The following is a 144179-nucleotide window of genomic DNA, read 5'->3' as shown; positions in this document are numbered from 1 at the left end:
AGCCTTTAAGGATCCGCAGTGTTTGTCATATGCCTTTTTGAATTCATTTACTGTTCTTGTCTTCACTACTTCTTCTGGGAGGGCATTCCAGGCATCCACCACCCTCTCCATGAAGAAATATTTCCTGATATTGGTATCAAGGCATCCCCTTTGGAGTTTCATATCATAACCACTAGTTCTACCATTTTCTTTCCAACGAAAAAAGTTGGAAGTTTGTGAATCATTAATGGCTGTCATGTTCCTGAAGGTCTATCATTTCTCCCCTGGTTATTAGTCAGTTTGTCACCCTGCACCTCCTCTCTCCAGAGTATAAATATTTAGATCTTTCAGGCTCTCCTCGTAAGTCAACCCAGTGCCCACACCATTTTGGTCGACTTCCTCTGGACTGTTTCCATCCTGTTTCTATTCTTTTTGAGAAATGGTCTTCAGAACTGCACACAGTACTCCAGGTGAGGACTCACCAAAAAACCAGTATAAGGGCATTATCACCTCCCTTTCCCTGCTGGTTATTCATCTCTCTATGCAGTCCAGCATTTTTCTGGATCTAACTACTGCTTTGTCACATTGCTTCATTGCCTTCATATTACCAGGCACAATCATTCAAGGTTCCTGTTCTAGTCTGTGCACAGTAGTCAGAGCAAGGGTCTGTAATGCCCTAGGCAGACCAATGTAACACCATCTCCTCCCCCCCCCCCTCAATGCAAACCCCACCCTGAGTTAAATGTGCTCTCTGACAGTGGTAGATATATAGAGTTATGGTTACCCTCTTACAGTGCTCTCGTTCTCTCTCTCATTTATGAAAATGGTGCCCCAGTGGCATGCCGCCCTAGGCTCCCACCTAATGGTCATGCCTGCCTTGAGTCTTTCGCCCCTATCACATACAGCTCTTTTGGATTACTGTACCCCAGGTGCATGACTCTGTATTTCATGGCATTGAATTGCAGGTGCCAAATCTTTGACCACTCTTCTAGTTTTCCTCTCTTTTCAGTCTCCCTACTCTTTCAGGCATGTCCACTCTGTTGCTTATCTTGGTATCATCTGCAAAAAGGCAAGCTTTCCTTCTAACCCCTCCGCAATGTCACCAGCAAAGATATTAAACAGAACCGGTCCCAAAACTGATCTTTGAGGCACTCCAAAACACCATTCTCTCATCAGAGCAGGTTACATTTACCATTACATGTTGTCTTCTGTCAATCAACCAGTTTGTAATTCACTCCAGTATCTTGGTGCCGACACCCAAGCTTCTCATTTTATTCATGAGCCTCCTATGCGGGACCTTATCAAAAGCTTTGTTGAAATTCAAGTAAATCATATATCATTAATATTAGATATACGGCTATAATTTAGACAGTTAGGTGTCTGAATATGGCAAAACTTGTCATTTAGATAGTCTAAATGGCTTTTAAATATTGACTTCTAAGCCTTTACTAAATATTGCATAAGGGGGTAGTTTTCAGCTGCCCACATTAGAGATGTGAATCGTGTCCTCGATCGTCTTAATGATCGATTTCGGCTGGGAGGGGGAGGGAATCGTATTGTTGCCGTTTGGGTTTTAAAAATATCGTGAAAAATTGTTAAAATCGTGAGCCAACCCCCTAAAACCCACCCCCGACCCTTTAAATTAAATCCCCCACCCTCCCGAACCCCCCCAAATGCTTTAAATTACCTGGTGGTCCAGAACGGCGGCGGTCCGGAACGGCCCCCTCAATTGAATCCTTTTGTCTTCAGCCGGCGCCATTTTGCAAAATGGCCGCCGCAAAATGGCGGCGGCCATAGTCAAAAACGATTCGACGCAGGAGGTCGTTCCGGACCCCCGCTGGACTTTTGGCAAGTCTTGTGGGGGTCAGGAGGCCCCCCCAAGCTGGCCAAAAGTTTCTGGGAGTCCAGCGGGGTCCGGAACCCCTGCTGAATGACCTCCTGCAGTCGATCTCCTGCCGGCGCCATTTTCCGTACGGAAAACGATTCGCGGCAAGAAATCGCTTCCTGAACCCCGCTGGACTCCCAGAAACTTTTGGCCAGCTTGGGGGGGCTTCCTGACCCCCACAACACTTGCCAAAAGTCCAGCGGGGGTCCGGAACGACCTCCTGCGTCGAATCGTTTTTGTCTATGGCCGCCGCCATTTTGCGGCAGCCATTTTGCAAAATGGCGCCGGCTGAAGACAAAAGGATTCAATTGAGGGGGCCGTTCCGGACTGCCGCCGTTCTGGACCACCGCTGGATCCCCAGGTAATTTAAAGCATTTGGGGGGGATTCGGGAGGGTGGGGGATTTAATTTAAAGGGTCGGGGTGGGTTTTAGGGGGTTTTAGTGTGTCGGTTTTCCTGCCCTCCCCTTCCCCCAATTTACGATTTTTTAATGATAAATCGGGGGAATTGGTATTGTATCGTGGCCCTAACGATTTTTGACGATTTAAAATATATCGGACGATATTTTAAATCGTCAAAAAACGATTCACATCTTTAGCCCACATTGCTGAAATCGTTATCCTTTGGAGGGTCAGGATATTTATTGAGGGCAGGAGGATCACACCAATCTTGTTGCAGGGGTGGGTGAAAGCAAATGAAATTCCCCTTACTAAATGGGTATTATACTTTGGACTGGTTAGCATGGGGGATTTCAAGATAAAGTGTGTGGATCCTCACTTTTTGTGATGACATTCATATTAATATTATCCAATAGCATGCTACTGAGTAAGCAGCATATGCAGAGTCCAAAAATGTTTCAGTTCATTCAAATCATAGATTACGGTTATTTATTAGGTTTGTTTCAAACAAAAAAAATTTTTTGTTTTATTTATTTGTTTACCATTATAATCCATGGGGGAATTACAGGCTATTTTGTGCTTCCAAATTGGGCTTTTCTAATAATCAATTCTAATGAAACTGGTCCGTAGACATCATTAGAAGGGTGAAGGCGTGCTGACACATCAAGCCTATATCAACATGGCATTGAAAGTGGCATGAAGAACCCAAGGACCCACAGTGGGGCAAAATAGTATCAGCAGTGGCAGGAGTTTTCCAAGGAACAAAATAGCAGGAGGAGTGGCCAAATCACCCCAAGGCTGCAAAAGTGGGTTAAAGGGCACCAACAAGCCTCTCAAGGCTGTGTGGCATGAAGGGCTGTGTGGCATGAAGGGCTGTGTGGCATGAAGAGCTCAAGGCATCATGAAGGGGGGAAAAAAGGACCAAAAGAGAACCACTAAGGCAGTGAAAAAGGGTAAAGCAAGTGAAAAAGTGGCACAAAGATCCCAAAGCATCATAAGATGTGCAAAGCAAGCACCCACAGTGGCAAGAATACCCCAAATCTTCAACTGAGAGTCAAAGGACACCAACCAAATTGGTAGATAGCCCTAGGCAAGGAGAAACCAGAGGAAATCCCTGCAGGAGACCTGATGCCATTTCCGTATGTTATCATTAAGTGAAGGAACTGGCTGTTTAGACTTGGTCTTCACTGAAAACTAAGAAGCTACTGTCTTGAGGCACCAAATGCTCTTTAGCCACTAGTTCTTCAATATCCTGTGATTCAGGGAATGCAGCACATGAGCTTTCTTCTGAATCAGTGTTTTCTTTTTTTTTTTGCTTACCTCAGAAGCAGCAATCATGGAGGACACAGTCCTGGTTCTGGGTGCTGCACTTCTGCAGCCCTTGCCTTTTGCTGTGGTACAATGCATCAAAGGCTAAATACTGGATGAGACCAATAATCATAAGACAGACCAGACAGTTTGGTTACAAGAGTAATTGGACAAAGTATTGTCAGATTGAACCACAGCAGGGCAGGAATTCAGAGGCAGAGCCTGCACCTCTGCTTCATCTTGACCCTTATAGTTCCCCTGCAGATGCAGAAAAAACTCAGGAGAGGTGAGTGTAGTGGCAGTGGCTCTATGTAGATAGAGCTTCCACCATCTCCATTTGCCTTTTCACCATTGCTGCCTTGGCTTCCATTGATCACTGTTGGATTGGGCCTGAAAGAAGGGATGCTTCCTCCTGCCACACATCTGTGGGCTGATTAGCCTGTCCCAAAGGGAAGGAAAGAGTGAGAGAGGCCTCTTCTGCTCTTGTCTCCTGACTGATTCCCGCAGCTATCATGTCCACATTGTGCTGGCTAGCCTGAAGAAGAGAGCTGCTACCAGTAAGGAGGAGGGAGGGATTGTAGCCTGGGAGTCAAGAGAAGGGGAACATTTGGGGATGCTCATGCTGCTAGAGAGAAGGGGAATAACAGGTAGAAGGGAGAGGAAGAAAGGAGGAATACTGGAAAGATGGTCAGCGGACAGAGCATGAGGAGTCCAGGAGCGGGGGAAATCAGGGGATAGCATGCAGAGGGAGAGGTTCAGAGGGATGTTAGGAAGAAGGTGGGAAAAGAGGAGGAAAGGGTGCTCGGGAGGATGGCGGGGTCAAGGGGATGGTGGGAAGAAAATGGGGGAGGAGCAGAGGATGAGAAGGAGAAGGGGCTCAGAGGGATGGTGGAAAGAGGGAGGGGGAGGAAGGCTCAGGGGGATATGGCCAAGAATTTGCCAAGAATCCCACAATAAGATATGCCATACTGGGTCAGACCAAGAGTCCGTCAAGCCCAGTATCCTGTGTCCTACAGTGGGCGACCAAATCACAAGTACCTGGCAAGTACCCAAACATTAAACAAATAGATCCCAAGCTATTAATCCTTATTGATTAATAGCAGTTTATGGACTTCTGCTCTAAGAACTTATCCAAACCTTTTTTAAACCCAGCTACAATAACTGCTATAATCACATCCTCTGGCAATGAATTCCAGAGCTTAATTATGCATTGAGTGAAAAAGAATTTTCTCTGACTTGTTTTAAATGAGCTACTTGCTAACTTCATGGAATGTCCCCTACTCCTTGTATTATCATAACCAATTCACATTTACCCGTTCAAGTCCTTTCATGATTTTGTAGACCTCTATCTTATCCCCCCTTAGCCATCTCTTCCCCAAGCTGATAAGTCCTAACCTCTTTGGCCTTTCCTCATAGGGGAGCTGTTCCATCCTCTTTATAATTTTGGTCGCCCTTCTCTGACTTTTTCCAGTGCAACTATATCTTTATTGAGATGCGGCAACCAGAACTGCAAACAGTATTCAAGGTACGGTCTCAACATGGAGCGATACAGAGGCATTATAACATCCACCATTTTGTTCGCCATTCCCTTCCTAATAATTCCTAAACTGGTATATAACTTTCGGTATTGTTATTGTATGTTCTATGTATTATGTATTGTTATCTAAAGAGAGGTGGTGGAGGGTTAAATAATTTTGTGGAAACAAGGAGTGCCTCACCAAAACTGCTGAGAGCCCCTTGGTAAGTAACTGACAGCACATTATAGATAGTATAATAAGACAAACTGGTGTGTCCCCTTGGCTTTTGCAATATGGTTGGTTCACATTATAAGGCCAGCAGAACTCTGTTCTGTGTTATTACATGATCCTTTGGGTAAGGGGAGGATGCCTTATGATTGTTGTCAAAATCTCAGGATGGGAAGGGTTTTTTGGGGTTTTTTTTAAAGTACCTAGCAATGCTTCTGTAGAAATGAAAATAAGAAAAAAATGTTAAATTGAATGTTAATAGAATATTCAATGTAACAGCAGACCTCCCCTCCCCCATTAGCTTTCCTCTCTAGTCCTCGAGTTTGGTGGGATATCCAGTTACCGTCCATGGAAAAGGGGATATTTACTCTGAGCTGGGGTTCTATGCACTTTTTATACTAAGGGCCTCTCTATCCATGCAAATAAGATAAAGGCACAAGTTGCTCATTTGTTTTGAATTAGACTTGGACTGTCTGGAATGCTCTAGAGCAGTTAAGTTTCACAATACCGTAAACTGGTTCTCCTCTGGGGACAGGAATGAACCCCAGTCTTAAAATATGAATGCATCGTGGGAAAACGTAGTGATGCTGAGTGAATAAAAACCCGTGAACCCTTCACAAGTAAGACTACATTCTAAATTTCTCCCTGGGTAAGCGAGTGCACGTTTTGCCTTTCAGCTTGAAGATATAAAATGAGTCTGTTTGGTATACGTTGAGCTGTTTGCTGACCTTCATTGTGCACTGCTGTGATTTATGTCCAGAGGGCTTTGATCTAAAGAATGCTTGTTTAAGCATTTTAATAAGAGCTCCTAAATTTGACACCTTGTGAAGCACAACATCCTGGATAAACAGGACACACACACACCACAGTCCTTTGGCACTGTGAAAATGCAGCTAGCCTCCTTTAATAATATGTCAGTACTGAAACTACAGATCCTATAAGAAAGTACAATTCTATAAGAATGTTTCACGTAATACTGTAACATGCTTTTCCTCCTTCTCCACTCTGATGCTGCAGTCCATCCTTTCTCAAACTGATACAGGAAAAACACGCGTACAATCAAGTGGAAGTTGCTTACCTGCAACTTGTGTTCTCAGAGGACAGGTGAGTTCTTGCTGGTGGGTGAGCTGGGGCAGAAGATTTACTCAGAAGCTTCTAGAAGTTTTTTGTATGCTTGACTGAGCATGTGCATCATGACCCACATCTCTGGGGCAATTCCTAGGTTCTATTTGCACAGGAAGGGAAGAGAAGGCAGGAGGGTGTTGTGATGGCCTGCATCCCGCTGTGCTCTGTAATATCGGTTACAGGTAAGCAACTTTTTGCTTTCTTCAAGGACAGACAGAAGGCTAAGTCCTCACCAGCGGGGAATCCCTAGCTGCCCTAAACAAAAACAGGGGAAAAAACAAGTAGGAAAAAAAGTTGGCAAAGGGCAAAACTGTTTGTGGTGGCAGTTGGGCATTTTCCTTATTATTTCCTTCTCTTTTTTAGGGACAGCCTGGAAGGAAAGGTAATGGTCTCTAACGGGGGAAAGACTTGGATTCTAAACCTCACATGGTCCCCACAGGACAGACTGACCAAACCGAATGTCAGGTCAGAAGTCCCTACCCAAACAATAGTGAGTTGAATGCGTGCAGAGAACTCCTAACTTAGGGAGGCAAGACATACGCTTGGCTCTTTCTTCCCCCTCTCTCTCAATAAAACAACACACACTTTATGGCATTACAAAAGGCCGCAGTTTATTCTTCATAACCCGAGCCCGCACAACTACATTTTTTACGATTGTAACACTTATAACAATTATAGCAATGCCCCCCCCTCCTCCTTCCTTCCACGCCTCTACCACCACGTCCCAGTGGTAAGGTATACAATCCCTCCCCTTTCTTTCTTACCCCGCCTCGTCCCAGCGAGGGTAATCCGTGGCCTTGAGCTTCAGCCCCCTGCTAGCTGGCCTTCTCGTTTAGAGCCCCCCTAACTACATGAGATTCACCCCCCCCCTCCCAAAGGCCCTTTTAACAATGCATTATTGACAAATACAACTTGGGCTCGGGTTTCCGCCACCAACAAGGACGACCTGGATCGGCCTTGTTCCCCCACTGTGGCCCTTTATTGTTCTACAATCACTTTTTCCAGTCCTTCCTGCAAGGCATTGTTGAACAGATCCATGCCTACCTACGACAGGTGCACTCCGTCTCCCCTAAACAGCCCCTCCTCCACATCCCATGCCCACTTGTGCCTGACCCAAAACCCCCCTTGCGTAAGCACCCGCCTACCTATTTGTCTGTTTAATTTCTTTACACCCCTCTTCCACAAGGGCTCTTTTCTGCATTTCAATCGAACAATTATGTCTGACCAGCCCACCCTAATGCTAGGCCACTCAATCATGAACCCTCGCTAAGTCCTTCCTGAATCATGCTATCAATTCTCTACACGACCCCCTCCCTATATCATTGCCCCCTAAGTGTATTAATATAATTTTTGGCACCCCCCCAAACTTCCACCAGCTCTTGCAGGAGGAATAACAACTCAGCCCATCTCATTTCCCATTTGCCAAACCATAAAATCCTCCAATTCAACCGCTCTGGTTGCAGATGCTCCCCGTAAGGTGTTTGCACTGCCCGTCATTGTGCCCAGTGGATAAAGGAGTGACCCACGACCCAAGCACACTCCTGTGCTCTAAGAACCCCTCTCAGCTCTGTAAAAGAAGAAAATCCAATTAGTAACCCGAATAGCCCACTCATCCCCCCACACCTGGTTGCTTATTTCCTAACAAAGGATGTGAAAGCTTTTGATTTCCATCTACCAATAGCTTTCATCCCAGCCGCTGACATGCTGCTTTCTGCCGCTGTAGTCGCCGCCCCTATACAAAAGGAATGAGAACTGTAACATTCCACATTCCAACCCTGTCTGCCCACTACCATTTTCAAAACTTTTGTAAATTGAAAGCTGGTTAACGGAGCACCGTCTTCATGTACTAGGAAGTAGGGATGTGAATCGTTTTCCATATCGTCTTAACGATAGAAATCGTGTGGCAGGGCAAGAAAATCGTCTTAGGCACGATTTTTTAGTTAAAAAATCGTTAAAAATCGTTTTTTCCGATTAGTGCGCACTAACTCGAGTTAGTGCGCACTAACTGAAAATGATACAATTTGACACTTTTCAGGTCAGTTAAGGTCAGTTTAGGAATGAATATGTATTCCTATTGGCTGCCCTCTTATTTATTCATGTTACCAAGTTTCCTACTGACAGTATATGGGGGATGGGAAATGGAAACAGTTGGTAGCTTGACAAAACAAGTAATGTGATCAGTCAATGTGACTAGAACTTGTGCCCTAACCCTGATACCAGGGGTATTGTGATCTTCCTGCACACAGTGCCCTATCCCTATTAATACCAGGAGTGTTGTGATCTTCCTGCACACAGTGCCCTACCCTAATACCAGGGGTGTTGTGATCTTCCTGCACACAGTGCCCTATTCCTGATACTGGGGGTGTTGTGATCTTCCTGCACACAGTGCCCTATTCCTGATACCGGGGGTGTTGTGATCTTCTTGCACACATCCCGGTATCAGGGATAGGGCACTGCATGCAGGAAGATCACAACACTCCTGGTATTAATAGGGATAGGGCACTGCATGCAGGAAGATCACAACACTCCTGGTATTAATAGGGATAGGGCACTGCATGCAGGAAGATCACAACACCCCTGGTATCAGGGATAGGGCACTGTGTGCAGGAAGATCACAATACCCCGGAGGAGTGAGGGTCAGGCAGCTCCCCCCTGTCTGTGAAGCCAGCCTCTCACTAGTAATGCAGGGAGGGAGCTGTCTCAGACTTCACCATCCTCCCCCCCCCCCCTCACCCACACACCATTCACTAGCTGGGACATGGGGGGAAGTCAGGAGTGAGGGTCAGGCAGCTCCCCCCTGTCTGTGAAGCCAGCCTCTCACTAGTAATGCAGGGAGGGAGCTGTCTCAGACTTCACCATCCTCCCCCCCCCCCCTCACCCACACACCATTCACTAGCAGGGACATGGGGGAAGTCAGGAGTGAGGGTCAGGCAGCTCCCCCCTGTCTGTGAAGCCAGCCTCTCACTAGTAATGCAGGGAGGGAGCTGTCTCAGACTTCACCATCCTCCCCCCCCCCCCTCACCCACACACCATTCACTAGCTGGGACATGGGGGAAGTCAGGAGTGAGGGTCAGGCAGCTCCCCCCTGTCTGTGAAGCCAGCCTCTCACTAGTAATGCAGGGAGGGAGCTGTCTCAGACTTCACCATCCTCCCCCCCCCCCCCCTCACCCACACACCATTCACTAGCTGGGACATGGGGGAAGTCAGGAGTGAGGGTCAGGCAGCTCCCCCCTGTCTGTGAAGCCAGCCTCTCACTAGTAATGCAGGGAGGGAGCTGTCTCAGACTTCACCATCCTCCCCCCCCCCCCTCACCCACACACCATTCACTAGCTGGGACATGGGGGAAGTCAGGAGTGAGGGTCAGGCAGCTCCCCCCTGTCTGTGAAGCCAGCCTCTCACTAGTAATGCAGGGAGGGAGCTGTCTCAGACTTCACCATCCTCCCCCCCCCCCTCACCCACACACCATTCACTAGCTGGGACATGGGGGAAGTCAGGAGTGAGGGTCAGGCAGCTCCCCCCTGTCTGTGAAGCCAGCCTCTCACTAGTAATGCAGGGAGGGAGCTGTCTCAGACTTCACCATCCTCCCCCCCCCCCTCACCCACACACCATTCACTAGCTGGGACATGGGGGAAGTCAGGAGTGAGGGTCAGGCAGCTCCCCCCTGTCTGTGAAGCCAGCCTCTCACTAGTAATGCAGGGAGGGAGCTGTCTCAGACTTCACCATCCTCCCCCCCCCCCCTCACCCACACACCATTCACTAGCTGGGACATGGGGGAAGTCAGGAGTGAGGGTCAGGCAGCTCCCCCCTGTCTGTGAAGCCAGCCTCTCACTAGTAATGCAGGGAGGGAGCTGTCTCAGACTTCACCATCCTCCCCCCCCCCCCTCACCCACACACCATTCACTAGCTGGGACATGGGGGAAGTCAGGAGTGAGGGTCAGGCAGCTCCCCCCTGTCTGTGAAGCCAGCCTCTCACTAGTAATGCAGGGAGGGAGCTGTCTCAGACTGGTATCAGGGTTAGGGCACTGTGTGCAGGAAGATCACAACACTCCTGGTATTAATAGGGATAGGGCACTGTAAGAGATGACTGTAGTAGATTGAATAAAGATCTGATGTTTCTGCTCTCCTCACACCAAACAAAAACAACACACAAGCAGAGAAGCCCTTCTTACAAAGCTGAGCTAGTGAGTTAAGTAGGAGGAAAAGTAAACATACTGGTGCCAGTGTGGCTACTTAAAAAATACACTTACCAACAATCAATTACATATATTTGAACTGTGTACAGTTCCAGCCAGGACCACCTTTCTAAAATGCACAGTGATTGGCAAATTCAACATGCACTAGCATTTCAGGTGCCTGCTAACAAAAATAATAAACAAACAAGTTCTAGTCAGGTGAGTGCTGATCATTACATTACTTTTTTTGTCAAGCTTCCAACTGTTTCCATTTCACATCCCCCCAACCATATTGGTAACATCAATAGATAAGAGCACAGCCAGCCAATAGGAATACATACATACATATTCATTCCTAAGTGACCTTTACTGACCTGGGAAGTGTGAACACTTTGTTTCATTTTCTGTTGGTGTTCGTTAGTTTCCAGTTCCATTTCCCATCCCCCCCAACCATCACCTCAGTGGTAACCTTGGTAACATCAATAGATAAGAGGGCAGCCAGCCAATAGGAACACATATTCATTCCTAACTGACCTTCAGTGACCTGGAAAGTGTTTATTTGTATCATTTTCAGTTAGTGCGCACTAAATCGAGTTAGTGCGCACTAACGGGGAGTTAGTGCGCACTAACTCGAGTTAGTGCGCACTAACACGATTTATCGATTTTTAACGATAAATCGTTAGAATTTCTATTGTATCGTGTTCTATAACGATTTAAGACGATATAAACATTATCGGACGATAATTTTAATCGTTGAAAAACGATTCACATCCCTACTAGGAAGGAGCCCGTCACTCTGGGGTGCACCTTTGCATAATCGTGTATGGTCCGCACCGGGCACACCAAGGCATTCTCAGTCGGGATTAACCTGATAAATTGGCCTTTTCCCCTTTGGTCAGTCTTCGATTTTTGCACATAAACAGTAACCGTGCCCTCCTGTACCCACACCTGATGGACCATTAGCCCTGCTCCTGCTGCATTGGCCTTGGAACTCGCCACAAACTCACTGATCCTTGTTGCCCCAAAGAAGGCCAATGAAAAGGCCGTCCTGAATAAAAAAACCTCATAACTCAACCAACATACCAAGGGCAGCTGTTCTGAAATGCGAATTAAGTCTGGATACCTGATGGGTCGCCTCTTGTCCCCTTCTCCTCCTCGATCCCACTGCCATCCCCCCCTAGTACCCGCTTAACAATGAAGCTTACAGTCAGGTTCCTCCAACCTCTTCTGGAAAAATGAAAAACCCACCACTTGCGATTTGACCAAAGACAAAGAATAACCGTTGCTCTTTGCCCACAGTATAAATTGTACCACCAATTCCTCTCTATCCGGTCCTCCTCTCCATCCTGTCGACTGTAGGAAAAGAGCCACTACGCCTCTTCCCGCCATGTATGCCGCCCATGTGGCTGGGACCATGGACTTCCTTATTAATCTCTATTCTTCTTCCGACCTAGCCTCCAGAGATGCTCCAGAAAATGCTCTGCCTTCAACTTCGCTTGTGGGGCCAATGCGCTGAAGACCTTCCATTTGAAACGAGAGAGGGCATCAATGATCACATTTTGAAATCCTGGGACATGCCTAGCTTTAATGCTAACATTTCCCTGCAAATACATTTATTTATTTATTTAAGTTTTTTTCTATACCGGCATTCGTGATGAGTATCACATCATGCTGGTTTACAATAAACAAGGGGCTGTAATAATAAGTTACAATAAAAAGAACAAGTAACAGGTGCTGAGGGAAAACAATTGCAGTTACAATAAAACAGGGAAATGCACAACTGGGAGCAGAGAAAGGTGATAGGAATTTAACAGAATACATTTACCAAACTTTAACAGAATGCATTTACAGAATTTATGGTATTTACTAGGTTATGCCATTTGCAATGTTATAGTTTTCTGCGTTAGGGTAATGACTGAAAGTTAGTTAGTGGTGAATTAGGGTTAAATACATACCTACTAACTCTCGTAACAGTGCAGAAAACTTCAAGCACTTTGCTGACAAACGGTTAATCACTTGCACCACCCCTAGATTATCGTATGGGAAGACCACTCGCTTGTTACTTAGCTTGTTCCCCCAAATCGCCAACGCTGCTACAATGGAGAATAACTCCAAAAACGTAATATTCTTGCTAATGCCTTCAGACACACAGTCCTCCGGCCTCGGCTCAGCACACCGCTGTCTCTGAAAATACACTCCGAAACCAGTGAACCCCGCTGCATCAGAGAACAGCTCAATATCCTGATTCGATATCTTGCTGTCCGGTATCATACAGACCCCATTAAATGACTCCAAGAACATCTCCCAAACCCCTAATTCATCCTTAATCCGACGTGTCACCCTTATAAAAAGATGCCCCGCACGAATTCCCACTGAAGCCGCTGATAACCTCTTAACAAAGGCCCTCCCCATTGGAATGACCTCTAGCAGGCAAAATTTAGTGACCCGATCAAGGACTGCATCTGTCGCAAGGTTACCTTAGTCAACCTCCTCACCTCCTGCACTAGTTCCATCAACATTTGCACTTTATCCCCCAGTAATCGCGACACCATTGCCTCCAAGACCAGCTCAATGCCTAAAAAGGTCAACTGCGTTTTGTCCGGCGCAATCAGCACACCTAACCATCTTGCCACCTATATAAAACCTTCTAACTGCTCCTGGCACTGATTGGACTGACTGGCCCCCACAAAAAAAAAAATCGTCCATGCAACATGCGGTCACAGTGAGTATGTTGCTCTGTGACCCATTGCAAAAAGGAGCTGAAGGCTTCGAAGTAAGCACACAATACTGCACAACCCATAGGTAAACAACAATCTAGGAAGTACTGCCCTTCAAAGGAAAACCCCAGTAATGGCACGCTCGCCGGATGTATGGGCAACAGCCAAAATGCGGTTTCAATATCCGCCTTCGCCATCAGTGCACCCCATCCTACCTTTCATACCAGGTCTAGTGCGGCATTGAATGAGGCATACCGCACCAAACATTCTCTCTTGGGAATTAAATCATTAACCGATGCACCTCACGGGTAAGAAAGATTAAGGATTAGCCTGTATTTACCCGGTGTCTTCTTTGGGATGACAGCTAATGGAGAGAGATGCATCCTGTGAAACGGCGGCTCATCGAAAGGCCCTATTATTCATCCTAAGCTCAGCTCCGCCTGTAATTTTGCCCTTGCTAAGTCCGCTAGTCTCACCACTGACCTAGCATTTTTTTACCCTACCCCCGCCCCCCAGCCCCGTGTACGGGATCCTGAAGCCCTCCCAAAAACCATAATACAGTAAAATTGCCGCCCTCTTATCCGGATAATGCCAACCACGCCCGCAACTCTGCTACCACCACTGGGGAATCTGCCTTCATCAACCAAACCTCACTGCTTGCCCCCCCACCCCCCCATGGGGGGCTATACTCTGACTTTTGGTGCACTTGGATGCTCTGGGTGAGCTTTAATGTAGTTTAACTTCTACTTTTTCTTTTTTAATGGCCTAACCCGCGGGAGGGACAGAAAATCACGAACGCAGCCTGCTACTGCAGCTAGCTGGGTCTGTCTGGCAGGGAACCTGCCACGTCACCAGCTAGCTGCCTGATATGACCAATAGCGGTGCAGCAATTCGAATCGTTGCACTCGCCAGCCGTTACGAGCCCCCCCCCCCGCTCCCTCACTCCCCCTTCCCCTTCCCCGTTTTCGTGCCACTGTGCGCTTTACCCTAGTTATGTTCAGCGGTGCAAGATGAGCCTGCGCCGCCATTCATATATTGCAACCTTGCAAATCTCCTCCATGGGTTACTAAGACCAACGGGCTCTAACAATACAAGCCTTGACATGTCTAGTAGATTCAGATAAAAAGAAACAAAAAGCTGACTTTGAAAGGACTTCAGTCTGCTCCAGATAGAAGGCTAAGGCTCCCCACACATAGTTTATAAAATATTTGCATAAATCTCTGCGGGTTCACTTAAGCATGCAAATGGTGAATCACATATAGTATTCAAAGTTGGGATCTCTATATTGTCAACTGATGCTATTTGGTGTTACGTTCTGTGTGTCTTCAACTAATAGTTGGCCCTTGGGTCGTGGTGAGTGAAGACTCCACCCACAGGGAGGAGCCCTGAGGGCACTCACCACAACAGGCGAGGTCTCAGCAGTGATGGACCACAGAGGAAATAACTTTATTATACAGCCAATGGTGATCCGAGGAGCGGATCAATAGAGTAGTCCAGAGTGTATGACCTGCAAGTTGATCAGTCCGATATTAATCTGCAGCATGGAGTAGTCCAGTGAATACCTTCTCTAGGCGTAGCTTGTGCTGGGAATTCCGGTAGTGGTCCACAGAGTGGGGTAGGCCGGAAGCCTGGTGGAACAGTTGCACAAGACAGGAGGGATTCGGTAGTGGCCCACAAGCGGGGTAACCCGAGAATCCGTGCCACGAAGGTAGAAGAGCAGGTTCTGTACCCACACTGGTACCGTGGAAGTAAATGGAAGATCAGGTACCAAGGAGGCCTGGAATAGGAACAGCAAGGTCATTCAAGAACAATGCAGGAACTCACTAGTAATAAAGAGAGGCAGGTAGTAATGGCTCTCCGAGGAGTGGATAGCCCTGAGTGCGGCAAGGCCCCCGAGGAGCGGGTACCTAGGTCACCCAGAAAGGACAGCGAGGTGAAGTCCCAGAGAGGCGGAAATAGCAGGACGGGAATCCTTGCTAACTCATATAGCAAGACGTCAGCTGAGCTTAAGTATGGTAAACAGATGATGTCATGCAGTGGAGATGCCCCCGAGGTTCCTGCCATGAAGCGTTTAAGAAGGGGGCAGGCACGCATCCCCATGCCTTAGGTAACCCCGGATGTAAGATGCCTACCGGGAGTGCCCACGCGGTCCTGGGCACGCCATGAGGGTCGGCATGTGGAAGCGGAGGCCACTATTCTCCCCAAACTCAGAGCTGCATAGAGAAAGGAGGTGAGCAGCAAAGGTCGCAGCCACCTGCAATCGACGGGCACAACAGTAACCCCCTTCTTAGGGCCCCTCCCAGGGGGGTTTCGGCTTCCTAGGATGAGCAAGGTGGAAGCAATGTAAAAACATAAGAACATAAGAAATTGCCATACTGGGTCAGACCAAGGGTCCATCAAGCCCAGCATCCTGTTTCCAACAGAGGCCAAACCAGGCCACAAGAACCTGGCAATTACCCAAACACTAAGAAGATCCCATGCTACTGATGCAATTAATAGCAGTGGCTATTCCCTAAGTAAACTTGATTAATAGCCGTTAATGGACTTCTCCAAGAACTTATCCAAACCTTTTTTGAACCCATCTACACTAACTGCACTAACCACATCCTCTGGCAACAAATTCCAGAGCTTTATTGTGCGTTGAGTGAAAAATAATTTTCTCCGATTAGTCTTAAATGTGCTACTTGCTAACTTCATGGAATGCCCCCTAGTCCTTCTATTATTCGAAAGTGTAAATAACCGATTCACATCTACTCATTCAAGACCTCTCATGATCTTAAAGACCTCTATCATATCCCCCCTCAGTCATCTCTTCTCCAAGCTGACAGCCCTAACCTCTTCAGCCTTTCCTCATAGGGGAGCTGTTCCATCCCCTTTATCAATTTGGTTGCCCTTCTCTGTACCTTCTCCATCGCAACTATATCTTTCTCTGGACTAAGATCAAAACTACCTACCAGGGACAGGATCGCAGGACACGTCAGCAGCAGAGGTAAGCGGGGGATTTAAATCCCGGCCGCTCCTCCCGGCGTCCTCTTCCTCCGCGACCGCCGAGATCGTTCCACCGCCACGATCGACTGCAGCTCCAGGACAGGCCTGCGCAGCCGGCGCTGAAGCCCGTCGGGGCAAGGCCTAGAGTAACAAAGCACTCACCACCGGGGCTCCAGCAGCGGCCACGCGGCTCACCCGATCGTCCCTCCGCTCCGCCCACTGAAAAACAAAACTACCTACCAGGGACAGGATCGCAGGACACATCAGCAGCAGAGGTAAGCGGGGGATTTAAATCCCGGCCGCTCCTCCCGGTGTCCTCTTCCTCCGCGACCGCCGAGTTCGTTCCACCGCCACGATCGACTGCAGCTCCAGGACAGGCCTGCGCAGCCGGCGCTGAAGCCCGTCGGGGCAAGGCCTAGAGTAACAAAGCACTCACCACCGGGGCTCCAGCAGCGGCCACGCGGCTCACCCGATCGTCCCTCCGCTCCGCCCACTGAAAAACAAAACTACCTACCAGGGACAGGATCGCAGGACACGTCAGCAGCAGAGGTAAGCGGGGGATTTAAATCTCGGCCGCTCATCCCGGCGTCGCGCGCCGAAGGAGCGCGACAAAGGGGCCAGCCCCTTTCCCCTTCGTGCGCACCAGAACCGCACCAGAACCACGAATCTCGAAGTGGCAGCCATTATACTCTCCACCTGCGCCGCCATCACACGATTCTCCCTCAGCCCAGGTCGGCCTCCCCATGCAGTCGGCGTCGGCCCCTGGAATCTCGCTACTAAAGGGCCATAGAAGCAACTGAGGGGCCATAGAAGCAACCTTCGCTACTTTCCTTCAGCTACCCCACCCTCTCCTTATAAGCGCCAACCCATCCAGCATCCAGCATTCATCCAGCCACTCCAGCATCCAGCATTCATCCAGTTACTCCAGCATCCAGCCACTCCAGCATCCAGCATTCATCCAGTTACTCCAGCATCCAGCATTCATCCAGTTATTCCAGCATCCAGCCACTCCAGCATCCAGCATTCATCCAGCCACCCCATACAACGCACCATTTTAGGTATTATAACAGCTGTCATCTGACCAATATCAACTTTCAACCAAAAAAGACATAAACATGCTACAAACCTTCTCCATTCCGATTATCCCTCGCTCAGTCCCCATCAGAGCTAACGCACCGTCACTCAACCTACACTCAAAGAGATCTCTGATTCCAATCATGATCTCCCCACTAACACAATTCCTAGGTCTATCCTTAATCACCTTAAGCCTTCTAAACTCGCAATCGCTCTCAAAAAAATCCCACTTGCTCAACGACCACCTCCTAGACTCTCAACCGGACATATGTGCCATTACCGAAACATGGCTGAAAAACACAGATACGGCCTTAATTAACCAACTGCCAATACAACAATACGACATATTCTCTATCCCCAGTCCTAAAAGAAGAGGGGGTGGAATAATGTTAATCGCAAAAAAAGAATTAAGACTAACTCAGCAAGCCTTCAAATCTACGACTAAACTAGAAATCGGATTATTCAAATCCTCCCAACTTCAAATTTGCCTTATTTACGCCCCCCCCAGGGCTCCTAGAAGCCGACCCCTCTCCCCTCATCGAAACTATAGCCAAACATATCAACTCCATCTCACCTGCTATCATTTTAGGAGACTTCAACATCCATGTTGACTCTCCCTCCCCATCATCCAACTGCGAAGCCCTCCTTTCCTCCTTCCAGGCTATGGGATTCAATCAAATCATAAATAATCCCACCCACAAGGCAGGCCACACGCTTGACCTGATATTCACAAATGAAACCATCTCGCCCATCTCCCCACCTTCCTGCTCCCCCATCCCCTGGTCAGACCATTCGATGATAGTTACAAAACTAGCCATCAAACAAAAACAGACCCCTATTGCTACCAAATCCTCCATCCAATTCAGGAAACCTTGTTCCATGGACACTCTCAACAACAGCCTTGCCAAAGACCTATCCAAACTGGACCTCACAGATGCTGATACCGCAATTAACTCCTGGCAAACAATCACACACGCAGTAGCAGACACAATTTGCCCATTATCCTCAAAAATTATCAACCCAGCACGCACGAACAAAAAACCCTGGTTCTCTACGGAATTAAGAAAACTCAAACAAGACCTACAACACAAAGAACAACGCTGGAGGAAAGATCCCTCCCCCACCTCATTGGCTTCTTACAAAACAGCAATGAGCTTCTACAGAACATCAATCACCCGCACCAAACGAGATTTTTATGCCAAAAAAATACACGGTTTCTTATACGACCCTAAAACGCTCTTCTCATATGTGGCAGCCCTCACCACTCCCACTTCCCCTACCTTCTCAGAAGAAGAAGCCCAAAACAAGTCTACAGAGTTGGCGATTTTCTTTGACAACAAAGTCAAAAACCTACTTGGCCCCCTGGCAACATCCAACACCTCAGCAACAGCCTTACAACCTCCTAGCCAAACTACTAGCCAAAATCCATCACCAACTATCCTTAAACAGACGCTAGAATCTCTTGAACCTACATCATCCGTGGAAATAGAATCGATTATCAAAAAAATGAAACCCTCTTCTCACCCTTTGGACCAAATACCGACCAAACTCCTCCTCACCATTCCCAACACCATTGCCAAATCTCTGGCAGACATCATAAATTGCTCCCTCGATCAAGGATCTGTCCCTGACTCTTTAAAAATTGCTTCGCTGAAACCCTTACTAAAAAAAACCCAACCTGGACCCAGCCAACCCTGTAAATTTCCGCCCCATCGCTAACCTACCTTTTATAGCTAAACTAATGGAAAAAACTTGTCAACTTCCGTCTCACCGACTACTTGGACTCTCACAATATCTTATACCCTTCTCAATTCGGATTCAGAAAACGCCTAAACACAGAATCCCTCCTTCTTTCCTTAACGGACACCATCCTGATGGGCCTGGATAAGGGACATTCATACCTTCTAGCCCTACTCGATATTTCTGCGGCGTTTGACACGGTAAATCATGACATCCTCATCAACCGTCTAATGGAAATAGGCATCTCTGGTTCCGCACTGCTATGGTTTAAATCCTTTCTGAACAACAGGCACTACAAAGTTAAAATAAACGACAAAGAATCCCACCCCATCCCGTCAAAACAAGGAGTACCACAAGGTTCTTCTCTTTCCCCCACCTTGTTCAATATATATCTACTTCCTTTATGCCAGCTACTCAATAGCCTCAACCTCACCCATTTTATATACGCGGACGATGTGCAAATCATAATCCCCATCTCGGACCCAATCTCCTCAACTCTAAATTTCTGGAACGACTGCCTACATGCCATCAACCGGCTTCTCTCGAGTCTCAACCTGGTCCTAAATACGTCCAAAACGGAACTCCTGGTTATCTCCCCTAGCGATAACCACCCCTTCACCAATAACACAATAACCCCACTAGCAAGCCATGTCAGAGACCTTGGGGCCACCCTTGACTCTAGAATGAATTTCAAAAAATTCATTAACGCTACAACCAAAGAATGCTTCTTCAAGCTACAGGTCCTGAAGCATCTAAGACCGCTCTTACACTTCCAGGATTTCCATTCTGTGCTTCAAGCAATACTGTTTTCAAAGATCGACTATTGCAACGCTCTTCTACTCGGTCTCCCCGCTTCTTCGACCAAACCTCTACAGATGCTGCAAAACGCAGCGGCCAGGATCCTTACAAACACACGGCGCAAGGACCACATCACACCAATCCTAAAAATCTTACATTGGCTTCCCATTCAATATAGAATACTGTTCAAAGCTCTCACTATCATCCACAAAACTGTCTACCAACAATCCACTCTCCAACTCACCTTCCCTCTGGAACTACATACATCCACAAGGCCAATAAGAACTGCCTACAAAAGTACGCTCAAGGCCCCTCCCAACAAATCATCAGTCCACAACTCTATTCACAAGCGAACACTTTCGACAGCAGGTCCACTACATTGGAATTCGCTTCCTCAAGACTTACGCCAGGAACAATGCCATCTAACCTTCAGAAAAAAACTTAAAACCTGGCTGTTTACACAAGCCTACCGTTGAAGGAACCCATCTTATCCAACTCTGTCTCTCACCCCACAACCCACCCTTTTCCCTCCCCCCATCACCTCCCCGCCACTCCTCCCACCGAACATACCATGTAAATATCCGCTGATTATAATCCATGTTTCTGTATTACTAATTTATTGTTTTTGTTAATTTATTGTTTTTGTTGATTATATCTATCACTCATTAATGTTATAGTTTAATTCTGCCCTATCTTCCGACATCCATGTTTTACGCTCCCTGTTTTAATGTAACTGCAATTTCTACTTAGACGTTAATCGGTTTCCCCATGTTCTAATGTAAACCGGTACGATAAGACCTGGTCTTGAGTATCGGTATAGTAAAAGAAGTTAAATAAATAAAATAAAATAAATGTGAGCCATCAGCTATGGATGGTCCCTTCTTGGTCAAGATTGAGAACCTGTACAGTATGGGAGGGTTAAAGTCCTGCTACCTGGCTCCATTGGGGAGACGAAAATAGTACAACCCTGGCCTGAGTGACTGAAAGGGGCTGAGGGCATTGAATCAGTTTGGGGAACATTCTTCCCCTTTTCAACCTCTGTCTGACTGACTGAAGAGGGTTTCCTAGCTAGCTCTGCCATCCTTCTCAGATGCCAGTGCTAGTGGATGCTACGTCTGCAGGCAATGCAGCATACCAGCATATGTAAGATGCCCCACTGGCTTGCCTTGGCTTAGATCCTCGGCACTGTATTTATTTATTTATTTTTTAGATTTTTATATTCCGCTTTTCAACTGTAGGTATAACTACACTAAGTGAAATGTGGATCCTCCTTTTGTAATCCCTCCGGATCATAGATTTCTTTTGTGATTCCTTCTATGGATGCTGGTACTTGAGTTGAAGAAAAGGGTGGATTTGACGAACAATGCCGGGGGCATCAATTACAATCTCTGCCTTTGCTGCCTGCTCTTCCTCACCATTCTCACTAGTTTCCTTTGTCCCTTCCGTCGCTGGAGTGGAGGCTAAGCTGCTAGTAACTAATCCTCAGAAATGTTCTTCTTTTAGTTATTCATCAGAGTCTCATCTTCAGAATCAGATGCAAATACTTATGACTGTGCTACCTCGATGGCAGTAACAAAGGCAGAGCGCTCTGCTGGCATTGGGTCTCACACTTTTCCTACTGCTGCCCTGCAACTTTCTGCCTTGAGTGGCTCTGCCTTTGCCACCCTATCCCTCGCCTCCAAAGCAAGAGGGAGAGAAACAGGTGGTGTTGGCACATCCTCTCCAAATTTCAGTTTCTTTTGGCTGGAGCCGCTTGTCTTTCACTTTGGATTTGAAAAAGTCTCTTTTAAATGTAGTTGCAGGGCTCTTGTCTTAGTGCCTGCTCTGGAACTTGTCACTGCTTACTGGGGAATTGGATAATAATAGGATTTTGTTCTGTATAATTGTTCTGAAACTGGCTGTGTACACCATTGACTGTACCACTCTGTGTGTGAGTGTGGAGAGCCACAAGACACACAGACAACGCAGTGTCAGCTGAGACTGCTCTGCTCACAGGCAGCACAAAGCAAACACTGGCACCCTGCCTGGTAAGATGCTTGCTGCAGTCTCACTGAGCACTACAGTGCTCACTTCACGGGAATGGAATGGAGCAGCAGTGTCCACAAGGAGAAAAAAATACTCTGTACTGGCAGCACTGGTCCACTGCAACTTTTCCCACTCTCTCCCACCCCTATACTGACCCTGCCTGCACCCTCCCAGGGGAGAAAAAAATCAGCAGCAAATTGCCACTAGTGCAGGCTGCCTGGCAGTGTTTTCTTTTCTGAGTGGATGAGACCAGTGCAGCAGTATTGTAACAGAAGGCAGCCAAAAAGATTTTTTCTTAAGTTGAAGCACAAGTGAGTTTTAAATTTTTCAATAAACACTCTGTGAGAGCAGAGCTCTATATACAGCCACCTTCCAGAAAAAAAGTATCAAAAGACAGGCATAGCACTCCTCCTCGCACATGCCCAGACTGTAGCATCAGTATCATTGGATCCAGAGAGCAGCGATAGGCTGCTTAAGAAAAATGCTTCACTGTTTTTTCTGTGATCTCCTTGCAACAAGTGTTGCCCAGTGCCCAGCAGGCTATGGCAAGGCTGCGAGGTCACACATGACTCACAAGGAAAGGCTGGTTGCTATGCCTACAGGAGTGGGCTAGTTGGCAGCTTTAGTTACCATAGTTAAGAACATAAAAACATAAGAACATGCCATACTGGGTCAGACCAAGGGTCCATCAAGCCCAGCATCCTGTTTCCAACAGTGGCCAATCCAGGCCATAAGAACCTGGCACATACCCAAAAACTAAGTCTATCCCATGTTACTGTTGCTAGTAATAACAGTGGCTATTTTCTAAGTTAACTTAATTAACAGCACTCCTGTTTCCCCATTGATTCCTATGGCCCATAGGAATGAACGGGGGTGAGAAGGAATGAAACTAATAGGAAATGTTTAATTTGTGAGATGTCCCCATTCATTTCATGCACCCCACAGATGAAATAAATAGAACTCATTTGTTTCTGATATAACATTCATTTTAAACAAATGCATATTGCTAGTTATATTTTCTTTTACTATAAGGAATCTCAGGCATTGTGAACACTATGGAGTATATTGCATTAAATTGCCAATTTATTCTTACTGTATATTCCTGAACTGGAGGCTGAAAGCAGCATAGTTGACAAGAAAAAAACTGAGTCAGATTTTTCTGTTTGCTATCGTTTTCTCTATCTCAGATAATGAGGGAAATACCATAACAAATTATGTGCTAGAGAAAATTCTTGGGAGTTCTTTGTAACTTAATAAAGAATATTTATCATAAAACAATACATCACTGAAAGGAGCACAGAGATGAGAATTGCTTAGCAACACATCACTGCATAACACCTTACGGAATTTGGAATCATCATCCATATCGGGGTAGAAAGACAGTGTGATTAATCTACATATAATTCTGTTTATTGATTAGCTACCAGAACAAATAAGTACATGATGCAATCGGTTTTACATTTTTTTACATCTTTCACATTTTTTTGCCTTCTCTTACCCAATTTTCCTCCTTAGCCAGCAGTAAATAAATATACCAACACCAAGAAAATGGATTTAAAACAAATGTTAGCAATCAATGCAATAAACAACAATGGAGCTTCAAGCCAAGATAAATACCAACATACAGTACATTATGCTTCTCGCAAAATGTTTACAGTTTCTTAGGCTCTGAGATTTGAGCTATCATATATTCTAAGATATAAAATCTAATTTTCCATTGTGTGGACACCCAGCAAGATAGAACAGTCTTTTTTGCATAATGAAAAAATGCTTTTCTGAAAAGTAATGTCAACTTAATCTTTCCAGGTCCCAGTGCAGTAAAAATGCTGAAGAGATACGTCTTGGCTGACAACAGAAGTTTACATTCTGATATTTTGGACAAATGTAGAATTGGTCTTTTCCAAAAACAAGTTAACTTTGAGCATGCCCCAAAACTATGAATTGATGTACCTTCATCGTGTGTTAAAGATCTGATACAATTTTCTGACTGTGTAATTCTTGCCTTAAAGGCCACATCTTGATAAATATAGATGTGTCAGACTTGTATTACAATTCCACTAATGCTACATTTTCTGTGGTCTCTTGAAGGCAATTAAAATAAATGTGTAACTCCTCTAAAGTAAAATCTATTTTGAAGGGAATGTAATAAAACCATATCACTAATTTCTGTGCACATAGGAGGGGTACTCTTACCATTCACCCTACACTGCAGGAAATCTTAGCATATGGCCACTTTTGGAAAATCCAATAATTCCAAGACCTGATGAGTATGGATAGTACTTTACAAAAAAGTACCTAAAATGAAATGTTTTGTCTGACAAATGTAAGTCCTTTTTCAGCCCTTTACGAACTTCCGTTACTTTGCAGTCATGCATTGGTTTAGTTTTATGGCTGTGCACGTGTACGCCATCTGGAATATTTCTTCCCTTCCGTTCCTTTCTCTTCCCTTGATGACGATGCACTTTCTAGAGGAACACATACAGAATTTAAGCAGCCGCACTTTTCCACGTACGCATACTGGAAAGGGATGATGATTCCATTTGAGCAAAACAGTTGCACTTCCCTAGTGCTGGTCTTCAGCTCCTGACAACAGGTGCATTTATGAGCCATCTTCTTTAATGATCTCATATACCTGCCGGTCAGAAGACAAGAAGAAAAACAGTATTTTTTAAAATTGCCTCAAGAATTCTAATGTATCTACATTTTGTTTCTGCCTGCCAGCAGGCTGCACTAGCTCTTTATAAATCTGTTTTACCAAAGCCAGTAAATCACATGTAAAAGGTTGGTTTCAGGGTGTAGCTTCCCTGGTGACTTCATGTAAAGTGCCGTTGAGTTGCATAAGACATTGATTTGAAAACCTTTCGCCAATATTCTGCAGTGCTGGAGAAAGCATTAAACACTTAACAGAGCACAGCCCATGTATAGACTCTTACACCGAGGCTGCTGTACTAGAATACAACATTTTGGTCGCAAAAAAATATTTTTTTTGCATGAAAAATAGTGTAAAGTGCCCACTAATGCACAAACGTGCTCATGTGTGGGCATTTTGCACAAATTCTTTCCACAACCCGTTTAGTGGAAAACTATTCAAAAATCAGCTTTGCCTAGTAACCTTTTGCATGTAGAAAGTTTTACTCAGCTTTCCCAAAGCAGCAAAAGCGGTAAAGCAGCTCATTAGTAGGGAATTTTGTGAAAACAGGCAAATGAAAAGGCTTTGCAGGCACATTTTGGCAAAGAAATAACTCCACTTCAACAAGGTGCAGTTAAAATATTTTTCAGGCCAGGCCCGGAAAGTAGCAGTTTGCACGAACCCTGGCATGGATTCAAAGAGGTCTTGCGGCTCATGAGAACATCCTCCCCCTTCCCAAGTGTAAGCAAAATTGCCGAGTCATCATAGTGGCCTCCCCTAACCCAACCTCAGCATCTCTTGTGGGCTGTAAATGTAAAACACAAACCTCTTTTGAGTAGCCCTGCCTCCTGTTGCCCTAAAACCCATCATAATCCCTACTAGGGATTACCCCCACCGTGGACAATTGCTCCTGCCCCCAGTAGATCACCCCTTTGATGCTGTCAGCTTGTAGGGGCACGGGGAGTCGGAGTTGACGTCTAATTGAGATTCAGATTGAAGTAGGGGATGTGGGAATAGGATGGGGTGGGAAGGGAACAGCTTCTCAAAGGAGTTTGACTTTTACATTTATGGCTGACAAGGGGTAGAAGGGCTGAGGGGGAGGGCGCTAATGCTTTCAGGTAATTTTTCTAATACTTGAGGAGGCAGTGGGTGCTGACATGCAGCAATTATGGATCCTGGGTTAGGATATGCACATTGCCATGGCTGGGAATATGCAAAGTTCCAGGTCATGGTAATATGCAAACATTTCACATGCAATTTTGTTACCGATGTTAATGAGCTTGGAGATCATTATTAGCATTGCTAGCAGAATTGTGCTAGAAATGCCTCTAACCCGTGATAAGCACCATAGGTTAGTGCATCATCCTCTGAGATTAATTCTTCACTAGGCCTGCAGCTTGATTCAGCTTTGGGTTACGAATCCCATTTTTTTGGCCACCTCACAGGTTTTTGAAAGTTAAGAGCAGGAACTAGATTTTAAGGGTTAAGCTCTGCTGGCCCTTGCAAGGAGCTGGGAATTTACAGCAATCTTCAGCAGTATAAAATGAATTCTCTGTGCCATTCAAATCAGTTGTACTGAAGTAAGTTAGTTGTTTTGACAATTCATGGCATTCCAGCAACTCCTCTGTGTATTGCTAACATAGCTTGAGAACAATTTTCTATCTAAACCATTTACATGTGAAAATAGCTATTTCTGCCTATAAATCAGCCACCTGAAAATGACTCTTCCTTAATGCAGTTAAAAGTATGTGCATTCTGGAACAACATGCATGCTCTAAACCAGGGGTGCCCAACTCTGGTCCTTGAGAGGCATAAACAGGACAGGATTTCAGGACCTGTAATCATATATTCAGTGAATCCAGAGTCGCCAAATCCAAACTAGGCCAAAGTCTACTTGGATATTCAAATTCAAATACATATCAAACCAATTCAAGATTTGCTCATCCCCTTCAAGTTCAATATGCCAGCATTCAAAGTGTTTTTCTGGCTATCCTTTGGAGTTTGCCAAATAAAACCAGAGATTTAAATATCCCCGCTCCCTCCCCCTTGCACTTCAGCTAAATTTTTTCCCGCAGCTTGTTGTCACTCAAGTAGAAAGAGGTGGCACTGGGAGGATTCAGTTTCACTTTGTCCAGGCAGCGGTGATGTTCAGCACTATCCGGACACAGTTAGCCAGGCAAGTCTGGATGGACAAATACCTATCTTAAAGTTATCTGGGTATAGTTACCCAGGTAACTACCCGGATAACTTACCCACTTGTTGGATGTCTAGACAGATATATAGAAAATGCCATAAACTTGCCAATACTCACGTGGAAGAACTTTGACAGATGCCATCACAGTATGTAAAATTGACATCATTCATACATGGGCCTAGTTTGATGGCTTTTGTTACTTGTCGAATCCCACAAGGTTTTGGAGCTTTGGTACAGAAAGAAGCCGATGAGAAAGGTATTACAATATGCTTACATAAAAGTTGAAAAAATATTATAAAGACACTTGGATGAAAAAAATTAAAAAAAAACATTAATCACAGAAGAGGCAAGGTCAGCCCACATATGGTGGCAGAGCTTTAGCACATTCTCAACAATAATCAGGAGGAGGTGGCAGATGAGGCTCCACTTAGACCAGCTAAGGATTAAAGGTGAAGGGGCAGTCTTCACAAGTAATCCGACTTCTATGATTGATAGCTGATTGATAGCCCCAGTGTAGTGAGTGCTCATAAGGGCTACGAAGGATGTGAATCGAGCTAGAGCAGTTTAGGTGAGCAAGCTTTCAGAGATAAGAGATGGGGAAATGTCCTTAGCTATAGCGCTATAGGCAGGACAACGGCAGACTGGATGGGCCAAATAGTCTTTATCTACTTACAATTACAATGGGACTCTATATATATTGCTGTTTGAAAAAATGGAAAAGCTTTACCTACCTTTACATTTCTTACAGCAGCCATCAGCAGTATTCTGTATGGTACCCTTATTTGGGTAAGAAGTTTAAAAAATAAGTTAATGGTAGATAAGGATAATGAGCAATGAGGGTTGTATTTAAATACTGTATGCAGATTAAATCATTGGTGATGCTTTGTTGCTAGACTGGTTTGAAGCTGCTAATAGCACCATAGCAGTTAAGCTCTAAGAAGCAATGTGAGTAGTCTCATTCCAGATCACTGAAGAAAGACATACTGTTGTGCCATGGGAGGGGGTGGCCCCCTGGCAATAACATTGGAGAGGGACTTCCTTCCTATCTTGACCAACCAGGGTGCTGTTTTTCCCTGTGATAATCCTGCAAAAAGGGCTCAATGGGCTGCCATCAATTTGCCAACTTCCACCAGCTCCCAACAAAGCATCAAAGGGCATGGCAGCCCTGATACAGAAGGGGCATTGATCCAAGATCAAGGGGCTTCCAATGAGGTGTGCATACATTTTTTTCATCACTGTTTTGTTTTCGGTTCAGGGGTGAGCCATTTCGGTCCACTCTCGGATTGGGAATGGGTTTTTTTTGTTGCCAATTTCGTAAAAAAAGAACAACCCAAAACCCACCCCAGCTCTTCAAATTTAATTAAATACAATGCCCTCACCCTCCCAACCCCCCCAAGACTAGATGGCACGGGTCATCCATTGTTTCTACCATGTGATAGGGGCTGGCCAATGGCATCGGTAGCCCCTGTCACATGGTAAGGGCAAAGGGCTGCTGGCGCCATTTTGATTATTAGAGCCGATGGCTCGAGAGTGGGAGATTGCTCCTGGCCCCCCGCTGGACCACCAGGGACTTTTGGTGAGTCTTGAGGGGTTAGGAGGGTGGGGGGGCTTTGTATTAAATTTGAAGAGTTGGGGTAGGTTTGAGGTTTTTTTCTTAGATGTGCACTTCCCCCCCCCCCCCAAAAAAGATAGGAAAACCACACAAAATTTTGTGGATTTTCCTTTCGGTTTTTTCCTTCCCAAAATGCAATGAAATAAGAAATATTGTCTTTATTTCCTATGTCGTTGGAAATGACTGCACATCTCTAACTTCCATGCTTAATTCTTAGGGAAAGCAACAGACTTTCAGAGTGGGATTTGTGGGGTACTTCCAGACTACCCAGACAGAATGCTGGGCCTGATGGACTATTGGTCTAACTCAGCATGGTATTTTTAATGCTCTAGTCACCTCCTCTCAGCAAGTCCCTCATCTTGAGTGGAGGAATAGCCTAGTGGTTAGAGCAATGGGCTACGAACCAGGGGAAACCTGCATTCAAATCCCACTGCCACTCCTTGTGACCTTGGGAAAGTCACTTTCACCTCCATGCTCAGTCACAAAATTAGTTTGTAAGCTTCTGGGGATAGGGAAATACCTACAGTACGTGAATGTAATCCACTTTGAAGGACCAATAGGCAGAATATAAATAAATGACTGCAAGTTACAAGAATGGGCATGACTTATAGGGCAGGAGAGAAAGGCTCTCTCCCACCTTATTAAAATAATGCTGGTTCATCTTTTGTGCTACTTTGCCCTGCACACATGCATGAGGCAGAGTAGTATGAGATGTAAGCTGCCAGCAGCAGCTGGGTAAGAGGAAGCCATTCTCTCTCCTGCTTTGATCTTTTACAGGCTGCCAATAGAAGGCTTAGGAAAGAGAAGGCCTGGTAGGGGAAGAGAGAGAGATCGTGGCTTGGAAACCCCATGATCTTGGATCTGGAGGATGGGGGGAGGTCTAGTATAGCTGTTTTGTTGGAGTGGAGGGGCTATGTTGGGCTATCAAGTCACTTGCTGCTTTGTTTGGACAGTGGGTGAGGATTTGGGGCCATCATGCCCTATGGTATTTTATTGGGTGGGGTTGTCGGGGTAGTTCATATTAATGTTCTTGTATTGTAATAATTTGATTCTGGAAACCACTTTGAACTTTTTTGAAAAGGTGGCCTTTGTGAGAGAATGAATGTGATACATGGACCAAAAACCTATGCAATCCGCTTTGAAGTGCCTGACAGGACGAACACAAATCACATAAATAAATAATGATGATGGAATACACTAAGCAGGCCGATAGGATCTCATCATCCTGAGAACAATGCGACAAAGCTGTGCTATCTGTAGCCTGGATAATGAGGCGGTCTGATGGGATTAGTCGGTGGGTGAACCGTGGCACTCTCCCTGGTCTTGCAGCAGCCATCTTGTTTGACATGACAAAGGAAGAATGTTGACATGACAAAGGAAGAATGATCAACATGATAGGATCAAGGGAGGATTTGAATAGTTTGCCCTGTGATCTGAGGTGGGGGAGGAGAATCCTGTAGACAAGGGATACCTGGAGCTGGAATCATGTAAATATTACTCAGTTAATTCCCCCCCCCCCCCACTGCGCTGAGAAGGAAGACGAAGGAGGTCAATTGGGGCAACTGAGCCTGGTAATTGTATAAATGTTATAATTTGTTGCTGTTCCTTGATTTCTAGATCTAGGTTTTGGGTGGGATTCCTTAAGGAATATTCACTTCACTGTGTTTTATAATAAAATTACTGGAATTTGGTAACAGTTATATAGTTATATAAGGGTTGTGGTTACATTTGGCCACAGTAAACACATAATAAATATTAAGAGGTCCATATTCAAAAGCATTTAGCCGGCTATCTCAGAAGTCAGCCAGCTAAATGCATATTTGGGCACTTACCCAGCTAATAGAATTTAGCTGGATAAGTTAGAGGCGTTAAAGGGACATAAATGGGGGGAGTTGTGTTAACCGGCTAACTCTGATATTCAGAGCTAGCTGGCTAAGTCTGGTCCAACCTAAGAGCTGTCCTAAAGCTCCGATGTGATGTTTTCTACAAACGTCGGTATAGAAAAACTAATAAATAAATAAAGTTAGGCAGCTGTATACAATAGTGTGGCTGCACTATTGAATAGACCTCCAAAGTTAGCCAGATAAATATGTCTGGCTAGCTTTGCTATCCAGACTGTGACTGAATATGGATCTCCTATATAATGATGTGTGCTAAGGTAAGAGGTATTTGGGATTCTGAACACCTTGCTATTTATTGTCTAGTAAGGGGCAGGCAAGACGGGTGACTGCTTGAGGTACCAGGCTGGGGGGTTGCTCCTTCTGCTGTCCCCAGCATCAGAGGTATGGCCCTCGTAGTCACTCTCACCAGCAGGCAACCCATCCGTGTCATCGAAGGGGATGGGGAAAACCACTCCCGCCCCCACCCCTCAGGCCACTCACATCATCGGATAGGGAACTGCTTTCTCTTTTTCCCTGGAATGGCTGAATCATCAGAGTGGGCCACTTCCTTTCATAGTCATCCAGGGCACTATTACTTCCAGCAACTATCCTGATGTGGGCCTTCGAGCCATTGATACCCTTAACTCTTGTGTCATGTTGGTGGCGATGGGGATTGGCGCATGGGCAAACCTTAGTTCTGGTGATGGAGAATGTTGGGAGATTAAGGTATGGAGGCTTTTCTTTTACTGGAGGAAGGGAAGGTGGAGGGTTTCAAGGCATGGAGCCCCTTAATAGTTTTTGTTTATTTATTTGAATTTAGTTAATATGTTCCCATAGGTAGCTCAAGGCAAGTTTTCATGTCAGGGCTGTGTGGGAAGATCAGAGCATGGAGGTTAGGTCTGTGTGTGTGAATTTGGAGAATAGAGGTCACTTATTTCTTGAAAATTGCCTACCAAACTTTGCCCCTAATCTGATTATGAAAAGGGCCTTCTTAAAGCTAATGTGTTTAAAGCTCAAATAGAATGCTTTTCATACACTTCCCTAATTCTTATAGGCAATATGCTATAATGGGTTAGTGACACTGTTTGGATTTTCTGACATAGGTTTCTCTGACATAGTCTAGGAGTGGCAAAGCAACATTCAGCAGATCTTATCACTAAGGAAGACTCTTGCCTTCCACCTGTGCAATCAACATAAGAACATAAGATTTGCCATACTGGGTCAGACCAAAGGTCCATCAAGTTCAGTATCCTGTTTCCAACAGTAGCTAATCCAGGTCACAAGTACCTGGCAGGATCCCGAAAGGTAGATTCCATGCTGCTTATCCCAGGATAAGCAGTGGATTTCCCCAAGTTCACCTTAATAATGGTTTATAGTTCCTCCATGAAATTGTCCAAACCTTTTTTAAATGCAGCTACACTAACAGCTTTCACCATGTCCTTTGGCAATGAATTCCAGAGATTAATTATGCCTTGATTAAAAACATATCTTCTCCTATTTGTTTTAAATATACTACTTAGTATATTTGCATGTCTGTTAGTCTTTGTATTTTTTGAAAGAGTAAACAACTGATTTGCATTCACTTGTTTCATTCCGCTCATTATTTTATAGACCTATTTCATATCTCCCCTTAGTTGAGATATGATAAGTTGAGATAAGTTGAGATAAGATAAGGGGAGATATTTCATATCTCCCCTTAGTTGAGATATGACCTATTTCATATCTCCCCTTAGCTGAGGCTCCAAGGAGGAAGACTAAGAACCAATGTCAGGAAGAATTTCTTCACGGAGAGAGTGGTGGATGCCTGGAATGCCCTTCCGGAGGAAGTGGTGAAGTCCAAAACTGTGAAGCACTTCAAAGGGGCATGGGATAAATATTGTGGATCCATCAGGTCCAGAGGACGCATATAAAGAGCAGGTAGTAAAATACTGCACGGAGCAGCAGTAGCCACAGAGGCATTCACGGAGCGGGATGCCAGTGGCCAGTGGTAGGTGTCCACCTTCATGGAGCGGAAGGATGTAGGGCTGTCATCTCCCAATTAAATAAAAAACAAAAACAAAAAACAAAACAGGGATGGGATCCATCAGGTCTAGAGGACACATATAAAGAGCAGGTAGTAAAATACTGCACGGAGCGGCAGTAGCCACAGAGGCATTCACGGAGCGGGATGCCAGTGGCCAGTGGTAGGTGTCCATATAAAGAGCAGGTAGTAAAATACTGCACAGAGCGGCAGTAGCCACAGAGGCATTCACGGAGCGGGATGCCAGTGGCCAGTGGTAGGTGTCCACCTTCACGGAGCGGAAGGATGGAGGGCTGTCATCTCCCAATTAAATAAATAATAAAAAAACCCAGGGATGGGATCCATCAGTTCTAGAGGACGCATATAAAGAGCAGGTAGTAAAACACTGCATGGAGCGGCAGTAGCCACAGAGGCATTAACGGAGCGGGATGCCAGTGGCCGGTGGTAGGTGTCCACCTTCACAGAGTAGAAGGATGAAGGGCATCCATCTCCCAATTAAAAAAAGAAAAGAAAAAAAGAAAAAAAAAACAGGGATGGGTTCATGGGCTTATAGGTATTACCAATTATTAGGCTTTTCAATATTTGATGATAGTTAATGTGACTTTCAAGGCATTCTTCACTTTCGGTGCATGTCCGGCATGACTCCTTGCTTCAATGACAGGGGAAAAGAAAAACTGATACTTCACACATTTCCAGCATTGCCCTCTGCTTCATGGCAGAGAGCTATGCTGCCGCTTACCCAACTAATCAAACTTAATATTTCACTTGGAAGCAGCTCCAGCACTGCTCTCTACATTAATGGTGGGGGTGAAAGGGAATTAGAACATAAGGTTACTAAGAGCCAAGAGAAACAGTTAAGTATGAGAACAAATGTGTGAAGCTTGCTGGGCAGACTGGATGGACCGGTTGGTCTTCTTCTGCCGTCATTTCTATGTTTCATTTCTATGTTGTCTTTTCTCCAAGCTGAAGAGTCCTAGCCTTTATAGCCTTTCTTCAGGGGGACTCGATTCATTCTGTTTATCATTTTGGTTGCTCTTCTCTATACCTTTTCTAATTCAGCTTTATCTTATTTAAAATGTGGTAACCAGAATTGCACACAATACTCAAGATGTGGTCACACCATGGAGCGAATCAGAAGCATTATGATATTCTCTGTTTTATTCTCCATTCCTTTCCTAATAATTCCTAGCATTCTATTTGCTTTTTTTTGGCTGCCGCCACACACCGAGCAGAGGATTTCAACATATTATCCACAATGACATCTAGATCCTTTTCCTGGGTGGTGACTCTAAAAGTCGAACCTTCCATTGTGTAGTAGTGTATAATTTGGGTTGATTTTCCCTACATGCATCACTTTGCACTTGCCCACATTAAATGTCATCTGCCATTTGCATGCCCAGTCTCCCACTCTTGCAAAGTTCTTTTGCAATGTCTCTCAATCCTCTTGTGATTTAACAACTTTGAATAATTTTGTGTCATCTGCAATCATCATCTAAAAAAAATAATAAACACACTTACAGACTCGCAGTCCTCAGGCTGAATATCAGGACACGTTATGTTCACCATGACCAAGAGAAACTGGTCATCAATTTTATCACATCTGTAGTAGCTGCAGTTGGTGCCAGGGGGGTACCAGGTATCTCCAGGCTGAAGTCAAGCATTAAAAATATTTTATACACTCCATGCATATATTTTCATTTTTCAATCTAGACGCCAGAGAGAGCCCGATGTTCACAGAGGGCTCAGTACCTCATTTAAGGTGCCTTAATTAGGAGCTTTATTTATCCAGTTAAGGCTCCTAATTAAAATGTTGTATACAACTGAATATAAGAACCTAAACTTGAGGTTCCCAAACTTTAGCTGAGATATTGTCTCACATAAGTTCAGGCAACTTATTTAGGAACATATTGCTAGAAGTCTAATTCCACCATGTCCCTGCCCCTGACTATGCACCCCTTTTAAGGCAGCCAAATTTAGGTGCTAAGCTCTTGAAACATTTTTATTCAAAAGTCTAGGCACCTAGGGCTTTTGAATACCAGGCTTATAGTGCTTGAAAGCTAATGTGACATGCTACCAACTATTGTTATGGTTGTATCTGACAAATCTATATTTTACAGATATAGAATCAAAAAGTAGGTATAGGGTGAGAAGCAGAGAACCTAGATAACTGTCAGGGTCACCTTCGTCCATGTTACTAGGCATAAGCTCACAATCATTACTTTTTTCAAATGTATATGTGAAAGCATTTAGAGATTTGTAGTCATGTATTACGCGCTTTTGAAGCACCAGAGAAGCAATTCACTCGTCTCTCTATCTATCCGGGCATGATAACTTCTGCGATGGGGATGGTGTGCCGCGAGAAGGGCTGGATATGAAAAGCGGAGCCGCTGGTAGTCTTCAGTGTTTCCTGCCTGCAGAACATCCTCCTGCCAGCAGAGGGGGTCAGAGAACAGCGCCTATCTGCTCCTGCCTCCCTCTCTGTTAGCTCTCTCTTGCCGGACATGCTGGCCTCGTGCTGTTATTACAGAGGCAAGCCGACAGAGGAGGATGAAACAACACCAGGTAAGTGCTGCTTAGACCTTCTGCCAGCTCCGGGGAGGGAAGGGTCAGGAAGAAGCTAAACGCGAGTGTGTGTGTGGGGTGTAAATATGAATGTACCACAGAGTGTCGGGGGGGGGGGGGGTGGAAGGGAAAGTGGTGATACTAGAAGGTGGGAAAGAGGGAAGGTGATAATGACAAGGGTAAAGGGACAAGGAAGGTAATTCCAGGGGGAGTTAAGGGAAGAGAAGAAGGTAATGATACCAGGAGAGAGAAGAAGATTAAGATCATGATGGTGCCAAAGGGCTCAAGGGAGAGTGGAGGGAAGAGAAATTGATGATGATTCCAGGGAGGGAGAATGTGATGATACCAGGAGTGGAGGGAGAGAAAAGAGATGGAAGAAGGTGATGATGCCAGGGGAGAGGGAAAATGGTGCTGATGCTAGAAGGGGAGAAAGAAAGGGAAGGGAAGAAAAAGTGATTATGCCAGAAGGGTGGAGGATGAAGATAGTATTGATGCCAGGGGATAGAGGAAGAGAAGTAGGGGGAGAGTGAAATTGGCAATGATGCCAAGGGAGAGAAGGTGATGCCAGAAGGGTGGAGATAGAGGGAAGGGAAGGTGGTGGAGATGCTAGGGAAGAGGGAAGATTAAGATGAAGATGATGCCAGAGGGGTGGAGGGAGAGGGAAGAGAAAGTGGTGATAATGCCAGGGGGTGGAGGGAGAAGGTGATGATACCAATGGGTGAAGGGAGAGAGTTTTTGGGTTGTGGGAAGGAAAGGTGATATCAGAAGAGAGGGAAGAGAAAGTGATGATGTAAGATTGGAGGGATAGGGAGAGAGAAGATGGGAGAAGGAAAGTGGTGGTAGTGATGCCAGAAGGGTGGAGGGAGGATGATAATGCCAGGGGAAAGGAAAAGAAGGTGGTGATACCAGGGAGTGGGGAGGGAGAGGGAAAGGAAGAAGGTGATGATGCCAGAGGAGTGAGGAAAAGGGAAGATAAGGTGATGATGATACCAGGGAGTGGAAGGAAGAGGGATGAGAAGAGAAGGTGATGGTGCCAGAGGTGGGGGTGGGGGGGGGAGAGGAAAGGAAAGGAAGAGTGATAATACCAGGGAACAGAGGGAGAGGAACAGAGATGATGTCAGAAGTGGGAAGAGAGAGAAGAGAAGATGATGATGGTAATGGTGCACCATGATGAAATGAACCCTGTGCCGGGTGTGCCACGACACAAAAAAAGTTGGGAATCACATCTACCCTACTGATAATGACCTGCATTCAATAAGGCTGAGATATTAATTTTCAGAAAGGTCAAAGAAAATCACTAGAAAATCCAGGCTGCAGCTGAATGGTAATGAGCCTGCGTGAGACTGAGTTATTGTAGCCTTTCTGTACAGGAGGCAGGGCCTGGAAGTAGAGCAGACAATGATCCGGTCTCACGCAGGCTCATTAACATTCAGCTGCAGCTGCTTCCCTCCCAGAAACGGGCCTCAGGACTGGATCCAACTGAAAAAGAAAAAAAAGACCTTCAGGGTAGAGGGAATGGTTAGGAAAAGTTCCTGCTGCCGGCGTTGCAGGGTGCAGTGCAGCATGTGCACCTGCAGGGCAGGTAATGTGTCCTCATCCTCCAGCAATCACCATCTCTCCATGGATCATCTGAGATGCTGCTAGGGACCAGTGGCTGAGAAGCACTGCTCTAGCCTTGCAGAGCAGAAGCATTAAATATTGTAAGATTAGTTTTTGACAGTTAATCTTTTTTAATATACTTTTCCTAATAAATATAACTGAGTAGATATTTACAGTTTACTTTTTCGTAGTGTTCAGTGTACATTTTGACTCGGCATGGAAACTAATAATTTCTGCTACTAATTTTAAAGGATAAAATAGAAAAGAATAGCAGATAAAATGATCTTTCATTAGTTTAACAGTTAAACAAACATTATGCACATTTATTAATAAGAGATGAATCAGAAAATGGAGAATATTATTTTTATTAGTTTGGTTATGTCTATAGGGGAAGATTTAGCATTCCATCTTCTTGATCCTGTGTTGGAATTTAGTAATCTTGTGTATAAAGATATTGCTATGGGATAGGTTTAAAGTCTCATCCTGAAGATTGTACTTGCAGAAATATGGTGGGCCATTGTTTCAGTGTGAATTCTGTTGGACGAGTGCCCTTTTTGTAGTCAATACTTCTTGCTCAAAGTTTCTCCTGCCTGTTGGATCCTCATTTCAAAATGGCGCTGGCAGGCCCTGAGGCCGGTGCCATTTTGTGATGCAGAGATTCCTCAGTAGGGAGCTGTGTGTGTAATTGTAATTACAGTTTCAGCTACCCTACTGTTGTGATTGTGATCCCATTTATAACTACAATACAGTATATATTTGCCTTATTATTAGTTAACTGTTTGTTCACTGGTTCGCTTTCTTTCCCTCGCTTTCTGTTCCTATTTATCCCTTGTTGCCCCCTTCCTGTTCAATGTAATTTCCTCCTAATTGTTACAATGGAAACCGATATGATGTTGCCACGAATATCGGTATAGAAAAGTTTATAAATAAACAAACAAACAAACAAATAAATAAATATACAGGGAGATTCACTTGAAAGAGGCCTCAAATATTCTGTTGTAACTTCCATTAGGATGAAGCAATCTGAACCAAAAAAATATGCTACATACCTTGACGTATGTGTAATCCTTTGCATTACATGCGATTCTGGAAGTGCTCGCCGTTTTCCGCCAGACACATTTCGAGGCGGCGCTCCGTGTTCCTGAACGTGTCGGCGAGCATATCGGGGGGAATAGCAGCAATTTCACGCTGGATGTTTTCCTTCAAATCTTCCACAGTGCGAGGCTTGTTCTGATAGACTTTTCCTTTGAGCATACCCCAAAGGAAGAAGTCTGGTGGTGTCAGAACCGGTGACTGTGGTGGCCAAAGCCCCTTTGAAATTACCCTGTTGCCGAAAAAGGACTCAATTTCTGCTGTGCTCTTTGCCGATGTGACATGTTGCTCCATCTCGCAAACAGAGGTTAAACATCGTGATGGATGTCCGGCGCCTACCTCATCGTGCCGACGCAGGGGCATCCCGGCTTGTTCGAAGCTCCATCTACCGAGGAGCACATTGCATGTTGTTTTGTTCAGATTGCTTCGACCTAGTGAGAGTTATTACAGAATATTTGGGGCCTCTTTCGAGTGAATCTCCCTGAGCCTCCGTACAGCAAACAGGTGCTGGCTTCAGGGCCCGCTGGTGCAGTTTTGAAACAGAGACAGGGGATTGCTCCTGCCCTTTAGGCCCACGAATGCAGTAAGTGGTTCTAGGAGGTCCAGCAGAGTACATGGGGAGGGTGACGTGATGGGCTTTGGTGGCGGCAAAAGTAATTTGAAAACAAAATGCAAACAAATGAAATGAAAATGTTCCATTTCATATCAAATGAAAGTACATCCCTAATTATTATAGCTTAAATTGGTTGCAATTTAAGGTCAGTGCATCCAGCAATAATATGAAATGTGCTCTCCTCTATCATGACCATCTCAGGACTCTGCTCTTCCTCCTAGATTTGATAGTTGCTTTTGAATAACCTTGAATTATGGCTAGAGTAAATGTCAAGTTTCAACATTACCCGTATAACTTGAAGGCTGCTGTTTGCTGTCTTCATGATACATATTGCCTGAACGCATTCACCACAACATTCGCCTGGCTTTCTTCTGTATTCATAACCCTGCAGCATCACCAGTGAGAGAATACCAAATAGTCAGCTGTTTTCTGCAGGGTTTTGAAAAGTGACTTAGGAGGTGCAAGATGAACGGGAACTCACTTCTGGGCACTGTGTATAGCAGCTGATGGTCTCGCACATCAGGAGATTCAGCCCAGTAACTGGGTTCTTGTCAGAAGTACAATTACACTCTTCACAGCTTCCTTCACGGAGGGGAATGGTTGTATCTGGCTGGAGTAAGTCAAAGAAGATTTTGTCTTTACATAAGTGGGCTTTCCCCTGAAGAGTCATGAAAATACAGAGACCTTCAACAGAAGGAAAGTCTCAAGGTAGACCAAAAGAAAAGCTGAAGCAACAGTGAGTCTGTATGAAGTTCAGTTTAAAGCACAGCTACTTCAGTACCAGTCCCACCACTGTCCTTTTGAGCAAAGAAATTTGGAGAATACAAAATACTAAAGCTTACAGAAAAGGGGGTGAGGGCACAGTCTGGGGTAAATAATGGGAGATGGTACTTGATGATGTATTTATTGTGCATCAGATTTCTTTAGTAACCATTTAAATACTGTATATTGCACTTATATTAAATAAGACTAGTTACAATCTGTAGTTTTAAAAGACAATATCATAGAATGCCATGAACTATCGTAAAGTTTGAGATGTCATGAGAAATATGTTTTTCTATAGGAATCAATAGTTATGGTCCAGATCCTGTAATATTATTGCTAGTGAGATTATTTATGATCACTTCTCAGCTGCTACATGTCATCATTACTGGCACTCTAAATCAGTGTTTCCCAACCCTTTCCTGGAGGCACACCTAACCAGTCGGGTTTTCAGCATATCCCTAATGAGATAGATTTGCATGCATTGGAGACCCAGGGTATGCAAATCTCTCATGCATATTCACTGTAGCAATTCTGAAAATCCGACTGGTTAGATGTGTCTCCAGGAGAGGGTTAGAAAAACTGCTCTAAAAAATAATCATCAAAAGGGTCAATATTCAATGTGTTTGCCAGGTTAAGTTTGGAACTTAGCTATAATTCCCATGTACTGAATGCCTCTGGGATATCCGGCTAAGTAATTAGCCAGATAAAACTTAGCTGGATAACCCAGAGGCATTCTGGGAGCAGAGTTAATGTATCCAGCTAACTTAACTGGATAAGTTAAGGAGTGCCTGGAAGCAGTCCTAAGGTTAGCCAGATGAACGTATCCAGCTAACTTCCCGATAGCCACTGAATATCTGCCATAATTTAGCCAAATATCTTTATCTAGCTAACTTGTCTGCTCTCCTTCCATCTGAATATTGACCTTATGAAATGTGGTGCCAAGTATGTGTGTCTCTAGGATAAAATATTCTCCACTTGAAAAAACAAGTGCTGAGATAGTCGACTTCTGCACATTGGGCAATCTCAGCTTTCTTATAATTATAGATAGATAGTTGTATTTATTTAAAACATTTATAATCTGCACTATCAGCATTTCATTTCTTGGGAAAATATCTGAAAAAACAAAAACTGGATTACATTGCCAGTAATGCACCCCAGAGGGTTTAATTCAGACAGGTAATGTCACTTTGGCACTGGTCTTAGGGCTGCCGGCACTATTTTTAAAAGGAAAGTGTCGGGGCAGACATGAATGGACATTGCTCCTGCTCTTTTCTTCATCATCGTCCCCCATGGAAGGGGTAAGTGGGAGCCAGGAGGTCCCTGGCCATGAGAAGTTGGTTGATGGAGGTGAGGCAGTTGTCCCATGACTGGAGGGCTTTGTGTAATGAGTCCGTGAATGGGATGAAAATTTGGACATCGTCCGCGTATATGTAGTGGGTGATACCTATGTTTGAGAGGAGTTTGGATAGTGGTAACATATAGATATTGAAGAGGGTAGAGTATAATGAGGAGCCTTGGGGGTCGCCACGGTTAAGGTTGATGGGGTCAGTTTCATGGTTGCCTAGGGTGACCTTATAGTGTCTGTTTTTCAGGTAGGATTTTAGCCAAAGTAGTGCTGTTCCTGTAATACCAATATCTGTGAGAAGACTAATGAGAATGTTATGGCTGATGGTTTCGAATGCGGCTACTATGTCGAGCATAGCCAGGAGATAAGAAAACATAAGAACATAAGAAAATGCCATACTGGGTCAGACCAAGGGTCCATCAAGCCCAGCATCCTGTTTCCAACAGTGGCCAATCCAGGCCATAAAAACCTGGCAAGTACCCAAAAACTAAGTCTATTCCATGTAACCATTGCTAATGGCAGTGGCTATTCTCTAAGTGAACTTAATAGCAGGTAATGGACTTGCTATTATCAATTCCTTTGAGAGCATTATCTGTACTGAGGTTTTTACGAAAGCCAAATTGGGAAATGGAGATAATCATGTGATGGTCGAGGTATTCACATAGACGAATGTTGACTATTCTTTCACTGACTTTAGCTAGGAAGGGTAGATTAGAGATGGGTCTGAAGTTGGAGAGATCTGTGGGGTCAAGGTTGGGTTTTTTGAGAATCGGTTTGATGATAGCCTGTTTTAGAATGGTGGGGACGCTACCCTGTGTTAGGGAGCAGTTGATTAATTTGGATATAGATTTAGCGATTATGTTAGGAATGGAGAGTAGTTTGGTGGGAATGGTTTCCGAGGGATGAGAGGAGGGTTTAGTTTTCTTTAAGAGGGTTTCAATTTCTGAAGCAGAGATTGAGTCAAAGAAGGCGAGCGATGTGGAGGAGTTGGTAGGGAGGAAGTTGGAGTTGGGGGTGTCAGGAGGGAAATTAGCTGAGAGGGTGGAGATTTTGTTTTGGAAGAAGAGGGCAAGGTCATTGCATTTGTTTCTGGAGCCTAGGTGTGGGGATGAGGTCAGAGATGATAGAAAAGAGGGCTTTGGCATTATGCTGGAGGTAGTGTATTTTACGGGCGTAGAAATCCCATTTTGTGTTTTGGATGGAGTTCCTGTAAGAATGCATAGTGGTGTAGTATAAGGCTCGTAAAACTGGAGAGGGGTGTTTTCGCCATTGTCTTTCTTTGATTCTAAGGTAATTTTTTTGTTTCTTTAGATCGAGAGTGTACCACAGTTTTTTTATTGCTGTGTGCAGGGTTTTATGGATTTTGAGGTGAGGGGGCATAGATGGTCAGCAATGTTTTGGGTGAGATTGTACCATGAGGAAATGGCAGATTTGGTGTTTGAGAAATCTATTTTGTTGGAGATATTGGTGCATGCAGATATAAGGTCTTCTCTGGAGCAAGTTTTACGGTAAGTAAAGGTGTGTGCGAGTCGGGGGGGGGGGGCGTGTGGTTTTTTGTATTTTTTTAAAGATAGTGTAATGTTTATGAGGGATTTGTCAGACCAGGGTACAGGGGAGCAAGGGGGGGGGGGGGTCAGTGTTGTGGATGCTAGAGTTCGTGAATATGAGATCTAGAGTATGGCCTGCTTTGTGGGTGGGAGAATGGATGATTTGTGTGAAACCCATAGCTTCGAGTATGTAATCAGACATCTTAGCAAGCCAGTTTCCTTCAACTAAATAAATAATTTAGTGCACAGTTTAAAACACTTTTAGGTATATTTATAGGGCTTTGCTAATAGTTTTGCATCAAAAGGTGACATGATATATTATGGGTTCTTTAATGTTCTTAAATAAATGACACCCACCTTTTAAATTCTTACCTGGTATTCAGCACCATTGACTACGCACACATTCTTTGGTTCTATTGGCAAAAAAAGACAAATAGAAGCCCTTTATTTTATATAATTAGCTGTAGCTGGCATACTTTTCAAAGCACTTTTGTAGAAGTTTTAAGGTGAATTTTAAAAGCAGGCCAAAATCGTGAGATGGGCCTGCATATAGCACATGTGTGTGTCCATCCAGTTTGGTAAGCCACCCACGTGCGTGCAGAAGTACCGATGCACGAGTATCTCGCATCGGGGGGGGGGGGGGAAGGAGTGGAATGAGGGTGGGGCCAAGAGATATGCACACAAGTAGCTATGCGTCTGGATCCAAGCCTAGGTATATTTCAGCGCAGGTATACGTCTGCTATGGAGTAGGTGTAAGTCTTTATAAAACTATTTGCAGGCATCTGGGAATTGTTTGAGGGATGTGGGTTAACGGGGGGCAGTGCAAGCTAAAGAACCAGGGGGGTTAGGAGGACCTAGCTTTAGACTGGGCAAACTGATGGAGAGATCTAGTGAAGCGCGAGGAATGTGCCAAGGTCTGGCAGCTAAGATTTACTGCTAAAAAATGCAGACTAATGCATTTAGGATGCAAAAACCCAAGAGAAAGGTATAGTATCGGTGGTGAATTTCTTCTAAGCACAAAGGACAAGCAGGATCTGGGGCTAACTGTATCTAATCTTAAGATGGCCAAACAGGTAGATAAAGCAAAGGTAAAAGCCAGAAAGATGCTTGGCTGCAAAGGGAGAGGATTGGTCAGCAGAAAAAGGGAGGTGATATCGCCCCTGAATAGGTCCGTGGTGAGACCTCACTTGGAATACTGTGTACAATTCTGAAGGCTGCACCTTCAAAAGGCTTTAAACAAGATGGAGCTGGTCCAGCGGGTGGCTACTAAAATGGTCAGTGGTCTTCTTTCTAAACCATATGGAGATAGACTTAAAGATCTAAACATGTATACCCTAGAGGAAAGGCAAGATAAGGGAGATATGATAGAAACATTCAACTATCTCAAATGTTTCCATGCACAGGAAGTGAGCCTTTTTCAATGGAAAGGAGGCTCTAGATCAAGGGGGTCGTGAGAAGAGGTTGAAAGGGGGTAGATTCAGGAGTAATCTTAGGAAATATTTCTTTACAGAGATGGTGGTGGATGTGTGAAACAGCCTCCCAGTGGCAGTGGTGGAGACAAAAACAGTGTCTGAATTCAGAATAACATGGGATAATTACAGAGGATCTCTAAGGAAGTGATGAGAATTATGTTAAATTAATTGGATGGATGGGCAGACTGGATGGACCATACGGTCTTCTTCTGCCATCATGTTTCTATGTTTTTAGTTGGTGAAACCACTCATCAGCCAGATATGCACCTCTTATAAAATTCCCTCACTTGCATGTTTCAAAGCCGACTTACACAGTTGTGCGTGCACAAGCTTAAAATTAGAAGCATACACATACGTGCCAGGGCTATAACATGTGCATATGTGCATACAGGATATAAAATTGCCACATATCTGGCCATGTGCCCACATACTCATACATATGCACGCCGGCAACGCCAATTTAAAAGTTACTGTCTTTTCTTTTTCATTTATTCATTCTTAGTAACGGCTCACGCAGGGAATCCTTGGTTGGTACAGTGTACAACAACTTTGAACAAAAACATTATAGCTTACAGAACTGTTTCTGCTGGGTTTTTTTTTTGTCTTGCTGAGGTTGCAGGAGGTTATTTGGACAAAAGTTATTCTGTTTCAGACTGCAGCCATTTTGCACTTTGCCCTATTTTTGGACAAAACTTAAATCTGGCCTTAGAAGGCAGCTAATGTGATAACATGCCAGATTATGATGATGCAAATCTGCCACAGATTGTCAAGGCACATCATGAGAAAAATATATATCGGAAGCCAGATGAGTCTGCCGTTGACAATCATAAACCCATGTAAGAGGTAACCAACCAAACACTGGTTGCACTGGGTATTTGTGAATTCATTTCAGGAGCTTTCATATATCTATATTTTCTCCCAATATGGACAATGCCTGAGTGGTGATTCATAAGAACATAAGAAATTTCCTTCAAAACTGTGTTTGCTTTTCAAATACAATGTCCCAGTGTCAAAGCAGCATGTAAGAATTATAAAAAAATTAAACTTTTGAAATCATATGGGACCTTCCCCAAGTACTTGTTTGCTTACTCTGATAAACCACAAAGAGAACATGTCCTCCACTGTGTACTGAACACTGCTGAATTCAAGAAAGTGGATGTAATTAATTCATAGGCATAATCAAACTGTGATGTGCTGCAGTTTTCAGTGAGACTGTTTATGGGTTGCTTCCAGTTTTTAAGAGCAGCAGTGTAAATTAGATCGTCATGAAAAGAGCAGAACCAATCAATTCTCCTTATTCTTGGTTCTGTTGCCTTATCTTTTGGGCTAGTTAGTACAGGTGAAAGACAGATCTTGGGAGACAGAATAGAAATGAATAGGATATGAGATTCGGAGATGAGACAAAGTGAAAATGTGAAACACAGGGAAGGCCCAGAAGAGCTGCCCAATCTCCATGCTTATCCTGGAGTCTACAGCAATTAGGAATCAAAATCTAGGACCCTTTACTGACCAGTTCTGGAGAAAACCCATAAGGAATTCTCAATAATAGAATTCCCAATGGTGAAGTAAAACTAGTGAGAGGCTGTGTTCCTGTCTGTCTGAGATATCAAGATTTAAGGAGAAGAAAGACAACACGACCAAAGACACACTACTAGTGGAGGACCAACTTTTGAAAGGCAAATACATTAACATGTGCATTCAGTTTTGTTTTACAATTGAAAGCATTCTGAGTGTGTCAGTCATTTCTTGGTAACGTACAAGTCTCTTTTTCTCTTGCTCATGACAAGTGCAAGGTGTTGCATATAGGGAAAAATAACCCTTGCTGTAGTTACACGATGTTAGGTTCCATATTAGGAGCTACCACCCAAGAAAGAGATCTAGGCGTCATAGTAGATAATACATTGAAATCGTCGGCTCAGTGTGCTGCAGCAGTCAAAAAAGCAAATAGAATGTTAGGAATTATTAGGAAGGGAATGGTTAATAAAACGGAAAATGTCATAATGCCTCTATATCGCTCCATGGTGAGACCACACCTTGAATACTGTGTACAATTCTGGTCGCCGTATCTCAAAAAAGATATAGTTGCAATGGAGAAGGTACAGATAAGGGCAACCAAAATGATAAAGGGGATGGAACAGCTCCCCTGTGAGGAAAGGCTGAAGAGGTTAGGGCTTTTCAGCTTGGAGAAGAGACGGCTGAGGGGGGATATCATAGAGGTCTTTAAGATCATGAGAGGTCTTGAACGAGTAGATGTGACTCGGTTATTTACACTTTCGAATAATAGAAGGACTAGGGGGCATTCCATGAAGTTAGTAAGTAGCACATTTAAGACTAATCTGAGAAAATTCTTTTTCACTCAACGCACAATAAATCTCTGGAATTTGTTGCCAGAGGATGTGGTTAGTGCAGTTAGTGTAGCTGGGTTCAAAAAAGGTTTGGATAAGTTCTTGGAAGAGAAGTCCATTAACTGCTATTAATCAAGTTTACTTAGGGAATAGCCACTGCTATTAATTGCATCAGTAGCATGGGATCTTCTAGGTGTTTGGGTAATTGCCAGGTTCTTGTGGCCTGGTTTGGCCTCTGTTGGAAACAGGATGCTGGGCTTGATGGACCCTTGGTCTGACCCAGCCTGGCAATTTCTTATGTTCTTATGTTCTTATGTAAATGAGCTAAATATCAATACTAAGGGCCAGCTCCCAAAAATGGGTTTCAAGTTGAAGTTCATTTAGTCTGTTGAAGGAGTGAACATTACTGGGGCAGGGGCTCACCATTTGGGCCACAGTTTTGAATGCATGGCCACTGTTGTTTGCACGTCAGAACTGTATGACCATGCTGTCAAAATGATCATCTCAACTACATGTCCTATAAGTGCTTCACATTGGTGACAGACATTGCTCTGTAATACGTTCAGCTACCTGGAGGTGAGATTGTGACTTATGGCAGAATAAAAGGAGAAATCGATTTGCCTCTTCTGTACCTGAAGGACCTTTCCAAAATATCACTCAGAAACAGACAATGTTTTATGAGTAACGTGAACCAGTGATACTCCTGACTCCTATGTATAAAACACTAGGGTGCATTACTAAGATAAATGAGGATGGGCACTTTCAATCTCTTATTTTGCTAGCAAAGGTGCTTCATAAAATGGAGGGATAATGTGTGGGCATGGTGCTGTATTGGGAGAGGATCAGCTTTAGTTTAAACAATTATCAAGAACATAGTGTAAAACATACATCTCACACTTCTAAGGTTTAGTATGTGCATATGGGGTGCTTTTTATTGAACATCCAGTCCTAGCCCTTAGGAGAGGAATCAAGTTGTACTATTTATTGTTCACACTGCTCACATGCTACTTTAAGAAACGATAACCATAAGCGTTTGCTACCCAATAACATGCACTGATGGAGCTCAGAACTTACTGCACTCAAAGGCCATGCAGCAGTCTCCAGGAAGAAGAGGGGTTAACCTATAGCCAGGTTTGCAAGCAATCATGGTGTTATTACAGAGTCTGGGGTTGCATTCTGAATGATAAAGCAAAAAAGAAATTAGCACGATTATATACAGATTCTAAACATAGCTTTGCCAATCCTTGTGATTTCTAACAATCTAATACAATAGAAGAACATAGCCCAGGAAAGTAGACGTATGCTTAAATAGGCAGTTGCTAACTGATGAAACGAGAGAGTCAGAGAAGGAGCCTGGGATTCTACCTCAGGCAGCTGCTAAAACTGGAAAAAACTATCAGTTCTGAGGAAAATATTTTTTCTAAAATGAGATATCTTGAATAAAATAAGACCATTTGGGAGAGAGAGGATTCTAGATTTGAAAGCCTTCCTGCTGTACTGCTTTCCCCCTCTCTTTATTGTGCAGTGTTTGAACAGTAGACATAGGGTTATAAGTCCCCTGTATTGTAACGTTTTGTTCGTGTTGTTTCCTGATGGTGTCACAATTCTTTGTGATGCCAGTGTACCTAGAGTCCTGTGAGTCACCATACTGACAGAAGTCATAAACCTCATTTCACCTAGTGATACCTGATGGGTTTATGCTGCACCAATGATGGGATTTCAATTTGGGACATCACAACCAATATCAACCAACCAGATACAGCGGATGCGGTTCATTTTTTACTCTCCTAGCTAATCTGGCCTAGCAGAGTTGCAGAGGAATTTCCTGCCATGGCACTAAAGTCCAGACCAATAGCACTCTCTTCATTCCACAGTCCCGACTTCCAAAAATCTATGAGGGAGGAGCAGTCTAGTGATTACGGCAATAGGCAGTAAACCAGCATTCAGAATCCCACACTTCCCATTGGCATTTTTCTGACTTTGGATTAGGCATCACAATTTTCCATTGTCTCATGTACTCATATAGACTGTAAGCTCTTTGGGGTAGGAACTCACCATGCCTGAAAACAATGAGGTCCATATTCGATCACTGTCTAGATCAGAGCTTTCCAAAGTGTGTGTCGGGACACATTAGTGTGTCGCCTGTAGTGTGGAGGTGTGTCGCCCGGTCCACAGGGCCGGCGGAAGCAGGGAACTATAGCAGGAAGATCGGCGGGCAGTAGTGGAGCTTACATCACCACGGCCCGAAGAAAAGGGTCACGTTCACTCCTCCTCCTTCCTGCCTGTGCAGCCCTGGAAGAAAAACGTTGCCGGAGCCGCGTGGGCAGGAAGGAGGAGGAGCATCTGCTGCGTACAGAAGAAGAGCAGCATTAATGGGCCGTTGCGGATCCCACGTCGCGACGGCCCGAGAAGAGGAGGAAACCCGATAGCAGGGCCGCTGCGGATCCCACGTCGCGGCAGCCCGAGAAGAGGAGGAAACCCGATAGCAGGGCCGCTGCAGATCCCATGTCACGGCCAGGGAAGATCAGGGCCTCTGAAGAGCCCATCCTTCGGCAACCCGTGCAGAGGGACAGCATGTGCCAGTGAGAGCCTGTGCTTGAGCAAGAGAGCATGTAGGAGTGAGAGAGCCTGTGTGTGTGAGAGTGAGACAGCATGTGCACGAGAGAGACAGTATGTATGTATGTATGAGAGAGAGGCATGTGAGAGTGAGAGCTGTGGATGTGTGAGATTGCATGTGAGTGAGAGCCTGTGTGTGTGAGAATGTGTGAGATAGCGTGTGAGAATGAGAACCTGATTGTGTGTTTGAGGGAAGACAGATGGAGAGAAAAGAAATAGAAAAAAAGACCCTGTAAAAGGAATTGGCAAAAAAACAAGAAAGGAAAGCTGGAAAAAAAAGCCTGTGACCAACCGATTAGAAAACTAAGATCAGACAGCAAAGGTAAAAAAAAAAATTACTTTTAGTGATTGGCACATGTAATCTTTGGGAATGTGCAAGAGTAGCACTTTCTCTATGCCGATCTCACAATGTACGAGATCAGCATGGAGGAAGTGGAAGCCTGCAAATATTTATTATGAGATAGGTTGTGTTGTGAAACATTTTATTTATGTATATATTTAAGGAAACATACATAAATTGTTGAAATACATTTGTTCGTTTAACCTTTAACTTCTGGTTTGCTGGTAGACTGAATTACTGTGTCACGAAATTATGTTTGTCTAAAAAGTGTGTCACCAACATGAAAAGTTTGGAAAGCTCTGGTCTAGATAAACAAATTTAGCATGATAAACTTATCCAGCTAACTTTGGAAGCATATTCATTTGTGCAGAATATAAGAATATAGCCAGCTAATTTTAACCGGCTAACTTTAGGATAGCTGTTAACTTAGCTGGCTAATATAACGCCTCCCCTGAACCACCTCCTAAGTTATGTGGCCACAATTTAGCCAGATAATAAAGAAGCTGGATAAAATATAGTTGGCTAAGTTCATAAATATTCATTTAGCCACATTACTTCTGAATTATCCATCTAAATGCTTCTGAATATGGACCTCAAGGTATGAGCTTGAGTTAAAATGGGAAAGGTGGCTAGATATACAAAATAATATTATTTCCTTCCTTGATGCTTATAATTCTTACTTACCTTTCTCTCACCTTTCTCTTTCCATTGTAGGCAATCTAGAAAGCAGCTGAGAGAATTATTTTCCATTCACAGTGTTTTGAATCTGTTCACCCTTTTTGAGTCCTGCATTGAGTTCTTAGCAAATTCAGTCTCCTTACATGTGTGCTTCAATGTCCTGCACGCTATATCTGACCCTACATCTCAACCTTCGCCTTTCTGCTCCTCTTCCTACCCACATAATGTTCTGACACTCTCCTCAGCCCTCCTGGCTTTGTGTCAGTGCTAAGAGGCAAACGTTTCCCAGTAGAAAGGAAGCTGTACATCTAGGGGTCATGATATGAAACTCCAGGGTCATACAGTCAGGAACAATATCAGGAAATATATTGTCACAAAAAAGGAGGTGGATTCCTGGAATGCCCTCTTGAAGGAGGTGGTGAAGACACAACTGGTGGCAGAATTTAAAAGAGCATGGGATAACTACAGAGGATCCTTAGAGGCAAGAGGATAAAAATGAAGATCTGGGCTAACCTTTCTTTTCTGAATGGGAGTAACCTGCATCCGAGTGGCAGTTACAGCCCTGAACAAGAAGCCGAGGGGCTAACCTGCACAGAGCGGCAATTACCTCCCTGAATACCTCTTTATCTGTTACTTACTAGGTTACAATATATCTTCTTTGCTATTTGTTCTTTCCCTTTCTCCAGGCCCCTTCCTATATCTCCTTTAATAAAACTCACTACTTTGAATTAACAAAACGTTTTGCCAAAGGACTTGGCTTCTTGTCCCCTCTCTTTGCTGTAACATTTATGACTCACTCCATCTTTGCATTTTCTTCTCATAATATTCTTACATTGTAAGCTTGGTTCCTAAACTCTGCTATGGCAGTTTCCTTATTTTTGGAAAATATCATTTTAATGACATATGTATAGCAATGTATATATTGATGGTGAATGTTGGCAAATGACCATCTGGCGTGCCCAGTCTGCTCAATTGCTGTTGCCTGTACTATTCTAGCCTTGGTTATCATCCTTGCTTGCTCCTACCAGTGCCCTCTACCCTAAGAGACCTCCCAGCAGTCAGCAACACAAGCTTGACTGCCAGCAGGAAGTTGTTGCTTATATGGTGCTTTCTAAGGAATACATAAGAACCCATCTTGTGAAAACAGGATACTTTGAATGCAAAAGGTTCCCTTTATTGCTCATATTTTTAGCAATTTTAAAAAATATATGAGCTCAAAAGAGAAGGTACTTACGACACCGAGTCTGAATGCAGCATGGATTATCTGGATTCAGAATTTGGACATATTCATATCCTTCTTTATCACAAGGTTCTGGGGAAGGATATTCACAGCTGATTGGCTGACACTTCACAAGAGTGCTATGCATTTCACATTCACATGCTTTGCAGTTACTTGTCCAGGTCTCTCCAGGCTATAATAATGAGAGAGGAATTGACATGAAAAATTGTCAGGTTAACTGATTCCAATATGCTTCTGATTGTTAGGGCTGGGAATTAGAGGTGAACTGTAAAAGGTATACATATCTTTAAATGGTAAACTACTATTCTTTTTATCTTAGTAAATATTTGAGTTTATGGAGCTCCTTTCTATAGTTGTGAACGCCTGTAGCCATCTTGAAAAGACTCAGAAATTTGTAGCCTAGTCTCAAAGAATAGAACAAATTATCATTAAACTGATGTCATCAGGTTCGTTTTAACATTACTTTTCATACGTAATGTCATATTCTGAATAATGTGGCAGTCTGGTTCTTTTTGGGGATTACGATTCTACAAATCAGCATTGCAAGGATCTATACAAATACTCCTATAAATCCTATGCCAATCCAGGATGATCCTCTTGAATTCATCGTCTGATGTGGACCTCTTAAGAGTTTATTGTTGTTCAAAATTATTGTCCCCAAACTTCTAAATGCCTGAAATTTCTTGCTGTGTTCAACCATAAACTCCTCATACAAAGCAGTTTTATCATAGTCTTTCTCAAAACAATCTGATTTAGCTTCCTTGCGATTTCTCAGACGTCTTCTCTGAGCTAGCAATATTGACACATTTCACCATAGTTTTATGCACTTCCTTTGAATTCCTTTTCCTATTCCAACCCCTAGTGATGCCAAGTTTGGTTTCTGAGGGCACTACCTAATAATATGTTCAATCAAATAAAAAACCTTATGACATAAGAACAAAAGAAAATAAGATGTGCCATGCTGAGACAGATCAAGGTGCAGCAGCATGACGCATGCTGGATCTTTTCTCTGACAGTGGCAGTCCAGATCACAAGTAACCGGCAGATCCCAAAAAGTAGCTCTATTTCTTGTTACTCACTGACAGGGGTGGCAACGAAGTTAATTTGCAAGCTTGTTCAGGCCAAATACAGATAGTCCAGATTTGCCCACAGTCCTTCCAGCATAACTGTGAGAAATTACTATTCATTCTGTGAGTTTGCCTGGCCTGACCCAGTATGGCATCTTCTTATATTCATATGTTTTTATATTCTTATGAGTAATTTTGTGGAACAATGGGCTAAAACCCAGGGAATCCAGGGTAGAAATTGTGCTTCTTCTTCTGCTGTTCCTTGTGACCTTGGGCAAGTTAATTCTCCTTCCGTTGCCTCAGATACAAATGTAGGGCCTCCTTTACTAAGCACAGAATGGGAGAAAAGCCTTAGTAAAGCAGACCCTTACATTGTAAGCCCGCTGGGGATAGAGACCTACTAACAGAACCTGAAACTGCAAGTTGCCTTGAGCTTGTATGTGGAAAAGTGAGTATTTAAATCCCAATCCAATAAGCATCATTCATGCCATTAACCCTAACATTTTTTAAAGCAGTATTTCAAATCCAATAAATAATTACTCAGGCCCAGCGTGACTGGGTGTGCATACCATGTATTTGCATGGGGCAGTACACCTGGGTGAGGTGGCAGCAGCAGGAGAGACTGTTGGGGCACCAGAGGAGCTCAAATCACTGGCAATATATATATATATATATATATCTTCTAGAAGATAGTCATATCAAGTATATCAACATGACAGCATAGTTGAGCTTTGGGGAATAGTTAGTCCCTGAAGAAGCCCACATGGACGGGTGAAACGAGATCTTCGTTGGGTGTTATGAAACTTACATGCTGAAGCAACTGCGTTGTTTTGTATTAGTGTGATTATTGTAAAATATGTGGAGGTAGCGTGACTACACATCATGAAAGGTTAATCTGTGCATAATTATGTATAATAACTGATCATGTTGCTCATTTTTAGGGATGGTGAGTGTTATGGTTGGGTATGGATGAGTAGAGTATGAATGGAGGGTAATGCATGGAGTATGTAGTTTTATTATAAAGGCAAGCACCGTTCATATAGATGGTCTTATTTTATTTATTTTATTTATTTAATGTTTTTGTTATACCGAGTTTCATGACAGGCATCACATCAACCCTGTTTACAATTAACAAAGTGTGAAAGCATAACGTAGCGTAATAAACAATATTCTCAATAGGAACCTTGAACTTTTAAATACAGGGAGTCAGAAAAAGGATGTGAGAAAGTTACAATAAAACGGGGAAAAATGTCTTATGTATTAAAAGTCATGAGTTTAATGTTTGTACACATTTAATAAAAATGTTTTGTAGGATTACACGTTGTTGAGTTCCTCTGGGTGTGTGTATAGTGACTGGAAATCAAAACATCTCATGTACCGAGATTTTTTTATCCTTATTAATTTTAATTATTGAGTGTAGTTTGTTGTTTCTGCTGTTTTGAAATATTTTGTTTTTTTTGGGTAAATACTAGAACATTTTTAATTATTGGAGTTTTTATTAATTATTGGTGTTTGGGAAACTTTGGATATTCTGTTCGTTATCTGGTTTAACATATTTATACTTTTCATTATGATTTTACTATGATTGATGTTTTATATGTTTTGATTTTATTATTTAATGTTTTATGAAGAATGTAATGTTTCTGTTTTTACATTGTTGGATTCCAGTTCAGTTCTCAGCATGTTTCTATTTATACTTTCTGGTCTCTTTATTCTGTATTTAGTCAGGGTTTGTCTGTGTTCTGCATATGTGAACAAGGTAAGGTATTTTGCTGGCATGTAGTTTCAACGTAAGGTTCTGTAGCAGTCTGAATGTTTTGTGTTCCTAATAGGAGTTGTAGGTGCAGTGCAATGTTGCCTTTTCATAGATAACGTTGTTACTGTTTGAGTGCTGGCAGTTAGGGTTGTTTTGGTAATTCTGTTTGTTCCTGGCTTTCTGAGGGCCAAGCCCACACCCAGCACACATTACAAAGAGTCTAATTCCATCGGAGCTCCAAGTGTCTTTTTTGCAGGGTTTTCTGGTTGGCACCGCAACAGTGCATGTAAATATAATATGTATGTTGTAAGTAATGTTTTTGCCTCAGAAGACTGTACTTGTGAATGTTCTTTTGCATGTAAAATCAGGTATAAACGCATAATTTAATTGTGTGTGTCTGTAGCGGGTGTGGGAGTGGGGAGTGTCGTGTGTGCAAGACTGTGAGGTTTGCCTAAGGTACTTAATATCCTTCCCTTCATAGGTTCCGTGACGTGGTCAGGGGTTAGGCAGAGTCAGTTTTTAAAAATATAGATTGCTGGAGGGAGCTGGGCTTTTTTTTGATGGGCTCTGGACGAAGACCGAATGAATTGGCGGCAGGTGGGGGTGGGGGGGAGCAGCACAGTAAATTTTCTCTCAGGGCAGCAAAAAGGCCAGCACCAGCCCTGACAATAGATATAAATAATAACATCAGCATGTTTTTTAATAGTGTGCAGTTTCTGTAAGCGTAAAACAAAAGCCAATGTTTTCAAAACAGCTTTGTCAAAACGCCTTTTGAAAATAGGGCGTCCCACTGCAGTTGCAGAAAAGTAATGCCGACTACAGAATTTAAAAACAAGATTGAATGTGCCCCGCGGCACCGAGGAACAGGAAGAAAAGGATGAAAATATGGTGCGGACTGGCTAGTGGTGCAAAGTGCTGTTTACTGGCCTTTCGTTCCTGGGAAGCTCGCTGAAAAGATGCTGCGATACTCACCAGTCTGTGCTCCCCTTCTGGTCCAATACAATCTAAAATAATGAAAAGAGAACGTGTTTCTTATCATTCAGTTGCGTTATTAGGTCAAAAGGAGGCACACAAAGTTTCCATTCCTAAAATAATTTCAGGATTGTTTCATTGTTTTCATTATTTTGAAGGAAAGATAATGAGGTCGATAGTCAGAGGGATTTGGGGGTTTCAATATTTCCCTCCACTGACCGTCTTAAATTTTAGCTGGGAGAAGCAGAAGTGTTCCAGGACGGGGTGGCACTGAATATCAGTGATATCCGAGTAAGTTTCGTTATCCTCAGAGCAGGTCAAAAGCTATTCAGGTACATGTTCCCAGACACCTTTAGTCTTGACTGGCTATATTCAAGATACAGCCAGTCAAGTGGCTGCAAAATTAAAACAAGATCTGTTGGCTTTCAGGCCCAATCCCACAATCAACAGCCCCCAGTCCACAAAACGCACTCAAATAAGGAGTGCTTTCCCTCTGGAAAAAAGGGAGGTGGTATTCACATGCAGGGACCACAGGGCAAATCAAGCAGGTGGAGGAAAAAAGTTGCAGGTATGCTCTGAAAAAAGTAAGTGCAGGCTAGTGCCTGAACCCCCTCCTCTAACCCTTTAAATAAAAATAAAATGAGCCCCATCCTGCCCTCCAGCCACCCGCAACCTCTACCCCACCCCACAGACTCTCCTGAAATCCCAGCTGAGAGTGCGGTAGTGTTTTCCCCGCTCCCGGCCTTTTCCAGCAATCCTCTCACAGCCACTTGGCTTAAATCTCACGATGCAATCCCACATCTCTAAAGCAGTGAGAGCTTGCTTTATGTACCTCCGCCAGATTCGAAAATTAGGCAACTACCTCGAGCAGCATGACCTTGCTTCTGTTGTTCATCCACTAATCAGCAGCTAATTAGGTTACTGTTCTCTGACTACTGAATGGTACCTCCCAGACTGGTTTGAAATGTCTCCAACATGTGCCAAAACACTGTGGCCAAAATCATGTCAAGGGTCAAAGCATCGGATCACACAAGGCCCATCCTATACAGACTGCACTGGGTCTTGGAAAAAGCCAGGATAAACTTCAAAACCCTCTGCTTCATCTTCATCTCTCCTGTCTCCTTGCCTCCTTCATCCTCATGTAGAGCTCTGTTCCTCCCCTAAGGCTCGTCTTTCCTCCCCCACACTTTGACTTCCGCAAAACTGACCTGCTCAGGAATAGGGGCCTTCAGCGGTTATGCTCCCAAGGCCTGGACCAAGGTCCCATTCCCCTGGAGCCCTGCTACCTCGCTTGTCGGCTGCTCAACAAGGCCTTCCCCCAGTCTGTTCATTAGGGTAGAACTAAGGTCCCCCAGCCATGGCCACTGCACGCAATCCTACGGCGAATGTATCTGCTAATGTACATGTCAGCATATAAAAACTGATCGTAATCCACTTTTGAGACCATTTCTAGAAAAAAGCGGAGTATCAAATGTTTGTAAATAAGTATATAAATGTTAAGCACATGGTTTACATGCATTAACGTGTGTTTAATGCATATTAACACTGCAGTAGCCTTAATATGCTTTTATGTTAGTGTTAGCATAGTTTTAACTCTGCCTATAGTGAAAATCTTAAGGAGCTGCATTGCATATAAAGTAGTTCATCAATATTAAAATGGAAATACCAAAAATCACATTCGCCAACATGATTTGCACTAACCACCCAGCAACTCAAAAAACGTTACTACACCTCTCTAAGGTGTAGTTGAGATTTTGCAAAAGCCTCCCTAAACTCCCCTTCTGCCCCACACTGGAATGAAACCCCAGGGCATGTCCACTGGTTGATGGGTGGGACAGGAGGGAGTCGTCCTTCCTTTTGCTCTGCCAGTGCCAAAATTCAAAATGGCGCTGGCTGCCCCTGGAAGGGCAGCAAGCAGATGCCAGACAGCTGCTCCAGGAGGAGGAGGAGGAGGCCAGCACTGTCAGGGAGGAGAGGAAGGTAACTAATGTGCAGTAGGACAGGAGTGTCCATATCAGGGGAAAAGGTAACCATGCAGGAAAACACTCATAACAAAAAAAAAATGTACAAAACACAATCCACAGACACACTGAGGTCCAGGCCAGAAATGTGGAAGTGCCTGTCCAAATTCCATGTCTAATTGGCTCCTGCCCTCTGGGTCCTATCCTGCAGCTGTCCCCCCGCTCCTCCCTCCTTTTACATCCTTTTCCTGGTCTTCTCCATCCTACTCCCCCCCCCCCCCCCCCCCACACACACACAAAAGGCCCTTTCACAGGTCTTCTCCCTCCTAACATATCCCGTAGGCCTTTCCAGGGTTACTAAACTGCATTGGCTTCCTGTATCACTCTGACTCGAATATAAAATCCTCATCTTATTCAATCAGGCAAATACTCCATGGCTGGGTGCAGCCTTAAGAGTGTATATTCCCTCGCGATCTCTACGATCACAACATAAGGGGCTGCCTGAAATTCCTTCTTCAAAACGGCACTTATAGGGGAAATCAGAGTTCGTGCTCTTTCATTATGGAACAATATGCCAGAGTCATTAGGAAGTGAATTATCTACTTCCACATTTAAGAGATGCTTAAAGTCCTGGTTGTTTCACAGATGCTTTGGCATGTTGGGTGGAAATGTCATTAAATTCTGATTATACGGAGGAATTTGGAACCGTACTTCGAGATGTTTGCCTTTTTCATTTTTAGTCAATAAAGTTTTATGCTTGCATTTTACGTTTGTACACTGCAATGATACTGTGTGACTTTGTGGTATAAAAGTGATTGTATAAATACAAATAAATAAATGCTGTAAGTCCCAGGCTAGGGACCCCTGCTTCCAACACCCCAGAGGCCACCTCACTACCCATTTATACAATCAATGCCCCCCCCCCCCCCCCCGGAGAATTGTTCGGTATGGAGCCCCGCCCTCACCCAAACTTGCCCTTTCCCATGGTACCTGATCTCCCCCAGACCATTCTCCCTTACCCTAAATCCTCCCTGCCCACTAGTTTCTCCTTCTCACCATCCACACCTCTCTTTCCCGATCTCCCAACCCTTCCACAGCACTCTCACCCTCCTCCCCAGAGATCACACTCTGCTCCTAAACATAAACGATCCCCACCAGTCTCTCCTCCCTATCTCCACCACTCCCACTCCCATCCCAGCAGTTCACCACCACGACTCCCTCTTTCCTTCCATTTACTTTCTCTTCCCCCCTCTATCCTCCTCTTTGCTCCGTTCTCCTCTCCAACTTTCTTCTACTCGTTTTTTTCTCGTCACCCTCACATCTTATTACTTCTTCTTACTCCAGTCTGAAACTGCTGCTGCTTTCTGACCTCCCCAACCTCTGCAGGCTGGAGCTGTTGCCTTCACCGGTTGCCATCCTCCTGGACTGCAGAGGCCAAAGCTGCTGCTGCTTTCTGTCTCCCCCCCGGCCCACGGCAGCCGAAGCCACCACCATTGCCACGCTCTCTGCTCCCCCCAGCTGACTTGGGCCAAAGCTGCCAGTGCTCTCCGACCAGCTGACCTGTGACAGGAAGAGCCCGGCAGGAGTTGGGGGCAACACGGACACTAGGAGCATGCACGTCTCTCCCTGTCTCCGAGCCGAGCAGAGGCCCGGGGGCTCTGACTCCTGCAGGCCCAGCATTCCTGCTCTGACTGGAAGAGCTCGGGCTGGATGCAGGAGACGATGCCGACAGCCCAAGGGGTATCTGTGTGCAGGCCCAGGCTTCAAGCAGAGCTTCCCACTGCTGCATCACAAAGAGCTCTTTCTGTTTATGTTAACAACAGCCATCCCCTTCCATTTCAGCTCTGGCCTGATGTGTTTGTGGTTTTTTTTAATGGTGCAGGATTACCAAAGTCAGGTGGTGTTTAATTCAATTTGATAAGTGTTTTGATTTGTGCCTGATATTCTGATTATCATTCTGATTATCTGCTCATTCAGAGATCGGTGTCAATTGGTGGACCTTCTTTCTTTTCCTCTTTCACCTTCCTCCTGTATTTTCCTTCATTTTTAGTGCAAATTTCAAATGTGGAAATAACAGTACCATTCACCTCTCTTCACAACATTCATCTCCTTTTATGCCCCAGCATTCACCCCTCCTCACCTTCCTCCAGCATTTATCCCCACCCTCACCTGCCCCAGCAGTCATCCTCCTGCTCACTTCCTCCAACATTCACTCCCTCTCATACTGCCTGCCCCTTAACAAGCATTCTCTCCCCCTCACCTCCTCCAAGCATCCCCTTCCTCACCTCCAACATTCATCCCATCTCATGCCACCCCTTCTCACCTCTTCCAGTGTTCACCTCCTTTCACGCCATCCCCCCACCCAAGTATTCATTCCCTCCTCATGTCACTCTCAGCATTTAGCTCCTCTCCCTCTCCTCATTTACCTAGTACTCCGGGGTAGCTCCCTCTTCTTCTCTTCTTTTTGGGCAGTGGGGTCTGGAGTAGGCAGAGCTGTTACCATTTGCCGCAGCCCTTCCCCCTACCCCTCTTGTCCGTCCCCCCCCCATGGAAATAGGCTGCAGTGCTCGGGACAGGAGGGGGGAAAGGCTCAAGCAGAGAGCGAAGCAGCTCTTTCTCTGCTCTGCTCTACAGGGGAAGACGAGGAGGTGCGAGAAGCAGCAGTTCCCTCCAGCCTCCTACCTGTGCAGTCCTGTTGCAGTCCTGCTGCCCGCGCTCATTCAGTACAGAAGATGAGGTCTGGGGGCACCGTCCAGTGGAGGTGGGTTTCCCAGAGATTGCGGCTAACCCTCTGGAGCCCTGCTAATTTCAATAAAATCCCAGAGTCCCCAGGTGAAATCCAGAGAGGTCCCAGCTCTGCAAATTATTTCAGGTATTGGTGGGGGGTGGGAGAATCGGGTGTCTGGCCACTGAATTGGTTGGTAACTCTACTCCCAACTAAAGCATTCGCACACTGACATTTACAGTTATCCCCAGTGACTCATCCACTTACAACTGAGCAAAGAGAGCTCGATATTCAAAAGCTTTGGTGAGTGAAACTTTGGAGTTACACACTCAGAAGTTGAGTTTCAAATATTGCCCTCCAGTCCACTGAACACACACATTTTATATGCACAGCTTTTTGTGCATATTAAAATTATTTATAAAAAATGGGGCATCAGGGGAGGTATTTCTGGGGAATGGCTTGACTCTACCCACTTTGCATGCATATTCAGCACTGTCCTGGTCAACACATGCAGGTATGTCTGGTCGGAACAAGAACAGTCCTAACTTTACCTGGATAAAATTATGCATGCTACTTAATCTGAGTATATGCAGCGGGAGACTTGTGCACACAGGTCCTGCTGAATATCCGGGACAGGTTGCACACATAACTTTCCCTGTATAAATCCGCTGCTTGCCATATCACTGAGTATTGACCTCAGAGTATTTAGGAACCTGAAACTTCGCTCAGCGGACAAGAGAGGCTCTGGGAAAAAGTTCCCGTTACACACTGCAGCTGCTGGAGGTAGTGCATGGCCACTATGACTGCAAGAACTGGGCTGTACTGGCAGTCAGAGTGAGTTATGTCTGGTGCTCCGGGGCTTCACCCGGGGATGAGAGAGAAAGCTCATCCCCGGGTGAGGCTGCACACGAATTTTTATTTCAGTTAACAGGAGCAATTATATTCCCTTCCATTTCCCCTCAGCTTGAGCCCTGTACTTATCCACAGAGCAGGCACACATGGGTTGTAACATTGCAAGCTGGCAGTGTTGCTTTGGAGGCACAGAGCTGCAAGGCTCTGTAACCCTGTTCCAGTTCCACTGAGCCATCCTGTCCTCCTCCATTCTTCTACTCTAAACCAAGCTTGCTTTCATTCATAGACCATGAATAGTGCAAATGAGAAACGTACATTTGGAAGGCAAACCTAACGTTTTCAGCAGTATGGTGTCACAAGATATAGTTTGCATTGTTCAAAAGTGCACTTTGATTAGCTATAATAATGCTTACAGTCACACTTATAGACATAGCAGCAACCATATTCGTCGTAGACCTTTTTGGGGCTTAATCCACTTTCACACATAACCTTCTTTACCACCGGGCACTTTACTTTCTCAACAATGATGCTGCCATTCACCGAGCATGTTGCATTTAAGCAGTGGTTATATATTGTTGTTTCATTTGGCGAAACCTGTGAACACACATAACATGATGATGTGAATGTACCGATGGCATAATTGGGCGGTTTATCCGGCCAGTGCAAAATATGTTGAACAGCTCCAAAGCTACAATGACTACAACAACATGAGCCTCACCCATACGGCTGCCAAGTGACTGTGCCTCTCCTCTCTCAGGTCTTTCTACCTTACTCCATTCACCCAGCTGTCTAAAGGAAGGCGTGAAGAAAATTCTCTGTCTGGTCCCCAAGACTATACCCGTGAAACCAGACAATGGGATGGGGATACGGAGATGAAACAGGAGGTAGCTTCAAGCTTCAGACTGACCTTGGATTCCATTCTTTCACTGTTAATAGGGTTTACTCTCATAGGCTGGGAGGGGCGGGGAGGGAATTGTGGCAATTTAGGGATGGGGGGGGTTTGTATGGAAAGGGGCAGCATACACTAAAATGGGGCTCCCATCGTTGAGGTTTTGCAGCCAAGGATGCAGGTTCTTGCCTCCCTTAAACTTATGTGGCTAAGAGGGAAGATCCTACAGCCTGTGTTGAGGCTGGAAAGGAATGGTGTCTATAGTGGGAGGTCACCTTTGAAACTGTCCGCAAAGGAATTGCCAGCCGCTCCCCTGCTTTGGATTGTGAACTGGGCCAGTACATACTGCACCCAAAGACACAAATGCTGTCCGTCATGAAGTTCGTATTGTTAAAATTGAATTCTATAAACTGTTGCATTTATATTCTGTGATGCACGCAAAGCTGCAGCCCCCGGATTCCATTCAATAATTCAATATCCTAGCAACGCACGTTGCTCCTTGGGGGGTGGGCTTGGCCAATCATTTCCAACTGCCTATGTTGTGTTACGAGGTACGAAAGCAAAATATGGGAAATTCAAGCATAATCTAGCATCACTTACTTTTATTAAATTGTAACCATTTCTTAATATTTTTTCTGTTTTACATTTTTTTTTAAACACACAAACTAAAGGGCCGAGTCACAAAGGCTTTTCTTTCATGCTGAGTTTGATATTCAAAGGCTAACTTTAGGAGTTTGCTGGACAAAAGCCAAAATTTGAATATTTTCCTCTACTGAGCAGATACATTATTTACACCCAACTCATTGTGGCTTTCCAGGGCCATGGCTGGCCAGCTAAACTTCTGCATGCAAGCCTGGTCAGAAAAATACCTGTCCTAAAATTATCCTGGTAAAGTTATTCACGTAATTTTATCCAGGTACATTAAGCAGAAAAATTATCCGGGTAAGCCCCACTAAATACCTGGGAAAAGTTACACGCTTAACTTCAACTGGGTAAGTTACCCACTCACCAGCTCTCTGATTATTGATCTCACTTTGTCTAGGGATAAAGACTTTCATGAATCAAGTTCTTAGTGTAGTAAACTCAGAAACTTAAACAAGATGAATCGTACTTTCCGGAAAGCACGTGCATCTGCACATATGTGCGGATAAAAAAAAAAAACTCCATCAGGATCCCCTTGGACCTCCTGACATGCACATTTGGTGTGGATAGGACACTGAACCCCAACGTTAGAGGGGGGCATTCACAGAGACAAACACAAAGGCACAGATCATTTTTTATTTTATAAGCCTTCTTCTCTTCTGAACAGTATGGGGACATCTCAATCTGTGCCTAAGACTGGTTATGTGCACACAGGTTTAGACTGAAGCAGATAAATTCAAAGCCTTGGGCACATGGCCAGTGATCATTTTTTAGGGTATTGCTGTGCAAGTTAAGGATGGTTTGGTTTGGATGCTGCATGACCAAGACTAGTAATAAATGGAGCTCACTCTGAAGAGAGGAGCATTGCTAGTGATACGCCACAGGGATCAGTCCTTAGACCAGCTCTTTTCAACATTTTCTAAAGTGATATGACAGAAGGATTGTTCGGAAGGGTTTGACCTTTTGCGGATGATACCAAAATCTGCATCAGGGTAGACACCCAGGGGTTTGTAGGAAACATTAGGAGGATCCAAGTAAGACTGAAGATTGGCTCGCAGCTAAGATTTAATGCTAAATAATGCAAGGTCATGCATTTAGGCTGCTATAGGGAGTGACATTCTATTCATGAAACAAGAGTGAGATCAAGGTGACCAAACAGGTTGTAAGGCAATGGAAAAGCCAGAGAGATGCTTGGGGGCATAGGGTGCACAATTCTGCAGAAGAAGTAACAGAGTATATGATGGCAGATAAAGACCCATTCCATCCAGTCTGCCCAACAAGTTGTTAAGGCTAGTAACTGCCACTATGCAGGTGACCACCATGCCTTCTGTTAAGGGTAGTAACTAACTTTCCGTGCAGTTTATCTCCATGCCTTCTGTTAAGGGTAGTAACTGCCTCTCCATGCAGGTTACCCCTAATCCTTCTGTTAAGGATAGTAACTGCCTCTCCGTGCAGGTTACACCCATGTGTTCTGTTAAAGGTAGTAACTGCCACTCTGTGCAGGTTACCTCCATGCCTTCTATTAAGAGCAGTAACTGCCACTATGCAGGTGACCACCATGCCTTCTGTTAAGGGTAGTAACTCACTTTCTGTGCAGGTTATCCCCATGCATTCTGTTAAGGGTGGTAACTGCCACTCTGTGCAGGTTACACCCATGCCTTCTGTTAAGGGCAGTAACTGCCACTCTGTGCAGGTTACCTCCATGCCTTCTGTTAAGGGCAGTAACTGCCACTCTGTGCAGGTTACACCCATGCCGTCTGTTAAGGGCAGTAACTGCCAATCTGTGAATGTTACCCCCATGCCTTCTGTTAAGGGTAGAAACTGCCACTCTGTGCAGGTTACCTCCATGCCTTCTGTTAAGGGTAGTAACTGCCACTCTGTGCAGGTTACCCCATGCCTTCTGTTAAGGGTAGTAACTGCCACTCTGTGCAGGTTACCTCCATGCCTTCTGTTAAGGGTAGTAACTGCCACTCTGTGCAGGTTACCCCATGCCTTCTGTTAAGGGTAGTAACTGCCACTCTGTGCAGGTTACCCCATGCCTTCTGTTAAGGGTAGTAACTGCCACTCTGTGCAGGTTACCCCCATGTGTTCTGTTAAGGGTAGTAACTGCCACTCCGTGCAGGTTACCTCCATGCCTTCTGTTAAGGGTAGTAACTGCCACTCTGTGCAGGTTACCCCCATGCCTTCTGTTAAGGGTAGTAACTGCCACTCTGTGCAGCTTACCCCCATGCTTTCTGTTAAGAGCAGTAACTGCCACTCTGTGCAGGTTACCTCCATGCCTTCTGTTAAGGGTAGTAACTGCCACTCTGTGCAGGTTACCTCCATGCCTTCTGTTAAGAGCAGTAACTGCCACTCCGTGCAGGTTACCCCATGCCTTCTGTTAAGGGTAGTAACTGCCACTCCGTGCAGGTTACCCCCATGCCTTCTGTTAAGGGTAGTAACTGCCATTCCATGCAGGTTACCCCCATGCCTTCTGTTAAGGGCAGTAACTGACACTCCATGCAGGTTACGCCCATGCCTTCTGTTAAGGGCAGTAACTGACACTCCATGCAGGTTACTCCCATTCAAAAATGCTACACCTGCAATTAACAAAGGTTATCTTTTTTTTTCAATTCCATCTTCCAATAGAATGGAGTTGGTCCAGAGGGTAGCTACAAAAATGATCAGTGGTCTTCACTGTAAAGCATATGGGGACAGACTTAAAGATCTAAACATATATATCCTAAAAGAAAGGTGGGATAGGAGAGATATGATAAGACACTTAAATACCTCCAAGAGATCAATGCACAGGAAGTGAGTCTCTGAGTGGCATGGGATGAAGGATCATTAGATGAGGGTGAAAGTGGGCGGACTCAGGAGTAATTTAAAGAAATATTTCTTTATAGACAGTGTGGTCAATGCATGGAACAACTTCCCAGTGGAAGTAGAGACGAGGACGGGATCTGAATTCCATAAAGCATGGGACAAGGCAGGGCATCTCTGGGGGAGTGGCAGAGATTGTAGAACTGAGCAATTGGAGTGGACGGGCAGACCGGTTAGGCCGTATGGTCATTTTCTGCCGACATATTTCTCTCATAATTAATCTTTGAGAACTAGGCAGAAACTGTGACTGTGAGAGAATGAAAGACATTTAAATACCTAGCCAGAAAGATAATGCATAGAAAATCTGACAAACTTCAGACTATAACAGTGAAGAGAGAATTTCTGTAAATAGATGAGAGGCAGGGGAAACAAACTGCAGTGCATAATCTATGTGGCAAAGCTGCACAACTGATTCAAACAGTTCTTTTGAATCACTGCTGCCTCCTGTTCTTTTCTGCTTCCAGGTCAATTGAAATGTGCCCGAACTGGGGCTTCATTGCCATCAGCCTTCATTCACAGCTATTCCAGGTTTTAGCCCCTGTTTTCATTCCCTCTCCTTCCTCCTATCTATATCAATTCTGCAGCATCAGTTCCGTGATTGAGAGGCGCAGGCCGCAGTTTGCGCTAGGATCTAGCACAAGCATGCGCTTAAGTCATCCAGTAGGGGTCAGCCTTGAGTGGTGGCCAACTTCCCTCCTGGCAGGAGCCAGGTCCAGGAATTGAAACTGGATCTCGCATGACAGTGGGTCAGTAAGCCTGCCCCGGTTCAATCACTGTTCTTGATTTTCTATTCTAGCAAAAGTGAGGCCAAATTACAGCACTGGAGGACAGTAAGTAAGGAATCTTACAGATGACGCCCATGTCCTATAGACTTACAGAACCTAAATAACTTGGGAGGGCAAAGATCAAAACCATTTACACAGGCAAACAGCAATTGACCCGGGTAACTTTTCTGTCTGAAAATTGCCCTCCCTCAATCTGTCTAAAAGTGTGCAATGGGGGAGGGAGGGAAAGCATTCATGGGACAATGTTTTGTGCAGATTCTGAAAATAGCGCATGTGGATTGAATTTTCAAATCTACCTGCATTATTGTCTGGCAAAATTTCTACCTGCACAAAAAAATCAGGTGCAAAACTCCCTGGGTATTTTAAAGGGAGAGCATACATGTATTTTCCCTTTGAAATTTGGTGCAAATTCCACAAGCACAAAGGACCCGTGGATTTTGCACTGAAGCAGCTGGTTTGAAAATTGCCCCGGAAATGAACTGACCTTCTGATTTATTAAATTAATTAGCAAGTTAGATGAATTACCGGCGTGGTTTCGATAATTCCTTGACGGGATGATCTTCTTGTTGATAATGTACTCTCTGGAGTTGACTGTGAAAGTGAGCTTGACGGGGCGGGGCTTGTCACAGTTGTGGTAGGGCATGGACCCTGGAACCTCTCGACTTGACAGGTTTGATTACAGATTGCATAAAAGAAACAGCCAGCACTGTCTGATATGTTGTAAATAACGTCCCCTATAAATAATTAGATATACAGATACAATGAAGAAGCTGTGAAAGGACAATTGCGAATGCTGCAAAATAAATGTATTTGATGAAAAGGGATGCTGGTGCACTTGTATTCAATCAGTAATGTGCAATGCACAGACAATTTAGTGACAACTAATGCCCATGCCTTTCTCTTTCAACCTAAACGGTATGAGGTCAATATTCAAAGCTGGGTGTTTAAGTTACTTATCTGGCTAAGATACAAGGAATATTTCGGCACGGCTAAGCCGCTGAATAAACGCGTATATATCCGCATTTAGTTGTGTTAGTTATAACCGGCTAAACTTATCCACTTAACTCATGAGGCTAACACTCAAATCGGGCCGATACAGTAAAAGTCACAGGAGAGTTGGCGAGCGCCCGCTCTCCCGACGCACGCACAGGCCAGTGTCCTGGGTGCGCGATTCAGTATCGGCCCATATGCAAATTAGGGCCGCGGTAAAGGGAGGCGCTAGGGACACTAGTGTGTCCCTAGCGCCTCCTTTTTGACAGAAGTGGCGACTGTCAGCAGGTTTGACAGCCGACGCTCAATTTTACCAGAGTCGATTCTCGAACCTGCTGACAACCATGGGTTCGGAAAACGGACACCGGCAAATTGAGCCTCTGTCTTCCAACCTGCATGCTGCGGGCAGATTTTTAATTTTTTTTTTTTAATTTTTAATTTTTTTTATTTTTGGGGCCTCCGACTTAATATCGCTATGATATTAAGTCGGAGGGTGTACAGAAAAGCAGTTTTTTCTGCTTTTCTGTACACTTTCCCGGTGCCAGCCAAAATCAACGCTTGCCTTGGCAGGCGTTAATTTCTGAAAGTAAAATGTGAGGCTTGGCTGCACATTTTACTTTCTGTATTGCGCGGGAATGACTAATAGATCCATCAACATGCATTTGCATGTTGTGGGCGCTATAAGTTTCGGGGGGGTTGGCCGCGCGTTTTCCGCGTGCTATTACCCCTTACTGTATAAGGGGTAAAAATAGCGTGTCGAAAACGCGCGGCCATATGGGGATTAACAGTGCACTCAGCCTGAGCGCACTTTACTGCATTGGCCCGAATGTCGGCAGTTAACTTGCTCTACTCCAATCTGCCTACTACATGCCCACGATTTATGTGGCTAACCTTTTAGCTATATAAGTGCCCTGTTCGGCTAAGTGCTGGCTGCTAAACGTATGTGCATATTCAATAGCCAGATAAGCTAGACTTGTCCGGCTAAATAGCGCTGAACGCGCTTTGAATATTGACCTCTTCATTTTCTGCCCTGATTGGAATGTAGCTTTTCCAGCTTTCAGATAGCAGTAGTTGATCGGTTTAAGTTACTTAAGTTAAAATCAGTCCTTTAAATTTATGAAATAATCTGGAAAATCGGCAAGCAATAAACTAAAACAGACAGTCCAGGTATTCCAGTACTTCCGGGACACTCACAGGCTTGTCTGTCTCTCCCAGCCAGCGTCTTGTGTCTCCTGACTGATGGGGCGCAATGTTGCAGTTAAGAGGAGGAGGAGGATGGGGCCGGATGGTAGTGGCAGCGGCAGGGCATTGGTTTATGTGTATGAATGAAACACCTCAGGGAAGGAGTGAGGGATTTGCTAGGAAAGGGCAGCCCGTGCTGCCCCTCTTACCTGGCCATGTGGCTTCGCTGCTGCCATTACCCAAATAACACCGGGACAAGCGGAGAAAGAAGGGACTGGGGGAAGGAGGTGGCAGAGGAAGGTGGCAATGGGGGAGGGGAAGAGAAAGGGAGGTGGATGCATAGAAAAGGGAGAGAGGGAAGGGAGAGACAAATAGAGTAAAGTAGGATATGGAGGGAAAGAAAGAAGGTGCAGAAGTAGGTAAAAGAAGGCGTGGGAGTCAGAAGGGTGTAGGGTGGCGAGACAAATAGGTGGGTAAGAGCTAAGGTACAACGAGAGGCAGATGGGAAGATGGCAAAATAAGAGATAAAAACTATGCTAGAGGAGAGAAACGTGAGAGCAAAATAGGATATAGATACTGGAAGAGAGAAAAGGAAAAGGAGATAGGAAATGAGCAGCCAGGTAAAAACGAGAGCAGTGCCAGGAGCTTAAACGTAAGGCATATGTAGAAATGCATTTCTTTTCTATTTGCCTGTAAGACTGTCTGCTTTTAAATAATTAAGAAGTCAATTTTCCAAGGATTTTAGCCACAATTCTTACTCTGCAAGTAAAGGTACCCACAAGGGGCCGGCAGTCCCCACACGTGGTTTATAGGGCTGATGTTTGCAGCTGCTCACGGACAGTGAAGAATCCATGGTACCTGCATTGAAAAGTGGCTTGCAGGCCTGCGAGTGCTAATTGTGGCCTGGAGGCTAGTTATGGGGTTGAAAAATGACTCCCTATATTATTATTGATATATAATATGCAATTTTATTTACAGATGTAGTAATTGACTAGCTAACTCCTGCAATTACGCAATCTCTTTCCTCATCACAAATAATGATCCATAATCCGTAAAATTTATTAACCTAATTTCTCACCCAGAGCTATAGCCAGTCGCTCAAAAGACTCTCAATATAACTATGATTTTATAAGCTATGGTTTTTACCCTGTTCACTCTTATCCCAGTTCACTACCCTGTTTTAATGTAATTGCATTCTTACATGCCTGTTATTGTTATAATGTAAACCGAAATGATATGTAACTCTGCTACATGAATTGCGGTATATAAAAATGTTAAATAAATAAATAGATAAATTAGTAGTTGAAACTAAAATTTGCTAAGTGCTACATTTTTCACATTTTTAGGGGGATGAATGCTCATTGTTAGTTTTAGCCCCTATCTTCTTCTCACACCTACCATATTCCTAAACAGCTGTCTGAGAGGGAGATAGAAAATGCCATGTATTTGTGAGATGATTTACACATTTTTAGTTGAGTGATACAATTAAGGGGGAAAAATTGACAAAATCACACTCCCGGATCATGGAGCTTCTTAAATATGAAGCAGACGACTTCCAAAAGGATTTCTGTGCCGAAGGGAATGGTAAATAAAACAGAAAATGTCAAACATGCCTCTGTATCGCACGACGGTGAGACCGCACCTTGAATACTGTGTTCAATTCTGGTCGCCGCATCTCAAAAAAGATATAGTTGCGATGGAGAAGGTACAGAGAAGGGCAACCAAAATGATAAAGGGGATGGAACAGCTCCCCTATGAGGAAAGGCTGAAGAGGTTAGGGCTGTTCAGCTTGGAGAAGAGACGGCTGAGGGGGATAAGAGAGAGGTCTTTAAGATCATGAGAGGTCTAGAACAGGTAAATGTGAATCAGATATTTATTCTTTCGGATAATAGAACAACTAGGGGGCACTCCATGAAGTTAGCATGGGGCACATTTAAAACCAATCGGAGAAAATTCTTTTTCACTCAATGCACAATTAAACTCTAATTTGTTGCCAGGGAATGTGGTTAGTGCAGTTAGTGTAGCTGGGTTCAAAACACGTTTGGATAAGTTCTTGGAGGAGAAGTCCATTACCTGCTATTAATCAAGTTGACTTAGAGAATAGCCATTGCTATTACTAACATCAATTGCATGGAATAGACTTAGTTGTTGGGTACTTGCCAGGTTCTTATGGCCTGGATTGGCCACTGTTGGAAACAGGATGCTGAGCTTGATAGACCCTTGGTCTGACCCAGTATGGCATGTTCTTATGTTCTTATTTGGAATTTGTTTAAATCTCTGGTGTTGAAAAGTTCTTAAAGTAATTGATTATGTAATAATAGATATTCCACTTTGTTAAGTTGATTGATTCCTTTCTATTTTTGTCTTTTGGCCTACAGTTTTTCGGAATTGTATATTCATTGTACCTTCATCGTTTTATTACCTAAATCTGCCTGGCAACAAGCACCAAAGGTCAGGCAAGATGCTCATGTGTGTAAAGCCCCAGCTAAAGGGAGAGTTGCATCTTTACAGAGACACTGACAGACAGCACAGAAGGAAAGAGGAACTCATGCATGTGCCAGCCTGTCAACAGTTAGCAGAGAGCATGAAGCATTTCGCCCAGGCGCTGGGGGTGACATGCCGAACCAGAGCTGGAACGCTTGTGGTCAGAAGGGGGGATATCCTAGGGGTTAGGAAGGAAGTGTATCTCATTGCCCTTTTTTGGTGCATAGTAAATGACAAATTATAAGAGGTCTGGCAATGCATGACGGCAGGGAGGAGTATGGATCCTATAGTAAGAATACTGTATATAAGAAAGAGATGTAGTAGTTAGCTCTCTGAAGGATTCTGGATAGCAGTCAGCCACTGCACCCTGTTCTCTTTCCTTCCACCATTACCTTGTAAACCAAAGACAATTTTTCCTTACAATAAAGACTGCATCATTGGCTATTTTTGGTTCTCCTGTGTATTGGTATAGGGGTCAAAACACCCATAACACAATTTAAAATAAAACTCTAGCTCTACCGTAGACCTAACTACACATATAGGGGTAGATTTTAAAAAAGAGCACGATCGCGTACTTTTGTTCGTGCAGCAAGCGCAAACAAAAGTACACTGGATTTTATAAGATACGCGCATAGCCGCGCGTATCTTATAAAATCCTGGATCGGTGCGGGCAAGGCTGCCGATTTTGGGCAGCCTGCGCGCGCTGAGCCGCGCAGCCTGCCTCCGTTCCCTCCGAGGCCGCTCCGAAATCGGAGCGGCCTCGGAGGGAACTTTCTTTCGCCCTCCCCTCACCTTCCCCTCCCTTCCCCTACCTAACCCACCCCCCCGGCCCTATCTAAACCACCCCCTTACCTTTGTCCCTCGATTTACGCCTGCTAGAAGCAGACGTAAATCTACGTGCGCCAGCGGACTGCTGGTGCGCCGTCATCCGACCCGGGGGCTGGTCCGGAGGCCTCGACCATGCCCCCGGGCCGGCGCCATGCCCCCGGTCCCGCCCCCGAAACGCCGCGTCATTTGGCCCCGCCCCCGACACGCCCCCTTAAAAAAACCCCGGGACTTACGCGCGTCCCGGGGCTCTGCGCACGCTGGCAGCCTATGCAAAATAGGCGCGCTGGCGCGCGAGGGCCCTGCTCGCGTAAATCCGCCTGGATTTACGCGAGCAGGGCATTTAAAATCCGCCCGATAATATGGAGGAGCACTCAAGTGCCCAATACACCTGACTACTCAGTTATCTCCCTGTCCTTCCTGGGTCATTTCCTCAATCTCTTTCCCCAAACGCAAGAATATTACCTTCAATCTGAGAATATTCCTGGCTCTTGAAAATTCTCAAATATCAGTGTAATCACAGTCAAAGTCCATGTGATAAGCCACCATTATAATCATAACTCCTTCTACTGATTTACATACTTTTCAGTTCCTGTATTTTTTTGTTATTTCCTCTTACAAAATAAAAACATTTATAAAGCAAATATTCTTGGGATTAATGAAAGATAAAGTCATTTCTCTCACAGTTTATTTCCCCATGTATAGGTAAAATGATGAACAAATAAACTTATTGTATCCTTTTCCAGATCAGAGAAAGTAGCTTATCTTCTCTTATCCACACATAGCACCACTTCAAATTTACTTAACAAGAATTGAGAAATATGTAAATCACTAGAAGGAACTACAATTATAAATGGTTGATGATCACATGGACTTTCTGATTATGCCAATGTATGAGTGTTTTATATTTATAATTTAAAACAGATCCACTTTTTTTGTGTATTGTTGCCTATGCGATCTTCCAGTTGGACTATTGCAACACATTCTACATTGGTGTCCCAAGTAATCAGATGCATACAATTCATACAAAATGCAGCTGCCTGACTATTACAAAATGCAAGCAAATTTGAAAGGATGGCTCAAATTATAAAATCCCTGTACTGGCTACCAATAATGTACTATTTACTATTCCACACTCATAATCTTTTCTGGCATAGAAAGCCCTCAAGGACTGAGCATCAGTCTACCTCTGCAGGAGCCTCGCCATACACCTGCCTTCCCAACTTCAGTGTTCACTATCTCAAGCATATCTAATAATATTTTTTGTACACTGTTTTTTTTTTAATACCAGTGCAAAAAGAAATTGTTGCGTTTGGCCAGTCACAGGTCCATCCCACGACCAGCCGCTCTTACCTCCAGCCCCCGGTCGCAGATGCGGCCAGCCACGGCATAGGCCCGAAGCACCGTGCTAGGAAAACCACTCAGCTGAGCAGGGCATCCCTAGGTGTGTGAGCGACTAGGGCACCTTTAAAGGGCTCGTGGCGGGAAGTTCTCCACGACGCCCCTGGATGATGTCACAGACCTCTTATATAAGGCCTGCTCTGCCCTGTCTCAGAGGCTTTGGCAAAAGGTCAGACTCCTTGGAATAGCTGTTTGCCATGTCATTCCTGGTTCCTGATCCTGCTTCTGATCCAGTGCCTTGTCTTCGTATTCCTGGTCCCTTCCTGCTTCTTCGAAGCTCCTATGTTCTCGTCTGGTGGTTCCTTGTCTGTCTTTGGTATCTTCCTGACATTCAGCCTTGCCTTCCTTCCCCCAGATTGTTTCCTTGGCTTGAACATGACTTGGACCCCTGACTTCATCTTTGTTTGGAATCCTGGCTTGACTTTGGACCTCTTCTCGACCACGTTGGATTTCTGTCTTGCCTTGCCTCTGCTTGCTTTTCATCTTGCTGAATGCAGCCTGCCATGACCTTGGCCTGCTCTCAACTCTGCTGTCTGCTGCCTGCCCCGACCTCTGCTTGGACTGACTTTGTTCTCTTCCCGCTGGTCAACTGACTCTTCTGTGACAGCTTCATCTCTGCACAGAGGTCTGTGCCTAAGTCCAACTGACCCCAGCACCCAAGGGCTCAACCTAAGGGGAATGAGAACTGGTATTGGTGAAGTTCCTGTTGGACCTCTGCTCCAGCCATTTCCGCCTGCTGACAGTGAGGACCTGTAGGGCTCCTCCTTGTGGATAGTGCCAACCTCACCTCAGTCCAAGGGTCCACTTCTGCAACAAGGCCATGGACCCAGCGGATTTCTCAGGCTTCAAAGCCATTCCCGGCCTGGCACAGAAGATTCTCCTAGGACAAGCAGGATGGTAGTCCTCACATGTGGGTGACATCATCCGATGGAGCCTGGCACGGAAACATTTTGGCAAAGTTTCTAGAAGCTTCTAGTTCTAGTCTAGTTCTAGTCTAGCTTTGACTAGCACACTGAACATGCCCAGCATGCCACTATCTGCGTGTTCAAGCGAAGTCCCGCTTCACTCTCTTCTTTTCCACTGTGCAGTTGCCTTGCGGTTTGTGGAGCTCTCAATTTTCGTGTTTCTTCTCGATAACTTTCAGGTTCTTCCTAATTTCCTTGTCAGGTCCCCCTTTGTGGTCAATGCCTTCTCGGTGTAGTAGGTTGTTCTTCTTGCCTTTTTCCAACTTTGCGGTCAATCCCCGACTATTCGCCTCATGGTGAACACTGGTCATTGACTGCACACCAGGTGTTTTATCATGTAGACCGGTTTTCGTCGGTGCCCCCAGTGCCCGCGGATCATGTCCATCAGAAACCCACATGAGGTTTGCATCCTCTGCCTGGGGGCCTTGCATGACATCCGTGGGTGCCGTCTGTGTGACCAGATGACCCCCAAAGGCCGTCAGGTGTGCCTTGATAAGATGGAGAAACTTTTCAGGGCCTCAAAATCCACTCCTTCTACACCTGCGTTGGCTCCATTGATGCTGAGAGGTCGCGGGAAGCCCCTTGACACTCTTCTCCTTGCTGTTTCTTTCACCAGTATCTCCAAGGATTGCAGGAACGGTGATAGATCCTCAGTGATTTCACTGCTCTCCCGGACATTGGGTTCTTCTGCTTCCTCGGCGCTGGGGAAAGACCGGGCCGAGCACTGAGGGAGATCCAGCAAACATTGCCACTGGTCGCCATCAATGCACAGCTCAGGTTCTGGTACGGCACCGACGGCTGCTGAGCCACCACCAAAGTGACATTGGCCATTGGAGGCCCCATCCTCCGATGCCCCCGGTAGTCCTGGGCATTCCCCACCGTTAGCAGTGTTGGGCAGCGTGCCACCTCGGAGACCCGAGGAAGAGCCGGTGATGCCTCGTCCCCCTCCCTCAGTCCTGGCCACTCTGGATTTTCAGGAGGAGTTGGACCACAGGGGTTGCAGTCCGCAGTGCTCAAAGCACTTCAGAGCATTGAGCTGCTGGTTCCACTGATCCCCATACCGGTGTCTGAGCTTCCACCATCGATATTGGCATCTCTGCTAGAGCATCTGCACGCCCTTTTAGTCACCCTACCGACGCAACTGGTGCCCGAGGGGCCTTTGATTGTCCAATGGCCACTGATGCCCTCCAATGAAGTGATCCCGATCATCAGGTTCTCCGAGGAGGAAGATATGGCCGGGACCATGTTTCCTAGACCACAGTTCCCCAAGCTCCTGCCAGGTCCCTCTGGCCTCCTGTCCCCTTGATGCCAGGGGAACCATAGATTCCCGCAGTGCCCTCGAGGCCTCTGAAGCCATTAGAGTCCAGGACTAATACCCCTCATGGACCTCGCACTTGACACTCTGGTCCCAGTGAAGAAGAAGGGCCTTATGACCCTTGGGGTGATGACTCCATGGAGTCGTCCTCCATTTATTCGGATGACCCCCTTTCTGAGCCCTCCCCACCAAAGGATCGGTGCAGGTCACCCCCCAAGGACCTGTCCTTTTCAGGCTTTGTCAAGGCCATGGCTGAAACCATCCCCTTTCAGCTGCTCACGGAGGAGGACGCGCGACATAAGATGCTGGAAGTTCTCCAGTTTGTCGCTGCTCCTAAGGAGATTGCGGTGGTTCCTATGCATGACATCTTCAAGGACCTCCTCCTCTGGATGTGGGAGCACCCCGTTTCTATCTTCTCCATCAATAGAAAGGCTGATGCCACCTACTTGGTGCAGCAGGTCATGGGGTTTGAGAAGCGGCATCATGGAGTCCGCCCTGAAAAAAGCCTGGTGCTCCCGCATCCATTCCTCCGCCCTCCTGGGACGAGAGCAAAGGGAGCTGGACACCTTGGGCAGGAAAGTCTTCCAAAGCACCATTATGGTGGCCCACATTGCTGCGTATCCGCTATACATGACCCAGTATAAATGCAATCTCTGGAAACAGGTCCGGGACTTTGCTGAGGGCCTGCCCCAGCAACAGCAGGAGGCCCTCTTGGCCATTGTTCTGCTGGGTCTCGAGGCTGGAAAGCATGAGGTGCAGTCCATCTATGATGTCTTCGAGACAGCGGCCCGCGTAGCTGTAGTGGACATCAGTGCCAGGAGAATGGCATGGCTCAGAGCCTCTGACCTCTGGCTGGAGGTCCAAGACAGGCTAGCCGATCTCCCCTGCATAGGTGAAAACCTCTTCAGGGATAAAGTCCGGGATGCGATAGTGCAAATGAAGGACCATCATGACACCTTTTAACAATTTTCCACTAGCGCTTCAGATGCCCTGTCCTTGGCCAGGATGTCCTCTAGGCCAGGATCCCGGAAGCCCTTTTACAGACAGAGGAAATATTATTCTCTGGCCTCCAGGACTTGCACGCCTCGTACCAGCTCTAGGGGCTGCCCTCGCCAACAGTGAGCACCTAGACCCCAGCCAGCATCCCAGCAAGCCCTGGCCATGGGCTTTTGACTGGCAGCGAGGGAGCGGAGGTCAGTTGACCATATCCCTGACATTGGATTCCCCCAGTCGGAGGCAGGCTCCTGAGCTTCGCCCATCGCTGGGAAGAGATCACATCGGACCATTGCGACCTTTCTATAATTCGTCAGGGATACCTTCTAAACTTCAACCGGCTCCCAGAGGCCTCTCCCCCATGTCCATCATGGGGTTCGTCCACCTGACTGGTCATACTTCAGATGGAACTGTCCACCTTCCTTGTAGTGGGTGCAGTAGAACCGGTTCCTCCCCACCAGCAGGGCCGAAGGTTCTATTCGAGGTATTTCCTCATCCCAAAGAAGAATGGTAGCTTGTGCCCCATCTTTGACCTCAGAGCACTGAACAAGTTTCTCGCAAGAGAAAAGTTCAAGATGGTCTCTCTGGGCACGCTGATCCCACTCCTCAGAAGAGGAGTCTGGCTTTGCTCCCTCGATCTCAAAGAGGCTTACGTTTACATAGCCATCTTCCCTGGCCATCAGATGTACCTCCGCTTCGTGATGGGGAAGGCCCATTACCAGTACAGGGTGCTGCCCTCCGGATTAGTCTCAGCCCCCTGCCTATTCACCAGATGCCTAGTGGTGGTGGCCGCCTATCTCAAGCATTAGTCCGTACATATCTTCCCTTACCTGGACAACTGGTTGGTCAAGAGCGATTCTTGTGCAGAGGCCTTGAGCACTCTGGCCCTAACAGTGCAGACTCTACAGACGTTAGTGTTTGTTATCAACTACCCCAAGTCTCATCTCTGTCCGTCTCCCCAGCTGGACTTCATAGAAACCAGATTGGATACGGCGCAAGCGAGAGCATTTCTGCCCAGGGATTGGGCTCTTGCCCTTGCCTTGCTGGCCACCCTTGTTCGGAACAGCAGGCAGGTATCTGCCTGCCTTCCGCTCAACCTGCTAGGCCTCATGGTGGCTTCCGTCCATGTTACCCCTCTTGCCTGTCTGTGCAAGCGAAGGGCTCAATGGGCTTTGCGATCACAATGGCGACAGGCCTCCCAGAACCTCGAGACTCGCATTGCAGTCACAGAACCTTTGTGGACGTTCCTGTCCTGGTGGAAAGACCTCTCCAACTTGAAGAGGGGAATTCCTTTCCAAACCACTCCACCTCAGGTGATCCTCACCACCAACGCCTCTCCTCAGGGCTGGGGAGCCCATGTGGACGGCGCCCACACGAAGGGTCTCTGGACTGCTCTTGAAGCTTGCTGTCAAATAAACTTCCTGGAGCTTCGGGTGATCCGTTATGCCTTGTGGGCATTCAGAGACCGGTTGTCTCACAAGGAAGTCCTGACTCTGTCACAAGGCAGTGCAGGTGTGGACCTGGGCCCTGTCACAGGGGATGTTGCTGCGAGTGACATACCTGCCTGACCATCTGAATGTTGTGATAATGTGTGTTTTGTGGATCCTTGGGTGCTATGGAGATGACTACCCCCACGGGGAGGAGCCCCGTGAGGAGCCACAGTACTGGGCTAGACTCGTACACACAAAACACAGGATAAATCTTTTATTAAACAGCTTGAGATCTCCACCAGAGGTGGCAGTAGTGAGGCAGTCTGTAGTTGTAATCTCAGGGACCTCGGCAGAGGGAGCCCTTCTCTCCTAGATGACGTCAGGAGGTTCCGCAGCAGGTCTCCCAGCGAGGAGATACTGTGGATGAGATAGACTGAGAGTTAGAGTACTCACTAGGTGATAGCTGTTGATATGCGATTCCACCAGGTATGTAGTTGAAGGTACAGGCACCGAGGCAGGGAGAGCAGGCCCTCGAGGAGCGAGTACCTGTTCCCTGAAAGGAACCTGAAATAAAACAGAGGGCCCATGAGGAGTGGGTACCCAGGTTAGCATGTACCCTGAAGGGCAGAGAGAGAGAGAGCTCCCTGCGGCAGCACGGAAGCGGCAGAGTAGCATAGACAGGAATGGATTCGAGTCCTTGCTAACTCGGGGAGCTAGCAAATTGATGATGGTAATATACCCGGATGGTGTGACGTCAGCATGAGGGAACGCCCTCGAGGTTCGCGCCAAGGGTGGTACAAAGACGTGGGTTGCGTGCGTGAACATCCTAGTAGGTACCTGGGAGGAGCAATGGCAGAAGGCTGCACTATAGCCATTCTGGGAATGCCAGAGAGGTCGGCTGGAAGACGCGGCACTACCCATCTTGCCCAGGTAAGCAGGAGGAGCCGAGAATAAGGTGAGGCAAGTGGGGCGAAGCCGTCGAAGACTGACGGACGCAACACTGAACAATTTGGCGGACCACCTGAATTGCTCCTTCCAACAACCACCAACCACCTGAATTGCTCCTTCCAACAACTTCAAACAGCTCAGCCGGTACCTTCAGGTACCGGCTGAGCTATTTCATCGGTGGGGTATGCCGGATGTGAATCTCTTCGCCTCCCCACACAACTACAAGGTGAACACGTTCTGCTCCCTGTTGTCAGGGGATGAACATCCAGCATGCAATGTCTTCTCTCTCCACTGGAGGATGGGCCTGCTATATGCGTACTCTCCTCTACTTCTCCTCTTGAAGATGCTGCTGAAGCTTTAACAGGACAGAGGGACCATGATCCTAGTGGCACCTTTCTGGCCCCGACAGGTCTGCTTTCCGCTCCAGCAAGACCTGTCAGTTCATGCCCTTGTCAGGCTGGGGACCGCGCCCGATCTGATCACACAGAATTAGGGTGCCCTGCGCCATCTAAACCTCCGGGCGTTGGCCCTGACAGCTTGGATGTTGAGCGTGTAGTCCTTCAGTCTTTGACTCTTTCGGACTGCATCTCCCAGGTGCTAGTGGCTTCTAGGAAGTCTCTAACCAGGAAGTCTTACAGCTTGAAGTGGAAAAGATTTTCCATCTGGTGTGCGGGGCATGGCTTAGATCCCAGCTGTTGGACTACCTCTGGCACCTTTCCGAGTCTGGACTCCAAACCAACTTAGTCAGAGTTCACCTTAGCACTGTCAGTGCGTAACATCGGGGAATCACTGGCATGCCCATATCAGTGCAGCCCTAGGTTGATTGTTTTATGAGGAGCCTGCTCCAGCTGAAGCCCCCTCTTCGACCTCCTGTTGTGTCCTGGGACCTCAACATTGTCCTAGCATGGCTCATGCACCTTCCTTTTGAGCTGCTGCATTCCTGTGACCGAAGTTCTTCTCTTGGAAAGTTATTTTCCTGGTAGCGATTACTTCGGGCTCCAAACTGTTTAGTAAGTTTAAACCATCTCCTCCGCGGGATGAGACATTAACTTTTTCCAGAATGAACCATCTTAAGTCACAGAATTGGTGATTTTTCTCAATACAATGAGATGCCAAAGGCGCAGATAATTTCTGGGTCTTAATGCAGTTTTTATGTTCTACCAATCTTGTACGGATTTTACGCTTGGTTCGACCCACATACAGCATGTTGCAGGGACACTGTATGACATAAATAACATTGGAAGAATTACAATCAGTGCTATGATGCAAAAAAATATTGCGGTTCAAACCCGGCACCTGCCAGACTGAACCTTTTATACACAGACCGCACATCTCACAAGCGCCACAAGGCAACATGCCTAAATGACATCCTTGTTGAGTATCCTTAATTAAGGATGGAAAAACAGCTCGGACAACTTTATCCCAGAGATTGCGCTGTCTTGCAAACGAAATCTGTGGAGTAGTCTGTAGGACCTGATGAAGAGACACAATTTCCCAATGTTTACGTAGAATGTTAACAACATCTTGTGCTTTATTACTAAAATGTAATACACACACTGACCCCTCAAAATCTCTAGTGGATTTATAACCAAGTAAGAGCTCACGATTGGCAAATAACGCCCGTTTAAATGCCTTTTTGATGACTGAACGGGGGTAACCACGTTCACTGAATCGCCTCCACATGACTTTAGATTGGACTTTGAAATCATCCACCGAGGAACATAGCCGTCTCAAACGGAGGAACTGACTAATAGGTAAGCTGTCTTTCAGATGTCTAGGGTGACAACTTGAATACTTGAGAAACTGATTCTGATCCATCTTCTTTCTATATAAGGTGGTAGATAACCGATCTCCATTTTTTGTGATGACAATGTCCAAAAATGCTAAGGAAAAAGCACTAAATTGAGCTGAAAATTTTAAGTGGGGACTTTGTTCGTTTAACCATGTCACAAAATTATTGAGCTCAGCACAAGAGCCCAACCAAATAAAGAAAATGTCATCAATATAGCGGCACCAAAATTTAATGTTTCTGAACCACAACGAAGGATAAATCATATTCACCTCGAAATCAGCAACAAATAAATTTGCTATGTCAGGGGCTACTGTGGCCCCCATTTCCAGTTCGTAACTATTTGCAAACTGAGGTTATGAAGGTCCTACAAACTGTACCTATATAAAGCAAAAATTCTTCTACTGAGGTTAAGTTTTGTTTGACTATTTGACAATACATCAAACATCTCGGAGTAGCTGTTTGCCACGTCGTTCCTGGTTCCTGATCCTGCTTCTGTTCCAGTGCCTTGTCTTCGTGTTCCTGGTCCCTTCCTGCTTCTTTGGAATTCCTGTGTTCTCGTCTGGTGGTTCCTTATCTGTCTTCAGTGTCTTCCTGATGTTCCACTTTGCCTTCCTTCCCCTGGATTGTCTTCTTGGCTTTACTTTGGCTTAGACCCCAGGCTTCATCTTCATTTGGATTCCTGACTTGACTTTGGACCTCTTCTCAACGACATTGGATTTCTGCCTGCCTTGTGACCTCTGCTTGCTTTTCGTCTTGTTGAATGCTGCCTACCCTGATCTCAGTCTGCTCTTGTCTCTGCTGTCGTCTGCTTGCCCCGAACTCTGCTTAGACTGACTTTGTTCTCTTCTTGCTGGCCAAATGTCTCTTCATGCGAAGGATTCATCTCTGCACGGAGCTTTGTGCCTAAGTTCATCCAGCCCTGGCACCTGAGGACTCAACCTGCCAAGAGTGAGGACCTGTAGGGCTCTTCTCTGTGGGTAGCGCCAACCTCATCTCACAGCAAGGGTCCACTTACACAACAGAAATATGCCTCACCTATACCAATAACAGAACTTTTACAGGATCAAATCAAACACTCATACATTCTCCCACCAAACATAAGAATTGGTTCTGATCTCCTAACGTTAAAACATTTTTCAAGAACTGGCTTTTTGAATTAGCATATGATCTGAACTCAGAATAAACACACTGCAAAACGGTGTTTACACTCACAGAATTCCTCTATCATATATAGGAACAAGAATCCATAATATATCGGGCTTGGAGTGTGTCCATCAGTGACTGCGGATGTTCCGCAGCCCGTCGATAGATTGCGCTATAATATTTATTTATTTATATTTATTTAAAATCTTTTCTATACCGTTGTTAAGTTAATTCACCATCACAACGGTTTACAAAAAGGCACAAATAGTATTAAAAGTTGATTGGTATAGATTACATATTATAGATGTGCCATTAGTGAACATGTTTTTATAATATAAAAAGCTATGTGTTGATTTTGCTTATATGTTGGTTGATAAAACTTCTTTATGGTTCCTATATAAATTTAACACTCTAATATGTATTAGGAGATAGGAAAGAAAAATTTTAAAAACTGATTGCTTGGTGCTTACTTATGCGCTCATTTGTTTTCTTCGTTCTCCTTATAAAAAGCCTGTTTAAAAAGCCAGGTTTTTAGACTTACTTTGAAAAGTTTAAAGCTTCTCTGCAGTCTAATTTTGAGTGGCATTGAGTTTCCTAGCCCGCTGATAGATGGCGCAGGTGGCTCAAACACAGCACAGGAAGGAAGGACAGCGGCCATCACGGGAGAGGCAAAATATAGCAGAGGAGACCCTGGCATGCAGCAAACGGAGCGCGTCCCGCAGCACACACTCCATTTGCGGCGAGGAGGAAGGCCTGGTGCACCGTTCGCAGCCAAAAGAGAAGGCCTCCATGTGCCGTGATCAGCGCGCCCGGGCCTTCATCTTCGCCGCAAATGGAGCGTGTGCCGCGGGACGCGCTCTGTTCGTGGCATGCTGGGGTCTCCTCTGATATTTTTGGATCTATGCTGCTGTTTTCTGATCATGCCAAAAATGGAAGACCCCCGTGTGTCGCGAATGGTGTGCCAGGCCTTCATCTTCGCCGTGAACAACGCAGGTCCTGCGGCTTGCCGGTGAGAGATAATATTTGTCGGGGAGGGGAGGGTGAGAGAGAGCAGGAGGGTGTGAAACAGAGCATGGGGGGGGGGGGATGCCGGTGAGAGACAATGTGTGTGTGAGAGAGGGGGGGTGACAGCATGGTTGGTGAGAGGGGGGTAGGGAGGATGTGAGAGAGAGAGCATAGGGGGATGCTGGTGAGAGAATGTGTGTGTGAGAGAGTGGGGGGGGGGGTGACAGAGAGCATAGTTGTTGAGCGGAGAGATGGGGAGGCTGTAAGAGAGAGCATGGGAGGTAAGAGAGGGTGGGTGGGTGGATGCTTGAGTGTGGGTTTCAGAGAGAGGGAGCTATATGAGGGGAGGGGGATGCCAGTGAGAGAGAATGTGTGTCAGGGAGGGTGAGAGACAGCAGGAGGGTGTGAGAGAGCATGGGGGGGGATGCTGGTGAGAGACAATGTGTGTGTGTGTGGGGTGGGATGTGACAGAGAGCATGGTTGGTAAGAGGGGGGGGGGTGGAGAGGGTGTGAGAGAGAGCATGGGAGGTAAGAGAGGGTGGATGGACCCACACCATGCTGGTGACAGAAAATGTGTGTTGGGGAGGGTTAGAGAGAGCAGGAGGGTGTGATAGAAAGCATGGGGGGGGGGGGATGCCGGTGAGAGGGAATGTGTATGTGAGAGAGGGGAGTGACAGAGAGCATGGTTGGTGAGAGGTAGGTGGGGAGGGTATGAGAGAGCATGGGAGGTAAGAGAGGGTGGGTGGGGGATGCTTGAGTGTAGGTTTCAGAGACGAGCCTATTTGAGGGGAGGTGTGTGTGTGAGAGAGGGGTGTGACAGAGAGCATGGGGGGGATGCCGGTGAGAGAGAATGTGTATGTGAAAGGGGGGGGGGGTGACAGAGAGCATGGTTGGTGAGCATGGGGTGGGGAGGGTGTGAGAGAGAACATTGGGGGGGGGAGGAATGCCGGTGAGAGAGAATTTGTATGTGAGAGAGGGGGGGATGACAGAGAGCATGGTTGGTAAGCGGGGGGTGGGGAGGGTGTGAGAGAGAGCATGGGGGGATGTCGGTGAGAGAGAATATGTGTGTGTGTGAGAGAGGGGTGACAGAGAGCATGGTTGGTGAGCAGGAGGTTTGGAGGGTGTGAGAGAGAGCATGGGGGGAGGATGCCAGTGAGAGAGAATGTGTATGTGAGGGGGGGGGGGGTGACAGAGAGGGCATGGTTGGTGAGCATGGGGTGGGGAGAGTGTGAGAGAGAGCATTTGGGGGGGGGGGGGATGCCAGTGAGAGAGAATGTGTATGTGATAGAGGGGGATGACAGAGAGCATGTTTGGCTAGCGGGGGTGGGGAGGGTGTGAGAGAGAGCATGGGGGGATGCTGGTGAGAGAATGTGTGTGTGAGAGAGGGGGGGTGACAGAGAGCATAGTTGTTGAGCGGGGGGATGGGGAGGCTGTGAGAGAGAGCATGGGAGGTAAGAGAGGGTGTGTAGGTGTGGGTTTCAGAGAGAGGGAGCTATATGAGGGGAGGGGGATGCCAGAGAATATGTGTCAGGGATGGTGAGACAGCAGGAGGGTGTGAGAGAGCATGGGGGGGATGCTGGTGAGAGACAATGTGTGTGTGTGTGTGGGGGTGTGTGTGTGACAGAGAGCATGGTTGGTAAGAGGGGGGGTGGAGAGGGTGTGAGAGAGAGCATGGGAGGTAAGAGAGGGTGGATGGACCTGCGCCATGCTGGTGACAGAGAATGTGTGTCGGGGAGGGTGAGAGAGAGCAGGAGGGTGTGATAGAAAGCATGGGGGGGGGATGCCGGTGAGAGAGAATGTGTATGTGAGAGAGGGGGGGGATGACAGAGAGCATGGTTGGTAAGCGGGGGTGGGGAGGGGTTGAGAGAGAGCATAGGGGGGATGTCAGTGAGAGAGAATATGTGTGTGTGAGAGAGAGGGGTGACAGAGAGAATGGTTGGTGAGCAGGAGGTTTGGAGGGTGTGAGAGAGAGCATGTGGGGGAGGGGTGCCAGTGAGAGAGAATGTGTATGTGAGGGGGGGTGTGACAGAGAGGGCATGGTTGGTGAGCATGGGGTGGGGAGAGTGTGAGAGAGAGCATTGGGGAGGGGGATGACGGTGAGAGAGAATGTGTATGTGAGAGAGGGGGGATGACAGAGAGCATGGGGTGGGGAGAGGGTGAGAGAGAGCATTGGGGAGGGGGATGCCGGTGAGAGAGAATGTGTATGTCAAAGGGGGGGGGGGGGGGTGACAGAGAGCATGATTGGTGAGCAGGAGGTTTGGAGGGTGTGAGAGAGAGCATGGGGGGGGGGGGGATGCCAGTGAGAGAGAATGTGTGTGTGTTATAAATCTGATGCTTGGAGGTAGCAATCTGTTATCAAGCTCCTGTAGAGAGAGGAGTTGGCAATCTGATATGGATCTCCTCCTGAAGAGGGAGGGGTTAGCAATCTGTTGTCAATCCCTGCTGCTAGGAGTAGCAATCTATAGGAATTTCTCCCCAGGGGTGGAGTTAGAATCTGTAATACCTTATCCCGCCACGAAGAGGCGTTGGCAATCTGTTATAAGTCTGCCAGGGAGGTAGCAATTGGTTATGGATCACCCTGCCAAGGGGAAGAGCTAAAAATTGTAATACTCCGTAGGCGGAGTTAGTGTTCCGTAGTGGGTTGGCTACCCACAGAGTGGCAGTCGTATAATAACTGCTCTAGTAGTGTAAGGAATGAACACTTGAGGTAAATTGGTGAATCCCTGGGCCGATGGCAGATGACAGCGCCTTCAAGAGGATGTCCTGAGAGGGACCACCGGCTAGGTTGGAATATGGAGACAAACACAGATAGTTCTTTATTAGACTGGAAGTAGAACCACCAGAGGTGGCAATAGTGAGCTGATGTGCCCTGGCAGGGTTGAAGTCCCTCTGATACTGGAATTGAGGTCTCTGGGTTGTTGAGCTGTAGAGAGAGACTACAGATAGTGAGTAGCCAGGGTATGCTGGATACATAACCAGTAGTAGATGATACACTCACAATTGTAGATCTGTAATGGTCTCTATGCAACAGAGAATCTTCAGTATTCAGGAATAGGAGCCGTAGGCGAGTGCTGGTTCCTATATGTAATCTGGAATGAGAACTCACAATATCTGTGTATGAGATGGCTTATGGAATAGAAGATAGTCTTTGGAGGGTTTTAGGAACATAAGCCCTCGTGGAGCGAGTGCCGGTTCCTATCTGCAATCTATAATAGTAATGACAGATATAGGTATATGATAATAGCTTCTGATATAGAAGAGAGTTGTGAAGGGATTTAGGAACATGAGCCCTCGTCGACAGAGTACCGGTTCCTATCTGCAATTTATAATAATGACTCATGATCTCCGTACCTGCGATAATGTCTTAGACTGAAGGGAGTCTTCGGAGATTAGGAACATAGGCTCTCGTGGAACGAGTACCCGTTCCTATCTGTAATAGAACTCACTGTGTTCATGTCTGCGATTGCTTCCAGGTAGTAAGGAGTCTTCTGAGCATTCAGGGATGTAGGCCCTCGAGGAGCGAGTACTGGATCCCGTCTTAGCAAACTGAAATCAAGAAGAGAAAGAGCAGGGTCCCCGAGGAGCGGGTACCCCTAGGTAATGTGGTGGAGGCAGACCAGCGGAGGATGAAGCGCGTCGGAATGATCCCCGCAATCAAACCCCTTGCTAACTCAATTCGTAGCTGCAAGTAAAGACCATTTAAACTAGAAGCGGATGACATCACTACGGGGGGACGCCCCTGAGGTTTGCGCCCTTGTCAGTAAAAACTCTGGAGCGCGAGTGAGCGCGTACGCCCTTACGTCATCAGGAACATGGCGGATCCACAGCGTCAGGCCAGCCCAGGGATTCCAGGAAGAACGGCGAGGAGAAGCCGCGGCAGCATCTGTCCGTCAGACTCGAAGGGAGTTGCTTCTAAGGTAGAGAGGGTGGGGCGAGGGCGAGAACAGGCATGAACACAACAGTATGTGAGAGAGGGGGGGGGGGGTGACAGCATGGTTGGTGAGAGGGGGTGGGGAGGGTATGAGAGAGAGCATGGGAGGTAAGAGAGGGTGGGTGGGGGAATGCATGTGGGTTTCAAAGAGAGGGAGCCTATATGAGGGGAGGGGGATGCCGGTGAGAGAGAATGTGTGTGTGAGAGAGGAGGGGGTTGTGGGGGAGTGCTAAAGACAGCTTGGTTGGTAAGAGGAGTAGTGCGCGGCATGCTTGACTGTGGGTTTCAGAGAGGGAGCCTATATGAGGGGATGTGTGTGTGCGCCAGATAGTGAGGGAACCTGTATGAGGGTGTTTGTATGTGGAAGGGACACTCTTACAGTGAATTTCTAGGGAAATTCAGCTCAAAACAAGAGCAGATGTGCCAATAAAAAGGCTCGCCATCTGGGTGGAGAACGGATACAGTTGCTAAAGTTGATGTGTATTACTCTAAATGTTTTAAGAATTCCATTGCCTATATTGTGCTATATTATTTCCTGATCCTTGCCATTAATCCCTACATGTTGCAATTACTATAACAAAAGCACACTGCGAACTCTGTTGCTGGAAAAGCATGATATAAATAAACACTGAAAATGAAGATGATGCTACTATTTGGTTATCCTTGATAGATTCTGAAAGAATGCAATGTAGACACAATTACAGTATGCATATGAGGAAATACAAGACTAAGACAGATGATATCCTAATTAATTTTACTATTAAAAGGAAGGAGAGAAAGAAAAAAACTGAAAGAAATTCAAAGGACTAAAAGAAGAATATTGACAGAATAGAAATAGTTGTAAAATAAAAATTACTTACCAGAAGCAAAATGAATATCATTAATAACACAGAAGCAGGGAATTCCTCTGGAAGATACAGGAAAAGAAGTAAAATGGAAAGATTTGGAAGATGTAACATTAGCCAATGTTGAGAATGAAGAACGAATTCTAGTTAAGGAGGAAACAGAAGAATATTCCTTAGAAGTTGAGGAAAGAAAACGTGATGATGATGTAACATGGCCAGTTGGACTAACTCCTGAGGTAATAGTTCTGGATGGTGTAGTAGTTTCAATTCTGCTTGCAGTAAATACAGTGGTGATAGTAGTCTCTGCAGCTACTGAAGTTGCAGTTTCCTTGGAGCTTGTAGAAGTTTTTGTTGTTAAGGGTGAACTGGCTGAGGTTCCTGAGCTGCCTGCTGCTGTTCGGGGAGTAAAGGTGGTTATAAGAAATGTTGTTGTTTTTATGCTTGTGCGGGTGTAGGGACTGCTTATGGTAATGACTGTGCTGGCAGTAGTTTCTGAAGTTGCGGTTTCTCTGGTGCTTGTTGAAGTTGTTACTGTGGGGGATGTGGTTGTGCAAAGACTATAATCATCACAACACAAAACTCTTATCTCATAGTCAAAGCACCGTTCTACGGGTGGTGCTTGATCTCTATTCTTGCATAGTAGTCCAAATGATACGTTGCACTGAACAACTTGTCCCATATTTCTAATTTGTTGCATGCTTAAGTCAGGGTAGTCTTTAGCTCTGCACTCGATACTTTCTGGGTGCTTGCATACTGAGTTTCCTGCTGCTAGAATGTTTTGATAGGTTTCATTATCTCCCCCTGCCACTCCAGGAGAAGAGGAATCAACATCATACCATGGCGTCAAATAACACAGAGGTGCACAAGGTGTGATTGGGTGAATGGAAGACATAGTTCTCGGTGTAGTAGTGCCAGATGTTGTAGTTTGTGGTGTTGTGGTTTCTGAGGTGGTGGTTCTCGAGGGAGTAGTGGTGGTCACTGATGAGGTTGGAGTAGTGCTTCTGACATAGGTGGTTGTTGCTGTTGGAGTACTTATGGTTGAAAGTGAAATTTTAGGAGATGTAAGTTTTTTGGTTGTTGTGCTTCCTGAGCTGATTGTGGTTGTTCTGGGAGCCGTGGTTGTGATCGATAATGTTGTAGTTTTTATGCTTGTGCTGGTGTAGGGACTACTTGTGGTAATGACTGTGCTGGCAGTAGTTTCTGAAGTTGTGGTTTCTCTGGTGCTTGTTGAAGTTGTTACTGGGGGTGTTGTGGTTGTGCAACGACTATAATCATCACAACACAAAAGTCTTATCTCATAGTCAAAGCACCGTTGTAAGGGAGGTGCTTGATCTCTGTTCTTGCATAGCAGCCCAAAGGATACGTTGCACTGAACAGCTTGCCCCATATTTGTAATTTGTTGCATGCTTAAGTCAGGATAGTCTTTAGCTCTGCACTCGATACTTTGCGGGTGCTTGCATAGTGAGTTTCCGGCTGCTAGAATGTTTTGATAGGTTTCATTATCTCCCGCTGCCACTCCAGGAGAAGGGGAATCAACATCATACCATGACGTGAAATAACACATAGGTGCACAAGGTGTGATTGGGTGAATGGAAGACATAGTTCTCGGTGTAGTAGTGCCAGATGTTGTTGAACTTGTAGTTTGTGGGGTTGTGGTTTCTGAACTGGTAGTTCTCGAGGGAGTAGTGGTGGTCTCTGATGAGGTTGGAGTAGTGCTTCTGACATAGGTGGTTGTTGCTGTTGGATTACTTATGGTTGAAAGTGAAATTTTAGGAGATGTAAGTTTTGTGGTAGTTGTGCTTCCTGAGCTGCTTGTTGTTGTTCTGGGAGCTGTGGTTGTGATTGATAATGTTGTAGTTTTTAAGCTTGTGCTGGTATAGGGACTGCTTGTGGTAACGACTGTGCTGGCAGTAGTTTCTGAAGCTGTGGTTCCTTTGGTGCTTGTTGAAGTTGTTTCTGGGGGTGTTGTGGTTGTGCAACGACTATAATCATCACAACACAAAAGTCTTATCTCATAGTCAAAGCACCGTTGTAAGGGAGGTGCTTGATCACTGTTCTTGCATAGCAGTCCAAAGGATACATTGCACTGAACAACTTGCCCCATATTTGTAATTTGTTGCATGCTTAAGTCAGGATAGTCTTTAGCTCTGCACTCGATACTTTGCGGGTGCTTGCATAGTGAGTTTCCTGCTGCTAGAATGTTTTGATAGGTTTCATTATCTCCCGCTGCCACTCCAGGAGAAGGGGAATCAACATCATACCATGACGTCAAATAACACATAGGTGCACAAGGTGTGATTGGGTGAATGGAAGACATAGTTCTCGGTGTAGTAGTGCCAGATGTTGTTGAACTTGTAGTTTGTGGGGTTGTGGTTTCTGAGCTGGTAGTTCTCGAGGGAGTAATGGTGGTCACTGATGAGGTTGGAATAGTGCTTCTGACATAGGTGGTTGTTGCTGTTGGAGTACTTATGGTTGAAAGTGAAATTTTAGGAGATGTAAGTTTTTTGGTTGTTGTGCTTCCTGAGCTGATTGTGGTTGTTCTGGGAGCCGTGGTTGTGATCGATAATGTTGTAGTTTTTATGCTTGTGCTGGTGTAGGGACTACTTGTGGTAATGACTGTGCTGGCAGTAGTTTCTGAAGTTGTGGTTTCTCTGGTGCTTGTTGAAGTTGTTACTGGGGGTGTTGTGGTTGTGCAACGACTATAATCATCACAACACAAAAGTCTTATCTCATAGTCAAAGCACCGTTGTAAGGGAGGTGCTTGATCACTGTTCTTGCATAGCAGTCCAAAGGATACATTGCACTGAACAACTTGCCCCATATTTGTAATTTGTTGCATGCTTAAGTCAGGATAGTCTTTAGCTCTGCACTCGATACTTTGCGGGTGCTTGCATAGTGAGTTTCCGGCTGCTAGAATGTTTTGATAGGTTTCATTATCTCCCCCTGCCAGTCCAGGAGAAGGGGAATCAACATCATACCATGGCGTCAAATAACACATAGGTGCACAAGGTGTGATTGGGTGAATGGAAGACATAGTTCTCGGTGTAGTAGTGCCAGATGTTGTTGAACTTGTAGTTTGTGGGGTTGTGGTTTCTGAACTGGTAGTTCTCGAGGGAGTAGTGGTGGTCACTGATGAGGTTGGAGTAGTGCTTCTGACATAGGTGGTTGTTGCTGTTGGAGTACTTATGGTTGAAAGTGAAATTTTAGGAGATGTAAGTTTTGTGGTAGTTGTGCTTCCTGAGCTGCTTGTTGTTGTTCTGGGAGCTGTGGTTGTGATTGATAATGTTGTAGTTTTTAAGCTTGTGCTGGTGTAGGGACTACTTGTGGTAACGACTGTGCTGGCAGTAGTTTCTGAAGTTGTGGCTTCTCTGGTGCTTGTTGAAGTTGTTACTGGGGGTGTTGTGGTTGTGCAACGACTATAATCATCACAACACAAAAGTCTTATCTCATAGTCAAAGCACCGTTGTAAGGGAGGTGCTTGATCACTGTTCTTGCATAGCAGTCCAAAGGATACATTGCACTGAACAACTTGCCCCATATTTGTAATTTGTTGCATGCTTAAGTCAGGATAGTCTTTAGCTCTGCACTCGATACTTTGCGGGTGCTTGCATAGTGAGTTTCCGGCTGCTAGAATGTTTTGATAGGTTTCATTATCTCCCCCTCCAACTCCAGGAGAAGGGGAATCAACATCATACCATGGCGTCAAATAACACATAGGTGCACAAGATGTGATTGGGTGAATGGAAGACACAGTTCTCGGTGTAGTAGTGCCAGATGTTGTTGAACTTGTAGTTTGTGGTGTTGTGGTTTCTGAGCTGGTGGTTCTCGAGGGAGTAGTGGTGGTCACTGATGAGGTTGGACTAGTGCTTCTGACATAGGTGGTTGTTGCTGTTGTGGGAGTACTTATGGTTGAAAGTGAAATTTTAGGAGATGTAAGTTTTGTGGTAGTTGTGCTTCCTGAGCTGATTGTGGTTGTTCTGGGAGCCATGGTTGTGATCGATAATGTTGTAGTTTTTATGCTTGTGCTGGTGTAGGGACTACTTGTGGTAACGACTGTGCTGGCAGTAGTTTCTGAAGTTGTGGTTTCTCTGGTGCTTGTTGAAGTTGTTACTGGGGGTGTTGTGGTTGTGCAACGACTATAATCATCACAACACAAAAGTCTTATCTCATAGTCAAAGCACCGTTGTAAGGGAGGTGCTTGATCACTGTTCTTGCATAGCAGTCCAAAGGATACATTGCACTGAACAACTTGCCCCATATTTGTAATTTGTTGCATGCTTAAGTCAGGATAGTCTTTAGCTCTGCACTCGATACTTTGCGGGTGCTTGCATAGTGAGTTTCCGGCTGCTAGAATGTTTTGATAGGTTTCATTATCTCCCCCTGCCACTCCAGGAGAAGGGGAATCAACATCATACCATGGCGTCAAATAACACATAGGTGCACAAGGTGTGATTGGGTGAATGGAAGACATAGTTCTCGGTGTAGTAGTGCCAGATGTTGTTGAACTTGTAGTTTGTGGTGTTGTGGTTTCTGAGCTGGTGGTTCTCGAGGGAGTAGTGGTGGTCACTGATGAGGTTGGAATAGTGCTTCTGACATAGGTGGTTGTTGCTGTTGGAGTACTTATGGTTGAAAGTGAAATTTTAGGAGATGTAAGTTTTTTGGTTGTTGTGCTTCCTGAGCTGATTGTGGTTGTTCTGGGAGCCGTGGTTGTGATCGATAATGTTGTAGTTTTTATGCTTGTGCTGGTGTAGGGACTACTTGTGGTAATGACTGTGCTGGCAGTAGTTTCTGAAGTTGTGGTTTCTCTGGTGCTTGTTGAAGTTGTTACTGGGGGTGTTGAGGTTGTGCAACGACTATAATCATCACAACACAAAAGTCTTATCTCATAGTCAAAGCACCGTTGTAAGGGAGGTGCTTGATCTCTGTTCTTGCATAGCAGCCCAAAGGATACGTTGCACTGAACAGCTTGCCCCATATTTGTAATTTGTTGCATGCTTAAGTCAGGATAGTCTTTAGCTCTGCACTCGATACTTTGCGGGTGCTTGCATAGTGAGTTTCCGGCTGCTAGAATGTTTTGATAGGTTTCATTATCTCCCCCTGCCACTCCAGGAGAAGGGGAATCAACATCATACCATGACGTGAAATAACACATAGGTGCACAAGGTGTGATTGGGTGAATGGAAGACATAGTTCTCGGTGTAGTAGTGCCAGATGTTGTTGAACTTGTAGTTTGTGGGGTTGTGGTTTCTGAGCTGGTAGGTTCTCGAGGGAGTAGTGGTGGTCTCTGATGAGGTTGGAGTAGTGCTTCTGACATAGGTGGTTGTTGCTGTTGGATTACTTATGGTTGAAAGTGAAATTTTAGGAGATGTAAGTTTTGTGGTAGTTGTGCTTCCTGAGCTGCTTGTTGTTGTTCTGGGAGCTGTGGTTGTGATTGATAATGTTGTAGTTTTTAAGCTTGTGCTGGTATAGGGACTACTTGTGGTAACGACTGTGCTGGCAGTAGTTTCTGAAGCTTGTGGTTCCTTTGGTGCTTGTTGAAGTTGTTACTGTGGGGGTTGTGGTTGTGCAACGACTATAATCATCACAACACAAAAGTCTTATCTCATAGTCAAAGCACCGTTGCTAAGGGAGGTGCTTGATCTCTGTTCTTGCATAGCAGTCCCAAAGGATACATTGCACTGAACAACTTGCCCCATATTTGTAATTTGTTGCATGCTTAAGTCAGGATAGTCTTTAGCTCTGCACTCGATACTTTCTGGGTGCTTGCATATTGAGTTTCCTGCTGCTAGAATGTTTTGATAGGTTTCATTATCTCCCCCTGCCACTCCAGGAGAAGGGGAATCAACATCATACCATGGCGTCAAATAACACATAGGTGCACAAGGTGTGATTGGGTGAAGGGAAGACATAGTTCTCTGTGTAGTAGTGCCAGATGTTGTTGAACTTGGAGTTTGTGGTGTTGTGGTTTCTGAGGTGGTGGTTCTCGAGGGAGTAGTGGTGGTCATTGATGAGGTTGGAATAGTGCTTCTGACATAGGTGGTTGTTGCTGTTGGAGTACTTATGGTTGAAAGTGAAATTTTAGGAGATGTAAGTTTTTTGGTTGTTGTGCTTCCTGAGCTGATTGTGGTTGTTCTGGGAGCCGTGGTTGTGATCGATAATGTTGTAGTTTTTATGCTTGTGCTGGTGTAGGGACTACTTGTGGTAACGACTGTGCTGGCAGTAGTTTCTGAAGTTGTGGTTTCTCTGGTGCTTGTTGAAGTTGTTACTGGGGGTGTTGTGGTTGTGCAACGACTATAATCATCACAACACAAAAGTCTTATCTCATAGTCAAAGCACCGTTGTAAGGGAGGTGCTTGATCTCTGTTCTTGCATAGCAGCCCAAAGGATACGTTGCACTGAACAACTTGCCCCATATTTGTAATTTGTTGCATGCTTAAGTCAGGATAGTCTTTAGCTCTGCACTCGATACTTTGCGGGTGCTTGCATAGTGAGTTTCCGGCTGCTAGAATGTTTTGATAGGTTTCATTATCTCCCCCTGCCAGTCCAGGAGAAGGGGAATCAACATCATACCATGGCGTCAAATAACACATAGGTGCACAAGGTGTGATTGGGTGAATGGAAGACATAGTTCTCGGTGTAGTAGTGCCAGATGTTGTTGAACTTGTAGTTTGTGGTGTTGTGGTTTCTGAGCTGGTGGTTCTCGAGGGAGTAGTGGTGGTCACTGATGAGGTTGGAGTAGTGCTTCTGAGATAGGTGGTTGTTGCTGTTGGAGTACTTATGGTTGAAAGTGAAATTTTAGGAGATGTAAGTTTTGTGGTAGTTGTGCTTCCTGAGCTGATTGCTGTTGTTCTGGGAGCCGTGGTTGTGATCGATAATGTTGTAGTTTTTATGCTTGTGCTGGTGTAGGGACTACTTGAGGTAATGACTGTGCTGGCAGTAGTTTCTGAAGTTGCGGTTTCTCTGGTGCTTGTTGAAGTTGTTACTGTGGGGGTTGTGGTTGTGCAACGACTATAATCATCACAACACAAAAGTCTTATCTCATAGTCAAAGCACCGTTCTAAGGGTGGTGCTTGATCTCTATTCTTGCATAGTAGTCCAAATGATACGTTGCACTGAACAACTTGCCCCATATTTCTAATTTGTTGCATGCTTAAGTCAGGGTAGTCTTTAGCTCTGCACTCGATACTTTCTGGGTGCTTGCATATTGAGTTTCCTGCTGCTAGAATGTTTTGATAGGTTTCATTATCTCCCCCTGCCACTCCAGGAGAAGGGGAATCAACATCATACCATGGCGTCAAATAACACATAGGTGCACAAGGTGTGATTGGGTGAAGGGAAGACATAGTTCTCTGTGTAGTAGTGCCAGATGTTGTTGAACTTGGAGTTTGTGGTGTTGTGGTTTCTGAGGTGGTGGTTCTCGAGGGAGTAGTGGTGGTCATTGATGAGGTTGGAATAGTGCTTCTGACATAGGTGGTTGTTGCTGTTGTGGGAGTACTATGGTTGAAAGTGAAATTTTAGGAGATGTAAGTTTTGTGGTAGTTGTGCTTCCTGAGCTGCTTGTTGTTGTTCTGGGAGCTGTGGTTGTGATCGATAATGTTGTAGTTTTTAAGCTTGTGCTGGTATAGGGACTACTTGTGGTAACGACTGTGCTGGCAGTAGTTTCTGAAGTTGTGGTTTCTCTGGTGCTTGTTGAAGTTGTTACTGGGGGGGTTGTGGTTGTGCAACGACTATAATCATCACAACACAAAAGTCTTATCTCATAGTCAAAGCACCGTTGCAAGGGAGGTGCTTGATCTCTGTTCTTGCATAGCAGCCCAAAGGATACATTGCACTGAACAACTTGCCCCATATTTGTAATTTGTTGAATGCTTAAGTCAGGATAGTCTTTAGCTCTGCACTCGATACTTTGCGGGTGCTTGCATAGTGAGTTTCCTGCTGCTAGAATGTTTTGATAGGTTTCATTATCTCCCCCTGCCACTCCAGGAGAAGGGGAATCAACATCATACCATGGCGTCAAATAACACATAGGTGCACAAGGTGTGATTGGGTGAATGGAAGACATAGTTCTCGGTGTAGTAGTGCCAGATGTTGTTGAACTTGTAGTTTGTGGTGTTGTGGTTTCTGAGCTGGTGGTTCTCGAGGGAGTAGTGGTGGTCACTGATGAGGTTGGAGTAGTGCTTCTGACATAGGTGGTTGTTGCTGTTGGAGTACTTATGGTTGAAAGTGAAATTTTAGGAGATGTAAGTTTTGTGGTAGTTGTGCTTCCTGAGCTGCTTGTTGTTGTTCTGGGAGCTGTGGTTGTGATCGATAATGTTGTAGTTTTTAATGCTTGTGCTGGTATAGGGACTACTTTGGTAACGACTGTGCTGGCAGTAGTTTCTGAAGTTGTGGTTCCTTTGGTGCTTGTTGAAGTTGTTACTGTGGGGGTTGTGGTTGTGCAACGGCTATAATCATCACAACACAAAACTCTTATCTCATAGTCAAAGCACCGTTGCAAGGGAGGTGCTTGATCTCTGTTCTTGCATAGCAGCCCAAAGGATACGTTGCACTGAACAACTTGCCCCATATTTCTAATTTGTTGCATGCTTAAGTCAGGGTATTCTTTAGCTCTGCACTCGATACTTTCTGGGTGCTTGCATATTGAGTTTCCTGCTGCTAGAATGTTTTGATAGGTTTCATTATCTCCCCCTGCCACTCCAGGAGAAGGGGAATCAACATCATACCATGACGTCAAATAACACATAGGTGCACAAGGTGTGATTGGGTGAATGGAAGACATAGTTCTCGGTGTAGTAGTGCCAGATGTTGTTGAACTTGTAGTTTGTGGGGTTGTGGTTTCTGAGCTGGTAGTTCTCGAGGGAGTAGTGGTGGTCACTGATGAGGTTGGAATAGTGCTTCTGACATAGGTGGTTGTTGCTGTTGGAGTACTTATGGTTGAAAGTGAAATTTTAGGAGATGTAAGTTTTGTGGTAGTTGTGCTTCCTGAGCTGATTGTTGTTGTTCTGGGAGCCGTGGTTGTGATCGATAATGTTGTAGTTTTTATGCTTGTGCTGGTGTAGGGACTACTTGTGGTAACGACTGTGCTGGCAGTAGTTTCTGAAGTTGCGGTTTCTCTGGTGCTTGTTGAAGTTGTTACTGTGGGGGTTGTGGTTGTGCAACGGCTATAATCATCACAACACAAAACTCTTATCTCATAGTCAAAGCACCGTTGCAAGGGAGGTGCTTTGATCTCTGTTCTTGCATAGCAGCCCAAAGGATACATTGCACTGAACAACTTGCCCCATATTTCGTAATTTGTTGCATGCTTAAGTCAGGGTAGTCTTTAGCTCTGCACTCAATACTTTCTGGGTGCTTGCATATTGAGTTTCCTGCTGCTAGAATGTTTTGATAGGTTTCATTATCTCCCCCTGCCACTCCAGGAGAAGGGGAATCAACATCATACCATGGCGTCAAAGAACACATAGGTGCACAAGGTGTGATTGGGTGAATAGAAGACATAGTTCTCGGTGTAGTAGTTCCAGATGTTGTTGAACTTGTAGTTTGTGATGTTGTGGTTTCTGAGGTGGTGGTTCTCGAGGCAGTAGTGGTGGTCATTGATGAGGTTGGAGTAGTGCTTCTGACATAGGTGGTTGTTGCTGTTGTGGGAGTACTTATGGTTGAAAGTGAAATTTTAGGAGATGTAAGGTTTGTGGTAGTTGTGCTTCCTGAGCTGCTTGTTGTTGTTCTGGGAGCTGTCGTTGTGATCGATAATGTTGTAGTTTTTAAGCTTGTGCTGGTGTAGGGACTACTTGTGGTAACGACTGTGCTGGCAGTAGTTTCTGAAGTTGTGGTTTCTCTGGTGCTTGTTGAAGTTGTTACTGGGGGTGTTGTGGTTGTGCAACGACTATAATCATCACAACACAAAAGTCTTATCTCATAGTCAAAGCACCGTTGCTAAGGGAGGTGCTTGATCTCTGTTCTTGCATAGCAGTCCAAAGGATACGTTGCACTGAACAACTTGCCCCATATTTGTAATTTGTTGCATGCTTAAGTCAGGATAGTCTTTAGCTCTGCTCTCGATACTTTGCGGGTGCTTGCATAGTGAGTTTCCTGCTGCTAGAATGTTTTGATAGGTTTCATTATCTCCCCCTGCCAGTCCAGGAGAAGGGGAATCAACATCATACCATGGCGTCAAATAACACATAGGTGCACAAGGTGTGATTGGGTGAATGGAAGACATAGTTCTCGGTGTAGTAGTGCCAGATGTTGTTGAACTTGTAGTTTGTGGTGTTGTGGTTTCTGAGCTGGTGGTTCTCGAGGGAGTAGTGGTGGTCACTGATGAGGTTGGAGTAGTGCTTCTGACATAGGTGGTTGTTGCTGTTGGAGTACTTATGGTTGAAAGTGAAATTTTAGGAGATGTAAGTTTTGTGGTAGTTGTGCTTCCTGAGCTGATTGCTGTTGTTCTGGGAGCCGTGGTTGTGATCGATAATGTTGTAGTTTTTATGCTTGTGCTGGTGTAGGGACTACTTGTGGTAACGACTGTGCTGGCAGTAGTTTCTGAAGTTGCGGTTTCTCTGGTGCTTGTTGAAGTTGTTAGTGTGGGGGTTGTGGTTGTGCAACGACTATAATCATCACAACACAAAAGTCTTATCTCATAGTCAAAGCACCGTTGCTAAGGGATGGTGCTTGATCTCTAGTTCTTGCATAGTAGTCCAAAGGATACATTGCACTGAACAACTTGCCCCATATTTGCTAATTTGTTGCATGCTTAAGTCAGGGATAGTCTTTAGCTCTGCACTCGATACTTTGCTGGGTGCTTGCATATTGAGTTTCCTGCTGCTAGAATGTTTTGATAGGTTTCATTATCTCCCCCTGCCACTCCAGGAGAAGGGGAATCAACATCATACCATGGCGTCAAATAACACATAGGTGCACAAGGTGTGATTGGGTGAAGGGAAGACATAGTTCTCGGTGTAGTAGTGCCAGATGTTGTTGAACTTGTAGTTTGTGGTGTTGTGGTTTCTGAGGTGGTGGTTCTCGAGGGAGTAGTGGTGGTCATTGATGAGGTTGGAGTAGTGCTTCTGACATAGGTGGTTGTTGCTGTTGTGGGAGTACTTATGGTTGAAAGTGAAATTTTAGGAGATGTAAGTTTTGTGGTAGTTGTGCTTCCTGAGCTGCTTGTTGTTGTTCTGGGAGCTGTGGTTGTGATTGATAATGTTGTAGTTTTTAAGCTTGTGCTGGTATAGGGACTACTTTTGGTAACGACTGTGCTGGCAGTAGTTTCTGAAGTTGTGGTTCCTTTGGTGCTTGTTGAAGTTGTTACTGTGGGGGTTGTGGTTGTGCAACGGCTATAATCATCACAACACAAAACTCTTATCTCATAGTCAAAGCACCGATGCAAGGGAGGTGCTTGATCTCTGTTCTTGCATAGCAGCCCAAAGGATACGTTGCACTGAACAACTTGCCCCATATTTCTAATTTGTTGCATGCTTAAGTCAGGGTATTCTTTAGCTCTGCACTCGATACTTTCTGGGTGCTTGCATATTGAGTTTCCGGCTGCTAGAATGTTTTGATAGGTTTCATTATCTCCCACTGCCACTCCAGGAGAAGGGGAATCAACATCATACCATGGCGTCAAATAACACATAGGTGCACAAGGTGTGATTGGGTGAATGGAAGACATAGTTCCCGGTGTAGTAGTGCCAGATGTTGTTGAACTTGTAGTTTGTGGTGTTGTGGTTTCTGAGGTGGTTGTTCTAGAGGGAGTAGTGGTGGTCATTGATGAGGTTGGAGTAGTGCTTCTGACATAGGTGGTTGTTGCTGTTGTGGGAGTACTTATGGTTGAAAGTGAAATTTTAGGAGATGTAAGTTTTGTGGTAGTTGTGCTTCCTGAGCTGCTTGTTGTTGTTCTGGGAGCTGTGGTTGTGATCGATAATGTTGTAGTTTTTAAGCTTGTGCTGGTATAGGGACTACTTGTGGTAACGACTGTGCTGGCAGTAGTTTCTGAAGTTGTGGTTTCCCTGGTGCTTGTTGAAGTTGTTACTGTGGGGGTTGTGGTTGTGCAACGACTATAATCATCACAACACAAAAGTCTTATCTCATAGTCAAAGCACCGTTGCAAGGGAGGTGCTTGATCTCTGTTCTTGCAGAGCAGCCCAAAGGATACGTTGCACTGAACAACTTGCCCCATATTTGTAATTTGTTGCATGCTTAAGTCAGGGTAGTCTTTAGCTCTGCACTCGATACTTTCTGGGTGCTTGCATATTGAGTTTCCTGCTGCTAGAATGTTTTGATAGGTTTCATTATCTCCCCCTGCCACTCCAGGAGAAGGGGAATGAACATCATACCATGGCGTCAAATAACACATAGGTGCACAAGGTGTGATTGGGTGAATGGAAGACATAGTTCTCGGTGTAGTAGTGCCAGATGTTGTTGAACTTGTAGTTTGTGGTGTTGTGGTTTCTGAGCTGGTGGTTCTCGAGGGAGTAGTGGTGGTCACTGATGAGGTTGGAGTAGTGCTTCTGAGATAGGTGGTTGTTGCTGTTGGAGTACTTATGGTTGAAAGTGAAATTTTAGGAGATGTAAGTTTTGTGGTAGTTGTGCTTCCTGAGCTGCTTGTTGTTGTTCTGGGAGCTGTGGTTGTGATCGATAATGTTGTAGTTTTTATGCTTGTGCTGGTATAGGGACTACTTGTGGTAACGACTGTGCTGGCAGTAGTTTCTGAAGTTGTGGTTTCTCTGGTGCTTGTTGAAGTTGTTACTGTGGGGGTTGTGGTTGTGCAACGACTATAATCATCACAACACAAAAGTCTTATCTCATAGTCAAAGCACCGTTGCAAGGGAGGTGCTTGATCTCTGTTCTTGCAGAGCAGCCCAAAGGATACGTTGCACTGAACAACTTGCCCCATATTTGTAATTTGTTGCATGCTTAAGTCAGGGTAGTCTTTAGCTCTGCACTCGATACTTTGCGGGTGCTTGCATAGTGAGTTTCCTGCTGCTAGAATGTTTTGATAGGTTTCATTATCTCCCCCTGCCACTCCAGGAGAAGGGGAATCAACATCATACCATGGCGTCAAATAACACATAGGTGCACAAGGTGTGATTGGGTGAATGGAAGACATAGTTCTCGGTGTAGTAGTGCCAGATGTTGTTGAACTTGTAGTTTGTGGTGTTGTGGTTTCTGAGCTGGTGGTTCTCGAGGGAGTAGTGGTGGTCACTGATGAGGTTGGAGTAGTGCTTCTGAGATAGGTGGTTGTTGCTGTTGGAGTACTTATGGTTGAAAATGAAATTTTAGGAGATGTAAGTTTTGTGGTAGTTGTGCTTCCTGAGCTGATTGTTGTTGTTCTGGGAGCCGTGGTTGTGATCGATAATGTTGTAGTTTTTATGCTTGTGCTGGTGTAGGGACTACTTCTGGTAACGACTGTGCTGGCAGTAGTTTCTGAAGTTGTGGTTTCTCTGGTGCTTGTTGAAGTTGTTACTGGGGGTGTTGTGGTTGTGCAACGACTATAATCATCACAACACAAAAGTCTTATTTCATAGTCAAAGCACCGTTGTAAGGGAGGTGCTTGATCACTGTTCTTGCATAACAGTCCAAAGGATACATTGCACTGAACAACTTGCCCCATATTTGTAATTTGTTGCATGCTTAAGTCTGGATAGTCTTTAGCTCTGCACTCGATACTTTGCGGGTGCTTGCATAGTGAGTTTCCGGCTGATAGAATGTTTTGATAGGTTTCATTATCTCCCCCTCCCACTCCAGGAGAAGGGGAATCAACATCATACCATGGCGTCAAATAACACATAGGTGCACAAGGTGTGATTGGGTGAATGGAAGACATAGTTCTCGGTGTAGTAGTGCCAGATGTTGTTGAACTTGTAGTTTGTGGTGTTGTGGTTTCTGAGCTGGTGGTTCTCGAGGGAGTAGCGGTGGTCACTGATGAGGTTGGACTAGTGCTTCTGACATAGGTGGTTGTTGCTGTTGGAGTACTTATGGTTGAAAGTGAAATTTTAGGAGATGTAAGTTTTGTGGTAGTTGTGCTTCCTGAGCTGATTGTTGTTGTTCTGGGAGCCGTGGTTGTGATCGATGAGGTTGTAGTTTTTATGCTTGTGCTGGTGTAGGGACTACTTGTGGTAACTACTGTGCTGGCAGTAGTTTCTGAAGTTGCGGTTTCTCTGGTGCTTATTGAAGTTGTTACTGTGGGGGTTGTGGTTGTGCAACGGCTATAATCATCACAACACAAAACTCTTATCTCATAGTCAAAGCACCGTTGCAAGGGAGGTGTTTGGTCTCTGTTCTTGCATAGCAGCCCAAAGGATACATTGCACTGAACAACTTGCCCCATATTTCTAATTTGTTGCATGCTTAAGTCAGGGTAGTCTTTAGCTCTGCACTCAATACTTTCTGGGTGCTTGCATATTGAGTTTCCTGCTGCTAGAATGTTTTGATAGGTTTCATTATCTCCCCCTGCCACTCCAGGAGAAGGGGAATCAACATCATACCATGGCGTCAAATAACACATAGGTGCACAAGGTGTGATTGGGTGAATAGAAGACATAGTTCTCGGTGTAGTAGTTCCAGATGTTGTTGAACTTGTAGTTTGTGATGTTGTGGTTTCTGAGGTGGTGGTTCTCGAGGCAGTAGTGGTGGTCATTGATGAGGTTGGAGTAGTGCTTCTGACATAGGTGGTTGTTGCTGTTGTGGGAGTACTTATGGTTGAAAGTGAAATTTTAGGAGATGTAAGTTTTGTGGTAGTTGTGCTTCCTGAGCTGCTTGTTGTTGTTCTGGGAGCTGTGGTTGTGATCGATAATGTTGTAGTTTTTAATCTTGTGCTGGTATAGGGACTACTTGTGGTAACGACTGTGCTGGCAGTAGTTTCTGAAGTTGTGGTTTCTCTGGTGCTTGCTGAAGTTGTTACTGTGGGGGTTGTGGTTGTGCAACGACTATAATCATCACAACACAAAAGTCTTATCTCATAGTCAAAGCACCATTGCAAGGGAGGTGCTTGATCTCTGTTCTTGCATAGTAGTCCAAATGATACGTTGCACTGAACAACTTGCCCCATATTTCTAATTTGTTGCATGCTTAAGTCAGGGTAGTCTTTAGCTCTGCACTCAATACTTTCTGGGTGCTTGCATATTGAGTTTCCTGCTGCTAGAATGTTTTGATAGGTTTCATTATCTCCCCCTGCCACTCCAGGAGAAGGGGAATCAACATCATACCATGGCGTCAAATAACACATAGGTGCACAAGGTGTGATTGGGTGAATGGAAGACATAGTTCTCGGTGTAGTAGTTCCAGATGTTGTTGAACTTGTAGTTTGTGGTGTTGTGGTTTCTGAGGTGGTGGTTCTCGAGGGAGTAGTGGTGGTCATTGATGAGGTTGGAGTAGTGCTTCTGACATAGGTGGTTGTTGCTGTTGTGGGAGTACTTATGGTTGAAAGTGAAATTTTAGGAGATGTAAGTTTTGTGGTAGTTGTGCTTCCTGAGCTGCTTGTTGTTGTTCTGGGAGCTGTGGTTGTGATTGATAATGTTGTAGTTTTTAAGCTTGTGCTGGTATAGGGACTACTTTTGGTAACGACTGTGCTGGCAGTAGTTTCTGAAGTTGTGGTTCCTTTGGTGCTTGTTGAAGTTGTTACTGTGGGGGTTGTGGTTGTGCAACGGCTATAATCATCACAACACAAAACTCTTATCTCATAGTCAAAGCACCGTTGCAAGGGAGGTGCTTGATCTCTGTTCTTGCATAGCAGCCCAAAGGATACGTTGCACTGAACAACTTGCCCCATATTTGTAATTTGTTGCATGCTTAAGTCAGGGTATTCTTTAGCTCTGCACTCGATACTTTCTGGGTGCTTGCATATTGAGTTTCCTGCTGCTAGAATGTTTTGATAGCTTTCATTATCTCCCCCTGCCACTCCAGGAGAAGGGGAATCAACATCATACCATGACGTCAAATAACACATAGATGCACAAGGTGTGATTGGGTGAATGGAAGACATAGTTCTCGGTGTAGTAGTGCCAGATGTTGTTGAACTTGTAGTTTGTGGGGTTGTGGTTTGTGAGCTGGTAGTTCTCGAGGGAGTAGTGGTGGTCACTGATGAGGTTGGAATAGTGCTTCTGACATAGGTGGTTGTTACTGTTGGAGTACTTATGGTTGAAAGTGAAATTTTAGGAGATGTAAGTTTTGTGGTAGTTGTGCTTCCTGAGCTGCTTGTTGTTGTTCTGGGAGCTGTGGTTGTGATCGATAATGTTGTAGTTTTTAATCTTGTGCTGGTATAGGGACTACTTTTGGTAACGACTGTGCTGGCAGTAGTTTCTGAAGTTGTGGTTCCTTTGGTGCTTGTTGAAGTTGTTACTGTGGGGGTTGTGGTTGTGCAACGGCTATAATCATCACAACACAAAACTCTTATCTCATAGTCAAAGCACCGTTGCAAGGGAGGTGCTTGATCTCTGTTCTTGCATAGCAGCCCAAAGGATACGTTGCACTGAACAACTTGCCCCATATTTGTAATTTGTTGCATGCTTAAGTCAGGGTATTCTTTAGCTCTGCACTCGATACTTTCTGGGTGCTTGCATATTGAGTTTCCTGCTGCTAGAATATTTTGATAGGTTTCATTATCTCCCCCTGCCACTCCAGGAGAAGGGGAATCAACATCATACCATGACGTCAAATAACACATAGGTGCACAAGGTGTGATTGGGTGAATGGAAGACATAGTTCTCGGTGTAGTAGTGCCAGATGTTGTTGAACTTGTAGTTTGTGGGGTTGTGGTTTCTGAGCTGGTAGTTCTCGAGGGAGTAGTGGTGGTCACTGATGAGGTTGGAGTAGTGCTTCTGACATAGGTGGTTGTTGCTGTTGTGGGAGTACTTATGGTTGAAAGTGAAATTTTAGGAGATGTAAGTTTTGTGGTAGTTGTGCTTCCTGAGCTGCTTGTTGTTGTTCTGGGAGCTGTGGTTGTGATCGATAATGTTGTAGTTTTTAAGCTTGTGCTGGTATAGGGACTACTTGTGGTAACGACTGTGCTGGCAGTAGTTTCTGAAGTTGTGGTTTCTCTGGTGCTTGTTGAAGTTGTTACTGTGGGGGTTGTGGTTGTGCAATGACTATAATCATCACAACACAAAAGTCTTATCTCATAGTCAAAGCACCGTTGCAAGGGAGGTGCTTGATCTCTGTTCTTGCAGAGCAGCCCAAAGGATACGTTGCACTGAACAACTTGCCCCATATTTGTAATTTGTTGCATGCTTAAGTCAGGGTAGTCTTTAGCTCTGCACTCGATACTTTCTGGGTGCTTGCATATTGAGTTTCCTGCTGCCAGAATGTTTTGATAGGTTTCATTATCTCCCCCTGCCACTCCAGGAGAAGGGGAATCAACATCATACCATGGCGTCAAATAACACATAGGTGCACAAGGTGTGATTGGGTGAATGGAAGACATAGTTCTCGGTGTAGTAGTGCCAGATGTTGTTGAACTTGTAGTTTGTGGTGTTGTGGTTTCTGAGCTGGTGGTTCTCGAGGGAGTAGTGGTGGTCACTGATGAGGTTGGAGTAGTGCTTCTGAGATAGGTGGTTGTTGCTGTTGGAGTACTTATGGTTGAAAATGAAATTTTAGGAGATGTAAGTTTTGTGGTAGTTGTGCTTCCTGAGCTGATTGTTGTTGTTCTGGGAGCCGTGGTTGTGATCGATAATGTTGTAGTTTTTATGCTTGTGCTGGTGTAGGGACTACTTCTGGTAACGACTGTGCTGGCAGTAGTTTCTGAAGTTGTGGTTTCTCTGGTGCTTGTTGAAGTTGTTACTGGGGGTGTTGTGGTTGTGCAACGACTATAATCATCACAACACAAAAGTCTTATTTCATAGTCAAAGCACCGTTGTAAGGGAGGTGCTTGATCACTGTTCTTGCATAACAGTCCAAAGGATACATTGCACTGAACAACTTGCCCCATATTTGTAATTTGTTGCATGCTTAAGTCAGGATAGTCTTTAGCTCTGCACTCGATACTTTGCGGGTGCTTGCATAGTGAGTTTCCGGCTGATAGAATGTTTTGATAGGTTTCATTATCTCCCCCTCCCACTCCAGGAGAAGGGGAATCAACATCATACCATGGCGTCAAATAACACATAGGTGCACAAGGTGTGATTGGGTGAATGGAAGACATAGTTCTCGGTGTAGTAGTGCCAGATGTTGTTGAACTTGTAGTTTGTGGTGTTGTGGTTTCTGAGCTGGTGGTTCTCGAGGGAGTAGCGGTGGTCACTGATGAGGTTGGACTAGTGCTTCTGACATAGGTGGTTGTTGCTGTTGGAGTACTTATGGTTGAAAGTGAAATTTTAGGAGATGTAAGTTTTGTGGTAGTTGTGCTTCCTGAGCTGATTGTTGTTGTTCTGGGAGCCGTGGTTGTGATCGATAAGGTTGTAGTTTTTATGCTTGTGCTGGTGTAGGGACTACTTGTGGTAACTACTGTGCTGGCAGTAGTTTCTGAAGTTGCGGTTTCTCTGGTGCTTATTGAAGTTGTTACTGTGGGGGTTGTGGTTGTGCAACGGCTATAATCATCACAACACAAAACTCTTATCTCATAGTCAAAGCACCGTTGCAAGGGAGGTGCTTGATCTCTGTTCTTGCATAGCAGCCCAAAGGATACGTTGCACTGAACAACTTGCCCCATATTTGTAATTTGTTGCATGCTTAAGTCAGGGTATTCTTTAGCTCTGCACTCGATACTTTCTGGGTGCTTGCATATTGAGTTTCCTGCTGCTAGAATGTTTTGATAGCTTTCATTATCTCCCCCTGCCACTCCAGGAGAAGGGGAATCAACATCATACCATGACGTCAAATAACACATAGATGCACAAGGTGTGATTGGGTGAATGGAAGACATAGTTCTCGGTGTAGTAGTGCCAGATGTTGTTGAACTTGTAGTTTGTGGTGTTGTGGTTTCTGAGGTGGTGGTTCTCGAGGGAGTAGTGGTGGTCATTGATGAGGTTGGAGTAGTGCTTCTGACATAGGTGGTTGTTGCTGTTGTGGGAGTACTTATGGTTGAAAGTGAAATTTTAGGAGATGTAAGGTTTGTGGTAGTTGTGCTTCCTGAGCTGCTTGTTGTTGTTCTGGGAGCTGTGGTTGTGATTGATAATGTTGTAGTTTTTAAGCTTGTGCTGGTGTAGGGACTACTTGTGGTAACGACTGTGCTGGCAGTAGTTTCTGAAGTTGTGGTTTCTCTGGTGCTTGTTGAAGTTGTTACTGTGGGGGTTGTGGTTGTGCAATGACTATAATCATCACAACACAAAAGTCTTATCTCATAGTCAAAGCACCGTTGCAAGGGAGGTGCTTGATCTCTGTTCTTGCATAGCAGCCCAAAGGATACGTTGCACTGAACAACTTGCCCCATATTTGTAATTTGTTGCATGCTTAAGTCAGGGTAGTCTTTAGCTCTGCACTCGATACTTTCTCGGTGCTTGCATATTGAGTTTCCTGCTGCTAGAATGTTTTGATAGGTTTCATTATCTCCCCCTGCCACTCCAGGAGAAGGGGAATCAACATCATACCATGGCGTCAAATAACACATAGGTGCACAAGGTGTGATTGGGTGAATGGAAGACATAGTTCTCGGTGTAGTAGTGCCAGATGTTGTTGAACTTGTAGTTTGTGGTGTTGTGGTTTCTGAGGTGGTGGTTCTAGAGGGAGTAGTGGTGGTCACTGATGAGGTTGGAGTAGTGCTTCTGACATAGGTGGTTGTTGCTGTTGTGGGAGTACTTATGGTTGAAAGTGAAATTTTAGGAGATGTAAGTTTTGTGGTAGTTGTGCTTCCTGAGCTGCTTGTTGTTGTTCTGGGAGCCGTGGTTGTGATCGATAATGTTGTAGTTTTTATGCTTGTGCTGGTATAGGGACTACTTGCGGTAACGACTGTGCTGGCAGTAGTTTCTGAAGTTGCGGTTTCTCTGGTGCTTGTTGAAGTTGTTACTGTGGGGGTTGTGGTTGTGCAACGACTATAATCACAACACAAAAGTCTTATCTCATAGTCAAAGCACCGTTCTAAGGGTGGTGCTTGATCTCTATTCTTGCATAGTAGTCCAAATGATACGTTACACTGAACAACTTGCCCCATATTTCTAATTTGTTGCATGCTTAAGTCAGGGTAGTCTTTAGCTCTGCACTCGATACTTTCTGGGTGCTTGCATATTGAGTTTCCTGCTGCTAGAATGTTTTGATAGGTTTCATTATCTCCCCCTGCCACTCCAGGAGAAGGGGAATGAACATCATACCATGGCGTCAAATAACACATAGGTGCACAAGGTGTGATTGGGTGAATGGAAGACATAGTTCTCGGTGTGTAGTAGTGCCAGATGTTGTTGAACTTGTAGTTTGTGGTGTTGTGGTTTCTGAGCTGGTGGTTCTCGAGGGAGTAGTGGTGGTCACTGATGAGGTTGGAGTAGTGCTTCTGAGATAGGTGGTTGTTGCTGTTGGAGTACTTATGGTTGAAAGTGAAATTTTAGGAGATGTAAGTTTTGTGGTAGTTGTGCTTCCTGAGCTGCTTGTTGTTGTTCTGGGAGCTGTGGTTGTGATCGATAATGTTGTAGTTTTTAAGCTTGTGCTGGTATAGGGACTACTTGTGGTAACGACTGTGCTGGCAGTAGTTTCTGAAGTTGTGGTTTCTCTGGTGCTTGTTGAAGTTGTTACTGTGGGGGTTGTGGTTGTGCAACGACTATAATCATCACAACACAAAAGTCTTACCTCATAGTCAAAGCACCTTTGCAAGGGAGGTGCTTGATCTCTGTTCTTGCAGAGCAGCCCAAAGGATACGTTGCACTGAACAACTTGCCCCATATTTGTAATTTGTTGCATGCTTAAGTCAGGGTAGTCTTTAGCTCTGCACTCGATACTTTGCGGGTGCTTGCATAGTGAGTTTCCGGCTGCTAGAATGTTTTGATAGGTTTCATTATCTCCGCCTGCCACTCCAGGAGAAGGGGAATCAACATCATACCATGGCGTCAAATAACACATAGGTGCACAAGGTGTGATTGGGTGAATGGAAGACATAGTTCTCGGTGTAGTAGTGCCAGATGTTGTTGAACTTGTAGTTTGTGGTGTTGTGGTTTCTGAGGTGGTGGTTCTAGAGGGAGTAGTGGTGGTCATTGATGAGGTTGGAAGTAGTGCTTCTGACATAGGTGGTTGTTGCTGTTGTGGGAGTACTTATGGTTGAAAGTGAAATTTTAGGAGATGTAAGTTTTGTGGTAGTTGTGCTTCCTGAGCTGCTTGTTGTTGTTCTGGGAGCTGTGGTTGTGATCGATAATGTTGTAGTTTTTAAGCTTGTGCTGGTATAGGGACTACTTGTGGTAACGACTGTGCTGGCAGTAGTTTCTGAAGTTGTGGTTTCTCTGGTGCTTGCTGAAGTTGTTACTGTGGGGGTTGTGGTTGTGCAACGACTATAATCATCACAACACAAAAGTCTTATCTCATAGTCAAAGCACCGTTGCAAGGGAGGTGCTTGATCTCTGTTCTTGCATAGTAGTCCAAATGATACGTTGCACTGAACAACTTGCCCCATATTTCTAATTTGTTGCATGCTTAAGTCAGGGTAGTCTTTAGCTCTGCACTCAATACTTTCTGGGTGCTTGCATATTGAGTTTCCTGCTGCTAGAATGTTTTGATAGGTTTCATTATCTCCCCCTGCCACTCCAGGAGAAGGGGAATCAACATCATACCATGGCGTCAAATAACACATAGGTGCACAAGGTGTGATTGGGTGAATGGAAGACATAGTTCTCGGTGTAGTAGTTCCAGATGTTGTTGAACTTGTAGTTTGTGGTGTTGTGGTTTCTGAGGTGGTGGTTCTCGAGGGAGTAGTGGTGGTCATTGATGAGGTTGGAGTAGTGCTTCTGACATAGGTGGTTGTTGCTGTTGTGGGAGTTCTTATGGTTGAAAGTGAAATTTTAGGAGATGTAAGGTTTGTGGTAGTTGTGCTTCCTGAGCTGCTTGTTGTTGTTCTGGGAGCTGTGGTTGTGATTGATAATGTTGTAGTTTTTAAGCTTGTGCTGGTGTAGGGACTACTTGTGGTAACGACTGTGCTGGCAGTAGTTTCTGAAGTTGTGGTTTCTCTGGTGCTTGTTGAAGTTGTTACTGTGGGGGTTGTGGTTGTGCAATGACTATAATCATCACAACACAAAAGTCTTATCTCATAGTCAAAGCACCGTTGCAAGGGAGGTGCTTGATCTCTGTTCTTGCATAGCAGCCCAAAGGATACGTTGCACTGAACAACTTGCCCCATATTTGTAATTTGTTGCATGCTTAAGTCAGGGTAGTCTTTAGCTCTGCACTCGATACTTTCTCGGTGCTTGCATATTGAGTTTCCTGCTGCTAGAATGTTTTGATAGGTTTCATTATCTCCCCCTGCCACTCCAGGAGAAGGGGAATCAACATCATACCATGGCGTCAAATAACACATAGGTGCACAAGGTGTGATTGGGTGAATGGAAGACATAGTTCTCGGTGTAGTAGTGCCAGATGTTGTTGAACTTGTAGTTTGTGGTGTTGTGGTTTCTGAGGTGGTGGTTCTAGAGGGAGTAGTGGTGGTCACTGATGAGGTTGGAGTAGTGCTTCTGACATAGGTGGTTGTTGCTGTTGTGGGAGTACTTATGGTTGAAAGTGAAATTTTAGGAGATGTAAGTTTTGTGGTAGTTGTGCTTCCTGAGCTGCTTGTTGTTGTTCTGGGAGCCGTGGTTGTGATCGATAATGTTGTAGTTTTTATGCTTGTGCTGGTATAGGGACTACTTGCGGTAACGACTGTGCTGGCAGTAGTTTCTGAAGTTGCGGTTTCTCTGGTGCTTGTTGAAGTTGTTACTGTGGGGGTTGTGGTTGTGCAACGACTATAATCACAACACAAAAGTCTTATCTCATAGTCAAAGCACCGTTCTAAGGGTGGTGCTTGATCTCTATTCTTGCATAGTAGTCCAAATGATACGTTACACTGAACAACTTGCCCCATATTTCTAATTTGTTGCATGCTTAAGTCAGGGTAGTCTTTAGCTCTGCACTCGATACTTTCTGGGTGCTTGCATATTGAGTTTCCTGCTGCTAGAATGTTTTGATAGGTTTCATTATCTCCCCCTGCCACTCCAGGAGAAGGGGAATGAACATCATACCATGGCGTCAAATAACACATAGGTGCACAAGGTGTGATTGGGTGAATGGAAGACATAGTTCTCGGTGTAGTAGTGCCAGATGTTGTTGAACTTGTAGTTTGTGGTGTTGTGGTTTCTGAGCTGGTGGTTCTCGAGGGAGTAGTGGTGGTCACTGATGAGGTTGGAGTAGTGCTTCTGAGATAGGTGGTTGTTGCTGTTGGAGTACTTATGGTTGAAAGTGAAATTTTAGGAGATGTAAGTTTTGTGGTAGTTGTGCTTCCTGAGCTGCTTGTTGTTGTTCTGGGAGCTGTGGTTGTGATCGATAATGTTGTAGTTTTTAAGCTTGTGCTGGTATAGGGACTACTTGTGGTAACGACTGTGCTGGCAGTAGTTTCTGAAGTTGTGGTTTCTCTGGTGCTTGTTGAAGTTGTTACTGTGGGGGTTGTGGTTGTGCAACGACTATAATCATCACAACACAAAAGTCTTACCTCATAGTCAAAGCACCTTTGCAAGGGAGGTGCTTGATCTCTGTTCTTGCAGAGCAGCCCAAAGGATACGTTGCACTGAACAACTTGCCCCATATTTGTAATTTGTTGCATGCTTAAGTCAGGGTAGTCTTTAGCTCTGCACTCGATACTTTGCGGGTGCTTGCATAGTGAGTTTCCGGCTGCTAGAATGTTTTGATAGGTTTCATTATCTCCGCCTGCCACTCCAGGAGAAGGGGAATCAACATCATACCATGGCGTCAAATAACACATAGGTGCACAAGGTGTGATTGGGTGAATGGAAGACATAGTTCTCGGTGTAGTAGTGCCAGATGTTGTTGAACTTGTAGTTTGTGGTGTTGTGGTTTCTGAGGTGGTGGTTCTAGAGGGAGTAGTGGTGGTCATTGATGAGGTTGGAATAGTGCTTCTGACATAGGTGGTTGTTGCTGTTGTGGGAGTACTTATGGTTGAAAGTGAAATTTTAGGAGATGTAAGTTTTGTGGTAGTTGTGCTTCCTGAGCTGCTTGTTGTTGTTCTGGGAGCTGTGGTTGTGATCGATAATGTTGTAGTTTTTAAGCTTGTGCTGGTATAGGGACTACTTGTGGTAACGACTGTGCTGGCAGTAGTTTCTGAAGTTGTGGTTTCTCTGGTGCTTGCTGAAGTTGTTACTGTGGGGGTTGTGGTTGTGCAACGACTATAATCATCACAACACAAAAGTCTTATCTCATAGTCAAAGCACCGTTGCAAGGGAGGTGCTTGATCTCTGTTCTTGCATAGTAGTCCAAATGATACGTTGCACTGAACAACTTGCCCCATATTTCTAATTTGTTGCATGCTTAAGTCAGGGTAGTCTTTAGCTCTGCACTCAATACTTTCTGGGTGCTTGCATATTGAGTTTCCTGCTGCTAGAATGTTTTGATAGGTTTCATTATCTCCCCCTGCCACTCCAGGAGAAGGGGAATCAACATCATACCATGGCGTCAAATAACACATAGGTGCACAAGGTGTGATTGGGTGAATGGAAGACATAGTTCTCGGTGTAGTAGTTCCAGATGTTGTTGAACTTGTAGTTTGTGGTGTTGTGGTTTCTGAGGTGGTGGTTCTCGAGGGAGTAGTGGTGGTCATTGATGAGGTTGGAGTAGTGCTTCTGACATAGGTGGTTGTTGCTGTTGTGGGAGTACTTATGGTTGAAAGTGAAATTTTAGGAGATGTAAGGTTTGTGGTAGTTGTGCTTCCTGAGCTGCTTGTTGTTGTTCTGGGAGCTGTGGTTGTGATTGATAATGTTGTAGTTTTTAAGCTTGTGCTGGTGTAGGGACTACTTGTGGTAACGACTGTGCTGGCAGTAGTTTCTGAAGTTGTGGTTTCTCTGGTGCTTGTTGAAGTTGTTACTGTGGGGGTTGTGGTTGTGCAATGACTATAATCATCACAACACAAAAGTCTTATCTCATAGTCAAAGCACCGTTGCAAGGGAGGTGCTTGATCTCTGTTCTTGCATAGCAGCCCAAAGGATACGTTGCACTGAACAACTTGCCCCATATTTGTAATTTGTTGCATGCTTAAGTCAGGGTAGTCTTTAGCTCTGCACTCGATACTTTCTCGGTGCTTGCATATTGAGTTTCCTGCTGCTAGAATGTTTTGATAGGTTTCATTATCTCCCCCTGCCACTCCAGGAGAAGGGGAATCAACATCATACCATGGCGTCAAATAACACATAGGTGCACAAGGTGTGATTGGGTGAATGGAAGACATAGTTCTCGGTGTAGTAGTGCCAGATGTTGTTGAACTTGTAGTTTGTGGTGTTGTGGTTTCTGAGGTGGTGGTTCTAGAGGGAGTAGTGGTGGTCACTGATGAGGTTGGAGTAGTGCTTCTGACATAGGTGGTTGTTGCTGTTGTGGGAGTACTTATGGTTGAAAGTGAAATTTTAGGAGATGTAAGTTTTGTGGTAGTTGTGCTTCCTGAGCTGCTTGTTGTTGTTCTGGGAGCCGTGGTTGTGATCGATAATGTTGTAGTTTTTATGCTTGTGCTGGTGTAGGGACTACTTGCGGTAACGACTGTGCTGGCAGTAGTTTCTGAAGTTGCGGTTTCTCTGGTGCTTGTTGAAGTTGTTACTGGGGGGGTTGTGGTTGTGCAACGACTATAATCACAACACAAAAGTCTTATCTCATAGTCAAAGCACCGTTCTAAGGGTGGTGCTTGATCTCTATTCTTGCATAGTAGTCCAAATGATACGTTACACTGAACAACTTGCCCCATATTTCTAATTTGTTGCATGCTTAAGTCAGGGTAGTCTTTAGCTCTGCACTCGATACTTTCTGGGTGCTTGCATATTGAGTTTCCTGCTGCTAGAATGTTTTGATAGGTTTCATTATCTCCCCCTGCCACTCCAGGAGAAGGGGAATCAACATCATACCATGGCGTCAAATAACACATAGGTGCACAGGGTGTGGTTGGGTGTAAAGAAGACATAGTTCTCGCTGTGGTAGTGCCAGATGTTGTTGAACTTGTACTTTGTGATGTTGTGGTTTCTGAGATGGTGCTTCTTGAGGAAGTAGTGGTGGTCAGTGATGATGATGGAGTAGTGCTAGTGACAGAGGTCACGGTTGTTGCTGTAGAAGTGCTTCTGGTTGAATGTAAAATTGTAGGAGATGTAACCTTTGTTGTGGTAGTGGTTGCTGAGCTACTTGTTGGTGTTCTGGGAGCAGTGGTTGTGATCGATAATGTTGTATATTTTATGCTTGTGCTGGTGTAGGGACTGCTTATGGTAATGACTGTGCTGGCAGTAGTTTCTGAAGTTGCGGTTTCTCTGGTGCTTGTTGAAGTTGTTACTGTGGGGGTTGTGGTTGTGCAACGACTATAATCATCACAACACAAAAGTCTTATCTCATAGTCAAAGCACCGTTCTAAGGGTGGTGCTTGATCTCTATTCTTGCATAGTAGTCCAAATGATACGTTGCACTGAACAACTTGCCCCATATTTCTAATTTGTTGCATGCTTAAGTCAGGGTAGTCTTTAGCTCTGCACTCGATACTTTCTGGGTGCTTGCATATTGAGTTTCCTGCTGCTAGAATGTTTTGATAGGTTTCATTATCTCCCCCTGCCACTCCAGGAGAAGGGGAATCAACGTCATACCATGGCGTCAAATAACACGTAGGTGCACATTGAGTGGTGGGCGGTTTATAGGACATGGTTGTCAGCATAGTAGCACCAGACATTGTTGGAGTTGTAGAATACGTTTCTATTTTTGAAATAGTTGAGAACGCTTTGCTTGTTGTGCAAGATATTTTTGTGCAGCATAAAATTTGAACCTCATAGTTGTAGCATACATTTTGTTTCTGATTCTTATTGTTACAGATGAGTCCTATTGTTTTATTACATATTACAGTTTGACCCAGGTCTTTTAGTGGTATGGTTGGAAATTGTTCTGCTCTGCATCTGATGTCTTTTGGAGATGTGCATAAAACGTGTCCTCCGGCTAATATATTTTGAATTGTTTCGAAATCTCCAGCATCTGCGGTTTTGTTGGGGTAGCTGACATCATACCAAGGCGACCACTCACAATATTCATAAAAGCAGATGGTTGACGGTGCTGTTTGTATATAAAACAAGTATGTTATTAGTTTTCTTCAGTTTGTAATTTTCATTTATTTATATGTTATGACTTGTTAAAATATATAAATCCTTATGGTCAAATTTACTGTAATTAAGTCTTATATGTTTTAGTTGTATTCCCCTTGAAATAACCTATATTTAGCAAGGCACTTTAAATTATTATTTCGTGATAAAAACTTTGTAGAGGTTAGGAGTAGTGTGGTTAATGATATAGTAGAGATATGTCATACTTGAATAGCTATTATGCTTTATAGTTCAATTGAAAATGTGGTTGAATCTTTTCAATTTATGATGCTATCTGTAGGATATGAATTTAATTTTCTGACTTTGAATTAAACGCTTAATTTAACATGTTCTCTACATTCTTACTTCAAAAATAAAGATGTTTCTTTTTCTGGCTATAAAATAAGTAGTTTCCCCAATGTGGCTCACTCTACTGTAACTTGGAACAACATTTTGTCCCTGCTTAGTCAGATGGTAGTTGGTTTGGGAGTCACTTTGTTCTTGAAATTCTCTTTTAAAGGTAGAGGCCAATATTTGGTAGATCATTTAGTGGACAAGTTATCCGGCTTAAGTTAGTGCTTCCAGCGCTGCCTCCCTCTAGCATAAATGTATTGTTGTGCCCAGTGTGGTTCTTCACCTCAGACCCAGGAAGGATGTAAATTTCTAAACTTAGTTCCAATGTAAGTTCTCTGGAGCTGGAACCCTCAACTTAACAGTTTGCAAGCTCTCTGGGGAAGACACGTACAACTGAATAGCATGACAAATTTGGGATGGACAACACCAAAGTACATATTATTAAGTTGAACGTTCCTCCTCCAGAGAGCTTATGGGACATTCTATGTCAAGTGGACCAATTTAGGAAATCTTCTACACTCAACCTCCTTCAAATTGAATAAACGTTTGTGTTTGCTAGAGCCTCAAACAAAACTATGCAAAATGTTTCAGCTGGATCTCTATGGGTTCAAGAGCTAGAGGCAGCTTAATGAAGGTCACACTCTTAGGGATGGATTTTCAGAGCCCTGCTCGCCTAAATCCAGGCGGATTTAGGCAAGCAGGGCCCTGCGCGCTGGTGCGCCTATGTTCAATAGGCCTACCGGTGCGCGCAGACCCCGGGACTCGCATAAGTCCCGGGGTTTTCCGAGGGGGGCGTGTCGGGGGCGGGCCCGAGCCGCGCGGCGTTTAGGGGGCGTGTCGGCAGCATTTTGGGGGCGGGACCGGGGGCGTGGTTACGGCCCGGGGCGGTCCGGGGGTGTGGCTGCGCCCTCCGGACCCGCCCCCAGGTCGCGTCCCGGCGCGCTAGCGGCCCGCTGGCGCGCGGGGATTTACGCCTCCCTCCGGGAGGCGTAAATCCCCTGACAAAGGTAAGGAGGGGGTTTAGACAGGGCTGGGCAGGTGGGTTAGGTAGAGGAAGGGAGGGGAAGGTGAGGGGAGGGCGTTAGAGGATTCCCTCCGAGGCCGCTCCGATTTTGGAGCGGCCTCGGAGGGAATGGGGGTAGGCTGCGCGGCTCGGCGCGCGCCGGCTATACAGAATCGATAGCCTTGCGTGCGCCAATCCAGGATTTTAGCGGCTACACGCGTATCTACTAAAATCCCGCGTACTTTTGCTTGCGCCTGATGCGCCAGCAAAAGTACGCCTATTCGCGCGGTCTGAAAATCTACCCCTTAGAGTACTGTGCTCCCCGCATCTCAAAATAGTCAATTTGTCCTGGCACTGCAGCCAAACAACTCCTGTTATGGTCCTGAAATTTTGTGGATTATTACAACCTCTGTTGCTAAGTTCCTATGCAAAATTTGGAACCTAACATGAGCTTGTACCCCTTTTTATGGGCCAGCAAAGTATGTGAAAAATTTCACAAAAGAAATTTAAGGCCTACTTTGACTCTTCATTGCTCCTGATGATTTACTTTGATTCAGGCCATAACTGGATCAGAAGGATTTTCACTAGGAGGCTCTGCAGCCAACTGGAAGCAAAGATATCATTACATAAAGACATGATGTCACCTTTTTATGCAAATGTTTGCCATTTTTTAGATGCAAATATCTCTATGTGTTGTTTTTTTATTTTTTTCTTTCTCCAAGGACAAGCAGGATGGTAGTCCTCACACATGACTGACATCAGATGGAGCCCGGTATAGAAAGCTTTGGTCAAAGTTTCTAGAAATTTAACTGACTCACTGTGCATGCCCAGCATGCCTCTATCCACACATCCACACGGGGTCCTTCTTTAGTTTCTCTTTTTACGTGAAGTTGAAGTGTCACGGCTGTGGAGCTTGCGCTTTTTTGCTGTGGAAAACAACTTTTTTTTCTCTTCTCTCATGAGTCTTGTCAGGTCCCTCAGTGTGTTTTTCAGGTTTTTTTCTCTCTCAGTATCGGTAAGTTTTCTTGGTAATTTGTGGTCAATTACCGATGGTGTCATCTCTTGGTGGCCGCTGGCATTGACCATGCGCTGCATTCTTTTTTCCATGGTGTCATCCGACTTCCACCATTGCCCCCAGTGTCCCTGGACCATGTCCATCACAGACCCCCACAAGGTCGGTGTCCTATGCCTGGGGGGGGGTTGCATGATGTCCATGGCTGTGATCTTTGTGCCCAAATGATCCCCAAAGGTCTATGGGCACGCTTGGACAAAATAGAGAAGCTGTTTGGCGCTAAGAAATTGGAACTATTGACATTGGCGTCTGGGACTTTGACTCCGCCTAAGGGAGTCTCGGCGACAACCCCCTCGGTGTCTCCTCCGCTGCCGAGTCCCAGGCCAGAAGTAGGAGCAGGGGAACAAGCGAGATCCATGTCCTCCTGGTGCAGATCTGGTTCCTCTCCACTGGCTCCAGGTAAGGACTGGGGTGAGCACGGGAAAAGTCCAGGAGGCACCAACATCGGTCTTCATCCTCAAAGATGTTGTCCATGCCTCCCTGAAGCGGATCAGTCTGAAGGATGTTGTACCCTCTGGACAACCCGAGGAACCTCGTGGATTCCCATCAATACAGGTGAAGCATTCGGTACCCCCCCCCCCCATGGCTCCGGAGGCGATCCGATTCTGCTGCCCCCTCCTCCTCAAGCTGTCCTAACCTTGGCAGCCTTTGAGGAAGAGTTAGAGAGGTGTGTGTGGCTGGTGGTTGGTGAGGCCCTGCAGGGTATCAAGCCTCTTGTTCTACTGGGACCACCACTGCCGCAGGAGCCAACTTCATTGGTGCTTGCTCCTCTTTTGGAGCAGCTGGAGCTGCTACTCGCTGTCTTACCGATGCAGCCATTCCCGATGCCTCGAGTCCCTTCTCCATCTAAGGGTGCATTGCAGTTGCCTCCACCAATTCAAATTCTGGTGAGTAATTCCTCAAAAGGGCCATGGGGGTCGATGGCGCCCAGGCCATGCATAACGCCCCAATCAGCGCTAGCCCTCCCGGGGCCTTCGGGGCCAGTGCCCTCGATTTCCCCGGCGCTCCCGCCATCTATGGGACCATCGGTGCTGATGCGCCCCCGGATTCCACTGGTGCCTTCTTCGGTCCCACCGATGTTTTCAAGGCCTTCAGGGTCTCAGGCTAAGACTCCGGTGGGGACTCCACCTCAAGTGTCTCTGGGCTTCCAAAGTGAGTACGATGCCCTCTTCGATCCCTGGGAGGGAGTGGCATCAGTTTCCTCCACAGTTGAATCTGAGGACTTGCCTTCTGAACCCTCTCCACTATAGGAGAAGCATAAGTCCCCACCAGAGAATCTGACATTTGCTGGATTTGTAAAAGCCATGGCGGAGTCAATACCTTTCCAGCTCTTAACAGAGCAAGATTCTAGGCATAAAATATTAGCGATCCTACAATTTATTGATGCTCCTAAAGAAGTGGTGGCTGTGCCAGTACATGACATTTTTAAGGAGCTTATTGGCTGGCTCTGGGAACATCCCATCTCCATCCCACCAGTGAACCGGAAGACCTACGCTGTATATCTTGCCCAGCCCACCACTGGTTTTGAACACTGACAACTCTCACACCAGTCGGTAGTGGTGGAATTGGCCTTGAGGAAAAAGAGGTTCCAGACTCATGCTTTGGCTCCCCCGGGTCATGAGCACAGGGCTCTGGATGTTCTTGGACAGCGTGTATTCCATGGCTCAATGTTGGCAGCCAGAATTGCCTGCTACCAACTTTATGTGGGCCAATATTCCAGAATCCTCTGGAAAAAGATCCAAGATTTGGTGAACACCTTCCACAACAGTTTCAGGATGATTTCCAGAAGGTAGTTTAACATGGCCTGGAGTGTGACAAACACGGAGCCCGCTTCATGTATAACGTGTTTGAAACCACAATGAGGGTTGCGGCGGCCAACATTGGGGCTTGTCGCATGGCCTGGCTTCGTGCTTCCGACCTCTGTCCCGAAGTTCAGGATCATCTGGTGGACCTCCCCTATACAAAGGAGAACCTCATCAGGGACAAGATTAAGGAGGCGGTAGCACATCTGACAGATTATCACGAAACCCTTAAGCAGTAGTTAGCCAGCATGTTGGTCACCCAGCCCTCGGGCAAGAAACCTCCCAGGCAATTCACAAGGTGCTGTTTCTACTTGCCATGAAAGTATTATCTGCTGGCGTCCCAAGCAAGACCCCAGTGGGCACCAGCTACACCAAGGACATGGCAGCCACATGCCCCTTGACCGGCCCATTCCTACTTCAGAACCTCGCCATGGGTTTTGACTGAAAGGCGAGGGGTTGTGAGCCAGCACACCCTACCCCAAGACACCAACCCCCTAGTAGGGGGCCACCTGCAGCTCTTTGCTGACTGGTGGATTTCAGTCACCTCAGACTAATGGGACCTTTCCATCATGTGGCAGGGGTACAGGTTGCATTTCCAATGGACTCCTCCATGTCCTCAGTGGAGATGTTCAGAGAACCAGCAACTACTTAGAGTAGAGCTCTCTGTCCTCTTAATGATTTGAGCAGTCGAACCAGTACCTCAGGCCAGCAGGGTGATGGGTTCTATTCCAGGTATTTCCTGATTCCCAAGAAAACTGGAGGACTTTGCCCCATTCTAGATCTGAGGACATTAAACAGTTTTCCTGTCAGAGAAAAATTCAAGATGGTGTTGTTGGGAACTCTTATCCCTCTCCTCAGAGCTGGGGACTGGCTCTGCTCCCTCAATCTCAAAGACCCATATGCCCATATTCCCATTTCTCCCGCAGATTGGAGGCATCTTCGATTCATGGTAGAAGGGGAGCACTATCAGTATCGGGTTTTGTCTTTTGGCCTGGCATCAGCGCCCCGCGTCTTCACAAAATGCCTGGGGGTGGTGGAGGGTTACCTCAGATGGCAAGAGGTACACGTCTTCTTCCTCGACAACTGGCTCATCAAGAGCGACTCCAGGCAGGGGGCACTGTATTCCCTAAAGGCCACCATATGTGTTCTTGAGGACTGGCATTTCTAATCAGTTACCAGAAATCCCATCTCCAGCCATCCCTGCAGTTGGAATTCATCAGGGTCAGGTTCAATACAGTCCAGAGGAAGGCCTTCCTGCCATGGGACAGAGCGATAACCCTCGCTTCCCTGGCAAGGGTAATTTCCTCCTGCCCTCACATTTTGGCGCATCAGTTTCTGCACCTTTTAGGGCACATGGCAGCGACAGTTCACTTCATGACACACTTCTGTGCTGGGCGCAGTGGACATTGCTTTCACAGTGGCGCCAAGCCACCCAGGATCTTCGGGCTCTCATCTTAGCCACTACTTCACTTCAGCGATCTCTCGTGTGGGGGGAGACCATTCCCAACCTAGAGAAGGGGATGCCTTTCTGGGTACCTCAGCCCCAGATCGTCCTCACTACAGATGCATCTCACACGGGTTGGGGAGCTTACGTTGCAGATCTCAGTACCCAAGGCCATTGGTCCGTGCAGGAGCAGCATTTCCAGATAAACTTCCTGGAGCCTCGAGCCATCCATTATGCCCTATGGGCATTCCGGGAGCACTTAACCAACAAAGTAGGCCTAGTTCAAACAGACAATCAAGTGGCATTTGAACAAGCAAGGGATGATGGGATTGTACCTCCTCTGCCAAGATACAGTGCAGATTTGGACCTGGGACCTCGCGAGAGGCATCTTTCTCCGAACTGTATACATCCTGGCAAACTCATTGAGTCAGGCCTTCTGACCAGATGAATGGACCTTGGATTAGAAGGTCGTGAACCCGCCTGTGGGGTACCCCGGACATAGATCTGTTCGCCTCCCTTGAGAACAGGAAAGGCGATCCATTCTGCTCCCTGGTCTCAGTGGGCAGGGGATCGGAGTCAGAATTGTACACAGTATGGAAGGTGTGGTCTCACCATGGAGCGATATAGAGGCATTATGACATTTTCCATTTTATTCACCATTCCCTTTCTAATAATTCCCAACATTCTGTTTGCTTTTTTGACTGCCGCAGCACACTGAATCAACGATTTCAATGTGTTATCCACTATGACTCCTAGATCCCTTTCTTGGGTTGTAGCACCTAATATGGAACCTAACATTGTGTAATTATAGCATGGGTTATTTTTCCCTATATGCATCACCTTGCACTTATCCACATTAAATTTCATTTGCCATTTTGATGCCCAATTTTCCAGTCTCACAAGGTCTTCCTGCAATTTATCACAATCTGCTTGTGATTTAACAACTCTGAACAATTTTGTATCATCTGCAAATTTGATTATCTCACTCGTCGTATTTCTTTCCAGATCATTTATAAATATATTGAAAATTAAGGGTCCCAATACAGATCCCTGAGGCACTCCACTGCCCACTCCCTTCCACTGAGAAAATTGTCCATTTAATCCTACTCTCTGTTTCCTGTCTTTTAGCCAGTTTGCAATCCACGAAAGGACATCGCCACTTATCCCATGACTTTTTACTTTTCCTAGAAGCCTCTCATGAGGAACTTTGTCAAACACCTTCTGAAAATCCAAGTACACTACATCTACCAGTTCACCTTTATCCACATGTTTATTAACTCCTTCAAAAAGTGAAGCAGATTTGTGAGGCAAGACTTGCCTTGGGTAAAGCCATGCTGACTTTGTTCTATTAAACCATGTCTTTCTAAATGTTCTGTGATTTTGATGTTTAGAACACTTTCCACTATTTTTCCTGCCACTTAGAATCTCAAGTGGAAGAGTTTCTCTGTTTTGTGTGAAGGACATGGTTTGAACCCATTTTCAAGTCCCACACCAAAGCTTTTGGACTACGTATTGCACCTCTCTGAGGCTGGCTTGAAGACCACTTTGGTGAGGGTTCATCTCGGTGCCATTGGGGCATATCATCAGGAGATGGATGGAGCCTCCATTTCCACCCATCTACTTGTAGGGCATTTCATGTGGGGCTTATTGCAGCTTAAGCCTCCGATGCGGCCGCCAGTCGTCTCCTGGGACCTCAGTATGGTGTTGGCCCATCTCATGAGGGCACCGTTTGAGCCCCTAGAATCTTGTGATCTGAAGAACCTATACTGATTGGTCACCTTCTTGGTAGCAGTTACCTCAGCGCGCAAGGTCAGTGAGCTTCAGGCTTTAATGTTGTATCCACCTTATACAAAATTTTGTCATGATACACACCCGAAGTTCCTTCCAAAGGTGGTCACGGAATTCCATCTCAACCAATCCATTGTCTTACCTACCTTTTTTCCAAGACCACATGCTCACCAGGGTGAACACACCCTGCACATTCTGGATTGTAAAATAGCTCTGGCTTTTTACCTGGAATGAACAGCACCTCACCGCAAGTCCACGCAGCTCTTTCTCTCCTTTGACAGGAACAGGTTGAGGTTGCAGTGTCCAAATAGACCTTATCTCATTGGCTCGCAGACTGTATTTCTTTCTGCTGTGCACTGGGACTGCAACTTGAGGGCCACATCAAGGCTCATTTTGTCCGAGCCATGTCAGTTTTGGTGGCTCACTTGCATGCAGTACCAGTGCATAAAGGGCCAGATTTTATAACATGCGCGTGGGCGTAGATTTGTTCGCCCAACCTGGCGCGAACAAATCTACGCCCGAATTTATAACATGCACGAGCTGCCGTGTGCATGTTATAAAATCCAGGGTCAGCGCGCGCAAGGTTGTGCCAAGCAGCCTGCCTCCGTTCCCTCCAAGATCGCTCCAAAATTGGAGTGGCCTCGGAGGGAACTTTCCTTCTGCCCCCCCGCACCTTCCCCTCCCTTGCCCTATCTAACCCGCCCCCCCAGCCCTAACTAAAACCCCCCCCCTGACCTTTATTGAAGAAGTTACGCCTGCCTCCTGGCAGGCGTAACTTGCGCGCACCAGCTCTCCATCCTCCGGCCTGGTGGCTGTTCTGGAGGCCTTGGTCCCGCCCACGGAATACCCCCAGGCCGGCGCCCCACTCACGGCCCCGCCCCTGGAACGCCCATATTTTCAAGCCCTAAGACTTACGCGCGTCCCAGTGGCTTGTGCGCGCCGCCGAGTCTGATAAATTCAGCGTCGGTTTTCTTAACAGGCAGACAGATGCTGACAGCGGACCTCTCTCGGGCATGCAATCGCCCCTAGCACCTCCTTGACAGCGCGAGCCCTAATTGAAATATGGCATGGCGCCCCCAGGAGAGATGCCTGGGGGCACATTAGGAAAGCGGGCGCTGAACATTCAGTGCCCGCTTTCAGTGCACCTTTTTTTTTTTTTTGCATCGGCCCCAATGTAAGCGAATGTGAACAGACAGGGATGGTACAAGGTACTTAACTTTTTTTCCTTCTCTCTTCCATTCCCTTAAAATCCTGCCATTTCCCCTACCTGTTTGCTTCGTCTCAGTAGTGCAGTGTCTGAGGTGGTGCTCCCTTCAGGGGGCACTTCAGCCTTCTCTATACCTTGGGAGGTATTAGGTATCCCTGCGGCTACATTGCACCCATCTGCTTTGGCAGGCGCAGCAGCAGGCCATGAGATGGGGTACACCTGTAGATATGCTGCAGCTGCAGCAGCAATAGGTGCTAGCTACTGTGAGAGCAGCTGCACGACAGAGGCAATGAAAGTGAGTTGCTCCATCTGCCACTCCCGCATCCACTACTTGACCCCACCCCTCAAGCCCCTTCTCCTCCCTCCTCCTCTTGCAAGATTGCTGGCTCAATGTTCCCAGTCTCCTCATTGCCTTCCTCCTCCAGTGCTCCAGCTTGGGACACAGGAAAGTCATCTGCTGTGGTCAACGTACTGGCTCCTGCTGCTTCTGCTACTGGACAGGTTTCTGATGTGAGGGGCCAGACAGGATATCATCATCCGAGCTGTGGTCTTTCCCTAATGGTTTTCCCTAATGGCTTGTTGTATGAAGGCAGACATAAAAGAACAGGGACTATGGGGAAGAAGTTCTCAAAAAAGGGACAAAATATAAAGTAGAACTCGCTCACCATGGAAAGAAGGAAAGACTAGCCTGGCATTGGAAAGGTCTAAGCTGCATGGCTAATGTACCTATAGGTGATAATAAAGAGGGTAGGGCAGGATCTATCTATTTTATATATATATATATATATATATATATATATATATATATATATATATATATATATATATATATATATATATATATATATATATATATATATAATAGATAGATCCTGCCCTGTATGTGTATATATATATATATATATATATATATATATACACACACACCCTTCATAGTGACAGAACATGAACACTCATGTGCAGACATTTCTTAAACAAATCAATTTAAACAAATTCAAACTTAAATACTTAACATACAAAAACATCTTTTTATGATTGCAAAAATCTAATATTGTGTTTCAGCACTATCAAAAAATAATATCGTGGTGTAACCTTTATTTTCATTTTTAAACAACATTTTTTTTTATATATAGTCCTCAAATGGATCACAATCCTAAACAAAACCACAATCCTTAAAACAGTCAAGGTCCAACGCAGGGCTAAGAGCTCTTGATGTTATTTATCTCCACACAAACAGCGTTGTCCCTTTAGGTCTAGAAACTGAGAGTTACAACTCTTCAGAAAAGATGGCACAACTTTAAACAACTCCTCTCGACAAAGTGACCTTTGTTTCACCCAGATGGCTTCATCAGGAGACGGAGTTTAAATGAAACTGACTGGACCATTTGAACTGCACGTTGTACGGCACTAAGGGTTTCAGTTATCTATAGTCATCAAAACATGTTCTGTAAACTTCAACTTTCCTAAGCCTTCGACTTTTTTCTGTCATCAGCCGTCCTTCCTTCAGTGCCTCAAATCTGGAGGACTATATAAAAACTGTTTTGTTTAAAAATTAAAATAAAGGTTACACCATGTTTTTATTTTTGGTAGTGCTGAAACACAGAGTTTTGCAACAATAAAACATTTTTTTGTATGTTAAGTATTTAAGTTTGAATTTGTTTAATTTGATTTGTTTTAGAAAAGTCTGCACATGAGTGTTCATGCTCTGTCTTTGTGAAGTGTACAACCATCTGATCACTTGATTGCATTTATGCACTGCCTCATTATCTTTTTATATGAATGTAGATAGATATAGACATCTATCTATCTATATGTAGGTGTATAGGAACCCCAGTAGCATGCAGTGTACTGCACTGAAGGGGGCACAACATTGAACTGCAGAATTTTAGCAATATGTTGGAAACACCCACCTAACCTAAATAAGAGTACAGCTTGCCAGAATCCCAAGGACTGCAGAGTTTGTGACACCTTGCTCATAATATCAGTTCACAGCGAAGACACAGTGCCTTTCATACTGTGAGGCAGGTCAGTTGGCAGCATATTGACAACTAATAAAGCTGGCTTTCCTGGGTACGTACAACACACTCCCAGTGCTCATGTTACGCTCCCAAAATTAGAGCACAGGATTTGAAGGGCAATTTGAAGGATGGGATTGCCTTTCCGATTAGCAATTTTCATACATTAATCATACAAGACTAAAGGAATGCCAGGTGTCACTGTCTTACCACACAGCATCCCAAGCCTCGGAAACAATTGGTTCTTATGTGAAATGCATACCTAGTTGTCTATGAGTAGAATAAGTGAACAGCAAACATTATAGAAACCTAAAATAAACAATTACTTTGGAATCTGCCAGCCCTCGAGATGTCTACTACAGAAACTTCATGGATGGCTATGGCATCCAGGCAGTCCAAGACTTTCTAAGGGTGGGAGGGGCATCAGCTTAGAGGTAGGAAGGGGGAAGTTGGCCACCTGCTTTTTCTTAGCCTCTCTCACAGTAACCTCAATTTTGCTTTGCAGTTCTCAGCTTCCTTATTTTGGTCGGGAACAGCATTCATCTACCTACAGATAGCCTACGAGGTTTGGAGCTTGGCATAATCACTATGTGCCCCAGTGTGCCTTCATGCTGCTAAATGAGTCTCTCAGCAGGGCTAAAATTGGCTTTCTGCAGATTTCCTGCCTTTGCAGCCATGGTGCCAAGCTCAGAAAGATAGGCAGGCTTCTGTTTGCTTAAGTTTTAAATATGAATGGTCATCTGGAGGCCGATGTTCATCCACGGAACGGCTAGTTAAGTTAGTTAGATACACATATCAGATTAACTTAACTGGGATATCCAGTGGAGCCTTGAGGTACTTTGCAGGAGAGTGAGTCGGGAGAAAGCTGAACCCATTGAGACAGTTTGAGTGCAGCCCTGGAGGTAGGATATGAACCAGGCAAGGGCTGGACCAGCCAGCCCAATATCACGTGGGAAGGGATTGTGATTTGCAAGCGCTGCAGACAGGTCTAGGAGAATGAATAAGGCTGACTTCCCTTGCATAAGACAATGTCAGAGTTTGTTCACTAAGCTAGATGAGCAAGCTAGATATGTTAGCTAGCTGAATGCCTCACCTTAGTCTCACATACAAAACGCAAACAGAGCCTCACCAAATGCAGATAAAAAGTGACCATAAAATAAAGTACAAGTAGAAGCGTGCAGACAAATACTGAACCGGAAAGCACAACAAGCCAGACTCTGTGTGCAGTGCAACAATGGAAAAACAGAAACATTACCATTCCTCATAAAACATCAAATAAATCAAGAAATATGTAATATCAAATCATACTAATAAACAGAATAAATATTTCAAAGTTGATATTCAAAAGCCATTTAGACATATGACTGAAAAGTTATCCATCTAAATGGCTGACTGGTGATATTAAAAGCCATATGTGACTAAATTCTAGCCACCTAACTTATGTGGCTAGAATATAGCCGCATAAAATGGAGGTGGGTGGGACATGTTTCCAGGAGGAGCTGAGTTAGCCGCATAAGTTATGTGTCTAACTCTGGTAGGGAGGTCCTAAAATTAGCTGGTCATACATAACCAGCTAACTTGAAAATAGCTGGGTATATTCAGCAATGTGATCGTGTCACCGAATATACCCTGCTAGCTAGCCAGATATGTTTATCTAGCGAACTAGCAGAGCTACACAGTGGCTGAAAATGGACCCCTAAAACACAGCTGATGAATAAATAATATCCAAGAATTAACTGCACCAATAAAATATTTCCAAAAAAGATGACATCAGACACCACCCAATAATTAAAACAAGGCTAAAAACATCCCACTTTTGATTTCCAGTGATTATGAGATTATTGTGGATTAATGTGTGTGTGTGAGGGGGGACAGGGAGTGAGCCTGGGGGTGCCTGAGCACACACCTTCTCCTCTCTCACACACATGGTCTCCCTCCCACACTGTCATTGTTCCACTCTGCCACTCTTTCACTCTGTCTCATCTCACATATACACACACACACACACCCTCTCTCTCTGGCTCATTTACACAGGTGCTGTTTTCCTTAGCACACAAATGCTCAGGAAGAGGGATAAACATGTTGCAGCTCAAGAAAAATGACGAGGATTGAGTGGCCCTGATACAATGTTACACCTCCTACTCCTTGTGCAACTCAGCACAAGCCTCCCTCCTATCCCAGCCCCCTCTCTCACCTTCTTTCCTCCACCTCTCTCAAAAAGTCAACTCTGCAACCCCAACCAGTACACTCCCCCTTCCCCACCCCTTTCCCAGAATTACTCCCCTTCACCTTTCTCCAGATCCAAGTCCTGCTTTCTCTTTTTCCCCAGTGCCCTCCCTTCCCCCCACCCAGGTCGAAGACCTGCACTCTCCCTCCTCCTCTCCAATACTCTCCCTCGCCCCCCAAAGTTCAACATCAGCCTCCCCCATCGCATTAGAGGGGAGAAAGGCACAATGATATCAGCATTAGCTGTCCTGTGCACTGCGTTCCTCCTGCACTGTTGGGGGTGCTGCTGGGGGTGGCAGAGGTATGAGTCACAGGCTGCTGCTTCCTGTGGTCTGTTTCCCACGGCCCCCTCGTCCGGATTGAGTTGCAGCATCCTGAATCCAGAGAAGCTAGTGCAAAGGACAAGTGCTGCAAGCTGCACTAACATAGCGGCAGGCACCGGACAACCCGGGAGAGGAGAACTGAGATTGAGGAGCGGCAGCCCCACAACTCTTTCAGCCACAGAAGGCGAGAGCCCGGGCAGTGCTCGATGAGGCTCCTTAGCTGCCATGTGCAGCCTGTACAGCCAGTGTATCCGCAGGCAGACTAATTTGGTGGCAGGAAGCGATTTTTACAATATGGTACAAATGGCCAGATATACTCAGGGAGATGTGTAATATGATAAACCTAGTATCCAAACTCTCATTTCCGATATTCACTATAATATCAAACCTCCTCAAAATAATGACCATATACCTGTTGTAATGATGGATGAACTGGGAGGAGTAGAAGTAAAATGAAAAGTTGTTGTGGGTGCTATAGAAGGACATGCATACAAGTCTCTGTTTATGGTTCCATTTGTGCCACAAGTTGCAGTGATGCATCCCCCAGTGCCATCTGTAGTATTGTAGATGGTATCATTGTACTTGTAAATCTTTCCTCCATATTCACAATGACAGGCTGCAAAGAGGTAGAATGATGTTTTAGTACACATAGAGAGGGTAACTGTATAACAGCTCACATAGCAGTAAAGCCTGTGTGTACATTGTACAGAGTATTTTCAAAGTGAATTTATGTGTGTGCTATTGTACTCAGTGAAGATGAGTCACATCTTCTAATGTAGCTGTGCAGTAACACAAGGAGCTATCTAGTGGCTAACCCAAGGGGGCGCCACAGAGTGTGAAATTTTTCTAAGCACAAAACAAGATCAGGATCTGGGAAGGATCATATCTAATGTTCTCAAGCTGGCCAAATCAGTCTGCTGGCACTAACCTTTAAAAGGAGATAGCATAGGGGCAGATTTTCAAAGGCTACACGCGTAACATATGCGCGTAACCTGAGAAAATCTACCGCTGCCTGCGCCGAGCCTATTTTGCATAGGCTCGGCGGCATGCGCAAGACCCGGGACGCGCGTATGTCCCGGGGCTTTCAAAAGTGGGCGGGTCCGGGGGCATGACGGCAATCTGGGGGCGGTCCGGGGGCGTGTCCCAAGCCCTCCTCCATACATACTTTGAAATGTCTGTAGCCAATGCCAGACGTCTAAGAAGTAAGATGGGAGAATTAGAGTGCATAGGAGTGAATGATGAGGTACACATGATTCCACATGATTTTTCTTATCTATCGAGTTCCTATCTATTTTATTCTTACTTTAGATTTTAGTGTTTTAGTATTATGTTTAATTTTAACTAATTATTCCTATTGTTTTATCAATTTTATTGTATTTTTTGTTTCTTACTTGTTTTTAGCTATATTGTAAACCGTAAAGATAGAATCATGTGTTCTGACTCACGGTATATAAGAAATGCATAAATAAATAAATAAATAAATAAATAAATAAATAGACAGACAGACATTATTGGCATCTCAGAGACCTGGTGGAAGGACGATAACCAATGGGACAGTGCTATATCAGGGTACAAATTATATAGCAATGATAGGGAGGATCAACTTGGTGGGAGTGGGGGGGAGGTACTTTATGTTCGGGAGGGTATAGAGTCCAACAGGATAAAGATCAGACAGACTAAATGCTCAGTAGAATCAATACGGGTAAAAATCCCATGTGTGTTGGGTAAGAGTATAGTGAAAGGAGTATAGTACCATCCACCTCGCCAAAATGGTCAGAAAGATGATGGAATGCTAAGAGAAATCAGGGAAGCGAACCAATTTGGCAGTGCAGTAATAATGGGAGATTTCAGTTAGCCCAATATTGTCTGGGTAAATATAAAATCAGGACATGCTAGAGAGGTAAAGTTCCTGTTGGAATAAATTACTGCTTCATGGAAATTGGTTCAGGAAGCTATAAGTGAGGGAGCTGTTTTAGATCTAATTCTTAGTGCAACTATATCTTTTTTGACCAGAATTCCACTCTAGGTGCGGTCTCACCATGGAATGATACAGAGGCATTCAAGAACCAACAAGAAGGGAAACTATTTTAGACCTAGTCCTTAGAGAAACACAGGATTTGGTGCAAGAGGTAACAGTGTTGGAGGCACTTGCAATAGTGATTAGAATATGTTCACATTTGACTTAATAACTGGAGGAAGGAGACACCAAAGAAATCTACTGCGACAGTAGGTAACTTTCAGAAGAGTGACTATGATAAAAAGAGGAAAATGTTGAGGAAAAAACAGAAAGGAGCAGTTGCGAAGGTTAACAGTGTACATCAGGCATGGATCAAATCATGTTATGTACATAAATGCCAAGTATAGGACCCCTGCATCATTCTGGGTTCAACTGCACAGACTTGCATTAGTCCCAGAAACTTTAGTCCACTTCTGACCACAAGTTAAATTTTCAGCCGGAGTCGGGCACTTTAAGAACACGTCTCTATTTTAATAAACATTGAAAAAGATTGAGGCATCTATTCTTTTTTGTTTTCCTGACGGCTATCATAGATCGCCTACCTCTTTGTTTTCTTGGACCAGACTTGTATTAGTCCCAGAAACTTTAATCCACTTCTGACCACAAGTTAAATTTTCAGCATTAAGAAAACATGAGTTTAACCTGCCCACTTCTTTGCATTGAAGAATAATAGGTAATGCCTTATTTAACATGGATTTGGCATGTAGGGGTGCAAATTTGTGCAGTTTTACTCACATTTGTGCACACATTGGGGCAGATTTTCAAAGGGTTACGCGCATAAGATACGCGCGTAACTCCTGAAAAGCTGCTCTTTCCACCCCCTGCGCACGCCGAGCCTATCTTGCATACGCTCGGCGGCGCGCGCAAGCCCTGGGACGTGCGTAAGTCCCGGGGCTTTCCTGGGGGTGTGTGTCGGGGGGGGCGTGTCGGGGGGCATGTCGGGGGCGTGTCGTGGCCGGCGCGTCATCAGGGGCGTTCCGGGGGCAGGGCTGTGGGCGTGGTTCCTGCCCAGGGACGTTCCGGGGCGTGGCTGCGGCCTCCAGACCAGCCCCTGGACTGGAACATGGCGCGCCGGCAGCTGGCTGGCGCGCGCAAGTTACGCCTGCCTTGGGCAGGCGTAACTTGTAAAATAAAGGTGGGGGGGAATTAGGGCTGGGGGTGGGTTAGATAGGGGAAGGGAGGGGAAGGTGGGGGGGGGGGGGGGGGCCGGAAGGAAAATTCCCTCCGTGGTCGCTCCGATTTCAGAGGATGGAACGGAGGATGGCTGCGTGGCTCGGCGCACGCAGGCTGCCGATTTTGCGCAGCCTTGCGCGCGCCGACCCTGTATTTTATAACATGTGCGCAGCAGCGCGCGCATGTTATAAAATCAGGAGTAGATTTGTTCGCGCCGGGTTGCGCGAACAAATCTACTCCCGCGTGCACCTTTTAAAATCCACCCCATATTGTATTAAGCTCCTTGTTACACTTTTGCGTTGCTAAAGCTGATGATGCACATCATCTTGGGACACACTGGTCAAGCCCTCTGTCATGTCTCTCAGTTCTGAGCAACCTTGCTCTCCCGCAGATCTAACAGGAAATGGCAACAAGCAAGCTATGCCAAGCCAAACCTGTCCTTGTACAGCAAACTTTTTAAATCTGCCTGCCGCTCATCTGCTTTTACAGCACCCACCGTGGTCCACACTATCATTTCAAGACTGTACAGCAGAGACCCTCTGGAATAAGGAACAGAGCTTAACATTGTCAAATACATTTCTGATCACAGATCCCAATTAAGGAGAGGACTGGGTGGGAACTTCCCTATACCCCTACCTAACCTTCCTACCCTTTCCCCTCTCTTCTCCTCCCCGACACCTAACCCCTTCAAAGTTGCTTAATGTTTTTTTGTATGATTACTTAGCACTCTTCTGGAGCAGAAGTAATCTCCATGCGCCAGCCGGCAGCTGGCGCGCACTTCCTCAAGACAGCAACGAATGGTGCTGTCCCGGCCTGGCCCCCACCATTGCTGAGCACGCCTAAAACTAGTACTAAAAAGCAGAATATAACTGCTTTTCTGTACTGCCTCCTACTTAATATTGTTGGGATATTAAGTAGGAGGAACAACTCTTTAAAAAAAAAAAAGTAAAAAAAAAGCTCGTCAGTCGGATGCATCCGGTTTGTGAACCCCTGGCACATCCATGGGTTAGGAAAACAGATGCTGATAAATTCAGCGTCTATTTTCCAAACCTGGCTGCGGCACTGTAAGGAGTGAATAAATCAATATTAAAGTGTCGGGCACTTAATATTAATTTATTCACTCCTTTACTTATTGCCCATTGGTCCTTTTCACTGACATTTGTCAGTGAAAGGACCAATCCTCTTTCAGGACAGCCTTCTGAAAGGTGATTGGTCGTTTCACTGACATGTGACAGTGAAGGGACCAATTGGCTATTTATTTATTTATTTATTTATTTATTTATTTATTTAACAGTTTTTTATACCGACCTTCATAGTAGATAACCATATCAGATCGGTTTACATTTTAACAAGGGTAAACTGATGTAACAATTCTGGTAAACAATGGATAACAAAGGAAAAGGAATAAGTCAAAGTTACAATCAACAAGGAATGGAAAACTTGGGAGCTTAAAACAAGCTGGAAGGAAGATAAAAGCAAAAGCAGGTAGAATAAATATAAGCAGATAGAATAAATATAACGTGATATGAATAATTTAACGGGTTAGAGCTTATGCTTTAACCTGGAACGTGCCAGTGTCCATTGTTCAGGAGGTAGTGTAGGAATGAATACATTTATATTAAGTGCCCGACATTTTAAAGGAAAATTAGTTTCTTACCTGATAATTTTCGTTCCTGTAGTACCAAGGATCAGTCCAGGACACCTGGGTTGTGACTCCGCACCAGTAGATGGAGACAGACTAAAACTTGTGGGCGGAGCCTTATATGCCCCTGTGCCAGTCACAGCCCCTCAGTCATACGTAATGTCAAAGTAGAAACCCAATTAGGCAACCATAGCTAACTAGCCAAACTCGCTACTTAAACGGAAACAATTCCAACCCTTGCAGGAACCAGACTCCCCAACCGGGAGAGCGAACAAGCAGTGAGCGTACGGAAACAACGATGAGCGGACTCTCCGATACCTTAGCGTAGTACTGCGGGCGGGATCCTGGACTGATCCTTGGTACTACAGGAACGAAAATTATCAGGTAAGAAACTAATTTTCCTTTCCCTGTACGTACCAGGATCAGACCCAAAAAGCAAAGCGGTAGCCGATCCAGTGAGCCGATCCAGTGAGCTGTATAGCAGTGACGACAATAGGAATCGGTTGAAAACAAGCCCTTTATTAAAATGCCCGACTCTGGCCGAGTTTCGCTCCCTTGCACAGAGCTGCCTCAGGGCCTTGACTAGCTTAGTTACGGCTCGTCAATTCAAATTTGTTATATCCAGAACGTTTGACTTCAAAGCAGCTATTATGCAGCAATACTATGCTGATTAGAGCAAGTCTATTTGAGTGAGAACATATCAGCACCGAAGGCACAATTTATACGATATTTCCTGCATTGATCAAATCAAGTCCTGGTAAAATAAATTGCCCCTGAGGCAGCTCTGTGCAAGGGAGCGAAACTCGGCCAGAGTCGGGCATTTTAATAAAGGGCTTGTTTTCAACCGATTCCTATTGTCGTACCAGGATCAGTCCAGGACACCTGGGATGTACCAGAGCCAACTTACCGAGGGTGGGAAGCAGAGAGTCCCGCTCGGAGTACCCTCTCCCCAAAACCTCCGGCCTCAGCGGCCTGAACATCCAGATGGTAATGTCGGATGAAGGTATGCAACGATTTCCAGGTAGCCGCCCTACAAATCTCTTGAGGCGACACCTGAGAAGCCTCCGCCCAAGACGCAGCGTGAGACCTTGTCGAATGAGCCCGAAGATCCACCAGCGGAGGCTTTCCCCGTACCATGTACGCTGAGCCTATGGCCTCTTTGAGCCAACGGGCGATCGTCGTACGAGACGCTGCAGCACCCTTCCTTGGGCCGGAAAAGAGGACAAACAGATGATCCGTTACCCGAAAAGGATTAGTGACCTCCAGAAAGCGAAGGAGGGACCTCCGCACATCCAGCTTCCGTAAATCTCTCGATTTCGGATCCGACGACTCCCCGACCGCGAAAGCGGGAAGTTCAACGGAGTGGTTCAAATGAAAAGCCGAGACGACCTTAGGAAGAAACAAAGGGACAGTCCGCAAGGAAACGCCTGTGTCAGAGATTCGCAAGAACGGCTCCCTACAGGACAACGCCTGCAATTCCGAGAGACGGCGAGCCGAAGAAATCGCCACCAGAAAACACGGTCTTTAACGTGAGATCTTTGACAGTAGAGCGCTGCAAAGGCTCAAACGGTGCAGAACATAAGGCCGAAAGAACCCAATTGAAATTCCAAGCCGGACAGGGAGGACGCAAGGGAGGATGGAGATGTTTAGCCCCTTTCAGGAAACGGGCTATATCCGGGTGAAGAGCCAGGGAGGATCCCCCGACCGTCCCCCGCAAACAACCAAGTGCCGCCACTTGGACCCGTAGGGAACTGCACGCCAATCCTCTGGCCAGTCCCACCTGGAGGAAAGCCAGAATATCAGGGACCGCAACGGTAGTGGGATCCAATCCTCGCTTCACACACCAATCCTCAAAAACTACCCATACCCTGACATAAGCCAGGGACGTAGACTGCTTCCGGGACCTCAGTAGCGTAGCAATAACTGCGTCTGAGTAACCTTTTCTCTTCAACCGATTCCTCTCAAAAGCCATGCCGCGAGACAGAAGTGATCCGCATACTCCAAACAGACGGGGCCCTGATGAAGCAGCCCCGCGAACCCCTGAAGACGAAGGGGAGCCGTCACCGACAACTGTATGAGGTCTGCGAACCATGGACGGCGTGGCCACTCCGGTGCCACCATGACCACGTTGGACGGGTACAAATCTATGCGCCGCAGAATCTCGCCGATCCTTGGCCACGGGGGAAACACGTACAGCAGCACATCCGTCGGCCAAGGAAGCACCAACGCATCGACGCCCGCTGCTGCCCTCTCTCGACGCCGACTGTAAAAACGCGGAGCCTTCGCGTTGTGCCACGTGGCCATCAGATCCATGTGGGGAACTCCCCACGTCCTGCAGATGAGAAGAAACGCTTCGTCCGCCAGTTCCCACTCTCCGGGCTCTAGATGATGCCTGCTGAGAAAATCCGCCTGCACGTTGGCGACCCTGGCAATGTGAGACGCTGTAATGCTGCTGAGATGTTGTTCCGACCAGGCCATCAACATTTGCGCCTCTTCCGCCACCAGTGGACTTCTCGTCCCGCCTTGACGATTGATGTAGGTCACGGGGGTGGCGTTGTCCGACAGTACCCGGACCGCCTGTCCCCGCACCAATGGTAGGAAGGCTTGGAGAGCCAGACGGACCGCTCTGGTCTCAAGGCGGTTGATGGACCACTGAGCTTGCGATTCTGACCAAAGGCCTTGCACCGACCTCCCTAGCAAACTGCTCCCCAGCCGGAGAGACTGGCATCTGTGGTCACCACCGTCCAATGTGGAACGAGAAGGGATACGCCACAGGACAGATGACTTGGATCCAGCCACCAAAGAAGACTGGATCGTGCCGGACCCACAAGCGGGAGCGGTGGGATACGCCACAGGACAGATGACTTGGATCCAGCCACCAAAGAAGACTGGATCGTGCCGGACCCACAAGCGGGAGCGGTGGGTAGAAATCCTCCGAAATCGGCTTCCAACGGGACAGCAAAGAAGACTGCAATGGCCGCAGGTGAGTGAACGCCCAGGGTACCAACGCGAGCGTTGAAGCCATAGGGACGGCGAAGAGACAACAGACGCCTCACCTGAGATTGCAGCTTGCATATCCGATCGACTCTTGTGGTAATTGACCACCCAGCCCAGGGACTGCAAGAGCTGGAGGACCCTGTCCACCGCCCGTCGACACTGACTCTCGGACTTCGCCCGAATCAGCCAATCGTCAAGGTAAGGATGAACCAGGAGACCTTCCCGTCGCCGCTGCGCCGCCACTACCACCATCACTTTCGTGAATGTCCGAGGCGCCGTTGCAAGGCCAAATGGGAGCGCCCGAAATTGGTAGTGCCTCCCCAGGATGTAGAACCTCAGAAACTGCTGGCACGATGGCTGAATGCCCACGTGAAGGTACGCCTCCGTGAGATCCAGAGAAGCCAGAAATTCGCCCGGACGCACCGAAGCGATAACTGACCGAATCGTTTTCATTCTGAAGTGGGGAAAGCGAAGACATCTGTTTACTCCTTTCAGGTCCAGAATTGGTGTTGAAGAGCCGTCCTTCTTGGGAACCACGAAGTAAATGGAGTAACGGCCCGTGCCGCGCTGATCGACAGGGACGGGGGATATGGCCCCCAAGCTTTCCAGCCGACGGATGGTGTCCAACACCGCCGACCTCTTCCCGGAGGCCTTGCAGGGCGAGACCAGGAATTTGTCCGCTGGGATGCGAGCAAGTCTAACTCGTAGCCGTGGCTGATCACGTCGAGGACCCATTGATCCGACGTCACCCTGGTCCACTTCTCAAGGAATAAGGTTAATCGCGCCCCTACATTTGGAACGGCGTGCTGCGGGCACGATGAGGGGTGGACCGGCCGGACTACATTGGGAGGGCTTGGCCCCTGCACCCGACGGGGCTCCTCCTTGCCTCCCGTAACGTTTCCCACGAAAGGACTGCTGCCACTGAGTGTTCCGGGAAGAAGATGGCCTATACGAAGGTCCGGCGGATCTTTGAGGGCGCGATTTCCTGGGCCCCCGGTATCGGGACCAGGCCGGAAAAGAGGACCGCGCTCTGGCCCTATCCTCGGGCAGCTTGAATGCCCTGTTCTCTCCCAGAGAAATCATCCAACTCCTTACCGAACAACAGCTTTCCCTTGAAAGGTAACGAACCCAGGTGGGCCTTGGAAGAGCCATCTGCTGCCCAGTTGCGCAGCCACAGGAGACGGCGCGCTGAAACTGCTGCCACCATGGACCTAGCCGAAGTGCGCAGAAGGTTGTGGAGGGCGTCAGCTCCATAAGCTATTGCCACCTCCAATCTAACAGCCTGAGACGTCTCTTCCGCAGACAGGCCCGCATTCGCCTGAAGGACTTGGGCCCAGCGTAAACTAGCTCGCCTGGCGAAGTTAGTGCAGATTGCGGCCCGCGAAGTTAGTGCAGATTGCGCCCCGCACCCCTAGGGCGGATACCTCAAATATCTTCTTGAGCTGCCCCTCGAGCTTCCTGTCTTGTAGATCCCGAAGGGCCGTCGCCCCCCGTGACCGGGATAGTGGACCTTTCCGTCACCGCGGAGACCGCTGAATCCACCTTTGGAAGTCGAAGAAGTTCCAGCGCCTCCTCCGGGAGCGGGTAGAGCTTGTCCATGGCCTTGCTGACTTTCAACCCTAACTCCGGGGTATCCCACTCCTGGAACAAGATATCCGAAGAAAAATGAAAATGAAAAGCCACCGCCGGTCCTGTGAGACCTCGCAGAACTGGATCCATATTGGCCTCCTGGCGGACCACCACGGGTGGAGCCTCTATCCCCAGCTCCTGGAGGATGGCCGGGATGAGTGGCGACAGTTCCTCTCTGCGGAACAGGCGGACTACCTTGGGGACATCCCCGTCCGCTGCCTGTGTACCTTTTCCCGCGCCGGGCTGGGCGGAATCATCCGCCCCCGACGCCTCGGCCCCCCTCGGGGACTCTTCGGGATCATCAGTATCCGCCGTGGAGGAATCTTCTGAATCTGCCTCCTGGGGTACGCCCCGGGGCCGCCGTTTCCCTCGCGAGGGAACCTGGGCGCGCACCGCGGTATTTTTTTTTTTTCTCTCTTTGCCTTGCGCTTTCTCGGTGGGGCCTGGTGGGGGCCCTCCTCAGAGCCTCCCCCCTCGGGAGCGCTTGCTACGCTTGTACTTAAGTACCTTGCGCAGCAAAAACGCGAAATCCTCCGAAAACGACCCAGAGTCAGAAGAATCGGCCCCGGAATCCCCCCGGGGCTGAAGCCCCTCCGCGACGACCCCTCCTGCCGTGCCCCGCTGCGGGGAAAACGCGGGAGGCAGAGCCGAATTGCCCGCTGCGGTCCGCGTGAATTCCCTGCCGGTGGCCCAAAATGGCCGCCACTCCCGCGCTGAGCGGGAAAATGTCCTGAGGCCTATCTAATTGGCCTACCCCTCGCGGCAGCGAACGCGCGCTCCGGGCCCAAGCCCCTCGCGATGCCCCGGACGTTCCTTCACCGCCCGGGACGCAGGCCGAGCAGAGGCCCTCCCGGGACGCGCGCGCGCCGATCCGCGGGCTTGCAGGAAGAACCGCGCGGCATGCCGACAAACGCGGGAAGAAAAAACTGAGGCGCACGTCAAAATTAATAAAAACTAATTCGGCGACCTTCCCCCCTGCCAGCGGCGCCCCCCCCGCGTGAAAAACGAAGGAGTAGCGACGCCGAAGCAACGGAGAGCCGGCCGCAACAAAATAAAACAGGAAACTTTTTTTTTTTTTTTTTTTTTTTTTAAACGCTGACGCTGGCCGCTGTCCCGGGTCCTGGAGCCCTAGTCCTGCAGGGGTGAGTGAACCGGGCTCCCCGGTGTCACCCCTGACGCTGCCACTAGCCCAGCCGGGTCCTCGACCCTGGCAGCGGCCTCAACCGGGGGAGGGTAGTCCCCTCAGGACCTCTCAACTCCCCTGGGAGGCAGGGCACCCGGGACTAAGGATTAAAAAACAAACCCCAAATTGGTCATAAAACAACTAGGCCTAACAAAAACTAAGTCAAAATTCAAACCTGACTAACACCAACACCAGAATCAGGTCAGGCAGGGCTGTGACTAGACCTGCACCATCTACTGGAGACAGAGTAAGACTGAGGGGCTGTGACTGGCACAGGGGCATATAAGGCTCCGCCCACAAGTTTTAGTCTGTCTCCATCTACTGGTGCGGAGTCACAACCCAGGTGTCCTGGACTGATCCTGGTACGTACAGGGAATATTGATTTATACACTCCGGTGCTGGTAGTCAGGTTGGGAGAATGGATGCTGAATTTATCAGTGTCCATTTTCCTAATCTGTGCATGTGCGCTGGCTAGGAACATGGATGCTGATAAATTCAGCGTCCGTTTTCTTAACTGCCAGACAGCCGCCGACAGTGGACCTCTCTCGAGCGCATGCTGTCAAGAAGGCGCTAGGGGCACGCAATCGCCCCTAGCGCCTCCTTGATAGCTTGAGCCCTAATTTAAATTTTGCACTGCGCCCCCAGGAGAGGTGCTTGGGGGGTGCGTTAGGAAAGCAGGCGCTGAACACTCAGCGCCCGCTTTCAGCGCAACATTTTTGCATCGGCCCCATAGTCAGCAAGTCTGCAGTTTGAAATTGGATAATGAACAAACTTCATTTATCAATGCATGCATTTCAAAGGATTTACCAAATGTATAATGAATTCATGTATTCCGAGTGTGCATAATTGCCAAGGCATTGGATAGCATCCTTAGTGCCTATGTGTGATTATTGTAACCCAGTGCTGCACTTAGTCATTGCGCAGCCACTGGCAATATACAGCATGGCTTATATTTTGTCATTTTTGAAGACTCCCAACAGTGGAAGCTACCTGCAGTAGGGTCTATTGATGGCATAGCAGGTTGAAGCCGGGTAGAAAGATGGTGGGATCTGTGTTATAAAATAGCCGCGTCCATCTGCGTGCGCCAGGAACCGCGTGCACATGGACGGCATGCACTCCTTTTAAAATTGACCCCTTTGTTCCCTGGCATGCTTACGTTTACCTGCATTCTTGTGGAGGAATCCCCAGGGAGGGGTTAGGCCAGGGGAGGCAACAATACACAGAGTTTTCTATTTTTTAAAATTACACACTTTTTTTTTTTTGGATGGGAAAAAGAAACCACAAAAAAAGTAGGTACAAATTTTTTTTGAGCTGTTTTCAAAGGGAAATGCGCGTGATTTCCCTTTGAGGACTGCTGCAAAACCCATGAGAGAGAGAGAGTGCCTCCAGACTTTGCACATGCCTACATAGTTTTAAAAATTGACTCCAGAAACAAACGTGTATTCTTTGGCATCTGAGTTTGGGTCTTGTATTCCTAGAATAAACTGGCCAAGTACATGCACTGGATGCTTAGGACCATTTACTTCACATGCAGAAATATTCCAATTTGTAATATACCTTCAGTACTGTACCCGCACTGTATGCCGTTTATGTCGCATTCACTGGAAAAAAAAGAAGGAAGTATAATTATTCAGATATAAAATACGATGACAACATGACTACTTTAATTCCAGAAGCTTTCACAGCCCTTGGGAGAAAGAGGAAGTCATAGTCATCATGCAATGGCAACACTTAGTGGCCAAATTTAAGGCCTCTGATTTCAGGGTTCTGGAAGGAGACCTGGTGAATGGCCCCCAAGCCAGATCGGTCACTACAAGGACTAGACTAAAGTAAGTTGAGAAGAAATATAAAACAGGAGAAAAAAATCCCTGTTTAATTGCAAATGAAGGCTCATGGTAGCACTTTACTCGCAGAAATCCCTTGGAAAATTACTCTCCCTCTGTGTATTGTAGGGATGTTCAAGGGAAACATTTTTTTTTTCGGTTCTTTTTTGGGAGGGTTTTTTCCCCATGAATTTCAGTTCGTGGATTGCTTGATTTGTTTCATTTGTGTGGAAAAAAACAAATCAAACAATAACCCCCCCCAAAAAACAGTCAAAATACAAAAACTAGGCCTCCCTCCCACCCTCCTGGAAAAATTCCTGGGCCAGGATCCTCCCTGATCTCCACTTACCCAGTCCAGCGGGGATCCATTGGTTATGACTAAGCCGAAGCCTCGGCCTAGACCAGTGTCCAGACCCATGTCCAACACCGTGACTCAACCTGGAGGCCAGGTCCTGACGCCTGGGCCTCAGCTTAGGCCAGGGCCCAGACCACCTGGGCCTTGGCCCAGGTTCAGGCCCAGGCTTTGGAGTCCAGACCTGGGAGTTCTTCTTCTCTGTCCTCTTCTTTCTTTGGCTCTTCAATGCCAAATGACGGTGGCCGCTGAGGTGAATACACCAGAGTTAATTAATTCCAGCGGACACTGTCATTTGGCATTGAAAAGCCGAAGAAACAAGAGGACCGAGAATAGGAGCTCCCAGGCCTGTGCTCCGAGGCTTGGGCCTGACCTCAGCCAAGACCCAGGTGTCAGGACCCGGCCTACTGGCTGAGGCCCTGGCATCGGAACCCAGACTCCGGATTGGGTCATGACATCGGGCCTGGCCTTCGGCTACTGCCTAGGTCGAGGATCAGGTGTCGGAACCCGGCCTTCGTCAGATTATGCGACAGATCAGGTAAGTATTTTTTCTTTTTTTTAATTTTCGAGGGTCTCAGCTGAGACTTTTTTGGGAGGCCCCCCCTTAATGAAACAAATTAGCCTTATTCTTTGTGTTTTGCACTTTCATTTTAAATGAATGCACATCCCTATTGCATTCTTTAAATGACAGATCTTTATACTTGCTGACACGACTTGATATTGCTTCAGTGGGTCTGTAAAGTCCTTTGCCATTTATATATAGACATGACTCTTCTGGCCATGTCTGACCTTCAAATTTCTCAGCTGAGAAATATTTTCTTTTCTTTTTTTGTACAGTACTTTTGTTCAGGTTAGCTATGATTAGTATTTTCCTGTCTACCCAAAGCAACGACTTTCACATTTGCTTCCAGTATTTGAGAATAATTTAACATTTTTATCACCATAGCTGGTAGATATTTGACATTATTAGGCTTCTGTAATAGCACTCTATGTGCACACTTATCTCAAAATATTTCTCAAAATTAAGTCGAACAAATCCATTTTACATGAACTGCACAAGGTTAGTAACTTTCACTCCATTCTGTATACCCAACACCCACAGATTCTATTCTATTCTATTCTATTTCAGGTACATAAATCTTACAGATCTATTTTTAATATACTGCAGATACTACTTTCATTTTTTTCCTGCAGCTCATGTTCATTCTTCTAGTTTGTCAGTTCATTTATTAAATGTTAGACATTGAAAAGTTTGCATGGGTGACTTCTGCTCTTATTTCCACATGCACTCTTTTAATCCATTCCTGTTCGATAACTGTAGTAAGCAACATTTCTCATTCTTTGCCTGGTTTCATCTTGGGAGGGAGGAATGTTTCTGGCTTTGAGCACTTTACCCTTTGACATGCTGCAAACACTGCTTTCATTTTACCTGCTTTTCTGGGAGCAGCATTGAAGGCAGGCAAGTTTTGATATGTAAGACAGTGTCCTAAAATTGGTCCACACTTAGGCATTCACTCATGGGGTCATATTTTAGCCATTGCCCTTCCTTCCACCGCCCCACCCAGTGGGATACATTTAAGCATTGGGTGAAAGTCCCACAGTGCTTTTGTACACTGAGTCATATCTTACCAGGACTGACAGTTCTCACAGGAAAACACCTTTTCTCCTAATTTGTAGTAGTTCCCTTCGTCATCATAACAGCCACACTGAGCTACACACTTCATTTCCTCCTCATCAAAATAGGGGTAGTCATCAGGACAACTTGGATAGCACCCTAGATCAACACAAACACAATAAGCATTTACAATTAATGCATATTGAAGGCTATATTTGGATTGGTTTCTTGGAGTCTGGAATGATTTTGCTCAGCAGCTCTTTTGTCTTTCCCTGTATCTATATACAAATAAAAAATTGTCCAACCATACACAATTCAAGGACAGTTAAACTTCACAGCTTATTGATCATACTATTATATCTATACTCACATAACTATACAAAGTGACATTAGAGGGCAACCACATTGTAAAAAATATGTGAAAATTGTGTCTTAACAGAATAAATGTGAGGATATCACAGCAATATAGCCGTACACAAATATGTATATAAAAGAAAAGGAAAATAAAACATCATAACTTATGCAAGGACGCTTACCCCAATGGACTCCCCAATATTCCCTTCCTGAATACTCCCTCCCTTCCCACACCTACAATATTGTGCCCAATCCAGTTAGGAAGTGTAATGGATTTTATTATAATGACCTGACAGTGGCAGTAAGTTATGTACACATTTTGTTGTTACTCCAAACCTAGATATGTAAAATTGTCTCTAATTTTAAGCTCCAGCTATTCAGACTTACATTCACATCATGATGCATCAGCATAGCAGTACAATGATTTACTGGGATTTATAATGGGGGGGGGGGGTGTTGACTAAGTAGAAGGAGTTTTTAAAAGCCTTAAATGCCAGTAACATCCTAAAGCAGAGGAATACAACTTTGGTCTTCAAAGGTCCAAATTAACCTGGCTCTCAGATCCAATGCATGCAGCTTTGCCTGATGAAAATTCCTTGTGGATATGAAACCCAGACCTGTTTGACAATTAAGGATCAAGGTTGTGCATCTCTGCCCTAAGAAGAAAGAGGAGCATAAGACATACCCATCTTCATTAGCTACCACCTACCAATCATTTTTTTTTTTACTAGTACTTTGGTTCCAGTGAAAAGCCTTGGCTATATTAATGAATAGAAGGTATAAGGTGGGGCCCAGATTGTTTATTTGTCTTTGTGATACAGCAGTCGTTCTTGTAAAGTACTGAAAAGATGCTACTAAAGTTTTACCTTCTAAACCGGGTAACTCATAAAGGCACATCCCATTGGGATTCCTGCAGGTCGTCAGACAGGGAGCTCCACAAGGCTTGTAGTGCCACTCACATTCTTTATTTTCATTGTAGTAATCACAAAACAGAGCTGGGGAGGGTGGGGGAGAGAGAATGGAAAGAAATGGAATGAGGGTCTGCTCATTAACTGATGACTTATCTTTCTACGTTAATTGTTATAATGTGGTTCTTACTTACAGAGCTAATGTGTGAACTCCCATTATAAACTTTGCAGCAAAACATACGCGTGCATGCTCCCCCCTCCCCCCATTTTGATATAGGACACCTCACAATGAGTCCCATTGTATTTAATAGATTTTCTGAAATACATTGAAATACTTTGTACCATAGCTTTCAGTGACTAAGAGAAAAATTAATTTCACAATTCTATATCTTTAATGGAGTCATATGAAGTTCAAGAATTACTTTTCCATGATACACAACAGTAATAGTTTTTATTTGGCTAGATCAGGGGTAGGCAACTCCAGTCCTCAAGTGCTGGAAACCTGTCGTTTTTTTAAGGATAGCTATACTGAATATGCATGAGATGCTGTATTGGTATGTAATTATTTTGTCTTTTTTGAGAGAAAAATACTGTCATATAGTTAAGATTTGTTTATAATGACTGAACATAGTTTTATGTTACTAAGAAACATTTTGCTTCATGCTTACAAGGTCAGCATGCACACAGGCAGTGACCCTGCCTACTCCCCTTCACAGATTCCCCCATGGTCCCCCCTTCACACAAATCCCCCCTTCTTCTTTGTCCACAGATTTCTCCAGTAGCCCTCTTTTCTTGCAAACCTTTAAGGTCACAAACTGGTTCCGAGTGCTGAAACATTTAGCAATTGTCCAGAGCAGAAGGTTTAAAACTAGTTTAAAACTAGTGAAGACAATATGGCAATTATAAGCGGTGGACAAAAGACAAGAAGTCCACCATTTTAGGCATATACAGAAAGTTTTTCTTATCAGTAATTTGACAATATATCAAGAAAAGGTACACAAAGAAAGCTAACAGCGCATGTCCTATCCCGAAAGGAATAAAATCCCAGCCCATCATACCCGAGGGAGATTTCCTGCTGAGAACTGAGGTAGGGGTCTCCACCATTGACTGCTTGCTGATTCACCATCTGGGGGGGGCTCAGAGGCACTCTTTTTACCAGGAAAATGAAAAAGCTTCCATAAGGCTTTCTATATAAATATTCCCTATTAGTTGGGGGATTAAGATAATGTTTGCTGATTGTGCTGATATATTGTATATGTTTTGTTTTGTAATTTGTCTCAGGTGTTCTCATAAGCACCTCATAAGTTCTCATAAGCATAGGCTCGGAGGCACGCGCAAGCCCCGGGATGTGTGTATGACCTGGGGCTTCGAAAAAGGGGCAGGAAGGGGGTGGATCCGGGGGCAGGCATAATTTTTTTAATAAAGGTAGGGGGGACGATTTAGTTAGGGCTGGGGGGTGGATTAGATAGGGGAAGGGACGGGAAGGTGGGGAGGGGTGGCCGAAAAAAGTTCCCTCCGCGGCTGCTCCGATTTCGGAGTGGCCTTGGAGGGAACGGGGAAAGCCATCGGGGCTCCCCTTGGGCTCGGCGCCTGCAAGATGCACATGTGTGCACCCCCTTGCGTGCACAGAGCCCGGATTTTATAACATACGCACGGTAGCGCGTGCATGTTATAAAATCGGGCGTAGATTTGTTTGCGCCGGGTTGCGCGAACAAATCTACGCCCGCGCGTAGATTTTAAGATTTGGCCCATAGCTTTTCATTATTTCACAAAAGACATAGTGACTCTTGTCATTTTTCTTAGTCAGTTCA

General features: G+C 45.7%; 2 protein-coding genes across 2 annotated transcripts; both read right to left on the bottom strand.

Annotated features, from left to right (window-relative positions):
* Positions 1-24045: 24045 nt before the first annotated feature.
* LOC115079099 (mucin-5B-like) lies at positions 24046-91381 on the bottom strand. The gene is made up of 13 exons (XM_029582180.1): positions 86278-91381; positions 65539-65747; positions 60249-60429; positions 54298-54329; positions 50497-50674; positions 46703-46804; positions 42184-42224; positions 38636-38764; positions 38441-38539; positions 33807-33935; positions 27508-27553; positions 26894-27002; positions 24046-24585 (listed from the first exon to the last, which is right to left on the bottom strand). Exons 1-13 carry the CDS (start codon positions 91253-91255, stop codon positions 24339-24341), a joined length of 6480 nt encoding a protein of 2159 aa, XP_029438040.1. The 5' UTR covers positions 91256-91381; the 3' UTR covers positions 24046-24338.
* Positions 91382-91859: 478 nt separating this feature from the next.
* Positions 91860-96988, bottom strand: LOC115079485 (mucin-5AC-like). The gene is given in 7 exon segments (XM_029583110.1): positions 91860-93756; positions 93895-93911; positions 93965-95482; positions 95484-95558; positions 95560-96145; positions 96264-96887; positions 96984-96988. Coding segments are annotated over 7 exon segments (4722 nt in total).
* Between the last annotated feature and the right edge of the window lie 47191 nt (positions 96989-144179).

The sequence above is a fragment of the Rhinatrema bivittatum genome, chromosome 17 (genome assembly GCF_901001135.1).
Source record: "Rhinatrema bivittatum chromosome 17, aRhiBiv1.1, whole genome shotgun sequence".
Taxonomy (NCBI): Eukaryota; Metazoa; Chordata; class Amphibia; order Gymnophiona; family Rhinatrematidae; genus Rhinatrema; species Rhinatrema bivittatum.
Note: the sequence above shows the minus strand (reverse complement) of the source record. Positions and strands in the feature narration are given on the sequence as shown.

What these genes read in the sequence shown, in the direction of transcription:
- LOC115079099 (XM_029582180.1), bottom strand. Translation starts at nt 91,255, where the DNA reads ATGCAACAAATTACAAATATGGGGCAAGCTGTTCAGTGCAACGTATCC. An exon ending in TCAATGGTGCTGAATACCAG is followed by an intron (nt 38,765 to 42,183) that starts GTAAGAATTTAA and finishes GACTTACTCCAG; the next exon opens with CCAGATACAACCATTCCCCT. An exon ending in GCTATACACAGTGCCCAGAA is followed by an intron (nt 38,540 to 38,635) that starts GTGAGTTCCCGT and finishes GTGATGCTGCAG; the next exon opens with GGTTATGAATACAGAAGAAA.